This window comes from Vigna angularis, chromosome 4, assembly GCF_016808095.1.
Source record: "Vigna angularis cultivar LongXiaoDou No.4 chromosome 4, ASM1680809v1, whole genome shotgun sequence".
Classification (NCBI taxonomy): domain Eukaryota; kingdom Viridiplantae; phylum Streptophyta; class Magnoliopsida; order Fabales; family Fabaceae; genus Vigna; species Vigna angularis.
Window position 1 is genome coordinate 4448805 of NC_068973.1, and position 144179 is coordinate 4592983.

Genomic DNA, 144179 nt, shown 5'->3' on the forward strand with positions numbered 1-144179 from the left:
AAAATAACTACATACTTTCCAAAAATACAGTCAACATCAGATATCGGACTCATCTAACACCAATATATACTAGTAATCACAAACATGTTTGATATTGACATCTTAAGAGCTATAATACATTTGAGCTTCTCTTGATTTATAGAGTATGACGAGGTAAATTTAGTATCTCTTATGAGTTTGACTACTTTCAATACTCTAGTTACGAACCTCCATCGACTCTCACAATTAATCATTGTTGTCTATGTGACTTCAATCACTAGAAGAATCAATGATCCTATTGTCTGAAAACAATTGTCAAAATTTCAGCTACAACATCCTAGAACTCATTAATTTAAGTGCGCCTGATATCCAAAAGTGGCGTCGAGTGTCCCTTTGTAATTTGGCACTCTTGAGTTAATCCCCATGTACTAAATCCTTAAGTACCATAAACTTTCAGGTTCCTAAATCAAGAAGTGTCATATTACTTAACTTAAGACTCGCACAGAGGTATCATCAAACAAAGTCATATCAGAATTTTCATGTATATCACAACTGAATGTAAAATTCACAAATATTCAACACAATATTGACCAAAGCAAATTCAATACCAAATCATTTAAGCATTTTAAAACCTATTGAGTCTAATTTACCAAATTTAACAAATTCTATCATATACCAAAATCCAAGACACACTTAGCATGCATTCAAAATTTCTTCAAGACACAACTAACCAAGATGTTCACCTCACACTTCAAACCATTCAACAACATATCGATATGATATTAAAACACCAACATTTTCAAAGGGATTCATTTCATAATTTTATAACAAAGATTAAATTCCAACACAAAAAACAACCTAGTTGACACTTGCATAAACACCTAATTTTACGTACAATTCCAACCAACTCATTTTAATTAAGAAATATGTAATTCTAGGCTCAAGACCAAAATTCTCATACACCGACAACTATAAAATGAAAATCAATAATTAATTAAAATTAATTTTCCTCACCTTAGCCAAGGATGTTTCCCTTAAACAAGGATTTTCCTAAATCATAAAAACAAACGATCTCCTAGATAAACAATGAAAACAATTATTAAAGTTTTAAGACTATCATTAGGATTAGATAACAACAAAGAGTCATTAAGAGCAACCTTGAGTCACATGCACTCACATGCGACTCAAGACTTAAAAATACCCAAAAAGGGACAAAATAGAATTTACTTTATTTAACTTTTTGATCGCTTGATTTTGTAGAGCTTCTCTCCAGGAGCAATCCTATGGCCTTTATTCTTCAATCAGATCAAAACTAGAGTCAGAAATTAAGAGAGAAAGTAGAAATAACTCAAAGAAGTGGTTTATAAAGAGAATGTGATTTTTATAAAAATGAACTTTCCATATTAAAAAACCTTTATATAACTTAAATTTTTAATAATAAAATCTTATAGTGTTAGTTTTCTATAAAAACCCACCACTGTTCTAAAACCATTTTTTAGATTTTCAAATTCTTTCCGGTAACAAAAATTTTTGTCCTCTAAAATTCACTCATCAAGTGGGAGATAAGAGTAATGTTATTCTCACTTTTTCTTATAACAACCATCTCGGTTCATTCAACCTACTATACTCCAACATACTCATTAGACTTAAACCCTGCCTCTGTGTTATTAGATTTGATGCTCAACAATATAAACTAGCCAAGCCACCTCTCCCAAGCACTATTCCTAAACTTCCACTTCTAAAATTTGAATAGCCCTCTTCGTATGACCATCAATTTTGTTGATAAGCCGAACTCATCTTTAACGAATAGGTTTTGCCAAAATTTAAAGATAATCTTAGATCTCTATCTAAAGCATTTTAATTAGTACTTCACACCACCTTACACTCTCTTGATGTAACTTAACCAACTTGGTCACATACAGCTTCTACCACATTAACAAGGATGAGAAATCAAAAGATAGTAATGTAAAATCCCAGAAAATGATATTTTAGAATCCCAGAAAATGATATTTTAGAAGTGATGATAGTTTAAAAATAGTGAGACTTAGTTATTTTAATATTAAATAATTTTGTTATAAATAATTTTGTTATAAATAAATTTCATTATTTCAAAACGTATCATTTTTCAAAAATTACCAAAAGCAACTTTGAGTCATATATATACTCTTATAAAACTTACATGTAATTCAAAATATCTGAAAAAGGAACAAAACAATAATTTACTTTATTTAATTTTATGATCATTGTATTTTTTAGAATTTCTTTTAAAAAAACAAATGATCTCTAATATTCAATCATATAAATGAAGAGAAAAACTAATAGAAAAAATAGAAAGAATTAAGAAGAATGATTTCTAGAGAAAAAAATGATTTTTATAAAAATGAACTTTTCGAAATAAAAACTTTTATATAATTATTTTATTATTAAAATATTACCGCTGCTTTAAAGTATTTTTTTCACAATTATAATATTATTTTTCTTAATATAACAAAGTTTAGCAAATAATTACGAGTTGCAAATATTACATGTAGTTTAATAAAATGCTTAATAACTTATTGTTTTTTTAGTTTAGTACTCACTTTTAAAAGTATATAATTGGGTCTTAAAATTGTCCAAATTGATAGAAATAGAGTTAATTTCCAGCTGACGTGGCGAAGGAATCTTCACATTTTCTTCTCTCTCCTATATTTTTTCTCTTTTTTTTTTATATTTTTATTAAATATTTTTTTCTCTCTCTCCTTCCTCCACAATCTCTACCTTCAGAATTATTAGAAAGGTAGAGAAGAGAAATTAAATGAACGGTGTTAGTTACCAAACAATGTGAGTGACCGAATGGTGTCACTAGGGATAACAACAAAATTCGCGTCTGCGGATAAAATCCGTGTTGGATAGTTGGTACCCGCAGATATTTGCTACCTGCAAAAAATAAAAATTTAATTTATATTTAATTAAGTTAAATTTAATTAAAATTAACATTAATTTATATTTTATAAGGTTAAATATAATTAAAATTAAATTTTAATTTATATTATATTTTATATATTTTTTGTAATTTTATTTAAGTTTTGTTATAATATTTTATAAAAATATTTTTCTTAAAATATTTGCGGGTATCCACGGATATCCTCGAGTTTTAAAATATCCGCGGGTATTTTTTAAGTTGATATCCGTGTAGATAACGGATCGGGTAGCGGGTGAATTTTTTTTTGTTGGGTCGGGTTGAGGGTAGGCACTATTCGTGCCTAATCCGACCCGTTGTCATCCCTAGGTGTTAGTGACCGAACGGTGTGAGTAACCGAATGGTGTGAGTGACCGAATGGTGTGAGTGACCGAACGGTGTGAGTGACCGGATGGTGAGTGACTGAATGATGTAAGCTAATGACTGAACGATGTGAGTGAATATTTGATAGTTCTAATATTTTATTAGTGTTGTTGAGAATGGTGTAAGCCAATGACCGAACGGTGTGAGTGAGTATTTAAGGGTTCCAATGACCGAACGGTGTGAGTGTTGTTGATCGCTCATTCAATTTCTCTTCTCTACCTTTTTAATAATTCTTGAGATAGAGGTTGTGGAGGAAGGAAAGAGAGAAAAAAAAAAGTATTTAATAAAGATATAGAAAATAAAGAAAAAATTGGGATATTAGAGGAAAACATGGGAGAGGAAAGAAAATGTGTAGATTTCCTCGCCACGTTAGTTGGGAGTTAACCCCTGTCAATTTAACATATGAAACTTTATTTATACAATTTTAACAATTTTAAGATCTAATGTATGAATTTTTAAAATTGGATACTAAACTAAAAAAAATAAAGGAATATTAAACCTTAATAAAACATACATGGCTAAATAAATTCCTTTAAATCATCTCTTTTTTTACTGATCCAACTCTGGAGAAGATGTTAATAATAAAACTGTAATTGAACTATCAATTTTTACTCAAATATGTAGTGACAATTCATTTAAAACCATTCATAAAAAAAAGCAGTAGATTGTTTATTTTGATTAATTCAAAAAATATTTTATCTTACCTATTATTCATTATTAGTTATATATTGGTTAACTAATACCAACTAAATAATTTACCATACAACTACTACTAATATTATCATTAAACCTAAAATTTAAACATCTAAAAATCACGCTTCTTTACACTATATAATAAATTAAAATATCAATGCACCTTCTTTTATATATATATATACCATTTGAACTTTACTTATCATTTAAAATTTTTACTGGAAAAAATAACAATATATATTGTAATTATTTTATACAATTTTATAAAAATAACTATGAAATGAAAAAAAAAATAAGAATCATCTTCAACTAAACTAATCTGTGCTTGATTTTCCTCGCCAAGTTCTTCTTTTTACCCTCTTCCTAATCGTCGATTCCCTAAAAAACCCTAAGCACAAAACGCCCCCAATTGAAAATCCAATCTTTCATTTCAACGTTACTCGATATCACATTTCAAATTTCACGAGCAATAGTTTCGATTGCTTCGCCAGCATGACGGCGTCCAACAAGAGAAACTACAAGGATAAACCAATTCGCCGCAAGTAAGTGATACCCAAATTCGCATTCATGTTTTTCTTTTGATACAAACACTTGTTAATTGGACAAGGGGTTACGTAATGTTTGTGTGTAATGTCGTATTTATGCAGAGAAGAAAAACCGGAAGAACCGGAAGTGCCAAAATACAGAGATCGAGCTAAGGAGCGAAGAGAAGATCAAAATCCTGATTATGAACAAACTGAACTTGGGTTTCATGCAGTTGCTCCACCTGGTACTGTGGATCTTCGGTAAAGTTTCGTTTCGCCTTTTTTCCCAATTAAAGCACTCGAAAGGAAGATAAACAAGCTGTTTTTTGTTTTTTGTTTTTTGGGATTGCTCATTAACTATGTTACGGTATTGTGTAGGTCATCTGATGCGCACAAGTTATCTATTGAGAAGAGCAAGTACCTTGGAGGTTTGTATTGTTCTATTATTTGTTTTCTTCGTCGCTCTGGTGAACTTTCAAGGTTTGAAGCCCCTTTCTGTTGTTGTGTAAAGATTGCTGCTTTCTGTAGTAGATTTTCTTTCTTGAAGGGTTTGGTATAAGCGAATTATTTTTACTTTTGCTTACTTTGAAACGTAAGCATAAGATGTATTGAAATTCAGGATTCAGTAACTTTCAATTGTGGAATTTATCCTGAACATAGATGGAAGCGATTATAAATTTCAGTATCTTAGACCTGATGTCTAGTGAACAGGTTTATAGGTCCTTCGAATTTAGAATTCCCTGTGCCACGTGCCTCCATGTTCTTTTCCTTTTTTGATGTATGTTATTTTATTCTTGTATATGTTATGATTTTCTTGTATTATAAAGGAGTGTTTGTTTGCAGGCCTGATTGTGGAGTCATTGTATTTGTGAATGATCTTTGCTTTAGCTAAAAAAATGTGCTTATATTGGAATGTTTGTGCTAATAAATCTTGTTGCCTTTACTAATATTGGTTAGGCGATGTGGAGCACACACATTTGGTCAAAGGTTTGGATTATGCTTTGCTGAACAAAGTAAGAAGTGAGATAGAGAAGAAACCAGATGCTGGGGATGATACTGATGGGAAATCAAGGTAAGCTAGAATCAGAATTTTCAGTAATCATTCTGGGTTTATTTATATTTAACTTAAGACTATAAGATATCGTCAATGTAGAGCATATATTCTTTGACAATCCTCACCTGAGCTAGCGTTTGGGGTTGTGGTAGACCTAGCCCAATTTAAGTGGATTGTACTTCTATGGATTAAAGCATTTTTATAATTTCTTAATTTTTTTCTAATAAATTATGTTTTTAATATGCGAGGTGTTTTTCTGCAGGTCAACAAAGGAAGATCAACAAGTGTCAATTCGTACAGCAACTGCTAAGGTTCTTATGCAGACCTGTATAGAATAGGAACTGGATAATACTTCTTTAGCAATTTAAGTTCTGATATTCTAGCTGCTAGTTTATGAATTTTTGGACCCATTGGTATTAATGCCTTATATTTGTTTCAGTCAGTTTATCAGTGGATCGTCAAGCCTCAAACAATCAGTAAGACAAATGAAATGTTCCTCCCTGGTCGAATGACATTTATTTATAACATGGTGAGAATTTCCATTTTGCTAACAAAATTTCTGGTTTTGAGAAGTCATTTAAGTTGTGCTATTGTTTGCTTGTACTCTTATATTATCCTAGAATTGGTGTGGGTGTCTAATAGCATGCCAGTGTGCTTTACTTGCGTCCCAAAAAATGAACATTCGGCAGTCCACTAATCTAATGTCTTGGAATGCCTTTTTCCCGTATGTGTGTGTATATCTTATATGTTATGTGAGATATGAGAGAAGTGAATATTGGGTGTTGGATTTGTAAGAACAGTCAATACTGGAAATTAAACTGTGAAGATATTTTATTAAAATAGCATAATGTTATGGTTGTACTTGAGATAAAAATATGTTCTTGAGGGCTTGAAAGACACCTCTCATGTTCTGTTATTTATAAAGATAAAGAGTTGATACAATAGAGAGATAGAAGGTCAAGTCACTGTCCTAGACTGCTAGGTACAATGATTAGAGATAACCCAACACACTACCCCCTATTTTAGTCCTACTGACTACACTAACAAGTAGACTTAATAATTATTCTAACAGTTGTATTACAAATTTGATATGTTTTTCCAGTATTGTAGACTAGCCAATTTAAAATCCTCATGACAATAAGTCATGCGATGTTAACCTGTGGCTAGTACTACATGTTGGATTTGTCTTTACTTTGATTTGGATATGTTTAATAATGCGATTCCTGAACATTATAATACCTGTAGTAAAAACTAAGGAAGGGAACTGAGAGTTCTTCAGTCCACCTTAGGGATTAGCTATACTAAAATTTGGGTGATTATTTTGTTTGTAAGTTCTGGGTTAAAACTAATGTCTTTGTTCTGGTTGATCCAATCCTTGTAGATTATTCTTTTAATTCTCTGAAAACAATTTTCTGAAAAATTCTTATTTTTTAATATGGTAGGAGGGTGGATACCATCATGATATTCCAACAACCTTGCATCGTAGTAAAGCTGACTGTCCAGTGCCAGAGGTTTATGATCTTGCCGATTCCCTTTTGACATGTGCTCTTTTGCATCAGTCTACTAGTCTATATATATGAACTTTGCTAGTTTAACTTTGCTCTTATGTTGCACAGGAAATGGTTACAGTTAATGTTGATGGATCCGTTCTAGATCGAATTGCTAAAATAATGTCATATCTTCGTCTTGGTTCTTCTGGGAAGATCCTAAAGAAGAAAAAGAAGGAAAAAGATGCAAAAGGTAATACTGCATTGACAGATAATTTGGGAGTCTAGGTTATTATCTTATAGATGCAAGTTCATATTGGTTTATGCAATTTTCTTTACAACAATGGTTTTGTAAGTTGGGGTGCGTTTCTAATTTTTGTTATTTAATGCAAACTATTCGTTGATTTTGTTCACAACCTTGTTTATATATGTGCATAAATATGATTTAGGTTAAAATTAAACTGTAAATTTTTCTGAGGTTTGAGTAGCATAGGTCAATGGATGGGGGCATTCCTCGTTTGTTCTCCATGCTAAAAAAAAAGACTACGCACAAAACCTTTGCTTTGCATGGAGACATCAATAGATAATTTCAAAATATCCATCAAGGCAATAACTGCACAGGAATAATGAAAATGACACTGAGAGAAAGAAAAGAAAAAAAAATCAGAACACCTGAAAATGCCTGACAAATTTTATATGATATAGATGACCAGGAAGATGATGGATGGCAACATTCATTGTATCCTTTCTTGCATGATCTTTTAAAAGTAAAAGTTAACATGTTCCTGGAACTCTCCTTTTTTTCTGTGCAGGGAAGATTTTGGCCGTTGGTAATGGATATGACAAAGAGGATAAGCCATCAAAGGTTGAAAGTGGAGCAAAACATCAAGCTGAAAAAGAAATAATCCCACCTCCTCCGCCTCCCATAAAGAAAAATCCTCTTCATTCAAGAGAGAAACAAGGCCCAGCTGTTGCTAGGGATGATGACATTTTTCTAGGTGATGGTATTGACTATGATGTACCTGGTAAGGACTTGAGCCAAACTCCTGTCTCCGAGGACATGGAAGAGTCTCCTAGGAACAAAGAAAAACCTTCATATTTCGAAGAACCGACTTATGGTCCTGTCCCACCTTCGATGCTTCCCCAAGGGTGGCAAGAAACTGTAAGTTAGTGCTGTGTATGAGTAGGTTTGAATTGTGGGTATGCTTGGTGAAAATGATTGGAAACAAATTTCTCTGTTTCATCATTACTTAGAATTTTGTATAGACTTTGAACTATTAAGAAAATTTATTTATTGGTGCTTCCTCATTTAGCTTTGTTCCGCTTGAATTATGTTTGATGGTGTATTGAGTTTCTCTTTGATTTCACTTTGTCGTCACAGAATGGATACGATGTAATGCAAACACAAGCCTTGGCTGGCGGTTACCAAGGAGAGTGGCAAGAGTACCAGTATGCTGAACAATTGGCTTACCCAGATCAATATCTTCAACCAAATATGCAGACCTATGATGTGCAAGGAGGTGTAAATCTTCCACAAGATCCACGCTTTATGACACAAGAAGAGAAGGACCGAGGTTTGGGATCAGTGTTTAAGCGAGATGACCAGAGACTTCAACAGCTGAGGGAGAAAGATGCCCGTGAAAAAGATCCCAACTTCATTTCAGAGAGTTACTCTGAATGTTACCCAGGATATCAAGAATATAACCGTGAGATAGTGGACAGTGATGATGAAGACGACTTGTCCAAAATGGATATGGGTGGTAGGGTAAGTAACATCTGGTTCAATTGCATTTCTTTTTACATAGTTTCAAATGGTGTACAACATGCCACAACGACCATTATATACTATTTTTTGTGTAAAAATAAGTTCTTGGGAAAAAATGATAAATTTGCTTGTTTTGGGTTATTGTTGTCCAGTTAGAAATGGGCCAAGTGAAAATTTACAATATTGAAATGTGTGTTCTCAACAGGCAAAGGGTCGCCTTCATAGATGGGACTTTGAAACTGAAGAGGAATGGGCAACTTACAATGAGCAGAAGGAAGCAATGCCAAAAGCTGCATTCCAGTTCGGTGTGAAGATGCAAGATGGCCGGAAGACCCGAAAGCAAAACAAGGACCAGAAGCTCAATAATGATCTGCACAAGATCAATAAGATACTTGCCAGAAAGAAGATGGAAAAGGACACAAATGGAGAGGGGGGCCACCATTATGATGATGAACCGACACCTGGAAAGAAGCTTCGAATATGAGTTCTAGTCACCATATTGTAATGTTAATAGAATGAGATGAGAATTGCGTTTATATCTCAAGATGATGGATTAGTATGATCAATTTTTCTCCTTTAATGGAAATCTTATTCATGTTTTCTATGAAAATAAATAGTAATAAGATCAACCCAATGTGTTAAATGATGTTGAGTCTAATATAAGCAAGTGTTTATTTATGGAAAATGATAGAACCTTGAAATCTTTTTCGGAGGCTTGGAAAATTTACCTCAGTATGGTGAAGTTTGACCACCCTATGATAGAGAGAAAGAGATCAGCGAGGAACATTGGGTAATCTTTGATCATTATCTACCATGTGCGAGCGTGGATCCAGCACTCCATGGTGTCGTAGATGAGTATAGAAAGCATTATTACAGGTAAACAAACCGAGTTCGTTTGCCTTTATCTTGTTCATAAGAGTGTCTCACCTTATTTTGACTCTTTTGAAAACATGTACTTTTGAGTGTTACTCTTCCTAAATGATTCACATTAGAGTGTTCTAAGCTTTTGAGTATATCATATCTATATAGCACGATTCAAAGGCAATCATATTGTATTTCTATTAGTTAAATATTTTACCTTTAAAGAAAAGCGGTATATTGGCTGTGTCCTACATTTTCATTGTAGTGTTTGGAATTACTAATTTTGCTCGCAAAGAAGTAATTTTAGAAGGTTAGTTTTGTTACTAAATAAAATAACAAGTTAGTTCTAGAAGTTGGGAAAAAGAGTTATTGAATAGATATTTTAAAAGTGCTTTGAAATATTTTTGCAGTTATTCAATTGAAATTGTATACCGTGTTTCCATAATAATGGATGGCCAACCTGGAAAGCAATGTGGGATGACGGTAGTCTTAAGTAACATTAAGTATAATATTTAATTAAGATTATTGGTAAGCTTTACTTATTACATGAGGGTAGTCTTAAGTAACATTAAGTATAACATTTAATTAAGATTATTGGTAAGCTTTACTTATTAAATGATGGATCGTGATTATGATTTTGCTAATCATAAGTCCATTTCAATTTTTATAAATAAAAGTCAAAGGTAAAAATTGCTAATCATAAGTCCATTTCAATTATTATAAATAAAAGTCAAAGGTAAAAAGGTAGGTGATTACATTTATTATATGAATTTAGCATTTATTATAAATTTAGTATTTTACTGTGATTCTTATCAGTTAAATTACTAACTTGAGTGTCAGACTGTCTTTGACAGATACCCTCCTGTACGATTTAGAGTTCAGACATTGAGAAAGTGAAATGAAGTTAACCAAAAATGTTTCAAGATAACCTAGGATGACATGAAGAAAGTGTGAAGGAGTGTTTTGTAATGATTATCGACCCTACACCCAAAATATTTTGGAGTCCACCGTGGGATCGAGAGATCTAGAGGGAGATCCAATGGTGGCCACGAGAAACATAAACTTGGAGGACCTGATCGAAATGATCAGAGCGCTACAACAACAGATGTTGAAAATGCAGCAATGTTACGAAGATTATCAATCCTTTGTCTAAAGGCATGTCATTAAAGAATTTTAACGATCATTTAGCGCAAATGAGACTTGGTTCCATGTTGTGACAATAATTAATTTTACTTTGATAAAACTCTTATTCAGTTTATCTCATTTTGTTGTGCAATTATTTATTTATTTTGAGAAATTTCGTTTGACCTAGAATCAACATATGATTTATTCATTATAGTTAAGAGTTTTTTTATGAGAGACTTAATATATTGTGATACATGGAAGAATAATACTCATTTTTTTGGAAGACTTGTAATCATGATTCTTGTATTTAGTTAGTTATATTAATTAATAATGAGTAAATGGACCAAGTGGATTGGCAATTTCCAAAATATGCAAAATAATGAGATACTCACGTTAAATCAATTATTTCTGTAAATATAGTCAATTTAGTCAATCAATTTTTAAAATTGTTGCATAAACTTTGATATTTAATCCCACAAAATTTATAACAATTTTCTATAACAATTACTTTGTGACAGACAAAACTCTTATAAACTTTACAATTACTTTATGCTTTGAGTCATCAAATATACTTCATTTTAAAAATATATTATATCATCAAAACTTGTAAGAATAAGTGTTTGAAAAAAAAACACTAAAGAATTTTCATTAGTGTGACAATAGCTAGAGATTAATCATTATTTCTTTTTTCCTCTTTATGTTTATAAAGCTTACAAATTATATATTTACTTACCTCTTTATTTTCATATTATCAAATTACCTTTTAAAACATTTAATTATTTCATGAATAAGTTTCATATTTATGAATATTCACTTAATCCTTTACGTCTCTAATATCTACAATATTAGATACAAACATAAGTTAATATAATATTTTAAATAAAATTATATGTAAGAAATATAATGATAAATTAATTTAAAAATATAATGTATTACATTTACATTTAAAGAATGAATAAGACAAAGAAAACGTGTCTTACTATTAGTTCAATGATAAGTTCATATTAAGTTAAAAACCTTGTAAAAGGGTGAATGTTCAACCATTAAATCCTACATTTGATATGTCAACCGAAGTCATATATTTTTCTAAGAACATCATAACATAAATAAGGATACAATCATTAACAAGCAAAGTTTTTTTTTCTCCCAAGTGCATTATTTATATTATCCTATTAATAGAAGAATATTAATCCCTAATAATAACCATCAACTAAAGTCTTTCTTCCTAACTTTTAATTTTCTTTATTATGACTATAGATAAAACATTTTTTGTGATCCTGGGTTGAAATAACTATTTTTTCAGTATTTTTTGTTACACATATTTGCAAAACAAGACTCAAGTGCATTACACAAAATGTTCAATGTATTAAAGAAAATTATTATTCTTCAAAACGTACCTGGTTTCTCACATACAACTCTATTATTATTTTCAGTCTGAACACACATTAATTATCGACTCAACTTCTATAATTTATCTGTGTTCAGCAATAAAGTCTTTATCCTTTATTTCACCTTTCCATTTATTGACTTAGAAACATTCATTCACTGTTATTGATTATTACGAAATTGACAAAACATATTATTTAAAAATCATTCTTCTCATCACTAACATTGATCAACATGAGTTCTTTCTTTTGGTTTCTCGTGGATCATATTAATTCTGGAAGAAAGTGTTATGGAGAACTTTAAAGGCAGTAGAGTACTTTTTTTGTTTATATTTGTTTGTTTACGAATAGAAAGAACGAGAAATTTATGGGAAAGTGGTATTTCGATTCATCTTTGAAAATATGGAAAAAAAATGATTAAAGTCAACTAAAACAAAAAAAAAGTGCATTATTTATCCTTACTTTTTTGTATCGTAGTGCAACATCATTAAATAGATGCATATAAAATTTCCTTTATTTAAATTTATTTCAAGAAAATAGTTTTTTGTCTTCCTTTACCCTTTTTTTATAAGTGGATATTGGTTTACATAATGTTTTAAAATTTACGAATCCACTAAATCAGAATAAAAAAGAAAAATCTACATTTAAGATAAAGATAAATATTTATTTTCATAATATATAATGCTAAATTGGGGATTGAAAATTTATGAGTAAGAAAGAAAATTGTTTCCTACCCAATAATTATTAATTAGCCAAATATCTTTTGGATTTATCTATCTTTCTTTACCCACTTGTTTTTTTTTTCCTTTTGTGTTGAATATGATTTGTGCTTAGTCAAGTTCCTCTAAATTAAAATATTATATAGCAACTCCGACCTAACTTTGTCATGGGAAAAAGCAAGACAAAAGTTGCTCCTTTTTTTCTAAGTCTTTTCTACTTTTTTTACATTAATTGTTGTATGCATCAATAAGCCATGATAATGAACAATTTAACATGTTCACACTTCCTTCAATTATTAGAGTCCTCATCGTTATTTTTTCCCCTGTATTATATAAGTATTTCTTAATTTAAAAAATAAGAGAAAAATACAAATGTATTTTTTGCCCGTATAAAATGTTCAAAGTTCATATTTATTTCTATAAATATTTTTTTTATCTATTGTAGCTTCTGTAAATTGGAAGTGTGTCAACTTTGATATTCTTTTTTTTTAACAATTTTTAAAATAATTAAACTAAACATTAGAGAGACGACAGTGTAGTTACCAAAAGAAAAATATGAACACTGTGAAACAACAATAAAGACACGTGTTTAAAGTATCATAAAAGCTTTTATGTTCAATTAATAACAAAATATTTTGTTATATAAAATGTATATTGGAATTCTATACCATCTGTATCTTATTTATCTGAAATTTTAATTATATACTAAGTTAAAATAAAAAATAGTTATCTGCACACACAACACATGTCTTTTCCTTTCAATACTATTTATTTAAATACAAAATGACACTAAATCTAGACTAGATGGTTAAGAAACTTAATCTGTAAACCATACTCATGAACTAGTACATCAATGAATTAATTAACTTCTATTTTAACTATATATTAATATGTATTAAATAATAAAAATTTATTAAAAATACAAAAGATAAAATAAAGAGCTAAAAGTTTATAGGCTGATAAATTATAAAAAAAGAAAAGAAAAAAAGAAGACAAACCATACAAATTAAGTAAACATAATAAATCAACTTACATTACAATATATCATTTATTAAAAGTTTCTTTTAAAAGAATTTATTTTATATTTAAAATTATATCTATAACAATATACAATAAGATTCTGATTTTGATAATTATATTTTAAAATTTCAATATTTAAAACTTCACTATTATTTATGTTACCTTTAAAAATAAAATAAATGGTAAAAGTAGTTTAATTTTCTATTTAAAATAATTTTATACATCACTCTTTCATAATACGATTACCGTTTTTTTTTTTCTATTCCATATAAATCTATATTACCTCTTAAAATCTTATATTCATTTAAATCATACATTACATTACATATATTTTTACTCAAATAAATATATAATATCAAAACTAACGTAAATATTAAATTAATTAAAATAAAATAATAATGTTTAGTGTAACATCTCATTTTAATAGTATAAAAATATTAAAATAAAACATTTCATTGAAGATATCTATAAATTAACTTATCCAAGATATAACACATTAGTACGGTTATCAAACACATAAGACGAGTAAAAATATAAAACATGTACACCTCAAACTTATAAAAAGTATGGTTCTATACCAAAAATATACTAATATGATCTATTATCGTTTCACAACTCAGTCAATTGTCTCATCATTTCTTAAGAAAAACACTAAATTTGTACTTTTATATGTTTACATCAATAAGGTGATTATTGCAAAACGAAGAACACAAACACAAAATAGACCAACAAAAAAGATAGGGTAAGTTAATATACAAAAGGAATATCATATATTAATAAAACTTGTTATATTTGTTGGCAAGTTCTCAAATATGTAGGATAAATATAAAATATTCACCTTAAATCAATTATTCCATAAATATGGTTCATTTAGTCAATTAACTTTTAGAATTGTTACATGAATTTTGATCCGTAATCACAAAATTTGAAACAATTTATTAAAGCAATTACTCTATGATGAGCAGAGCTCTATAAATTTCAAATGTGTTTTGTGCTTTGGATCATCAAATTTGTTGTCTACTACAATATACCATACCATCAAAGTTTATAAAGTGAAGGTTTGAAATTGAAAAACACACCAAATGATTCTTGTGATAGTGACATTGGTCGAAGGTTAATCCTGATTCCTTTTTTCACATTAGTTTTACAATATCACAACGCAATGCACTCCAACTAATCATACAAATATAAACTATATAATCATATATTCTTTTAAACTCAATTATCGAGATACATATATTGATATCAAATCTAGAGAGGTTTTAACACTTGTGATGGATCCTCCCACAAGGTTAATCTTATATTGTCATAAGAACTACACTATTCTTTAGACCAAAACCTTCTACCACTCTGAACCCCTCAATCATTCTTCTCTATATGAGTTGAATGGTTAGTAGAGTATCAAGATAACCTTCAACCTTAGACTCCCACATAAATAGATGGGACTTTTCCATGGAATTCCTTTCACCAAAATAAGTCACACTTTACTTCATCATTATTAACCATCATCTCATACAAAATTCATTCATCTACACAAACTGCAACTTAACAAATTTCAAACATTCATAGCATCAATATATAAACATATATATACATATATACATAAACAAACCATTATGAGAACAATTTTAAAGTCACTCATTCATCGCCCAACATCACTTATTATCGCCCAATGCCACTCAAACAGAGGAGTCCCTAGAAGAGTAGCACTCAACGCCAACTAAGTGGCGGCCAACACCAGCTTAAGCACCTAGCGAGTCTAGTGGTTACCTAGCGAGAAGACCCCTAGAGTTTCCAGGATTTAATTTAATTTATGGGGCCTAATGGCACCATGTCAGTGAGCTCTCTGATTTTGGTGTCTCCTAGCAAGAAGAACCCTCGTCCAATGACAACCAACTCAAAGAAGTCATTGTTTTGGTAGCGCCCAATGTCATCTCAGTTCGTAGAAAATCTTTATTTTAGTTTGATTTGTGTAATTTGACAATGCTTGAGTTAGTTGAAATTATCAAACATTTCAAAAGTCATAAAATTTGTAGTTCTTAACTCAACCAATACCACATTACCCAAATCAAATCAAATCTGGTAAAGGTAATTTCTAAGACCAATTAATAACTCTCTTTCATAGTTCAATATATAGAAATAACAATTTCACTATTCAATTATATCGTTACATGATTTATCACTATCTCACAAATGCAATATAAACCCCAACCAAACAGAAATTTTAACTCAAGATTTCACAACTCTCAACTTAAATCAACAAAATAATCACGAGACAAGCATATCATCAAACTAAGATTATTAAAAGATAATATTACTTTTAAAAACATACTCTAAAAATACCAAAACTGAATTGAAATATTACTTCTTGTTTTAAGTTTATTATCATACTAATTTTTCTTGTTTTAAGTTTATTATCATACTAATTTTTTGAAGGATCCGTAGTCTTGTATCAGCCTTTTAAAGAAAAAAGGGATAAAATAGTAAAATAACCACATTGTCCCTATTTTCAAATTATTAACCTTTGGATGATTGAAAATAACACCTTAGGTAATTTAATAAAAGTGTTGAAGAGCTAAGCACTATAATGAACACATTTTCTTTCATAAACAAAAATTAAAAGTAATTACGACTTGCTTGTATGCTGATTGCTGTTGTTATTCTCCCACGGGTGTTTCATTTCCAATTTTACCTGAATTGTATTTATCTAACCGTGCAACAACAAAATACAATGAAAATATAACCTTTGAAATTTTATGAAATCATTTATATAGTTTATATTTTTAATTTGACAGGCAGCTTATAAATAATCGTATGCCCTGAAGTATTGCAATCCTCAAAGTATTATGTGAAGACTTTGTTGCTTTCTTTTCCTTTATTTTAAATTGTATTGCTCTGAATTATCTAAATTCTTACACTAATATTATATTTATATGCATTATAAATTCACTTTAGAAACTATTTTCATATATAAACAGTAGAAATAATATTGATTATTTTATTTATTATATATTTTAGATTGTACTCTGTGATTGAATTTTATATCAGTATGCACATGAATGATAATATATAGGTATTGAAAAAAAAAATGATACTTTTTATATTTTTTTGTTGACAAAATATATATAAAAAATCTTACTTTATAATAATTGTTGTTAGAATATATATAAAAAATCTAACTTTTATAACAAGAGCTCCAACCAATATAAAAATAAGACTTTTTTTATATATATTCTGACGTTAGTCTTTACAAAAAGTCAAATACTAATTTTATACTGGTTCAAAAATTAAAATTAGTATAAAAAGTTATTTTTATCAGTATAAAAAGTTTTTTTTCTTAACATAGTAAGAAAAAAATCTCATTTAAATTTGAAATAAGGTTGTTTTTATGACTGAATATTCCTAAATGCATGCAGTCTAACACATTCTTGGGTATGTAACAAGAGGGAGGGAATGGATTCTGGGTGTAGTGAAAGCCAGGGAATGCATTTTGGATGTGTAAAGAAGGGGTTGGATTCGATTCCGACGTTGGTGGAATCGATTATTTCTGTGTTGAAAGAGAGGGGAAGAAAATGCATTTTGCTGGAATCGGTTGTGTTGTCTGCTGAATCGATTCGTTATTGATGCTGAATTGATTATGTTGTTGATATGCTGAGAAAAAAGCAATAATTTTGATACACATAATACATAAGTCAATCTGAGATATGGAATAGAGAAACATATGTCTTTTGCCATAGACATATGACTTTCACTAAATGTATTAGTTTTCATAATTATAACCATCATAATAATAAAAAAATTAATAAAAATAATATTGTCATTGTGATGTTTTATTATGATTTAATTTCCTATAATATGTGACTTTTTCATTTTATATACAATAACATTATTTTATAATAACTTTATTATTAAAACTTAATTATTGTTAATTATTATAGTGTTAGCAATAGTTCTATTATTAATATAAAAATATTATTTAAAAATATAATTAAAATTTATTTCTGCAATTTCTTTTAATTTTAATTTTTTTAATTATAAATAATAATTTTAATTTATTTTCAATATCATTTATATTTAAATTTATATTATGTTTATTTTCCATAATAAAACAATAATAATCTAATTTTATTTATTAAAATTTTTTTAATCTATTATATCTCTCGCATCATATAAATATTTTGACAAATTTTAATTTTAAATTAATTTACACTCTATCAAATTCTTTTTTTATATGAACATACCTTAAAAGAATTAAAAAAATAAAATAGTAAGAAAATGTGGATCAAAAAGAAAGAAAAAAAGCCGAATATATCAGAGATTAATTTCACAAACACTTAAAAAAAAGGTTAAGTCACATATTTGAAACATGTTTTGATATGATTAAGAACCTAATAAGAGAGAGCCATGGATTTATAGAGAGACGTACATCCTAAGCAAGAGAAGGCAGGGAGACTCACAACTACTAACTGCAGTGGAACTTCACACTCCTCTCGGCTCACTCAAATCTCCCCAAAATGTTCAATCCTCAAACCTCGCCACCGCCGCTTCCGGTCATGACTCCGCCGGCAACCCCTCTCAACCATGAAACGACGTCGCACAAGAAAAATCGCAGAACCACCGGAGTTCCCGTTCCCCTTCCTCACTCAGTGGAAGTGATTGACGTTGACGATTCCCCTGCCTCCGCCTTTTTCACGCCCATCTCCTTCCTAGGCACGATCAGGTCAAACGCTGTCTCCGTTGAGCAACGTGACGGTTTTTCCAAATCTGTCCACATCATCGACCTTTCCGACACCGAGGACGACGATGATTTACGTATCCTCAATTTCACTCCCGCAAACACTTCCTTTGGCAAAAGGAAAAAGCTCAGGGGAGAATCCTCCAACGCAGCCCCCTTCGACTGCGAAATCTGTGCTGAAACTAAAACATCCAAGGAAGCCTTCTCCATCAACGGCTGCTGCCACGTGTACTGCAACCAGTGCATCGCGCTCTATGTCGAATCGAAGCTCCAGGACAACGTGGTCAACATAGGCTGCCCTGTGCCGCGGTGCAGGGGGTTATTGGAAGCCGAAGATTGCCGTTCGATTCTCGCGCCTGAGGTTTTGGATCGGTGGGGTAAAGCGCTGTGTGAGGCGGTGATTTCTGTGGAAGAGAAGTTCTATTGTCCTTTTCCAGATTGCTCTGTGCTGTTGATTCGCGAGGAGAAGGATGAGGGTATCAAAGAATCGAATTGTCCTAACTGTGGGAGGCTGTTTTGTGCGCTGTGTAGGGTACCCTGGCACGAGGACATGCCCTGTGAGGAGTTTCAGAAACTGAACGCCGAAGAGAGGGGAAGAGAGGATGTGATGCTGAGGAACCTTGCCAAGCAAATGATGTGGAAGAGGTGTCCCACTTGTGGGTTTTACGTCGCCAAAACCTCTGGCTGTATGTACATGAAATGCAGGTAACATAGCTTCATACAGTTTCACAAATTTATTGTATATATTGTAATGACAATAGATTTCCATTGGGAGTGTTTTTTTCAGTCATGTTTCTCTGTTTGTGCATTGCAAACTGTTATCTTTTTTTATCCTAAAACCATGCTAATCAAGACTTTTGGGTAAATTACAATGAGAATTAGCAGGTATGGCTTGGCTTCAACCACCCTCTGTCTTCTCGTTTGTATTGGGTAAATTTTGAACATCTCACTGAAAAGGACGAAATATGGCATACTCTGTCCATAGTTATTATTGGTAATTGAGAACATCCTCAAAGTGCACATTTTTTCCAGCCTTCCTGATTCATTTGCCTGTTTAATCATGTCAAAATCAGGAAAATGACTCACAATCAGGTTTTTTAAAACATATTTCATAGTTTTAAATTTTTATGTTAATGTTCTGTTAGGTGTCACATTTGGCTTTCATGTGGTTCATATTAAGAACCATGCATGACTATTGATAAGTCTGTTTTGCATTCTTTTTTTAATCTTCAACTTTACCAATAAATTATTGCTTTCTGCAGCCTCTTCACTTTTTATGTCGATTTGGCTTGACATTCTTTACGCGAGCATATCAGCTTGTAAAGGGTTAAGATTCATCATTCACATAATCTTTCTAAAGCATGAGGTTCTTACATATTATTTTAGTCTAATAATCTCATCTACTTGCTACAGGAGAAGTGAGAGGTGGGAAATTCATTGACTGATGTCAATGTTTCAGAATACATTTATGAATTTTTGTTTAATTTTATGTTTCAGGTGTGGGAGTGCCTTCTGTTACAACTGTGGGATTCCTAACTCATCTAACCTCCATTATTGCTCCTCCTGTAGAAGATAATATTATTACGGCAGCAAGGAAGTTTCAAACGTACCATCTCATGGAAGCTAATCTAAATTCTTCTCTAATACCTCTCACCTACTGACTTCATTATATATACATTAATATTATTATGTACAGCTTATTATTATATAACTTTTTAAAAATGTTAGAACACAATGTCCATATGTTTTCAGTGTGACTTTATGAATGCATGAGACCTATGAATCTTTGACAGCTCTAAGGTTCATTTCCTTCTATTTATTTATTGTGTCTAATTAGTTTCAATAGGGCAGAGTTTGTTTAGGATGTACATGAAAAAAAAATAATGAAAACATTAGTTGTTAAAAGTACCTAACAAGCTGAATATGAAGTAGTTCTTCCTTTGAATTTAAAAAATACCCAACAGAGTGATAGCTTTTGAAATAGTCTGTGTTTGGGAGATGTAATTGGATCTTTCTTCTGAGTCACAAGTATTTTTATAAATTTAATAGAATTATTTTAAAACTTCGATTGGAATTGTAATGTGTTCAAACTTACTTTATATTACCGCAGATCTTTATTGGAAACATGTGAAAAGGGGAAGGAATTAATTTTGGATTTAGAACAAACAAATCCCTCCATTAATTTTGTGTAACCTACTAGTTGCATTGCTAAATAATATAACATTATGACTAAAACTAACAGTCTAGCTTTTGTTCGAAGCCAAATTTTAGTTTGATTAAAAAAATAATTTTCGACTTAGTTTGAGCAGTATTAAATGAATGTATTATTCTAATTGAATTTATTTAACTGAATGTTAGCTACTGAAGTTGGAATTTATTATTTCTGTTCATTTTTACAGTATAGGGGAGAAAGTATATATCATATACATGTTAAATAAAACATCAAATACATGATAAACTATAACAAGAAAATATTCAAAATAAAATTCTAAAACTATAGGCACATTGATGTATGAGTGAAAAAGTACTTTTCTTGGGGACTGTGAATTTTATTTCTCATCTTGAATCATAGAATTCAAGTAAATTTGTATTGTATATGGAGATGAGTGGGCTTTTACCTGTTACTCATCTAAAGATTGTAGAAAAGTAGAATCATTTGTACTTGTCCTGTCGGTTTTCAGAAAACAATTGGGACCACATTTTGAGAATTATTCGAAGAGGCACTATCTAGGGTGGAAGAACTCTGTGTGTACATTTGTTGTTTTTATGCTTTGGTTCTTTGAGAGGGTTAAGTGTAAGGTTCAATTGGCACTATCAGACAGTTCAAGGATTGTATTTTTGCTTCTTTCATGTTAAAAATATCTTGCAATTAAACGGGATTATTCTTAGTCTTAATAAATGTTGGATCTCATTAGAATTTGAAAATCACTTATAGTATCAATAATATTATATATGAAGAAATATAAATGGATATGAGATTTAAATAATGATATTATCAAGAGTTAACTTTAATACTTGAAAAATTGAAAAATATAAATTCTTACGTGTAGATCTGATAATAAATAAGAAAAGGTAGAAATATAAGTACCACAAATAAGGTTTGATAAATTTTAGGATTGTAAAAAAAAGTTTAATACCCAATTTTGTCCTCAGTTTGGTTGGCAAATCTCAATTTAGTCCCTCATTACAAAAGTGTTTGAAATGAGTTTTTACTTTCAAATTTTTGAGTCAAATTAGTCTCTTCCGTTAAATATAACCAAACAGAGTTAATGGGATGATGATGTGGTAGAATACAATGATAACGTGTTATTCTTATATTATATGCACATTGATGTATTAGAAGTTAAACTGGATATTAAAGATTAAGTATTTGAAATCGATTTAGGGCCTTTTTATTTCTGCTAATCACATATGTCTCCTCCACCTCCACAAATTCCAACACTCATTCATCACTCCACATACAAATACTTCATCACCTCCATTCACCCAAACCCCAAACTCATAGAGCACCTCCACAGCCACCAATCAAAGCTGCAGACTGCCCAATTCCATACACAAAACTATTCACCTCTCTTCTTGAACCATCCACGATCATCAATAGCACACACATTTCATGGAGAATCATTGGAGAGAGGAAGTAGAAGCATAGGAAGGGAGGAAGAGGAAATAGTGTGCACCTTAGGCATGGATTCCTCTCCATCGTTTTCTCTCTCCTCGCTCGCTTCGACCCCACGGCATCATCCACTCTCCAATTGAGAAAGGCATTGATTCTCATTCCCATCCCCACTCTGCCTCACATAAACCCAACCCTAACTTCTATCTTTTCCCTTCACACCTTGTGGCTCCTCCCACCTCGACGTCGTCCTCCACCTCCCGCTCTAAACGTCACTACTCTCTTTTTTGCCGCACCACCCCATTATGCATTGCCGACAAATGTGCCTCTAATCGAACCTCCATTCCCGAGAGTACCTTGATTCTCGAGAGCTACGTGGGGGGTTATATATCTAAATTCAGATCTAGTTGTTGTAGACGACATTGTGAAACACGAGTGTGATGGTGATAAATCTGGTGTGGTAATGGAAACTCGGTTACAGTAGAAGGATAGAGAGCTGGATGGAGATCCAAAAGAGCGACCGATCAAAGAATTGGGTTCTCTGCCGCCATTTCTGCTGGTGTTCACAGGACACGTATGGCCCATTGAGCACAGGTGGAATCAAGACCTGTCTAGGTTGAAAGTTGAAAGGGAAAGTTGGAAGGGAAAGTTGAAAGAGAAGGTTCAGAATTTTTCTAGGTTTGGATTTGAAGGGGAAGTTGAAAGAGAGGTTCCCAAATTGGGAAGTGAATCAAAGACAAAATTTGGCTGCCCCACCTTCCCGGGACAAATTTAGTGAACGTCATGTAAGCAGGGGCGAACGGAGGCAGAGGCGAAACGATAGTGGGTGGTGGCTGCAGTGTGATGAAAGCGGGGCGAACGATGTCGTATTTGGAAGGGTGAGTAACATAAAATATAATTTTTGACAATTTAAAAATGACAATATCCAGCTCAACCTTTGACAACTTAACATGTCATCGCATACAATATAAAAATAATATAAAAATGATACGTTATCAGTGCATTCTGCCAGATAATCAATCTCTTAATTCCGTTTGGTTATATTTAACGGAAGAGACTAATTTGACTCAAAAATTTAAAAGTAAGAACCCATTTCAAACACTTTTGTAATGATGGACTAAATTGAGATTTGTCAACCAAACTGGGGACAAAATTGGGTATTAAACCTAAAAAAAATACAAATTATTAAATAGATCAAAATAATTCAAAAAAAATCCTAACACAGAATTTCACTCATTTCATTTAAGCAAATAATACACGTAAGTAACACATCCACATGTTGGGCCTCATTATGTAAATACACCATTATTATATTAACCATCATCTTTTACAAAGTTTCATGAACCAAATTTGCTCTTGCTTTTGCCATGGATTCTCCTAAGTCTTGTATTGAGTCATGGACGTCTTTTTGATCTTGAGTATGGGCTAGAGATCACTCACATTAAAAGTATTACATCATACTTATTCTGTAAATCTAGTTTGTAAGGATTATCATTTATCTTGGTCAATACTTGAAATAGATCATTCCTTCTTGGCATAAGCTTAGACTTTCTTTGTGTTGTAAATCTCTCTTTTCTGAAATGCACTCATACTCAATCACTTGGTTCAAATATAATTTTTTTTCTTTCTTTGTTGGCATATTTTGCATACTCTTCTATTTTCTTCTTAATTTAGGCCTTGACTTTCTCATGTAACTTCTTGACATATTTTGCTTTATCCTACCCATACTAATCCTTATATTGAAAAATGTTAGGTAATGGTAACAAATCCAAAGGAGTTAAAGGATTAAAACTATAAACAATTTCAAATTGTGATAATTGAGTAGCATTATTTACAGTCTTATTGTAAGCAAATTCAACATGTAGTAAACACATTTCCAAAGTTCTAATATTTTTCTTAATTGTAGCTCTAAGAAAAGTAAAAATGACTCTATTCACCACCTGATTTTGTTCATGTGTCTGGGGATGACAAGTTGTTGAAAATGATAATTTAGTTTTAATCTTATCTGACAAAGTTCAAACCTAAAAAAAAGTTCATAAAAATATCAATCCAAAGATGTTTGAGATCAGGAATATACAAACCATATGACATGACTTTAGATTTTTCTTTCTTACAAACAATACACTTATCATAAAATGTATGAACATGTTTCATATAAAAGCTAATAAAAATGTTCGTGCAAGATGTCATATGTCGTTTGCACCCCAAAATGACACATTTATCTCCCGTTATGTCTCTTTAACAAGAATTCTCTTAATTGAACCCTTAGGAATGCAAAGTCTCTTGTCCTTAAAATACCTATCATGTTTATAATATCCCTCTGATGCAGTATGAGAATGTGTATGATAGATATGAGAAATCATTATCATGTTCATATAATTCCTTAATGCACTAAAAACCAATAAATTTAGTTTTAGTAGATAGTAAAACATACCTACATGATAAAGCATCAACAACGATATTGGACTTACTTCTCTTATTTTTTATGACATATAGAATTTGTTTGAGGAACTCCACCTACTTGGAAAGAAAACTTTTATTTATTAACCTAAATAAATAAACTTTTATAAATATGATGGAAAGAAAACAATTTTATTCAACAAATTTTAAAATAACAATTATTTTTAAAAAGACAGTGAACAATAATTATATTATAAAAGATAAAGTAGAAAAAAAAAACCAGATACAACAACTATATTATAAGAGATAAAATAGATAAAATAGGAATATGAAGTGTGTAAAAGAAATAATAATCTTCTTTGGTGCATTCTATGAATTATATAAAAAAATGTTCTCTATATACCATTATAGATTTATTGATATTAATTAATGAAATTTTATTTGTCTATTAAAGAAAACCGTTTAATTTTAAATGAAAAATATTATTTTATATAATAAGAGGTGTCATGCACAATTATCAAGTTTATACTTTGTAATTTTTTATAAATTTATTTATTAATCTTCAAAATTTGGAATGAGTCCCACTTTTTATTTCTCAAACTAGAAAGAAAATAGTCCCAAATTTAGAAGTTTGAAAAACTAACTAAATAGTTAATGTATGATATTACACATATATCCAAAATCACTTGTCAATGTTAATACTTATAGTATTTAAAAAATCTATATCTAACTTCAAAAACAACTTCTGTCAGAGACCAAATAAATTATGTGAACTGAACCTGTTAGTGTCACCATTTTAACATGTCAGGAATTCACCTCAATTAATATATTGTGTTAGGAAATGCTAAATCATAATTTCTTACAGCTCTTTAAAATGAATCATATTTCTTTTCTTCCTGCATTACAAAAATTTTAATTTAAAAAAATATACATTTTTTTTATAAAAACAAAAGTTTAATATATGACTATTTGATTAATATTTATCTCTGATGATAGGAAGTCATTTATATATATATATATATATATATATATATATATATATATATATATATAGAAGATATGCATTGTAAAGAAATAGAAAGAAATAAAGTAAAAATAAAGACTATTTGATTAAAAAAAAAAGAATACATAGTCATGTTTAAGATTATTTATTTTAAAAATAAAGTACAATTATTTTTATTGTTATTACTATTATTTTATAATTACTAAGAAGATGGAGTTATTTATTCTTCATCGACTTTTTTTTAGACTCAATTTTTTTAGTATTTACTCATGTTCCCATGTCTTAAATTTTACATCTTCTTTTTAATGAATCTATTTTATTCATTTTTCTTTTAATTTGAAGATGATTACAAAATAGTAAATCCTTAATCCAGTCTGGTTTAGAATATCATGGTGATACAATCAGAACTAATTTGTTTCCTTTTTTTCTTTTTTAGAATGAAAAATATAAAGTACTTCACTGACTTAGTTTTGATAAAATCAAGAAATTATTGATGAAATATAAAAACAAATAATGACTTCATATGGAGAAAGGAATTTATCTTTTATGGAAAATTTTTGTTCCATCAGTATATTGTCTCATCATAGTAAAGAAATGTGCAAATTTAAAAAATAATAATAATAATCATTGCAATGAATTCCTAACTGTTCCCAATATGTATGAAGACACTCATTCTTTCTAAGCATGGGTACCTTTGAGGAAAAAAAAAAAAAAAAACTCTAAAGCTTTAACATAACTGAAACCATTTCAGTCCTTAGAACCTACTCTTACCAATTGAGAGACACAAGTCTGAGCATCATGTGCTCTGAGAAATCTATCTAAACACTTGTCATGTACACTTTGTTCTGGGAAAGAGACAACATTTGACCTGTTAATAACCATTTGCAGTTTTTTGAGATTTTTTACTGAACTTTAATGCACTGCAGCGTGGACAAACGTATTCCAGTCCATCGGTTTTTGCATAGTCCTGCCACATTCAATGTATACTGATCAGAAATAATGATAAACTTTGCACATCATATTCATTCAATTATAATCTGAGACTGTACACAAAATATGCAGACAATGAATCACATTGGATACCATCTGGTAAATGGAATTTTTTTTTACTTGAACATATTTTTTTATGGATTAAAATTTATTTGAAACTTCAATCATAAGACTTAGTTTCTTCCAAATCAAACAAACTCAGTCAAAAGCAGTCGTGCAAACATTTGTTGCAACTTGACCTTGTATGGTCGGTGTACATGGTAAAATTTCAACCAAAGATTGAGTAGTGTAGTCTATAAAGAGCAGGTCTCCAAGCTTTAAACAATACAACCTGCTCCATTGCAATTTTTCATCCCACCCAAAAGGAGCAATAAAAACAAATATAAAACAGAAAAGACTCACCTACATCAATATGCTGTTTTAAATTGTTAAGGATCCAAAAAACTAAATGAAAAAAGTATCTTTGAAGGGCTTTTACTAGCCATGCATGTACTTGAACTTTACACACCACAGTAAAAAATTAGTAATACCTTAAATGCTCCTAGTCCCTGCCGCCGATCACAGCCAAAATGAGCCCACTCACCACATACGCCACAGTTCACCCAATCACCTGCTGCACTACTGTTGCTCCAACAAGAAAGGTAAACATAATAGTCAATAAGACAGAACTTGGTCACCTCCACATCCAAGATAGGTACAAAGAGAGAGCAGAGAGGCAAACCTGTGACACATCAAGCAGCACTCTCCATCTACATCGTCATGAGCTAATTCATATTCTAAGAGATAAGTTTCGTAATGTCTTTTGAGTGTATTGCCAACCCCCTGATAGCAAAGGAAATAATTAATGTCTCCAATAATGCATGGAATGTGGATCTAAAATATCATTCCTATGTTTCAAACCAAATAAATCAGTCTAATGCATAAAGTAAGTGTTTGTAGTACAAGGAAACTGTTATATATCCCTTTTATTCATATAGTTCTATAAACTTGACATCAAATTGTCCACAAAGCAATTTTCTTATTTTCTTATACACATTGTAAAACTGAAACAAATGCAATTCAAATTTCACTGTGCTGCAAATGGCAGGAGTCACATACTACGGTTTTTGGAAGTATGGGATTCTGTTGTGGGGTCTATAAGGTTCTGCAGTCTACAATACCTAGTTTTGTGGCATGGTTCTCCTGAGTTTCTTATCAATGGCACTCACTAGTGCATGAATACAACAATTGCTGCCCATAAGTTATGGGAGAACATAAATGCAAAAGAAAAAATGAGAATAGAAATTTGAACTCCTAAAACTAGAGAAAGAGAAATCAAGTGAAAAAGGGGGTCTTTGTCATATACAGTAATGACCTAAATATTTTTTTTCTTTTAAAAGGTAGCCGATGCCGCAGTTCTCAACTAAGATAAACTGAATGAAATATATATCATATTAGAAACATTCATCTCAACAAAAACTGCAAGATTCATGATAAGGAAGGGAATGCTAAAGTTCACACCTAGGGAATTTATAATACATTTCATCTAAGATAAACAACTGAATGCTTTATATTAACAAAATATACCATATCAGGAACATTCATCTAAAAAATAACTGCAAGATGCCTGATAAGGAAAGGATTTTTTAAAGGTTCATTCCTATAGAAAATTCAAAAATATACTATCACCTAGCAAGAGGGGAATGATCTGCACTTTAGTAAAACTGTAGGCCAAATTTATGAAACTGTTCTTAGCCAATGCAGCATGCAATGCAAGGAAATGTCATGTTAAAGGAAAGACAAAAGTAAATCAGGATCCTTACAGTCATTCTATTTGTCAAAGTGTGATTCCGCATCTTTGAGAAAACTTGCCCTTTCCAGTTGATACCATTTCCAACATGAAAACCTCCTCTTGAAACCACCTGAAATGCCCAAGTGTCTCAGTTACAGTTTTTACTTTCTACACTATAATCCTGTACTATACATTTAGCTTTACGTATTCAAATCTCCTACCTCCCTGTACAAGTTGAACAGGTCAAGGCGTTTTGCATTCAAAATGGCATCAGGGAACTCGGCAAGTCCACCTGGTGGAATTAGACGATTATGCCCCCGAAGGATCAAAAACTGCATTACATCCCTCAGGAAGTCCTCCTATCAGAAAATGCATCAAGGAGAAACAAGACAGAGAAACTTGGGATTTAGATTTGACATAAAATGCATTGATAATTTGATAATACAACATTTGATGTAAAAGCCATGAAACCAATGAAAGTAGCAAAGGTCAACAAGAAAAAATGTCACCTCTGAGCAAACTCGTATTGGAGCTCTGTCACAACCATGCTTTTTCATAGGTAGTGGGTTCAAAGAAATAATCTGGTTAGCTTGAAATGAGTTCGACACAGATTTCCTGTTTGTAACTGAAGTAGGGCCTGAAACATTATGCTTAATAGGAGCAAGCGGCTGATTTGACTTTCCATGGTCTCCGTCATATCTTGCACCCCCAGACAATCCAGAAAAAGGGAGAATCTTGTGTCTATGAGATTGAGGGATTGGCCTCATAGCAGCAAGATTTAATTTCTGTCTATGACTACCAAGATCTTCGATTCCCCGGCCACTAGGATTGATAGACTTTGAACTAGAGCATGGTTCAGATCTTTTTCGACTGGGCGGTGGAGGCTTCAGCCAACTTGGAATCGCAGAGAAAACTTGCTCGTTACGATAGTTTTCTTTCTCCTGCTTAGTACAAAAAAAAAGGAGACGCTCAGCATCATCTTTATTAAAAGATGCAACTGGCAATCCCTGAATGCTAGCAATTCCCAACATAACAAGGCTGCGGTATGACACATTGGATGCAAGCTGTCTCAGAACCTGTGCACGAATATACAAAACCATCAATCAAAACATAAGGTTTCATTATTCTAAAAGAAAAAAGAAACTATGTCCAAATTTCAGAGTAGCCAAGTCATCATCTAAACAAACTGAAACAAAAACCTCCATCTAAACCCCTTGATTGTTTATATATAATTTTTAAGGGCCATAAATTATACTTTAGAAAGCTTTAACTGACAGAAGGAATCTTAAGAAACAAAGTTTAACCTGTGAAGCCCATGCAGGAACTCGCATACAAACTTCAAACACACTAGATCCACAGGCTACTGAGGCTGATCTTCGAGGCTCTAAGGAAGGTGATTTACTTTGTTCATGATTAGGAAATGCCTGAACAAGTTGACTCTTCTCAATGAGCTCTTTCTTAATATGATTCTCCAAAAGCTGAGCATACAAAAAAAGAGGAGAGAAAAAAGTGATGGATAAGTAAAAAGGTTTTAAAGAGCATATATGAAAAAAAGTCAAACAGTGACAGCAAATTCACTCGTGCCTGATCATTAAAACAAGTGTCTGCACTACCAGAAACCAAAAGTGATATATGAGCAGTACTACATGTGGATATATCACAACGCATAGTCACTACACCACGTGAGAAAGTTCCTGCCTGCAGAGGTGGTGGTGGAGCACTATAAAATATACAACAGTGAAAGAAATTAATAAACTGAATAAGATGCTAATAAAAGACAAAAATTAAAAGCAAAACATTACTTCTAAGCTTAAGATTAGTACTCCTAAAATTAATTGAGTGCGGATGTGTTTGACACTCAAAAAAATTCCCAGACATCCAAAAAAAATCATATTTTCCACCAAACGCTAGAAGATGACGTAGAAAAACATGTATCAACTCTTAGAAGTCAGAACCTTCAAAATACCTAGTCCTGTTGTGAAGTTTGCATCCACGTATCTGAGAAACAAAAAAAATATACATGAGTAATAAAACAATTCAATGAAACACTAATAGTAACTAAAAAATAGTAAATCTCCCATTCTAGTCCCTGAGATGGTAAATCTGTCATTTTAGTCCTTAACATCACATAGTCCTCATTTAAGTTTTTTACTCTGTATAAATTCATTCGTTTTAGTCTTTTTCCATTGTCAATGGCAATTAGACTTGGTAACTTAGTTTTTGATGAGGATTACTTCGGGTTTGTTAATGATGAACCTGACCCGTGTAAGAACTAAATGGTGGTTGCTTTGATCTGAAGTTATCTATGCATATCCCTTAAGTATTGTGTGGATTACATTGTCTAAACAAGGTGAAAAATGCCATAAGATTTATCTACTTTCACTGATATGCAGTATGCATTACATGTCATATAAAACTATATTCAAAACCACATTCATTACAACATTTGTAAAGGGAAACAAGCGGAATTTCACCACAACTAAGCCTATATTAATTACTTAAATTGATTGAAGGGCCAACATGCCATGTCATATCGAATAGTAAGAAAAAATATGATCTAGCACCCAGAAAGCAATAGTAGCTAAACCAAGAAATCCAAGTAAACACACGCAACAAACTTACTTCTGTAAATAGAAGAGCATTGAGTCCATCCTCTAATGATCCCAACAAGCAAGCATCCTTTTTGGAGAGGAGGGAGTAAAAGAAATGGAATCAGTTTATAGCAGCCAAATCACATAAATAGAACTACTTGCAATAACAAACTTAATGAATATGAAATAAATAAGCTATACAGGCCTACCAATGTGCAGGGAACTCCACAAACAAGAAATCTCATGTTCACATCATCATCATATATCTTTACAGCAGATATAGTCTCAGGTGAACTTTCCTCTTCCTCTTCCTTCATGTCTGCTACACTTTGACTGGTATCAATGTTGGGAGGAACCCCAAAAATTTGTGGCCCAAACTTACCGGCACCCTTATGGCTGTTAGAAGGTAAGACATTGTTTTGTATACAGTATAGTCTAAACGATGCCAGAGCAAGCTGGAAAGCATCCCATGTATGGCTGGATGTACTACAAAACATAATATCAACCATCAGAAACACAATGTCAAGGGATACATGCATGTTATAGTGATTAGTCAAGTAATTTCTAACCAATACCAAAGTAAATAATAAAAGTAAAATAAAAAAACTGCATCCAATTGTTGGAACTTGCTACATTCTCAATACATACCAAAAAACAAAAAATCAAAACATTTTCTTGTTACCGTGTCTAATGTCTGCTTCATTGGGAGAAGCCAAAATTAGTCAATGAGAAGAGTGATTACAGTCATTAAACCCATTTCTATCCAAGAAAAGACAAAAGCACAACCAGGAATTGTTATATATGTTAAGCATGACACCCAAGATGATAGACGGCCATACCTCTGTGCTACAGAGAAAAAAGAATGACGAAAATGTGAAGCTGCATACTTTGAAAAATCATTTTTCCAATAGATAGTATATGGAACTCCCTGCCAAACAAAAAACCTTTATTCAACATAAAAATCAATATATTGGATTGTCACATCTTTAACGTCCTCATTAACAATAAAGCCAGCTAGTCTAATCCAAAATTACTAGTTTCGCAATTACCAATACAAGGTATTGGATACATTAACAATAAAAGAACTTCAAATAATTAAAAATAATATGATTAATAAGCAAATTTGGGAGTACTGGTTCCATAATATACCCAATCGGTCATTTTCAGTTTTGTAGGGATAACTAGTGAATTATGAAAGTATATATTGCTTTAATCACCACTTCATTAATTACTTTAAACCGGAAAACTTCAGTTTTCATATCTAACCTGATTTAAAATAAATAATACCTTATTACGGAGTGCCTCCGCCAATTTCTCTCCCTTAGGAGTTTCCAAATAAACCTGCAAAATATCTTGGAATATTGAACATCAAACAATACACTATCTGTGTCAAACAATCAGAGAACAAAATCATCCACAGAACACTCACGGTATTAGGTAATTTGGAACCAAATAATCCACACAATGCTTCTGGGGAAGACAGGTCAAAATCCTCCCATACAAGGGTCCCAATTTCTCCCCTATCTTCTAGCAGCTGACCTTGCAGGTAAACAAAATCCGGTTGCAGTTGTTCAAGAGCCCGACCGAGTTCATCGGTATTAGGTTTGATCAACAACTTGACCTAAATTCACACACAAGATTAAAATTCAACTTCAGAATATTTTGTTCTCTTCCAACCAACAGAAAACAAAATAAAATAAAAATTTGCATAAATAGAAACTAAGTGGTCACCTCAAGACTGCCAGAAGAAGCAAGCTCTGGAAAGGGATAAGGAGGATGATCCTCAGAAGCAGCACTCTGCTTCTGCTTCTGTTTAATGTCACGTGATTTACCACTAAGAACAGCAAGGAGACTACAATGTCTTGACACACCCTGAGAATGGAACATCATGTGTAACCGAACGCCTCCAAATACATATATAGAAAAAAGACACCACCACCACCACCACCACTTGTCACAACTAACAAAACACTACTACAACAGCTTCTACTCAAGCCACCCCAATGCCTCCTAACGGTTCTACAAGATAGCAAATCCAACCCAGAAAGAAGATAGGAATGAAGGTTTTAGCTTTGTCCCGTAGGAATTGGGAACAGCAACACAACTCTGAGATTGAAGAAAAGGGAACGACCCAGATCATAAAGAGGCGAGAATTAGCAACCCAATTGGTCAAATTCCGAACTTGGCGAAGAATTCAGGACAAAAATCCACACCCAAAATCGAATCAATGTCAATAAAGTCAAGAAAGAAAGTAAATTGGGAACCCTACAAATAAACCTCCCCAATCGCTCTATCATCCACCAAACCGAAAGCCCATTTATAAATTCAAATATTACTAAAAGTATTTAATTGGGAAAAAATATTAAATCAAAATCAAAGACCTTTTTGTGTCTCGGCACAGTCCCAAACTCTCCACACCACAACACCAATTGGGTCAGTCAAAGTAAACCATTAACTGAACAAATATTACCATTCCAATAACTATACAAACATTAAATTCGCCCCCTTTATGTACGATCCTAATTAGATTAACCTTTTGACGATTCAAATACAATAAATCCAAGGAAAATAGAATAAGGGGTCGCCAAAATGATAAAGTTTGTTATTATCATTATAAAATAAAAGGAACAGGAAATGTCTTTCACACATGATTCGATAACTTTTGAAAACGTAGGACGATAGAGATGACGATGCCAATGGCATAGGATATTATAATTACTCAAACCAACAGGATGCACAACTTGGTTTGTTTTATCTTCTGGTTCAAAGAACTGAATTATGTTATGTGCTTACACACGCGCACACGCTCTTCAAAACAACAACATCCAACCTCTGCTGCTTTCTTAATTCCTTTTCTCTTTCTCTTCCTGCTTCTTTCTCCCTCTCTCACTCTCTCTCCTGATTCTCTCTCAGCTTAATCTTTATTCTCGTACTGTTGGTTGGTACTTTGACGCGGACACGACATACCAAAAAGTACAAGGAAATAATCTCGGAGGACAAAATAGACAAAAACGAAAAGTTGTTCAGTTGTTGTAAGCATTACTAATCTAAAAGCTTTTTACTCAATACGATACAAATTGAAAATTGTTGAACAATTTGTTGCAGTTAAAATAGTTGGTTCAACTAACTTGTAAACTGGGTACACCGTATGTGGAAAATTCTTCTTCTTACACTTCTATTTGTTGTTTTTTTCACTTTTTTAAATCAATTACTTCTGAGAAAGCTTAAAAATTGCTAAGATTTTTTTTGGTTATTCTTCAGCATCCAACAAATTTCAGTAAACTTCCATGTTTGTTATTAACAAAACAGATAAAAAGGATTTAAGAATAGACAAGGCAGAAGCTCTACCCAAATGTGTGTTTGAATACACAATATTTGGATGTGTTACAGGATGCATTTGAAGGAGTGAAAATGAATAGATTTAAAGAGAAAGTAAAATTATTTTAATTGAGAGAAAGATGACGAGAAATAAAAAAAAATTATTAAATTTTATGAATGATTTGATACATATGATAAATAAAATCTTTTTTATAAAATTAATTATTTAGATATATATTTTAAATTAATTATTAAATATTACATTATATGTATTATTGTAATATTATTTATTATATTATAAATCTGAAATAAATGTTTTATCCAAATCTTAAAATAAAAAAAAAATATTAAAAGCATCAAAATTTTTATTAATATAATTTAAGTATTTACTATATTAAAATAAAGAAGAAATATTTTATTATATTTTATTCAATTTTAATTAGTTTTATTTATTTGTTTAATTAATTATGATAGTTTTTAAATATAAATTATTATAAAAATTAAGAAAGCAACTTTCCTGCTTTTCTTCGCATATAACAGCGGAAAGATTAATGTTTGATTTTTTTTTTCCTCTTTTGCAATTTAATGTATCGTTTTTCGAAAAATCATCGCATTTATTTGTTTCTTCACCTTTCCTCTCTGATCCAAAAACTTTCTTAATAGTCAATTGGCCTGAACTTAAATTTTTAAGTTTATCCTCTTTGTGTGATGATATATTCTCAAATTATAACCTTTTGAAATTACTTGTTAAAATGTTAGTAATTGATTTGAATGTAATTATTATTATTATTAGTTTTTTTTGTAAGGATCATTGAGACGAATCAATATTAATAAAACACGAGTCTTACTTAACACACACAATTAACGTTATCTTTAATTCAAAATTTTAAGATAAATTTATGGTTTTTCATTTTTATATTATGTTTAACTTTTTCACTTTTATTCATTAATAAGACTTAGAATTACTTGGATTTTCAATAATTTCTTTTTTTTATGTTAGTCTCTTCTTCACATTGGTATTTTTCTCTTTAAGTTAATCAAGAATACTTTTTCTTGTATTGTGTTCGTTTTAATGAATTATGTTTACCTGACTTCTCATTAAAAAGACTTTTAATGTAATGATTTGTTTGAGTTGGTGAACAAAACTAACTATCAATTTTGATATCACTAATAATCTTTTAAAAGGATCATCGATAAGAGTCAACACGTATAAGACACGAGCACAATCCCTAAAAAAATATTAACACCATTTTCAACCAAAAAATCTTGAGCAAATAGATTTATAAGTCCAGAATTGCCTCAAGAATAAAACAAATAGAATATTCACTTTAGGCTTCTAAGAGGAAAGGCCTAAAAAAATTAATACCAATATTTCTTTATTAAATTAATTATAGAATCCTGTTTAAGAAAAAATTTTAGTATTAATATACCTCTATTAAATTAATTATAAAATTATTTTTAAGAAAAAAAAAGTCAAATGTTTTTAATACTAATATATCTCTGTTAAATTAACTGTAAGTTTATGTTTGAGAATAAAATGTAATTAAATTATTATTCTGTAATTATTTTTTAAGGTTTTGGCAAATTACATTCTTTTAATATCATGTATCAATATTTTTATTCTCATTTCTTTAAATTTCAGTACTTTTTTTATTTATGAGTTTTTTAGAATTGTTCTATATATATTTTAATGAGAAACCAAAAATTTTCTGCATATAAGAATTTGAATTTTTCTACAAAACTATTAATTAAATTAAGGTATGGTTTTTCGTGGATAATAAATTAATTAGAGCATAAGAATTAAAAAACCTGACAGGTTTCTTTTAAGAAAGATATTTCCAGTTTAGGAAGAAAAAAAAAGACTTACCTTTTTTTGTAACAAAAAATCATGGAGAATAACTCTCCCACTACTCGATCCATTTGAACTTTTTTTTTCATGGTTTTGATTGTTTAGATTGGTTATTTTATACTTGTTACTTTAAATTTTATAATATTTTATGGATTCTAGTCTTATATAAACAATGTTTTAAGAAAGATTAAATGGATGACTTTTATTATTTGTTGAAAAAAATATCAAATGAAGTTAATTATGATAATTTAATAAATAATTTTGTATAAAACAAACTCAAAAAAGCAAAATTTAAATAAAAAGTCTTTTTTTTAAGTTTGTTTTAGGTATCTAAACCCTTGAGTCATAATGCTCAATTTTTTCAATTAAAACATACAAAAATTTGATATAATTGGATAAAGATGCAATAGAGAAAACTTATAGTGACGAAAATTGTTCATATATGATAATAAAAGTCTTGCCTGCGGAAAAATAGAACGTAAGACTGAGAAAAGTTATGAGTGTTTTTGGTGAGAAAATAAAAAATAGCCACCAAAGAGGAAAAAAAAAAGAGAACAACCAGTTTATTTTGTGCAAGCATGTATAAATATATTGAGGTTCTCTCTTGCTTGGTAATGTTTTTATTGGAGTTTCCTTAATGAAAATAATATTTTTTTGTTGATCCTTTGGGCCTGTTCTTTTGAGTGGATTTGAATGAGTAGATTTGAGGGGATTTGAGAGGATTTGAAGATAATTTTTTTTTTTGTTTTTTTGAGCGAGGTAAATGAGAGTGAATTTGAAAATAAAATTTGTGAGAATTAATATAGAATTGTATTGACGTGACAAATTAAAAAAAATTATTTTCAAATTCATTTTCATTTACCTCCAAATTCACTCAAAAAAACGATAAAAAAAATTATCTTCAAATTCTCTCAAATCTCCTCAAATCCATTCTCTCAAATTCTCTCAAATCTCCTCAAATTCATTCTCTCAAATTCACTCAAAAGAACAAGGCCTAAGTTTCAAGAAAACTTATGGTGTACTTATTAATGAGACATTTTAGTAGATTAGATTTCACGGTTTTTTTTTTATATTAAGGATTTTTTACTTTAAAATGTTTTAATGTTTATTTTATCATCTTAATTTAATGCATCTCATTATTCCGTGTATTATTTAAATATGAAAGAATTAATATGAATTTTGCTTTGAGTTATTTACTATTTTTATTATCTTTTCAACAATTATTATTATCATTAATAAAGTTCGAAGAGAATTAATTAACTTTTTAAGAGATTTTGAAATAATTAAAAATAAATTTGAAAGTAAAATTTCTGAGTATAGAATATGACAGATAAAAAATAATTTAATCAGTATAAATTAAAGATTACTAAAACACATTTAATAGTAAAAGTAACATGATAATTATTAATAATATATATAATTGTAAAAGTTATTATGAGAAAAAAAATAAATGAAAAAAAATTGTATTTAAATAAACACAAAAAACAGAACTGGAATTGCCATTAGAATTGGAGTTGCCGTTATAATAGAATAAAGAAGCTTGGAATTGATTAAGCCTACCATTGAAATCGAATAAAGAAGCTTGGAATCGATTACACCTATATTGCAACCAAATACGACATACTTGTAGCCAAATAGGACTTCTTCATGGTTTTTCATATAAGGTGGAATTAATTCTTTCTCTCTTGAAATTGAATATGAATTGGGTCTTCGTCTTCAAGTGTCTTCAACCTCCACAACCTCCATTGCTTCAATGCATGCGCATGGTTGCACCATGTGTCCTCATACACCAAACAACCTCGGTGTCATTTCCACCATGTTGCATGTCCTTTTTTACCTCATTTGATAGTTGAGGGGTAATATTAGTTTTTCACAAATCTCTTTTCCTCAGCGAACGAAGATTAAACAACCATTACATGTCGCAAATGTTTCCCTTTCCCTTTTCGTAAATTTGTTGAAACGAACAACAATATCCACTCTAATTCGTCTTCACATGTTCTCTTCAACATTGACATCTTTTTTTAAAGCAGCATAAATGTTATACAATACGAATCAACTAAATCAACCTGCATTTTCTTTTTACAACGGACCAACCGACTCACTTTTGATGAATGAAATGTAAAACATACCAAAACACATAGTGTTTCATATTATCATCTCTAATAAGCATCATTTATTCATTACACTTGTACGGATGACTTACTAAAAAACAATTATCTATTAAACTTATTTTAGAGAGAGAAAAAAAGCTAGCTTTTAATACCCCATATTCTTTAGACTCTAAGATATGTAAGGCTAAAAAGATAATGAAACAAAAAATACTGAAAGAACTTGTTGACCACTAAAAAATAAAAACCTAACCATTAATCATCACGGTTCAAGTTCAAAATTTAAAATCTCCTTATTTCCCAGCTAAACCCCATTGTTAATGTATTAGTTCAAAGAGAATAGGAACTTAAAAAAAAAAAAAAAAGCTTTAAGATTGAGGGCTCGAAATTTCTTTTACTCAATTTTTGGAAGAACTTTTCAAAGACAGAAGGAATGAAAGTTAGACTTATGAAATTTGAAGAGAGAAGAATGAAGAAATGGAAAAAGAAAGACAGAGTGTCCTTTTCTTTTCTTTTTTTGTTGAAGGAATAATTAAAGATTTCTAGTAGCACCCCCTCAATTGTTTCTAAACTCACACCTTCACTCTCATTGTTTTTATTATTCTATTTTTCAGCCCATCCACTCGATGCCCATAAATTTGTTTACTATCTATTATCAATTAATAAATTAAAACTTAAAGATAAATTAATTTTAATTATGAAATATAAATTGATATGGCACACTTATACCATATATTAAAACATAGAAGCAAATCCTGATATGAGGAGGTTTAATTACTTTGATAGAAAAAAGAATGTTGTGATCAATATAATTTGTGGTACAGGTATTTAATAATTTTGAAATATTACGAAATATAAATACACTTCCTTATTTTAGGAAATATGTATTTTGGTGTTTAAAATAAACTATAAACGCTAATGACGAAAATAAAATGGTTTTCAAAATTAGTTATTACTTATTAGTCACCTTGACCTTAGAAATTGAAATGGAATGAAAAATGTTCTCGAGTGGTTTGTTCATAGTTGCTCACCTATTCCTTTACACTAAAATAAACTAAAGTTTAAAATATATTGATTCCATGAGATGAAAATGCAATTTTCTTGAAATGAGAAAAAAGAGTTATCGTTTGGTAGCATATAGTACACACATTAAAGAATAAAAAGAAAATCACTTTTGTGATAGTTAGATTCCTTATAATTAAAAAAAATTTAATCATTTTCGAGCTCTTTTTAATTAGGTCTTTATTGTGTAAAATTGATTTAATTGCCGTCGTCAATTTCAGTGCGTTAAGATTGTAAATCTTAATTATGTGGCAGAGTTAGGTTGCATTATGTGGAATTAAGTTATTTTAAGTTTTAAAAAACTAAAATTTAATTAAAATAAAACATGTTATGCTAAATTAAAGATTATTTAGGAATTTGTTTGCACAGAATCAAGTAATGAAAGTAGGGTTTACGAAAGTAGTGTTTGAGTGAATTATTTCTTTTCGTTCCAAATTGGGGTTCATTCAATCAAATTAGTTGTTCATCAATAATATTAGGATTTCGTTGGAGGAAGCAGATTTGCGGCGTGATTAAAGGAAACGCGATTTGCTCTGATTGAGTCTTGTACATGCTTACACCGCCACCCAAATCGCGAAGCCGTCTCAAGTCGTCGCAAAGCACCGCTACGATTCGTCCAACCTTCATCAAATCGCGAGAATCGCGCAAGCAACCAGACTTACAACCACAAATCGTCATCGTTGCGTCTTCACCTACAAATCCAGAAAAATCCCTAACCAGAAACATCAAACCCAAACCGTCGTTGTTGTGAACCCTAATCGCGTCTCACGAACCAGATTCGTTTTCTCCATAAGAAAAACCATCATCAGAACACGAACACCATTGTGTTGCCATGTGCCGCCACAGATGAAAGGGGTGAAACCTATATGCGTTAGCAATCGTGAAGAGAGAAAAGGCACAAGAACAAATTTTTCCCAATTCGAAAACCCTAATTTTTGGGTGAGAGAGGGATTTTCGCAACCCAAACACCCATTTTGCAGAAGAACAATTTCGAACACTTCAAGCACCCTTTTTAATTAGTGATTTTCGCAAGTTAGGGATTTAATGAAATCCCAGTTTTTTTTTTTTTCATTTCAAAATTACAAAACCCACTCAATAACACTTTCAATGTGTCACATGATTCAGATTTGCAAAGTCACCATCAATGTGTCACATGGTTCAGATTTGTAAAGTCAGACTACATGACTGCAATCTTAAAGTCTTTTTACTGAAATCGAAGAATAGAGTGTAATTAAATCAGTTTTACAAAAATAAGAATCTAAGATAACAAATAATAGAAAAACATATTTAAAATGTTTCTGCATGAACATAGAACTCCAAAATAATTAAACCTTAAGAGAAAAAAGGACAAAACTTTTACAATCTATTATCGTCACAATTGGTTTGTTTTTCAAATAAATTCAAAATTTATTGGTATAATTCATATTTTATTAGATATATGAAGTCTAAATTGTAAATGTGATGGTAAGAGTATTAAGTTTTTTCTATTTAAAAATTAACTGCAACCTAATTGTGATAATTTATAAAAGGTTATCCGAAGGAAAACATTGAAGCTAATATAATATGATACAGTAAGTTTTTCCCAATTTAAAATTGATGTGATAACTGATAAAATAGGTTTTACAAAGAAAAACGTTGAAGCTAATATAACGCTATATAAGTTTTAAAAGTAAATGTTCATAATTTGCCTTGATAGATAAAATAATTTATTCATTAATTTTTAAAGTAACCGATTTCAAAGTTATTTAACATGACGTGTGAACGTTATATTAAAATGTTGGTATATTAATTTATTTTATTATATTAGAAATTAAAAATAATATTTATTTAGTATAAAATAAAATAAAAAGGTTTAATTGCTTCCTTTGTCCCCAGTTTGGTTGAATTGTGTCAAATTCATCCTCATTTTTTAAAAAGTTTCATTGTCGTCCTCACGTGGTGTAAAAGTGTCAATTGAATCCAAACATAGAAAAAATTTGTGTCAATATAGTCATCTCCGTTAAATACACACTAACGGTGTTAAGTGGCTGACATCCACGTCACCATCAGCGTCCCCAACAACCAGCTCCTCGCAATCGGTTCCTCCAACGCTACTGCCTCCTCCTGGATCCGCAAAAACGTCGCCGCATTCCGCCCCGCCACCCTCCGCCGTCTCAGTCGGCGATGAGGTCCTCACCACACTCCCCTCCGCCGCGCCGCTCCTCCTCCCCACACTCCTCTCCCTCCACGCCAATCTCCGCCGTCTCCCTGGTCCACACGCCCAATCCAACGCAGCCTGCAAAACTTTCAAATCAACACCATCCCCAGCAACACAGTATGTCTGATTAGCATTATCATCCACAACCTTTGATCAAGAATAACAGATTTTTTATCTTTCTTTCAAATTCATAGATGGAAAGTATTGATACTCCTCAACCCAAAATCTTAAAACCCATTGTTTGTGATATTATTTTCATACTCAAGTTTCTATTTTCTAATCATTATACAACTCAAATCGGATTCCTAAACATTTTATTTTTGTTTACTTTGAGAATATTTGACCTCTTCTTCACGTGCCTTTGTCGGTCTCTTCACGCAATATCATCCAAATCAGCCGAAAGTCGTCAACTTGATGGGATGATATTATTGACAATTAACTCCATTGACAATTTTTAGATCCATGTTCCAGAAACCATGTTTAATGGCCACTTGGTGGTCCCAATCAATTAATGTTCATGTATTTCATGAGAGAAGGAAAGTTGCAACCTGCAATGAACATCTAAGTAATCGCAATAACACTCAGTTTGAGTTCTTGATTCATTTCATTTCGATGTTATGGCGCGTTATGACGTTTTTCTGTGCTTTAGAGGGAAGGACACGCGCCACACCCTCACAGGTAACCTCTATGCTGCTTTGCAGCAGGCTAGATTCAGAACTTTCATGGATGATGACGAGTTGAAGGGTGCCGACCAAATTGCATATACGATCGTTTTGGAAGCATCCAGGATTTCGATCGTTGTTCTCTCCGAACACTTTGCGTTTTCCAGTTGGTGCCTTGATGAACTTGCTAACATCCTAGACTGCATGAACACAAAGAACCAAGCCGTTTTTCCAATCTTTTACGAAGTCGATCCGTTCTATGTAAGGCACCTGAAAGGTAGTTTTGGCGAGGCCATGGTTGCCCATGAAGCTAGATTCGGAAAGGACTCTGAGAAAGTAGAAAAATGGAGGTCAGCTTTGGCTCAAGTGGCCAACTTGTCGGGATGGTGTTTTGGAAGAGGAAGATGGTGTTTTGGAGAGGAGTGCGGGGAGGAGGAGCGGCGCGGCGGAGGGGAGTGTGGTGAGGACCTCGTCGCCGACTGAGACGGCGGAGGGTGGCGGGGCGGAATGCGGCGACGTTTTTGCGGATCCAGGAGGAGGCGGTGGCGTTGGAGGAACCGATTGCGAGGAGCTGGTTGTTGGGGACGCTGATGGTGACGTGGATGTCAGCCACTTAACACCGTTAATGTGTATTTAACGGAGATGACTACATTGACACAAATTTTTTCTATGTTTGGATTCAATTGACACTTTTACACCACGTGAGGACGACAATGAAACTTTTTTAAAAATGAGGATGAATTTGACACAATTCAACTAAAGTGGGGACAAAGGAAGCAATTAAACCAAATAAAAAATAAACACAAAAACAAAAATCAAAATTTAAGCCCATCAAATTTTAAAAGCAGAGAATTTGCTAGGATTAGTTTTCTGCAACATAAAGCAGTATGCATAGTATCTCTCACTCAGCGACGCCTCCGGTTTTGCGGTGTAAAGTAAAAACAATAGAAACAACGAAGAAGAAAGGAAAAGAATAATTGCAATTTCAGTGATTTTATACCTTCATGTGCTCCGGGAAATGCTATTCATGCAACGAAGATGAATGCATATATCCTGCAACAGTGAATCAAATTAAACTTTTATAAAATTCTGAATCTGCACTGATTATTCCGTTAATTTACATCTCAAACCGCCGAGAGCCATCGAAACATTTCACCAATTTCATCCCCCAAACGGTTGGCTTCAGCATCGTAATCTCCACCCTCAACGACGTCGCTTCGGCGACTACTCCCAGTGAAGAACCTTCCAGAACTTCGAAACGACATCGTATTCGAAAGACGATCAACGTAATCCTTCAACCAGCCACTACTATTGTTACTTCCTCCACGCCCTACCTCAGCAGCCAAGCTCGGCAGAGAATCTGCCGCAGCCTCCACCGTAGCGCCGTCATGTTTCTCGCCAGAAACGCTTCTCTGGATAGCATAACCGAACGCAACCTCAATCTCAACCTCAGCCGCAGCCTCCTCGTCAATTAAATACTCGAACGCACCAACGGAATAGGACCTCCCGCGCGTTTCCTCGTCGGCCGCCGCTCCACGGCGGTCGCTGCTGCTGATGTTCCCTATCTCAAGCCGAAAGCTCTCGCCGCCGGCGACGGACGACGAGCGGAAGACCTTGGCGAGGTCAGACTCCGACGCGCTGACGGCGGATCGGCAGAGCGGACACGTGAGGTTCGATTGGAGCCACGTGTCGATGCATTCAGCGTGGAAAGCGTGGCAGCATAGAGGTAACAAACGGAGAAGGTCGTGTTGCTCGAACTTCGATAAGCACACAGCGCAGTCCTCGCCGCCACCGGATGCGGCGGAGCGTCTCGTCACGGAGGAGAAGGAGAACGCCGGTAGAGAGCCGACGATGGAAGGCGAAGCGGTGTCCGACGATATCGGATTCCCGGACGAGAATAATGAAGCGGATGAGGGAGAGATACGACGGAGGAAACGGTTACGGTAACGGAGAAGGAAATAAACAGCCAGCGAAACGGTAACGGCGAGGATGACGAGCGTTAGCGCGAGGAGAGTGATGTGTGATGGCGATGATAGGTGGTTGTTTGGTGGAGAAGTAGTGTGTGTGTATCCGACGACGTTAAGAGAAGAAACGGAATTGGAAGAAGCCATTGAGTGTTGCAGTTTGTGAGGAGGGACAATATTGGTGGCATGTGATGTGTTTCTGTTACGTGTTTGGTTTTGTTTGTGTTGTGGAGAGTAACGCAGAGAGAGAGAGAGAGAGAGAGAGAGAGAGAGAGAGAGAGAGAGAGAGAGAGAGAGAGAGAGAGAGAGAGAGAGAGAGAGAGAGAGAGAGAGAGAGAGAGAGAGAGAGAGAGAGAGAGAAAGAGGAGGTGTTGGTTGTGGTTGTAGTGGTAAAGTTGGTGAAGGGTGATGGCATTGGTGTGTGTGTTGTGGTTTGTGAGCAGGTTGTTTAAGAGGTTTGTGTTGTATTGGAGGCTTGGAGTCTTTGTCCTTTTCCCCAAAGTGGCCACATCCTATATTTGCTCATTTCCTTCTACCATATCATTGTTCCTATTTTCTTACTTTTTCTTCACTTTTTCCCCGCAGTTTGTTGTAACATTTAAAGCTTTTTATATCATTCATTAAAACATTAAATTGTGCTTAGTTAAAAAGCTATACAGTGAAGTGCCTCTAAATGTTTATGTTTTTTTTTCGTGGTTGAAATTAATCTGTTGCAAAGAAACAGTAATTGTGCGTGATATTGCAATATATTATATATATAATAATATATATGTAGAATAAAACCTAAACTTCCTTGGTACTTCTTCTAATCAAGTTATTATATTCGAGGTTAAATATAAGGTACAATTAAGATTAAGACTAATATATGTATTACTATAACAAATAAATATACAATAATATTTCCTGAGTTTTTTTTCAGATTATAATTTTTCACTTTTCTTTTTTAGTGTTATAATGATTTCTTTTTTATGAGATAAGTATAAAGTTTGTGAAATTTAAGAAAACATATATAACATCCTGTTTAATAATATAAAATTATTAAATAAAATATTATAAAATTTATCATACAAAGCAAATAGTCAAAATATATATAATATTTTACAGTTATCTTGAAACAATAATTATAATAAGAGAATGTATATATATTAAGAAACCAAGCATAACTAAAATCTTTCAAAAGATTATATATAAAGAAGTTAACGTTGTTTAAAGCTTTTTAAAAACTCTTATACACAAAAATCACGAAAACTATACAACACTTTCACCACCTTTTTTTTAGAAGCGCATCATCATTTGCTTTTTCATTTGTTCATAATAACATGTAGTTACTGTAAAAGAGACAAACAAACACACAAAATGATAAGTTAATGTAAAAAAAAGTTATCTAACATTAAATAAGTCATTATAAATACAATTTAAGTATAAATAGACACAATGTAAGCATATGCATAAAAGTAAGATTATTCTAACCTCAATTATTCACATATATACATTGACATCGGATTCACTAGAGACGTACAATTTTGGTGGCTCTGCCATTGCCAATATGTTTCACCACACAAAGTTAATTTTGGACTTTAAGCCAAACAAAGCCCATAGACCAAGCTTCCTGCTACTTTTCACCACATAACACATTTTACTCTTTTTGAATGTGAATAATTATTAGAATGTAAGATAATACATTCTTACTTGAAATCATACATCAATGTATACATTAAATGAATGCACTAGTGCAAAAATGACCTTTAACGTCACCCCTTAAACGTCGGATTACATAATATCCAACGTAAAAAATTGACCGGTGGCATTTTCGTAAATAAGTTGGCCATGTAGATGTCAGTTAGTAGGAGGCCCGACGTCTAGAATATTATAGACGTCAGTCCCCCACCTACCCGACGTCTATATTCCTGACAGGTAGGTGAAAAGTCATTTTTTTTCGCCATATAGACGTCTGATCCCGCCATCCCCGACGTCTATAATATTATAGACGTCTATATGACTGACAGGGTAGGTGAAAAGTTAACCTAAACGTCGGGCACCCTCCTACCCGACGTCTATACTATTATAGACGTCGGACCCCTCAAGCACCTGACGTCTAGAGCCTGATATACTACAAAACGCGAACCCGCGAGGAGTTACGCTTACTGTTTATCGTCTTCCTCGCGTTTTCTCTCTGCGGCATTGCATTTCCAGGTGTGTTTTCTCTCTATTGGACCGTTTAAATTTACTTTTACTCCGATTAAATTACTCTTTGATGAAATATCTTTCATTTGAACCGATGAAAATTCGTTTTCGTTGCGTTTTGGTGTAGTTTCTGGCGTGTTCTTGGGCGACATTTTTGACTCTTTTTGGCCTACGTTTTAGGTCGTGCACTCCTCCATTTCCCTCCATTGCTTTTTTAATCTGCTAAAAAGGTTAGCTTATTTGTTGAAAACTTTTTTTGTATGCATGTTATTGGCTTTTGTGTATGCATGTTATTGGCTTTTGCGTATGCATGTTATTGGTTTTTGCGTATGCATGTTTTTGGCTTTTGGGTATGCATGTGTTATTGACTTTTGAATATGCATGTGATAAAGTTTAGTTGTGTTATTATAATTGGCATGTTAGATTATAAGTATCAAATCATTGAGTTAAACTTAGTTCCCATTTGAAATTTAACACAAACGATTAATCTTTTAATCGTTTGTATTAAATTTTGAATTGTTCGATTGGACAGTTTGGGAAAATTATTTTTCATAATTTGTTATAACATGTACGTTGGAGTTTATGGATAAGATTGATAAATTTTCGGTTCAGTATTTGTGTTGTTCTCCGGATACATATTTGATTGTGGTCATCCTTGACTACTCTCATTTTGTGTATTTCGAAGACCAATGCGAAATGCTGCCGAAATCTTATCAAATTTATTATGTAGACTTCTTTGCATGTGTCTTAGCAATTTATGAAAAATAGTTTTTCTGAATGGGTAGGGCCTAACCTTGTGAGAGTTAAAAAATTGAAACTGATGAAGTATGTTACGAACATAGTATGGATCGAAGCTGGATAAATGAACGTCGCATCAGTGAAGAATATGAGAAGGGTGTTTCAGTGTTCTTGCAATATGTTCAACAAAATGCAAAGTCTGTGAACGGGACATATTTTTGTCCTTGTGTTCGTTGTCTTAATCAAATACGGCAAGACTTAGGCAATGTGTGTGACCATCTATTCATGTTTGGCATAATGAGAACTTATACTGTTTGGACTTGGCATGGAGAAGTACTGGACCAGCCTACCACGTCACGAGGAACGAATTATGTGGAAGAATGGATGAGTGATCATTTAGAGGACTGATAACTTTTTGGTAAGTATACCAAATCGTTCAAGTAATACAGTGAATTAAGTTAAGAGTATCGTTCTTCCAAGAGAATTTGAGTCACGTTATTCAACTAAAATTATTTATCAAGATCAATTATTGATGATAACATTTGTGATTTCAATTTGGAAATTAGCATGACATTAACAACGTAAAAAAAATTAAGATTGAAAAATACGATAAAAGATCATTGAAATTGGTCTTTGACTAACATTACAGTAAAATCCTAGACAACATACATTCTCTGTTCAAGCATTCACATAAGAGTATCTTGGTTTAATTCCTTAAAACAAGTTCTAAAATTATCTATTGAATTATTAATTCCTTAATTAATTCAGCAGATAATTTTGCATTAGATTCAGATGTTGAGAATGACCAAAAGCATAGAAGCTATTCCTAGCGTAGTTACTTTTAGTTTCTTTTCTTACGTTTCTGGTTCTAAAAATACTTCCTAGTACAAAAGAACTTTTAAAGAGAATTATACTTCCGTATAATCAAAAGCAAGTCAAGAAAAGAACAAGAACAGAAACATATATTGCACAGGAAATTTACATTAATGTGTCGTCATACAACCAATTTCAATGAACATAAAATTTAGCCTATCCTAGACATCTCAAACGTACTCTTTACAACAATTCCTTGCAGAAAGTGAAGTCTTGATGTCTTGAAAGGTCTCCTGATCGTCTTCTGAGTTCTCTAGTATTTTTCTCGCTTTGTTCGTGTGTCAGAAGATCGTTTTTGCCTTTCTGTCACGTCCTTTTAAGCCACTTAACTTAATTAATTCGCTCAGCGCACATGTGTGTGTGCGCTGTGCGAATTTCCTTTAACTGCTGCACTTCAACTGATGTTATTCGCTCAGCGCACAGGTACTAGTGCGCTATGCGAATTTCCTTTTTCTGACTGTGCGAATTTTGGCTTGCGTTATGCGAGAATTGGCTGACAGAGTCCAAATAACACACCTTTTCCTGTACAATATTTTACATAACAATCTACTACCTACTACAACTTTTCAATGAGGAACAACATGAATAATTACAATATTGAGCTCATTTATAAGTGTAAAAACAACTCTTTTTCACACTTATCAAGGACATGATACGTGATGTTGGTGAAGATAATTTTGGAAGAGCTAATTTGTATGATTCTCTTATAAATGATTCAGAGCAACCGCTATTCCCAGGATGCTCAAACTTTACACGTTTGTCTGCAACATTGAAGTTGTTTAGTTTAAAAGCAAGGAATGGATGGACCGAAAAAAGTTTCATAGAGTTGTTGGAGTTGTTGAAGGAGATGCTTCCATAAAATAATACTCTACCTATTCGTAAATAGTTCAAGTTTTGTATCCAAAGGTAGTAAGTCTCGAGGTCAACTAGTTCAAGTTTTGTATCCAAAGGTAGTAAGTCATTTATAGTTCTAATTCATTTTCTATGTTATTGAATTATCTAAATTCTTGACTATTTAGTTTGTCATTTTAGTGTAACAAGCAGCTAGATTCATGGGAATGTGGCTTCTATGTCATGTCTTGGATTAAGACCATCATTCGAGCTGCCATTATAGATGACTGGAATGAGGTAGTGATGCATACCTTCAATACATTACAAATCAAATTCATCTTTGAACATATATGAAACCGTAATGAATCTTTCTTCATTTAGCAGCGCTTCAAGAGTACATCTCCTATACCAGAGGACACAATTAGGCAGATAAGGCAGGAGTGAACAACTTATCTTCTGCAAAGATGGAGCTAGGAACACTTATATTTGTTGTTGAACATTATTAGGTTTAGTTTAAGTTTATATTTTGATAGTTTTGGTATTGGATTGTTTTTTATATTAAGTAGAACTTTCTTTAGTTGAAACGCATATATATATTATAGTATATACTATTCTGGGACAATTTTTTGTTTTTCAGGTGTGGTTTTATTGTAAAAATAAATTAATTTAAAAAAAAATACCTAGTAGACGTCTGTTAATGCCATGTCCGACGTCAATAGACGTTTGTCAGTGCACACAGACGTCCAATGAGTTACATGGGACAAAACATTCCAGGGCAATAGACGTCGGATATCTATACATCCGACGTTTATATAGACATCGGGTATACCCACATCCGACGTCTATATAGACGTCGGGTATACCCAGTCCGACGTTTGATTAACTTCACCCACAAAGACGTCGGATCTGGATCTGACGTTAAAAGGCCAAAATAACAGACGTCTAAAGCCCTTTCTGCACTAGTGATGTCATCATAAAATTTTTCCATGAGATTCTTGAAATTATGCTAAACACATATAAATGTCACCATTGAATCTCCTTGCGAGATTCTTGGAATTATACCAAACACATACATTCTCAGATCCAATAACAAGCCCATAACAATACTTTCTCATAAAATATATTAACATTAAAGCCATGAACATGAATATTATCATAACCACCAAAGTAGCTAAAGAGAAAAATAGAAAAAATAGTGAAACTGCCTTTGTAGTGGCGTCCAATGCCAAAACATTCACAAAAATTAGTGTTTAGTGGCACCATGTTAGCGCTCAATGTCAGAGCATTCACAAAACTAGCACTTAGCATTCACAAAATTGTGTTGAAATCTTTTTTAAGAACATGCAATTACATAATCTTCATGAGAAAATATTAAATTCCTTTTGCTTTCAACTTTTCTCCCCCTTTTTTTTTTATCAAAATCAAAATACTACCCACCTCACAAAGAAGAACTCCCCTACATAAGAGACCATAAAAAAATTTTAAACAAAGAAAGATAAAAGTAAGATTTTATTTAATGAAAAGTATAAAATATGCAAAATAAAAATCACCACTCGTTATCATAGTCAAAGTGTTACTCAAATTGTCATTACACCTTTAAAAATACTAGGTTAAGAGATAAACTCTCCCTATATAAAATATTTCCCTTTTTGATAAAAACAAATATTTTTAAAATAAATGCTTTCCCCAAATCTAAGATGCTCCCAAAATCTAAGAGACTCCCTATATTTAAGAGTGATTTTAAATATTAAAGAAGATAAGAGTTTGTCTTACATATAATTTTCTTAATTGATAATTTAGTTTGTCTTATGCTATCTCTTTCAATTTCTGCAGTAAAAATATCATGTTTTGTAATGAAAATTATCAAAATAAGTTTGTGAAATAAAATATAAATAAATTATCTGTAAACAATATGATTATTTACATTAAAAAAATAAATAGCTTAAATTTTTAGTTTTTATTCAATTATTAATGATAAGAACCATCTTTTATATATAGGTGATTTCATTTATAACTATAATAAATTATATGCTCACTTTTGTTGTATAAGTGACAATAATGAAATATATAAATTTTTAGTGTATTATATATGTAGTTTTTGGTGTTTGGGTTTCTCATGGTGTGATGTTGTTCGTGACATTGTAAATTAGGACTTTTATAGCAAGAGAAAGAAAGTGTAATAGAAGAAAATGAAAAGAAGAGGTTTGGTCTTTGGTGTTTGGATCTGATCTGGTGTAATGCACTGTCAAATTGTAAATTAAGACTTTTATTGTAAATTAAGATCATGCAAAAAAAAAAAAAATTTTCATGCTTAAGTTAGTAATTTGGTTAGAGTTTCTTAAATCAAATTTTAATTAATGTAAAAAGTGAAAATAAATTATTATTAATGTCATATTTATGGTGTTTTGACTCAGTTAACCAAGTATTCAAATATATGGACCAAACCTTTCTGGATCCATCATCAAATATATGAATTAGATTTAAACTTGTGATATATTGCAAAATATAAAATTCAGAGGAAACTTCAATATTAGTGTTTCTATCACTTCCATTTTATAAACTTAAAAGTTAGATGCAAATACAAAATAATAAACATAATAATATTAATAGTAAATAATATATTATTATTATTATTATTATTATTATTATTATATACTAACTTTATAATGACGAAAGAACTAAATAAATTCCAAATCTTTAACAAATAACTTTTCTTTTATATTTTAAGTATTTAATAATATTTTTATATTATTTATCTAATAAATTAAATACTTTATTCAAGTTATTTGAGTCAAACATGTCGGTAAGTTAAAACCTAATATAATGTTAAAAATTATAGATATTAAGTGTAAAAAAACACACATATATATAAACATTTTTCTAGAAATTTAGAACAAAATTTTACCATTTGTTAAGTAATTTGAAGAAAAAAAAATATATTAAACAGTGAAAATAAGATTCAATCTTTAAAGGAAAGTGTAAATAAAATTTTGCAATATATCATAAGTTTAAATCTAAGCCATGTGAATGCTCCGTTAATGTGGAGAGAGAAAGAAAAAGATTGTTGAATATAATGGAGAGATGTAAAATATTTTTGAAATAAAAGAAAATAATGGGGAGGTGTCGAATATTTTTAGAATAAAAAAAAATAATGAGGAGGTGCATGAACACTTGGGATGGTGGAGGAAGCAATGCCCACTAGCCAACCAATTATCTAATGTAGGCCTAATTATCTATTTCGAACCCAACAATTAGCTTCAATCTATCTATTACGAGTTAAAAAACGTTCGTATCAAGTATTTAGATTGGGATACCTAATTTTCGATATTCAATATCTCATTATACCTTAGAATTGTAACCCTTGTCCAGATGGGTCTAAATGTTCTTAAACCTACTCAATATAATATTTATATGTTTAAAGACACTTTTGTTTTACCATATGTTATTTATTTTGTTCTATAATATTATTAGTAGAAGTTGCTTAAAAAAATTATTAAATTAGTTAGTTTTAGGTGATTGTTAAGAATATTTCTTGACAAGTTTACAATTTATTAAGACCTAATGTCAGACCCCGTAATTAAACATCCAAAAACCCTTATGTCAGATCTCAGAAAACCCACCCAAACCCTACCTGTCGGATCTCATTAAAACGCACTTAGAAACTCCTTTGAGCGGACGCCAGGTGTCAATAAACGAGGATCCGAAAATCAGTTAGTGGGATGCAGGTGTCAGTAGGAGAACGGACGTTCGTTTTTAAACAAAACTGAATTTTCTGAAATCCGCGTCACTCTTCTGCATGCACCTTCTCCATTCCAAACTCTGACTTTCCATTTCTCCTTCTTCTCTCTAGAAAACCCTCCCTTCTCTCTACCAAAACTTACCATTTTTCTCCTCCGATCACATTTCAGAAACCGTAGAAGTGTTCCCGACGGTATAAGCTTCAGTTTGAACCGATCCTTTCCGCGTTCTGAAACTGGTAAGTTTCTCGTTTCTAGTTGTTCGTTCATATGAGCATGCAAGCCAAGCTTTGGTTGCACACGGTCACCTTATCTGAACCAATCTTGGTTTTCTGTAATTTGTTTAGTTTGAAGAGTTTGTTTGAGCGTTGTGGGTAGAAGAAATCATATTTCTGCGATCTGAGTTTTAGTCTGAAGCACGTTCGTTCACTTTAAGAGGTAAGGGAAACTTATTTAATTTAATTTGAATTGTATGTTGTATAACTGTTTGACGTTCGTTGATTGGATGATGTTGATGCATGATGATTATTATGGTTTGATTAATTGAATGTTCGTTTACTTGATGAGTTGAAAAGAAATATGGCTGAGTTAGGTTATGATGTATGAAATATATGAAACCTGTATGATATGTGAAGTATGAGATATGAAGGTTGATCTTGATAGAAATTTTATAAAGTCTGAAGTTATGAAGGTATAAGTTGAGAAAACTGATTTGAAATAAATGATTCTTTATATGAAATTATACTATGATAAAATACGTTCGTTACTGGACGGTCATCGACCGTTCGGTTTTCCTGTCGAACCTAGTTGATATGGGATTCTTTCATTTGGAAAGAATTCCAGATGAGGACGAGCGCCTCCTTATCGTAATGCTGTGCTTGAACGATCGGTCAAGCGTAGTTGCATATGAGTATTCAGAAGTAAATCTAAATTCGTACCTATATATATATATATATATATATATATATATATATATATATATATATATGTAATTGTATAGGTAGTTGTTTCTAAATACCATTCCTATGATATCTTATTTATAAATCTTTTATTCTAACTTTTAAGTAGTGCTCGGTCTTACACCTAGCGCTCGTACTAAGTAGTGTTCGGTCTTACACCTAGCACTCATATTGAGTAGTGTTCGGTCTTACACCAAGCTCTCGTACTCGTTTCCTTATATAAGCTATATTGATGAAAAGTAGCGTTCGTCCAAATTCAGAAGAACCTTCTTTTCCTTGTTCGGTCATTTACTGACATGAGATTTCTGTATATGAATTATTCTAAGTTTGGTCCTTTGACGTCCTAATAGGTCCACCTTATTGTCTCGGACCAAGAGTCCCTAGTTCTATTTATATTCTTTGAGTTTTGATTGGAGTTCACGAGAGTCAGTTCATTTAACTGATTCAGGTTGTAGAAGACGGTCGTCACATATTGCATATGTGTACTTGATTCCTTTCTAAAAGATTTCAGTAACCCTTTCGGTAGTATTCTGTTCTAGGACGAAGGAGTTCCTTTGCCTCGTTCCTGTCGTTCGTCCTCATTATGAAGAGGGCTGAACGTTCATTATTTTTATGTTCCCAGAAATGATTATGAGAATGACACTAAAGTGAAAGATTATAAAAGATGAAAAGTTTATGAGATGAATTTGAGAATAGTTACAATGAAAGATGGAATTGAGAATGTTATGAATGAAATAATAAGAGAATGGGATATGAATGAAATGAGGTGAAGTTGAACGAGTGTTCCAGGGAGGAACGACTCTTGGATGATATTGTTATAGTAAAGTATGAATGTGGACAAAGCTTGGCTGACGATTCATCCTGATGTTCCGTGAGTACTCGTCCTCGCGTAGAGGGGGTACGTCATGTGTGGGAACGGTAGGAGGTCCTAGTCCTTAGGAGTACTTTGGACGGAACGGACTAACCTCGGGTGGCAGCTGATGAGAATTCCAGTTACTACATCACCCAAGTGCACGAACGTCGTAGCTACACGGAATTCATACAGTCCGGACAGTCGGTCTAGTATCAGGGTGTTGATTAAATTGTTTATTGGAATGTATTTGACTGTGCTTGCATATGAAAATGTATGTTATTACTTGAATTAAATTACATAAGCTTACCCTGTGTTTTTCCTTGTGTTGTCTCGTTTGTACGTCCGTCCTTGTCTTTGCAATGATCATCCGTGTGGATGTGAGCAAAAGGAGACGCACTGCTGGAAGAGGCGTTGGAAGAGCAATATTTGGAGGAAGAGAACTTAGTCGAAGTCGAGGTGAAGACTGAGCAATAGGACGTTCAGCTTGTAGTTGATTATTTTGGTTAAGTGGTCGTTCGTCCACCTTTTGTCTTTAAATTTTGGATGATCGTTCGGTGTTGGTTTTGTAAACCGTTCGGTCTTGAATTTTTCTCTTGTATGGTTCAATTTTAGTTGGGAAGTCATGTAAGGCCGTTCGGTCATAACTGTGTTCTCTTTTTAAATGTTAAAACTGACCTGGATTATTATTAATCGTAATTATTCTATTATATGGTTTTATTACTGTATTTTTGGGATGTTACACCTAATAAAATTTTAAAAAATTGAATGTAATTTTTTTACAGACAAATGACAATAAAAGTATTCTATTTTTTTTAATTCTCATTAAAATACCATGAAAGAGTAAAAGAAAAGTTAATAAAAATAAAAGGTTATATAAAAGTTTTAATATAAAAACGAACTGAACAAGTCAGACTTAAGTGTATTTCCGAGCCCAATTAAATACATCACAAATCTAACTCCTAACCTCCTTTTACGTTTCAGTGAAAGTGCCCGTTAAGAAAGAATTCGACGAATTTCAAAAGACGGTGTAGGGAAAAAATATATATCCAACCATAAAGTTTAAATTATTTTAGTTGATTCATATCTGTTAAGAGTAAAATCTTGATTAACCTAACCTATCTTCACTTTTAATATAATATACGCATTCAAATTTTTCTACGAAAGTGTATACGGTAAATTACACAGTCAATTAATGATATAATCAATATTATAAACTAATAATTTAACATAACCACAATGTTTAATGTGACATCCCAAATATTGGGTCTTCACATTTAATAATGATTATATACTATCATTAGGTAAAGTTTGAATATATTAATTACTTTCCAGAGTAAGGTCATCACAATCAATATAAGTATACTAAGAATATTAATTAAGTTCAATTAAAAAAAAAACTGAAAACCAAATTAAAGTGAACAATAACATTTATTTCATATTTTATGTTTTTTAATTTTATCCATTTTCAACTCTTTAAGACATTTTTAATGGTTTAATTTACACAAATTGAATACGGCGTTTATAATATTTCTATGTTAATTATTTTAAAAAATTTATTTCTAATTATAAATTATTATTTTTCTGTTTGATAAATAATAAATTAATATATTATTATTTAATATATTTTTTTAAACTTTCATTTCAGTTATTATTTTGAACAATAGCTATCATTTTAATATTAGTGGAGTAACATCCAAAAATTATAGTATTAAATTTTAAGAAAATATCAGATAATCAATATTATAAATTAGTTAACATGTTGAAGTATATAGTTTGATTTCAGTGATCTATCACAATTATAAAACAAACTTTATATATAAATATTTAGAACAAGAACTATATACATACTAGCTCAAAGCAGACTACACATTCGCCAATCCTCCCTCTAAAGTCTACTCAACGGAAATTTCATTACCTTCTACTTCCACCCACCGGATGATCATTGTAATTCATGAAGAAAGCATACAATACAATCACAAAGAAAAAAAGCAAGATAAGCTAATGTAAATAAAAATATTCTAGAAATATAATTATATCATCACAAATCATGAATTCCAATTTAATACATCACACTTGCTAATCATTTAATAAACCTAAATTTGACTCATTCAGATATAGTATAAATGTAGAACCATGGTAGTTTATGCACTTGTATTGGTAATATTGTTGGCTCAATCCAAACTACCATACAAGGTTAGTCCTTACAAATGTCTTTGGCCAAGGTAAAATCTCTAGATAAGGACCTCCTACTACTCTTACCACATGCCTCACCCTTCTCTACTTGAGAACAGATGACCATTAAAGTGTCAGGATAAACTCTAATACTTAATTCCATACATTCACACACTCAACACTTGATAACCACACTAAAAAATTCCTCCTTGGAATTCTTTTCCAAACTTTCCATTCATAGATACATAAATCATCATACAACATCTCAAAACTCACATAAAATCATTTCACATTCATCAAGAAAGCTAAAACGGTGCATCAACTATCATTGAACAACCCAAAAATGAAAATCCCAAAAACTGGCAAAGGAACTCTTAGCCCCCAAAAAGGGGCGCTCAGGCGCCATACCCCGGACACCTAAGGGCGCTCAGGCGAGTTCCTCTTGCAAAAAGGGCGTCTAGAGGCGCTTAGGCGTGAAGCTCTCGACAAATGGGGCACTCAGGCAAAGCTTGGGGGATGCTCAACACTACACCAAGTTTTAAAGCACTCTTATTTTAACTTTGGTGACCCTCTACACAAGTTTGAATGGTTCCTACACCCTCTTAGACACTGAGAAACATCTAAAAGCATACCTCTAACTCAAATTGACCACTCCAAACCTCAATTAGCCATTCTAGACTACCTAAACTCACATCTACTACTTCCTACACCAATTTAGCAAACTAAAGGCCTAGACAAGTCTTAAATGACTCAACTACAAACCCTAAACTCTCCAATTTAGCACAAACCCTCTAATTCACAATCTTACAACTCCAAACCTCCAATTTTGCACTTTCGAAAACATCACAAATGAACTACCCCTTAGTTCTAAAGCAAATTTCCACCTAAACCATACTCTTAACAAATTTCAAATACTTTGATAACATATGTAAAAATATCAAATTATCCATTCCACTCATTTTCTTACAATTTTTTGCCTATTAAGACATTTATTTCACTACTAAACTCTTTTTCTTTGATACTCCTTACCCATTTCACATTTTAGCCAAATTCCAATTATTCATACAACATAACAACATGATATTCACAACATTCACAACATAAGATTCACATCACATTAGATATTTAAACATTTACTCACCAAATCAACAATATCCAAGTTCAAGTAAAATTAGTAACAAATCACATTTGCAATTTAATTATCTTATCATTCAACCAAATACAAATGATACTTATAAATTAACAGTAAGACTTAAAGTATTAATTTCCCTTATCTTAGGAAAACTACTACGATTCTAAGAACACCTAACTGTTGCTTCCACCGCAAGGAACTCTATAAAAATATACAATTCATTGAATGATGATTGGAGTAAAACCTTAGGACCTTAAATTAACCAGGAACCAAGGAAGAACCACATTTGATGTTGGAAGTCCCACATTGACTAGAGATAAAGCCAATTGATAATATATAAGTGGGTGTAAACCTCACCTTACAAGTCGGTTTTGTGGGGTTGAGTTAGACTTAAAGTTCACTTATTGACATGATATCATAGCTATGGTTAGAGCCTATCCCAACGACATTTGTTGTTTGTTGGGCATGTTGTTCCACCTGCTATCGGGCCGTTATCGGACCACCCATTAATGTCTAGTCTCACGCTCGAGATGATGTCTATACCTCAGCGTGAGGGTTTGTGTTGGAAGTCCCACATCGAGTATGGATAATGCCAATTTATAATACATAAGTTTGTGCAAAAGCGCACCTTACAAGCCGATTTTGTGGGGTTGAGTTAGGCTTAAAGTCCACATATTAACATTTGATACATGCGAAACAAATTTCTATGCATGATCACAAATAAAGAATAACAGGAAAAAAGGTAGAAACTTATTTGCTCAAAAATAAATTTTGATCGGTAGATACTGGAGATAACTCAACTGTGATATTCTAAGAACTTCCTGATCGTCAAACAATGATCAAATAATGAGAAAACTTAGAGAGAAGAGAGAGAACTAAGAAAAAGAGTTTTAGAGAAATGAATTGTGTTTTAAGTAATGAGACAAGTTTAAGAAATTTTATTTATAGGTTTAATGGCTTTCTTTGTCCCTAATTTCGTTGCATGTGTCAAGTTGGTCTAACATTTTAAAAAAGTGTGAATTTCATCCATACCTGATAAAATTTGCCTCAATCAAGTCCCTTACATTAAATATGCGGAAACGACGTTAACTTTTCTTTCTCTCACTTCTGCTCCTCTACAACACATCAGCTTTTTGTCAGTGCTATCTTCATCTCACTATCCTTCCTGTGATCCTTTATATAAAACGTATGAATTAATGCTCATAGTTTCTCCAAATCATAGTGAGTTAATGATTGAACAAATTAAAATATTTTGGATCTCAATCCTAATTTTTTGTATTTGTCTAACTCTCTCCTTCTCTAATGTATAAATTATTAAAAATTTAAAATATACATAAGAATAAGATTAATAAAAATAATAAATATGATTTGAATTGTGAAAATAATCTTCAAAAATTTAAGCTTGTGTATAGTATATAATTAAAGGTTAACTAGATTTTTTATTCCTATTTTTTTTTAAATTGTATTTTAATTTTTAAAAATTGTATTTTGTTTTTAAACTATATTTATATGTTATACCTGTATTCAAGAAAAGTTATGTAAAAGTAATTTTTAACAAAATATATGTTTAAGTTATATTACACTACAATGTAAAGTTCTATTATTTTGCCTTATTTTCATAAAGTTAAAAAACAATAAATTTATTTTAAGGATGAAACACATTCTTAAAAATAGTTTAGTAAAAAAACATATTTAATCTTATAATTAATGACTAAATAATATAGATATACACCTAATATAACAGTAATATTTACTCAATAAAAAAAAAAACTCTATCTTGAAAACATAAGTTTTGTCATTAAACCAAATTAAACCAATAGAGTGTGTATGAGCCTTGTAAGAATCCTTATATTAGAGTAAAAGTTGCTAGCCAATAATCTTAAAAGTGATATAAATAGTAAAATCCACACTAATAAACTTTAATGTATTTTTAGTGGATTTTATTGTGCTAGTCAATTTTAATATATTTTTTACTACTTTTTTGTGTAATGTAGGAGTTTATTACACTATTATTTTTTTAATTAATATTTTATTTTGTTGTTGAAAAAATATATACTCTCGTTAGGAAGGAATTGTCTTTATTCTTATAATTCAACCTTTTTACAACTTTTAAATTCTTTTATCACTTTTATTACAGTGAAATAGTCTTATAAAACTTATTTTTTTAATTAATGTTTTATGGATTAAATATATTTTTTATTTTCAAATTATTATAAAAGATTATGTTCGTTTATAAATTATTATATTTTTACAATTTATGAAAATAATATAAAATATTTTTTCAACTCATCAATCTTTAGAATAAAAATTTATTGATAAAAAATAACATTAATTAAACATCAATTCAATAAATATATATATATATATATATATATATATATATATATATATTATTATGTGTGTTTTTTTTTCTCTTTAAATTCTCAAATAGGTTTCAACCTTTAAAAAGAAAACATAATAACTCTGTAATATTAAATTGATAAAATTCTGATATAACAAAAGTGTATATAATTATCTTACAAAATGATCTTATGCATATTGAACGTAAACCATACTACTGATAAAGAGTTGACAAGAGCTGCTATGTTGTAGAGGAGCATAAGAGAGAGAAAGAAAAACTAACGCTGTTTTAGTATATTTAATAGAAGAGACTTGATTGAGGCACATTTTATTAAGTATGAACCAAATTGACATTTTTTTAAAAGGTTGGACACATTACAGCGAAACTAAGAACAAATAAAACTATTAAACCTTATTTATATTATCAAATTATTTTAAAATAAAATATTCAGTTTCATTACTTTAAACACCTATTTATTTTAATACTCTATTTTTGCAAGTTATTAGAAATGGTGTTTTTTTAAAATATAATTTAAATTAAATTTACACAAATAGAATTTAATTGTGTTTATATTAAAACATATACTCATTAAGTGTAGAATTAGATACTAATTGACAATAAATGATACAATAAATTTAATAAATAATAAATTTTGTTAAGGAAAATTTTAAATAATTATCGTATTATTTAAAAAGTAAATTTAAATCTAATTAAATTTTAGAAAATTGATTTAAGTAGCGAAACTTGCTTTCATTTATATATTTTATTATAACCGATTCATAGTCAATGTAAACTTTTCAAAATAAGTTACATATAGAACATAAAAGTGAGAAGTAACTTATAAGAAAACAATTTTTTATTTATTTATATTGCTCATTTTTTTTTTTCTTAATGTAAGAGCTCTAGTAAACATATTTTTATGATTTTAAAGTGAAAAATAATGTATAAAAGAAAACCATATTATTTCATAAACAATGTTTTTATTTATATTCTTCATTTTTTTGTAAGAGCTCGTGTAAACAAATTTTTATGATTTTGAGATTAAAAGAAAATTACTTGTGAGAAAGTTATTTCTAGATTATCTTATTTCTCTCATTTAATATTTTTAATTATAGATTCCACTATAATTTTTGTCTTAATTTTTAATAACAAATTTTATAACATTATTGACTTAATTTTTAATTTAATATTTAATTAAAAAACAAAGTATATATTTTTATAAAATAATTAGAACTTTAAATATTTATTATTATGTGTGCTTTGATTAAATTTTCTTTTAAAAGAAAAAAATAATTATATTTTTTTCGAAGAGTAATTTTACATATTTTACGACAGGCCTAAGCATACAATTATATTTATTTAAAAATAAGTGTACACCTTGGAACATTATCGAGTAAATGAAATTGCAAAGACAGAAAAATAAGATTTTATTTTTTAATTTATTTTTTACACACTAAAATCAAGAATTCATTAATTTCATATGGACTAAAATAATACTTAAGGCGTAAAATTATGTAATTGTCCTCTGTGTTTGTGTGTTGGCTGGGATCTCATCTCCTTCACTCCTGTGTTCTCAGGTCCCATCTCCTCCAATTTCCCTCCCCCCATCGAAGTTGACCTTTCATTCCACCATTTCGAATCCCAAGACTCAGGTCTCCCTCTTCTCTTTCTGCATGTCTGTGCGTTTTCGATCTCTATCATTTCGTATGGATTGCTTTCCTTGTTGTTTCGATTCGATCTCTTAATTTCCTCAATTAAACCTCTCCATATCATAATTTGTCGGTAATTAGGTTTATGAAGATTTTGAAACTGCGCATTTTCACTTTCTGCTATCTGTGACTGCCTGAAACTTATACTTTATTAGTCTTCAACTGAAATTGAAGCTGCTTTGCGTTTTGTGTGTGTGTGAGGAAAGGGGAATTAGTTTTTACTTTTCTGTTTCTATTCAAATTTGATGATTAGTGCTTTTTCTTTAGCACATCTAATTCTTTTAGAGTTCTTTATGTAGAATCCGGATTGGGTTTCTCACGAGTGGCATTCATTGATAATCGCGATTTTTTAGAATTCCGTCTGGTTTCCTGTCCACAGTAAACGATGTTGAAACCATTTTGTGTGGGTTCTGATTCTTGTGTTTATGTGCTTGTTATTTCTTTTCCTGATGAAAGACTGTGTCTGAAGATTGGGTTGTGAGTAATGACGAGAAATTTCTTTTCAGGTCTGGTAACTATCGAGGTTATTGGGTGTAGAAGGGAACTATGGCAGCTTCAGAGGAGAATAGTGCACTGTTCCCAATATTCATTTTGACAATAATGGCCATTCCTATAGTGCCATACACAATAACAAAGTTGTGCCGAGCTGCCTCTAAGAAATCAAAGAGCATACACTGTCAGTGCTCTGAATGCTCGCGGTCGGGCAAGTACCATAAATCAATATTCAAGAGGGTCAGATCATGTTTATTTCATTGTCTTAGATGATTGCTTAGTTATTTGTGGTATTTAATCTAACTCTGGTATTATGTCTTGTTTCTCCTTCTTAGTGGTGCTCTTTTCCCTTTGATTTTGCAGATTTCGAATGTGTCAACCTGTAGTAATATGACATTATTACTGCTTTGGGTGATTATGATTATTCTGGTTTATTACATAAAGACCATGAGCCGTGAGGTAAACAATAAATAGGTTAAAATGAATTTAGCTATTCCACTACATGTGATTTTAGATTATCGAGGGATCTTGTATTTGTGGTGTAACATTTTACTCATTGGTTAAGTGTTCCAATGGTCCACATTTTGAAATTTTCACGGTAAATTTTGTGCAGATCGAAGTTTTCGACCCATTTAGTATTCTAGGGTTAGAGCCTGGAGCGGCAGAGTCTGAAATAAAGAAAAAGTATAGGAGACTTTCAATTCAATACCATCCAGATAAAAATCCGGATCCAGGTTGAAGGTGTTTCAATTGTTTATTTTTGTGTTGTTGCATTCCAAACTCTGATGTTTGCTGGGATGCAGGCTTTCTTCAATTACCCATGTAACTGATATATTTTGATCCCTTTCATTTAGAGGCACACAAGTACTTTGTTGAGTACATTGCCAAGGCTTATCAAGCTCTTACAGATCCAATAGCTCGTGAAAATTATGAAAAATATGGCCATCCTGATGGCCGACAGGTAAAAACACAAGGTTATGGAAAAATGCTAAGACGCTTTTATCTTTTTGTTTTACACTGTTGAAATATACATGATATTTTATTGCAGGGATTTCAAATGGGTATAGCTCTTCCACAATTCCTGCTAAATATTGATGGGGCATCTGGGGGAATACTTCTGCTTTGGATTGTTGGTGTGTGCATTCTCTTGCCACTGGTTATTGCTGTTGTTTATCTCTCCAGATCGTCGAAGTATACTGGCAACTATGTGATGCATCAAACACTTTCCACTTACTATTACCTCATGAAGCCTTCCTTGGCCCCCAGGTCTGTACATTTTTTTTCTGTTAAACTCTGTCGGTCTTCATTTTGATGTATGTTTATCTATTTCTTTATATACTTAAATTAAATTGAAGTTCAATTAGAAATATCACCAGTGTTAGTTTGCAAAAGGATGTTTATGTAAAATAAATAAGATTTTAAAACCCCTTTCCATTTCATACTGAACTTACAAGATTAAATTGTGCTGCAATGTTGATGGAACATTGGGATTTAAAATATTACTTATCTGAGATTTAAAATAAAACAGTTGGCTTATTTTATTTAACCCATTCTAAACTTTAAAGTTTATTATGTGTGACGTTGTACAGCAAAGTCATGGATGTTTTCATCAAAGCTGCCGAATATATGGAAATTCCAGTTCGTAGGACTGATGATGAACCTCTTCAGAAGCTTTTGTTGTTGGTAAGAAGTGAGTTGAATCTTGACCTCAAGAACATCAAGCAGGAACAGGCTAAGTTTTGGAAGCAGCATCCTGCTCTAGTTAAGGTATCTTCTTGTATGGCTAAGCTTATTGAAGCTTTCCATTTTTTTCTCTCCTTCTGGGAGCGCAAGTGTCCTATTCTGGTCTTTCATTATGAGCCAACATCTTTTACATTTTCTTTCAGACAGAGCTGTTAGTTCAAGCTCAGTTGACCCGTGAATTTGCATCCTTGTCTCCATCTTTACAAAGTGATTTTCGAAGAATTTTAGAAACAGCACCTCGCCTTCTTGAAGAATTAATGAAGGTCTGGCATATTATTTCACCTTACTTATCGAAGTATACTTTACACTGTTAACTTTTAGTAGGGGAATATTCTCTTTCCCTTTTGGTAGAAGCAAAATAAGTTGTATCTAAACATCTTAATCAAACATGTGGAAAATTTTCAGCTTACCTCCCTTATAAGTGAACTGGAAAAAGGTTATATTGTAAAAGGGAACTGATTAGAGCTAATAAATAATTTCATGAGCTGTGTGGTTTTTGTTATTGATGAATAATGTAAAGAATAATGCTACATATGACATCATATTAGCAAAATCAGTCATGAATGTCTTGGCATCACTTTCTTGGAAAATATCTGAAAACCTAATTAAATGAAAAGATACAGACCATATGTTATTTCTCTTAAGCTATTATTTTGTGTTTTTAAAAATAGTTTTGTTAGCTTTTTTTGTTTTCCTTATGCTACTGCAAAGAAGGTATAGAAGGAGAGTAACGGGTTACTGAGATTTACAGTACCAAATCTAGATCATACCTATCATGAAAATATGCTTATTATATATACTGGTTGGTCGTTGTAATATTTAGTTTTTGCTTGTGATGAATCTCTTGTATGATGTATATGATATCCCTCTTTCTGGATTTTAGTCATGAGTCTGTGATATTTGTATTTCTGTACACTCTTAATGCTCTACTATTTTTTAAAAGATGGCAGTTATACCCCGAAATGCTCAGGGCCATGGTTGGCTGAGGCCTGCAATTGGTGTTGTTGAACTTTCTCAATCTATCATCCAGGTGATGAATCTAATTCGAATTTTCCATATGCAGTTATTTTCTCCAATTGCATCTCCTGATATGTTCAGTTTTGAAAAATCATGTTTAACATTTACAGAATACTCTCACAATACTGAATACTTTGGGATAGTATTCATTTTATTCTTTATCGTCATTTGTTTGTAAGTTGAGTTGTAATTGTTTGTCATGTTTCTATCCCATGCTTGTTTATAAATGACCTTGAAATGATATAACTTCGGCCACCCCTACACTTCTATCATATAAGGAGAAAAGGAAATACTATTTAACTTAGTTAAAGTGACAGAAAACCACTTTCTAGTATTTGTATATAATGTATTTCACATTTTCTTTTTTGCCTCTTTTAGAATATGGGAGAAATATCTCAATATCTTGCACACACGTTAAGAGGACATGTACATATTTTCTATTTGTCACACCTGGCTAATAAGATTTTTTTTTGGTAAATGCATTTAAGATGTGCCTGAGCTTGTTGAGTAAACCAAAAGTCTTTTTCATTTCTTTCCTCCAGCATCTTTTGGTTCTTATGTAGATGTTTCTTGGTGTAACGTCATCTCTTCAAGAACAACACAATTCGGTTATGCTACACAAATTTGCACATATAGATATGGTCTCAGTGTAGTTTGAAAGGATGTCTTATTGGTATAATTTTATTTTATATGGAAATTTGCGGCTCATTGTTTTTCATGTTTGTTTTTCTTGTCTTGTAATAGCCAAGCATTTTAACTGAATATATCATCAATTAATATTTTTTTTCGTTGCTTTTATGTAAAACAATATTTATAGGATGTGCTTTTTCATGATTTATGATCTCCTATGCAGGCTGTTCCTCTCAGCGCTAGAAAATCTACTGGTGGATCACCTGAAGGCATTGCACCGTTTCTGCAGTTGCCACACGTTAGTGAGACTATTATTAAGAAGGTGGCCCGCAAGGTATGTCAAGATTATTCCTAATCTTGCCAACCAATTGTAAATGATCGTTTACTCATACTTTCATGGTTTAAAGATATTGAACATTGGCCTGAGTTAAGATATCAACAAACCTTTTTATACACATTTGTCCTGGGGATCTAACTGTAGCTAATTAGCTCCTTGCTTGATCCAATTTAATACAAGTTTTTTCGTGTCAATGCCAAGTGCTCTCTAGATTGACAAATGGATAGTATTCAAATGAATTAAGTTTACAAAAAAAGAACACGTTAGTGAAATGGTGATTAGTCTTTATTGAGAACTTGAGTAAAGAGTAAATCTTGATATTTTATTTTTAGAGGTTTTATAAAATTGAAAATGAAACGATTTACTTTAATTTAGTGTAACTACTTCAGCTAGATGACAGGAAACCTTTACATCCAATTTTGAAATGGGGCAATATTATTGGATTGGATCCTTCTTTAGTGGCTGAATTACTAATTTGGATTAATGAGTTATCTTTTTTTTTTTTTTTAAATGCATAGATATCTCTGGTGTGCACAATTAGCCCGAAGTTGTGTATACTGTATAGTGACTTGAGAATTTTCTTGAATGCAGAAGGTGAGAACATTTCAGGAACTTCATGACATGGACTCTCAGGAGCGAGCTGACCTGCTTATTCAAACAGGTGGCTTATCTTCTGCTGAAGTGCAAGACATTGAGACTGTACTGGACATGATGCCTTCCTTGACACTTGAGGTAACTTGTGAGACCGAAGGTGAAGAGGGTATACAAGAGGGTGACATTGTGACAATCCATGCTTGGATAAATGTTAAAAGGGGAAATGGCCTGATTGGTGCTCTTCCACACGCCCCATACTACCCATTTCAGAAAGAAGAAAATTACTGGTTTTTGCTTGCAGATTCTATTTCAAATAATGTATGGTTTTCTCAGAAGGTTAGTTTCATGGATGAAGCTGCTGCTCTAACTGCTGCATCTAAGGCAATTGAAGAATCTATGGAGGGGTCAGGAGCAAATGTGAAGGAGACAAGTAGGGCAGTTGCAGAAGCAGTTGAGAAGGTGAAAGGGGGCTCTAGATTGGTATTGGGCAAGTTTCAGGCCCCTTCAGAGGGTAACTACAGTTTGACTTGCTATTGTTTGTGTGATTCTTGGTTGGGCTGTGACAGAAGGACAAATTTGAAGCTCAAAATTTTGAAACGGACTCGGGCTGGCACCAGGGGTGCTGTTTTGGCCGATGAAGGACCTATCACGGAGGATGGAGTTGAGGAGGATGAGGACAATGAGGATGGAGAGTATGATGATGACTATGAGAGTGAGTACAGCGAAGATGAAGAAGATGATCAAAACACAAAAAATAAGCATCAAGCTGCCAATGGCACCGTTAATAAACAGGGTCAAGGTGCAGAAAGTTCAGGCTCTGATGAAGAATGACAAGTCTTTTCCTAACTTGATAGAACCATAATTTTCTTCTTTTTTCCCTCTTGGATGGTAGAACTATATCAACTGTAGAAGTTATAGTCTGCATTGTTCATTTTGTTTATCGGTTGGACTGCGTTGATGCTTGGACTTCTGTCGTATTTTAGTTCAGCTGATATCATCGTGATTAAATTGTCATATCATCTGAAAATTTCGAGTATGGTAAACGAGAGTAAGGATATAATTTTGTTTTTACAAGTGTAATACTTCTATTAAATGTTTTATCGAGAAATTTTGGTTGACAGTGTCTTAATTACTATTTGGCTGGCAATATGGTTGTTTTGTTATTGCTTTTAGATTGGTAAAACACGATAAGGGGTATTATTAACCAAAAACCAATGATTCTTTTTAAAAAGCTTCTTGGAGGCAGGAGTGTTTGTTTTTAAACTCTCATTTTTTTTTGGTCTTGATAACAAAGTGAAACTTATTCTCAAAGAGCTTACAAAATTGGAAAAAAAAGAGATTTTGTTTAAAGCCAGTCTCTTTATTATGCTTATAATAAAAAGAAGTAAAAGGTGAAGGAAAAAACCTATTGACATTACAAAGTAATGCAGAATGTGGGATTATACATTTGATTCACTTCTAGTAATTTCTTGAGTAAAAATTTGTTATTCTAAAAGATTCTGGTAAGAATGATTTCGATGTTATAAAAGATAATTTTAATTTAAATAAAACTGCATCTAGAATAAGATTGATGGTGTTTTAAATATAATTGTGTCCTGTAAAGGATATACGTGGAGAAAGATGTGAAGGTAGAAGTTAGAGGGTAAGAAATGTTGTGTTTGGTTTGTGGAAGAGCTGTAATTAGTATCAACAATGATAATTGATTCTCTCAACTATAATATAAGTAGGATGGTCGCTAGGTTGGCCTAACCTGGATTGGTGAAGGAACAAAGCAGCAAGACTCTCCTACCACTCTCATTAATAAAGTTTCATGGAATTAGTTGAAATCAACAATTTCAACTATGTCTAAAAGTTATACGAACAAAATTAAATTAACACAACCTAACAAAATAAAAATTAAATCACTTACATTCAGGCTGCTGATTTCTTACTTTAATATTTTAATATTAATTAGCCTATTAAGGTCAACTTTTTTGTGATTTGCAATAAAAATCTACCTTTTAATAAATATGAATATTAATAAAAAGTATAATACAATATACATATATATATATACACACACACATATATATATATATATATATATATATATATATATATATATATATATAAGTTTTTAAAGTTATATAATAAACTTTAAATACTCTTAATCATTTAAATGAAAATGATGATATTAGAACGAAAATGAAATGAATATATATATATATATATATATATATATATATATTTTTGTTTTGTATTTAATTTAAAAAATTAAATATTATTTATATTTATATTTATATTTCTATTTCTATTTAGTCAATATAATTTATTTTTATCAAAGTAAAGATAAATTCAAACAATACCTAAAAAAGATAAATTTATTTGTGATAAAAAATCTCAATCCAACGACAAGGAGAGGTATTATTAACTAAGGATGGAATTAAATTCAGCTACTCTGGCCACTTTGAGTATCTGGATATTTTTGTATCTTAACAGCTAACAACATGTGCGATGACAACAGTGTTTTAGTTTATACAAATACATTTAATAACACATTTAAGTGATGTCGATAACTACTTGGAATTAGGCACTCAATAAAACCATATTAAATACACAACTTCAATTTCTTTCTTAATTATGTTACTGACGTCGTCAGTTTAATATTTAAAAGAATATACTTTAGCTATAAACAATTATTATTAACTTTTGTAAATTTATATTACTATTCAATTTTAACATCACCAATTAATTTGATAGTAAATCAGATACTATTTTATCATTAAATTGTCTATTATGGATTCATATTTTTCAAATTTTTAAAAACTAAACTGGCAACTTATGTTTTATCTTAAATACATATCCAGACACTTTTTCCAAAGACAAGTAAACACGTATTAAATTCATACTAGTAAACAAGATAGACGATTTAAACACTTTTCTTAACCGATGCTAAATTTATTGAACATTTTATTTTACTTTGTCTTATTACTTATTTAATTAGCCTTATTCATGATTTTAATTTTTTTAACTAATACTAAAGTTTAATGAATTTGAATGATCAAAGTTATCAATAAATTAAAAATTATTGATAAACTTATTATACGTTTAAACTTGTTGGATGATCGTAATCGTATTTTGTTAATGCAAATTTTATTTTTCATGGTGAAAATTTAAATGGATATGTATTGTGGAGGAAAAATTAATTATACTTTTCTATATAACTTTTAAGTTAGTTATTATTAGACTAAACAAATTTATAATACTTAAATTTTTTTTATACCTATAAAGACTTTTAGAAGAGATAAATATGAAAATAAAATTATTTATATGCTAAAATTTTCTTATACATAAGCTAATTTATAAAAACTATCTTACATAATATTTTAAAAATTTCATATTTAACCTGTGTATGAATTGGCTTTATTTTATTTTTATTGAGAACACACACTTAGTCTATTTATGCATTTTATGTCGCATATTATCTCGTTTTCTCTGTCGATGTAAAAACGTTGATATTTATTTAAATATAAATATGTTAAAATGGACTAATATTTATATTTATTAAGGTCAATTCTAAAATTTTCATTCTAAATATAATTTTATAAATAATTTTACTTACAATAAAAAATTAAACTGTTGTTCTTACATTTTGAATAATTTATCGAAACAAAATATTGAAAAATAGTAAAAGCTAAATTTTAAATATTTCAAATTCTTAAAAATTTTAAAACTTGGAAATCCATGTAAATTTTGAACATAAAACCAAGCAGGAATTTGCAACATGGGTAGCTGTGGGAGCCATACACGTGTAACAGATTGCGCCACCCTATAAATTTCATTTACTCTCTCATCCCTGCTCTCCCCTCTTTGATATTAACTCTCATCCATGCTCTCTACTCTTTGAAATTAATTCCCCCCATACTCATTCCCACGCTGCTTCACTTTCAATGTCGCCGTCTTCCGCCGACCACGGCGGAGACCACCCCTGCTCCCGGCAAGAAATCAACGGCTTCTCCAATGACCACACCGAAGTGGCCACTCCTTGCACGGCGTCGTCGACGCTCGGCTACATCGTCGACGCGGTCCCTGCAAACGAGCGGGAGAAGCTCCGGAGAATCGTAGTCGCTTCCGCAAAGGGTTTCTCGATCGGCGCCGGCATCAAGGGTGGCCTCGCTATCTTCGCGATCTTGGCTCGGTTGACGCGGAAAAAGCCGCCAAGGTGAGAAAAACAAAAAAAGAGAAAGTAATAAATAACAGCTTTCTCTCAAGCGCTTTATCGGTAACTGTGCTATTCGTTCTTTCAGGAAGGGGATTGTGGTGACGAACAGCGATGCAATTGTCGAGGCTCTGAAGGAAACATTGAGATACGGTCTTTTCCTTGGAACCTTCGCCGGAACGTTCGTGTCCACCGACGAGGTTATCGGTGCTCTCGCTGGTCACCGTAGGCATGCTCTCTTTCTTTCTCACTTAAATGCGTGTAGCATTCTTTCGATGTAGGTCTGTGTAGAACTGATTCAAAACTCGGTGATACAAATGTTGCATGTTACTGGTTGGCGATTGTGATTTGAGTCACGTAATTGAATTAAGCTCCGTTTGGATAAAGTTTCAAATAAGCACTGACGTATGGTAGTTAGAATCAATTTATCCTACTTTTGTACTTTGGTAAGTTATATCAGAGAACTGTTATGAACGTTGAAGTGCATGAGTTGATTTTAATTTATGGAAAAAAAGTTCTATTCGTTTATTTCCCCTCTATTTTAAGCTCTTTAAAGCAGGGTCTTTTGTTTGATTTTCTGGAGTGGAAGTGGTGGTGATTGGGTTTTTGTTGTGGTTCAGGACTGCGAAGTGGAGGGCTCTGGTAGCAGGGGCGGTGGCCGGGTCTTCGATGCTTCTTACAGGGTTAGAAGATCAGCACACGAGTTTGGCGATTTACATTCTCATGCGTGCTGCTGTCTTGGCGTCTCGTTGTGGGATTAAGAGCAAACGGTTTGGAAAAATTTGTAAGCCTCTCACGTGGAAGCACGGTGACATTTTCCTCATGTGTCTCTCCTCCTCACAGATATTGTATGTGATCATGTTAATTACCCTTTCTCTATCTTTTTTGGTTAGTTAATTTTTACCGAGGAAATTGTTCTGATATTACTTTTATGAAATGACTATCCCTGTTTATTCTTTTTTTAGCTTAGTGTCACTTTTGAGTACGCTATTTAGTCTTTCAAATTTTATGGCCTAGTTTTGTGATTTCTGTAACATAGTCTGTGTTTGACTTGATGACTTAAACACAGTTTAAGGTCGCTGGATTGTGTGGATGGATCCAAGGTGTTTTGTTCATTTCATGGGTAAAGCATGTATGAACTTAAGTCCAAGTGTGATGCATTACTCTTATTATATAAAAATGGTTATATGCACACTCCGCCAAATCCTGATCCTGTCCGAGTAACTAATTTGTATAATGTGAGGGGCTGAATAGTTGACCCAGTGGGCCCTCGCTATATATGGACTTTGATTTTAATGCTAAAAAAGTTTGTGACTAGTAATCAGTTTTGTGACTAGATATCCATGCTTTGTGCTGAGAGAGACTGAAGGTCCGGGGTTACCTTGTATAGTTGTCTTACAATTGGATATATATGTGCACAATGTTTGTTACAAACCATATAATACACGTGCTCCTATAATAGTCTGGTAAATATAATGTTATTCGACAAATAGGAAGGAAATAATGAAAGGAACTGAATAATTCATACTGATGAACCTGTTACCCACCCACCTTAAAATTCCCCTCGATAACCCTTGAGATTTATGTCATGTAGATGATGCATTAATTTTGATATTGTAAGAAAACTTTGGATGCCACTTAAATTGATGTGAATGAAGATGTCTCATTTTATAGCTACAATCCTTGATAGTTTCTTTTCTGAGCTATGCTTCTGGAAATTAGACTCTTTGTATCCCTCTTGCCCTCTCCTTTTGTGTTCTAATAATGAATAATAATGTGAAATTTTGGTTTCAGGTCTGCTTATATATTAAAGCAAGACAGTTTACCAGCTTCATATAAATCCTTTCTCAATAAGCATGGTGGAAAGGATCCAGTTATCTTACAAGGTGTAAAAGATATAGCGAGTGGCAAGCCTTTCACTAATTTGGGTGCAATTGAGAAATACTACAAGAACATGGGTGTCGATGTGAAATTAAAACCAGATATGAAAGTCCCATGCTCGGTATGAAATACTGAATACTGTGATTTTTCCTTTTTTTTTTTCTCTATCAATAGTTTTAATTAGCCTGCAGCAAATAAATAAAGAAAACTTAGTTTTTGAGCATTATGTTCATGATGAAATTTGTAGTTGAATTTGATTGCACCTTAACCGTAATTTCAATTTTTTCATTGAAATTGAATAGTAGGAATTCTGGTTCTTATGACAAATGCTAACTCATTTAATTTGTGAATACAAAGTGAACTGGATTTAATAAATGTCTTCCCCTTGCCGAAAATATATAATTTTTATTTTCTCTTCTCTTCTAGGCCCTATAAAAAATGCACATTGAGTTTAATGTGACTAAATATATTGATTTTTTTCTTCTGGGTTGTGTTCAACTTTACCTTTCTGTCACCTGATGCGTTATATTGAGTCATGCATTCCGTAATCTCACTTTGAACCATGTCATCTAGATCTGTTCAAAATTTAATTGTTAGCCAGGATAGAAATTGTGATTTCTTGTCTCTTCTTCTGGCATTTAAAATCAACGATATTTTGCAGATTGTACATGGGAATCAAACATGCACTGGACATATCTTCACTTTTCTCCTTCAAGCTTACCAAAGAGCACTACCTGTTTATCTTCCAGTTTATTTGATACCTGCACTTATTGTTCATAGAAAAGGACTTTTAAAAAGGTGATGATCTAAAAGGAATACATTGCAACCGATTTACTCTTCACCTGATTCTATGCGTTACTTTTACAAAACATGTTATATCAGGATTAAATTTCTGAGAGCTATAAGTTTTATTGTAGATAGTAGCTTTTTGAAGTGAGTATATTATCAGTAGCATATATGCTATTTTTTTTTTCATGAAAACGGAGTGCTAGCAACACCCTTCATAATTGGTTGAAATATATTGAAAACTTCAAAATCAGGATAGAGAGGCATTAAATGAGAAGAAATGTGTGACTTCCAATAAATTTTAGTCAATAATGGTAGTTCAAAAGAGGGTGTTGTCTATATTGCCACAATATAAAGAATATTGTGACTTCCAATAAATTTTATTAAAGATCATACTATGTCACGTAGTTATACAGATTTGCTCTTATTCCCATTATTAAAATGTGCAGGCCTAGCACAATATTAACCAAGGGTCTTCTGGGCACAGCGAGATCAAGCTTGTTTCTGTCTGTGTATTGCGCTTCTGCTTGGTAAGCAACAGAAAGTTTGTTCTAGCACTACTCTATTGTTACTGGTTGTCTTACTACTAAATTTGCTAGTTGAGTTTGACATTTCCAATCATGTTGAAAATGACATAACATGCTTTCCGTGTGGGATATAAGTAGAACTTTCAGATTGGGTTTGGCCTCGATGGACAGACCTGAAAAGCCCAGAAAATGGGTTAGTCCAGTTTGTGGCCTAAATTAAATCGGGCCATAGTTTTGCCAGTCCATAGGCTTATGGTCCAGCCTGTTTTCTAAAATAATAATTATACTTTAAAAAAATGAATTTATTATAGTAAGAATATTAAAAAATTCTATTAAAACATGTACTTTAGTTACAATTTATATTTATATATCAAATTATTATATCTAAATTAAAATTAATTTCATTAATATTACCTAGATTTTAAAAATACATATTTTATTTTTAATTTGTTTATGTTCAACTATTTTTTTAACTTTTTAAATGGGCCATAATGGTCCGTTGGCCTGACATAACTCCAGTTTGAACCTAAATATCGCAGTCCATTTAGAATATGGGCCGGGCAGGGCAAAGTGTTTTTCCACCTCTAGATATGAGGGTCAACATGCTCGCATAAAAGTTTTAGTTGAATTGCTCAAGTTTATTTTAAACACAATTACTGATAAATAAAAGGATCTGTATGTAGTTCTGATAAAACAAACAGATTCGGCTGGATAATTGTGAAACAGATACCCGTATCTAATTAAAATGAAAGTTTTTCCATTGATTTTATTGAGAAGATTTTCTATCATTGTTTTATACACCAGCCCCAACACTCACATGGGCTTGCTGTGCACTAGTCCCAGGCAAACACTTCAATGCTGGTGTCACCACCCGTGCTGCTCGGTTGCAGTTGAGAGACGTGGTGGAAGGCTTTGATACTAGATGATAAGAATCTTGAGGAAACCACACTACAAAAGCAAGCTGCGGTTGTAGTAGAAGAGCCCAAAGCTTTATGAACCACATTAGAATCCCATATGTCCAATGTGAGACTCAAATTCCGTACCTTGCAATTGGATCTTAACTCTTTCTGTTTCTTTCTCAACTGGTTCATGATTGATACCATGTTATGAACCATCTAATCACCTATCAATTTGCTGATAGCCCAGCATTAAGTGTATATTTCTAATATGGTTAAAATACTTCTTATAGTAAGATTTCAACAAGCTTCCTTCCTTAAAAAAGCTTTTAGGGTTCGTTTCTAATATGTTATGAAATCCTCTATAATCAAGTGGTCTAAAATGTTCATCCTTGTTGCTATATCTCTAATAAAAAGTTGAATTTCAGCGAAGGTAAATGGGTCTCTGTATCATCCACGAGTCAAACAATCAGGTCTTTGTATTATTCATGATTCTGTAGTACATAGCTCAAGCTTTTGCATTAGATGGCGCATGAGATATGCATTTACTAGCCTTATCTTTTTCTTATTCTTCTTTGTTTGGGCTCATTATTTACTTAAACAACATGGATTTCATAAACGTAAAACTGACATGTACAAATGACTCTGTTCTTCAGGATGTGGACATGCTTTCTTTTCAGGATTTTCAAAAGATGTAACATTCCAATGGTGGCCATGGGAACGGTATGTTACTAACTGCATCCATTTTTTTATTATTATTGATTGAAGTTATTTCTAATTGTATTATTTCTTGGAAACGGTATTTAATTTCAATTGCATTAGCAATTTATTTGTCAAAGTTGAAATTTGCATACTCGTGCAGTTTCCAACTGGCCTTGCATTGGCCATTGAGAAGGAAAGCAGGCGAATGGAAATATCATTATACTGCCTTGCCCGGGCGATTGAGAGTTTCTTTACATGTGTAGCTGATGCAGGATATCTGCCACAATCAAGAAGGATCAAGAGGGCTGATGTGGTGGTTTTCAGCTTGTCAACAGCCATCATAATGCATTGTTATGCAGAGGAGAGGGAAGTGTTTAAATCCAAATACTTGAATGTCCTTGATTGGGTATTTGGGGTACCTCCTCCTCCATGTGAAACCCCGCGATGCAAAGGTAGGTAGGTGAAAGTTCTAGTCCAACAGGGTTTTTTATCTTGAAAAATCTCCGACTTGATTTTGCCTTCAAAATTTCACTGGTGGCCTACAACCTTAATTGTGATCCAGTAAACCCACATTCTAACGCATTATTTACAACACACTGTTTATTATTGGGTATAATTCATGTGTTCCTGAATAATAAATGAAACTCTTTAAATTAGGGAAGATCCATATCATTTATCGGAACTCATGTGATTTTTACTCAATAATAATGTATTGAAAAGAGTGTGTTAGAAAGTATTTTCTTCATACCAAAGTAAGTGACGTTAATTCAGTAATTTTTTCTACCAGTCACGATTTAGGATTTTAATAAACATTTAATATTTTATTCTATTTTCCCCTTATAAATTATTAATATGGAAATAGTCTTTATCACAGAATAAATTATAAATTGTAAGGATAAATTAGGAAATTTGCTCAACTTATTTATTTATTAGTTTTCTTAATATTTTTAGAACACCTTATACGTCACTTATTTTGAGAAGAAGGGAGTATATTGATTATTTGTGTTTAGTTGGTGGGTTCAATTGGATCCTTGTCATTCAGAAGGTACTTGTTGTAGGGAATGCTTTATTTTGGTTATTGACATGCTATTGGCTGGTTAAAGTTTCTCACATTTTGTATTGAGTTGAGAAGTATAAAGGATTATTTATTTGAAGCAGTGGAGGGTGGCAACATTGGTGTATGCTCAGGTCCTTTCCTTTCTCATGTATATGTGGATTATCTATATCTTTTTCAAGTATAATGTTATAATTTAGATTCAAATATACTTTTGCTTCTCTTATGATTTGTATTTTTTGGTATTTTGTCAAGTACTTTTATTTTAAAACAGTAAATTCTTTTATGAATTTACAAGTCAGTACCCACACATTGCAACCAACATGGTAGTATATAACTTTTTCCTGTAAACGACGTAAGGTGAATTTGGGATTGATAGGATTCCAAATTTTCTGCGTTCTCTCTGTATACCACATCATGGCCCCATAATACTTACACTTTCACTTTGAAGATGGATCTTCAATATCCAGGAGTCTAAAACAACAATTGAAATACTTGGTAGGGTAACAATTGCATGCACCCAACTGTTTAATTATGAATATGAATACTTCTATGTTGTCACACTTCCTTAACAAATATTGTAAGTATCCAACTCAATTTCTCCCATCATGATGAGATAATCATCATGTAACAAATTATACATGATTTTCTTTTTATAAGAACTAAGCTTTTAAATAACTATGTAATTCATTCACTTCTGAGATACAGTCGTTACCAGTTCTTGAAATCGTAAATAATAGATAGATCCAAGATTGACAAATAAATAAATTTTATTCTTTATCAAACTTGTACTATTTCATTCATCGGGTGGTTGGCGACAACTAGATAAAGGTTTGGTATCTTGAGAGACATTGTTATGAATCTGTCCATATATTCGTATTCTTAAAGATGGTCGTTTCCCCCCTAATTTACACTGTCTAGGGACATAATTCTACAATGACTAACAACATTATTTGAAAAAAAGGTTGATTTTAGGTGTTCGTTCGGGTTGGCCTATCCCTCATATATTTTAATGCTTAGGCACTTCCACTTAGAAGGAAGAATGACAACCATAATCTCGCGAGTTAAAGAATGGTCTTTGACGGTAACTTTGCGTGGGAGGGTAGTTTGCCAAACTTCCATAATGTGTTGTTGCAGGACAAACTCAGTTGGTTATTACTGTAAGGTTATCAGAGAAGGGAAAGAATTGTAGATACATGTAGAGAAGAGAAAGCAAAAGTAATTGATTAATTGGAATTAGGATTCAATGACACGTTTCAAGTATTGAGGACTGCGTTTCGTCGATCGTTTCCAATATTTCCAATATGTCTAGTTGGTTACGTAGCTTCTGGAGGTCGTTTTGTTGTTGTTATGTGAGTTCAGTGTTGTTATTGGACAAGAACTTGGTCTCTAGCCAGTTGTTGAATGATCTCTTCACTCAACTACTGCATGACTACAATTTCATTCTGTACTATTTCATCCTTCTTTTAAATTAGATTCTTCGTATATATTTTGAAATTGTTCACTGTCTTTGAAAGCTCTATCTCATCATTTGATAAACAAGAGATTTATTCTAACTTAAGAATCATAAATATGAGTGGTTGTGACAAATTCAGCCAAGGTCCATGGTGAGTAAATGTTGTTACGAAAACCAAGAATGAGTTGCTCTTCAAAATTAGTAATCCTACTCCAATTTTAACAATTGATTAAATTGTTATATAACAATGGTTATTATAAAGGTACTTTTTTTTTTATATATATTTTCACAACAAAGATACCTAGAGTATTTGTCCGTGAAGTGAGAACCTTAAGCAATATATTTTTCTTCACACGTAAATCTCTGATACCAAACACAAGCATCCAAGACAACGTGCATAAATCTACACATAATCTAAAAAAGGTTTTTAAATCCATCGTTTTCCGAGATAATTAGGGAAATCTAATTCTAAAACCACCTTTTCAAAACCACCATTTCTCCTGTAAATTAGCACCATAAACAATTTTGGCTGAAGGGACCGTAACAAAATTAGATAACTTTATTGTCTCAAAATTTGCAAATCTATATCATCAATCAATTTAGCTCTTCTCATCTTCCCTCAAGATCAGCCACGATATCCATGGCTGCTACCAAACCCAATACCACCATCCACAATCTCTTCGACGATTCCCTCACCGAAATCTTCTGCAAACTCCCATGCAAATCCCTTTTCTCATGCAAGAGCGTTTCAAAGCATTGGCTCACACTCATTTCCAATCCCAATTTCCATTCCGTATACCTCACTCACCAACACACCCTCTTCCATAAAATCCAATCCCAAGGAGAAGACCCTGATCAACCCAGTTTCATTCTAAAGCCATACAATGCCCTTGTCATAGCACCAAATTTACCCTCTCTTCAACTTGGCTCTCTCGAAAACCACCTCTCTCTAACCTCCCTAGGCTCAGATTTCGAACCGGCTAACATTGTACCACAACTACGGTCTGTGTTAAAGTTTGTTTTTGCATGTTCCAACGGTTTACTCGTATATGGAAACCCTCGTCCACGTCACAAATGCGTATACCACGTACGTAACCCACTTACAAAGGATTCATTGAAACTCCCTTGTGCTCCAACTGTCTGTGACCACGCTGGGGTTCTCGTTGGTTTCATGTGTGACCCTTATTACTGTCTTGCAAAAGAGAACTCCGGCGTATCTATCGTTCCCACTTCTGAACGCAGGTTCAGGGTGGTTCGCATCCCTGCGTTCAGCGACACGAGGGTTGCGTTTGATGTTGAGGTTTTCTCTTCCGAGACAGGGAAATGGAAGCGGTTTGTGGTGTCGTGTCCACAGGGGTTTGCGTGCGGATTTTTTCTGACTTCATCGAGCGTTGAGCACGAAGGGAAGTTGTACTTCATGGGTGGAGGGAGGGTCCTCGTGTATGACCCTTATGATTATGAGTGTGTGGCTTCTGTGATTGAACTTCCCCGTGGCTTTGGCGAAGCGTACAGAGGGTGCCTTGGGGTTTCTTGTGGAAAGTTGCAGTTATCTGAGTTCCCTATCTCTCCCTCCAGTGCCTTTGAAGCTTACAGTGGGAGGGTTTGGGAGTTGGAATATTGTGGGATGGAAGAAGAAAGAAGATGGAAACTGGTGCATGAGTTTTGTCTCCCTGAGATTATTGGGCCAATGTTTCAAGAGTTGAAAGCCTTGGAGGTTGAATATGCGAGAGGTTGCAGTAGGATTCTGGCTTTTCATCCCTATGTTAAGGACAGTGTGTTTCTGAAGTTTGGTGATAACATCATTTGCTGCAATTTGTTAACTCGTAGGTTTAGAGTTTGCAAATACGGTGGTCTCTCCTTGCTGTTTTATCCGGTGATCCCAGTTTTGCTCCCTTGGTGGCCAACTCCGATTCCTTCATCCCCCTCTTTGGTTGATCCTTCTGTCTAGCTTTTTCTTTGGAGATGACACTGTGTTTGGAACTTGTATATTATGATGTTCTTGTTCATTCAGACGAAAAGTGTAACTTTATTAGATTCACCAAAATCTTGTGTTTTTATGTAAATAAAGAACTAGAGTTATTACCATGTTTTGCTTTCTTCAAATGTCATTGTTAACTTGTTAAGGATTATGATATGTTTTAATTTTAAGTAGTCTTTTCTATTTCCGTAATGTAATAATCATTAAGAATTATGATAGGTTAACAATTAAAAGTCAACAATTTTTTTACAATGAACGTGTCAAAAATATATTAATCCATTTTAAATATTTTTTAAAAAACTATTTCAAATACACCAATTAAAAGCTGTCACCTGACAATTGTCAAAATATTGTCATGGCAAAGTTGGTGAAGAAACGTTTTCTAATTATTTAATGTATCCAAACGAGCTTTTTTTTTAGTTGTGAAATCCTTAAACTGTGTATGAGTTCTCAAGATGTTAAAATAGGGATTGCCACGACAACTTGGTAGAATGCTTAGTTTTGAGAACATACAAGAACCTAAAAATGGTGAAGTGGTCAAATTCATGTTACCAAGATCCTATAACTCTTAATAGAAGGAAGAAACAAAGATCACAAGTTGGGAACATATAAGGTACAACCACCAATGTCTGCAGTTACATTCGAAAAAAAAATGCAATTGCACAGTTCCCATTCATGATCAAATCAGAATAGAAAACAAGAAATAATTTGGCACTCCAACCTTATGTTAAAAAAATCTTAATTTGGTTTGGTGAGTGTTCTTTTTCAACTCTTCTTTTTCATAATTATTATTTTGAATTGGGCCTCTATTCCTACAATTAGTGTTTGGGCTGCTTTCGATTTTGTTCTTGGGCCATCTGCGATCCAATCTCTGGAAATTCTTATGTGATCAATTAGTGTGCACCAATTGATGTGATATTCTTAAATGTGAAGCGGCAAAAAGAAACATTATAGAAGAGATGAAGTAATCACCATACGTGACTTATTCAAATTTATAGTAGGTCAGTTGGTTAAATTTGTAATCGTTAATAAAATATATGTTTAGAGTATTTAAAGAAAAAAATTATGCTTCATGACAGTGGGTTCTGACTTGAGAAAAAAAAATATCACAATAATATTTAATTTAAAAATTTCAATTACAAAGTGGTCTTGAGTGTGAATATGTAACTGATAATACATATGATATTCTCTTTAACTTATTTTAGTATAAGAAAAGCTACTGAAAGTGTATACAGTAAAATGATGACCAGAATTATTCTAAGTTTGATTATGAAAAGTCATTATAACAAAAAGAGCAAGAGTTTATAACACTTTGGTCATGTCGTTTTCATTAACATATGCACTTTTTGTATAACTTTATATAAGATTTAACGAAATTGAAAAAGTCAATTAATTATACCCCACCAGAAGGGAAAAATGTTAGCTATAATCGAGTGACAGTCAATTGTAGTAATTGAAAGACAATGAGTTGTAGCTAACAAAAGGGTTCATGTCGATCTTGCATTAAAATCTATGTTTTTTCTTTTCATAAAATTAATAACTAAATTTACCCACAGGAATATGCTGAGAAAACATAATCATATTTAACAAAAGTATATGAATAAACACAAACACATGTTTTCCTTCTTTGTACATAAGTGGGATCAATATTAATCACACTAAAGATGATTACACATAATTCAATATCTCTTTCTTTCTAGTTCTGTGTCCATCATATATTTGAATTTATTGTAAATCATCAATATTGACAGTTTTAACAATTTTCTTACTGCCACTTTTCATCATCACCATCATCATCATCTTCTTCTTAATGATGCTACTGCTACTATTCATCAACATCATCATCATCTTCTTCTAAATGCTGTTCTGCTGAGTTAATTAAGCCCTGAAATGAAATTAACTCCACTGGAGGGAATCCACGAGTTTCCAGCAATAAAATTAGCAACACTGAATTTGGCAGCATCCTCAGCCTTAAGAACATGAAAACCCTGCCACTGCACCCTCCCTGCGGTTCCAGCACCACCTCCTTCATTGCCATACTCCGCGAAATACAAACTCTTCAACACGGAGCTTCCATACCCAGGCCACGCCACCCACCCTTTCGCCGCAATCACATCGTCGATTGTACTCTGCATCACCACCGATCTCGAATACTCCTTCCAGGGCCTCCCCAGAAACGAACTGCGCGACTGCGTAAAGTCCGAGGTCGGCAATATGCTGCACTTGTGAACGGAGAACCCGGTGTTCTGGCCGGGGTCAGTTCGGCCGTTGGCCAGAATGGCGTTGTAGCTGGAGCCGCGAGGGCGGCGGAGGAGGAGGTTGCAGCGCTGGAAGACGGCGGCGGCGTTGCCGAAGATGAAGTCGATCGTGCCGTAAATGTCGCATTCTGCGTAGAACTGGCGGAGGGCGAGGGCGTAGAGGGTGTCTTGGTACCCTGATATGCTGCACCGGTAGAGGACGGCATGGTCGGAGGCTATGTTCAGAGCCACCGCTTGTTCGCCTCCTGGGCCAGCGTTGTTCTGGAATCCGATGTCGCGTGCCATAAAGCCATCGCCGGTGATTGCTGCGATTCATAATCATTCATTATTTGAGTCTTCTTTTTAATCTGTGTACTTATACTTAGGTTTGTAATCTTTGGGATAATCTTAAGCATAAATGAAGACAGGGTTAAAGGAATTGTTATTGTTACATCGTATTAATCCAAACATCATTGAAAATCCAAGCAGTAAATTCTAATGCACTTTTTCTCTATTATTAAATGTTCATGACTTAACTGTAGAGCATAAAGTTTACTATTGATGAAGGTTTTGGCATCTTAGTAATGAATGCAGAACAATGAAACGGATGCTTCGTCTATTTCCTAGGCCCCTATGTTCTAACTAATCATTCTATAATCACTCTTACACTTTTTTATGCAGAATTTGAACACTTTATGTAAAGCCAACGTCAACCAGCACTTTAAGATTCTTGTAAAGAATTTGAACAAATAAATTTAATACTTATAATTTTAAGGTGGTTGAACTTTACATGTATAATATATTTGTAGATTTTTATTTTTACCTTGAGTTTATGAAAGTATTGTGTGTAAATAAGTTCTTTATGATGTTTTAATTATTTATAGTAAATAAGAGCAAACTTAAACTAAAGCTTTGTATCAAAATTACTTGCCTACGTTACACATTACACAGAGAAACACACTACGAGGTTATCAGTTGTCTAGAGCAATAAGCACTACTAAATCAATCATATATTTGTATCAAATTGTATATTGTTATATCAAATTAGCTGTTAATTAAAGCTAACAACATCTCAGAAGAAGGCAAAATTATTAAAATGATGATATAGATATACTACAATATATATTAGTCATTTATTTGTACCAAAGATTTTTTTTTCTATTGCTAAGTTTCACATGACCTTACAAATTACAAAACTTATTAAAGCAATAATGCAAAAACACTCCTCCATTATTAACACACACTCATTATTTTTCGTAGTCTATAATATTATAGTTTTTCTCTTATATTTCTTTATTATTGTTTAGGTGTCCCCACCAGTTTCTAAATTATTATATGCCCAACACAGCCTAAATTCAATTTTTAAGGAAAGTTTAATGTTATAAATCTAGTAGGAAGTAATTGGTAATGTATCTTAGTATGAAAAAAATGAGAGTTAGAGAGAGGGGATGGATAAAGAGAACTCACTAAACGTGGCTGAGTCGGTTAAGGAAGAACCCTCGGCAACACTGTCATCTCCAACAATAAGAGTAGAGGATTTTCCATCTCCAATTAAGGTGATTCCATCCTTGCTGGTGCGAATCTTCTCTTTGTAAACCCCTTCCTTGACATAAATCACAAACCTGTTCCCTGAAGCTGCCCTAATGGCTTCAGAAACTGTCTTGTAATCTCCTGAACCATCTTGTGCAACTATGGCATTTGCTTTTATGGTGCCTCCTTGAAGCAGCTTACGTCCTTTGGCTGATACCCACTTGGGAAATTCATGTTCCTCTTTGTTAGTTTCATCTTTCTGGCTACCTTTTTTGCTCACATGGTTAACAAGTGCTAATGAGTTGCTTCCCAGTTGAGAAAGATAGTGCATTTTGTCTGACATTCTTTGCATAAGGCCTCCTGGAGAGATTGTGGTGTGTGCATCTGCATAGTCTTTACAAGTTTGTTGGAAAGTTATGGAAGCACTTAGCCATGTTTGAATGTCATTGTTTTTTCTTGTAGGGGATTTCAGTGCTCTCAGGGATTGATCTAACCTTTTCAATGACATGCCAATAAGCTCTTCACAGTAATCTGTGTGTATGATCACAACGAAGAATTAAAAGGCATAACACAATCAATTTCCATTTATCAGTATTCGCATGAATGTGTTTGTTTTGTTCCATTTGGGTTGAGTGTATTGTCAAATAGAATAATTCGTGAATAATGCATGCAATGGAGAATTTTCAGAATCATTTGTGTTCATGAACATTGTCTTAAATGCTCACAATTGTGGTCACAGGTTTTCATATCACCACAACCACATATATATGTGACGGTATATCGATCAGACATTTTCATACTATAAAAAATTACGAAAAACGATAACCACAATTCTGATTTATGTCCATGATTACCATATCAAACGTGAATGACGACAAAATTAATGAGTTTAATCAAATACAATTTTCTCGTTACCGTAGATTTCAAAGATGCACGTACGACATTAAATTGATCTGAAATTCGTAAAAACTGTTTTCTCAGATGAAAATATATAAAAAGATATCAGTTACCTGCGACGACAGAATGGGCTCCATCTTCATCATCAGTCTTGTATTCAGCAAAATATGAACTTGGCAAGTTAGTTTCTAAAATGGTTTTGTTGACAAGAGCCAAAATGTTATGATCAACACTTTGATTAGATGAACCAAATTGCATCAAGGTTTGAGCACATAGATCGGGATATCTAGTATGACTGCACTGATTCTGAGCATCAGAAGTGGTGATCCACGACAGTGCACTGCCTAATACTGAAAGGGTTACCACAAATTGCTGTGTTCTCACTCTCAGATGAAGAAAAGGACAACAATGGCTAATTTTATCCATAACACTGATTAAGGAATGCCCCTTATTTGATATATTTGAGAGGAAGAAGTTATCTATTTATAGTGAGAGGATGGAAGTGTAGAACTGTAGTAGCTTCTCATAATTTTACATTAAATAAATAAATAAAATTTGACTTTGAATTCTGTAAAAGATAACAAATAACTTATACTATAATGATTTAATTCTTTTTATACTTAATATAGTATAATAATTTAATTGAAATATATTGTAAATGTTTTGTAGACATGCAACAATCATATAATTAAGGATTGTTAAATTTTATGATAATTATATATAGAATGAATTTTAATTAATATAAATGTTTACGTTGATATTGCATTAAAATTAATCTTGTTATACATTTTCATGGTTTTTTTCAATAGGATTTATAATGTTAAAAAGGGGATGGCATGGTTTTGGTTTGGATGTCTATTAGGGTTGTCAATTATGGTGGACTAATGGACCTAAACAATTAAGGTTGGTCTAATGCAGCCTGTAATTAATTATTTAAGAAGTATTACAAATAATTTATTTAAAGATGTGAAAATGATGGTTCTTTTTGGAACACGGTTTTAAAAATGTTGATAAAAATCAATAAATAATTATTTCTTTAAAAATATTATTTATCCAATCATTCAAACTAAATTATTAAAAGTGTTACTTTAATTTATATTTCATTCATTTTGTAATTACAGCTTGAAAAGTATTAAATATTTATTGACTAAAATTAAAAAAATAATTTAAATTAATTTATATAAAAATCAAGCAACCTAATTCAGTCAACAAAATAAAGTGAGTTATCTTAAACTATTTTAAAATAGGTTTAATTGCTTCCTTTGTCCCCAGTTTGGTTGAATTGTGTCAAATTCATCCTCATTTTTAAAAAAGTTTCATTTTCGTCCTCACGTGGTGTAAAAGTGTCAATTGAATCCAAACATAGAAAAAATTTGTGTCAATGTAGTCATCTCCGTTAAATACACACTAACGGTGTTAAGTGGCTGATTATTTGGCACTAGAGAATTAAAAAGTGGCAAATGAGTCAGTAATGACGTGTCAATGAAATTAAAATTACGCTTGGAAATAGGTTATTGAATTGGGGAAATTCATATCAGAATTCATATCTCAGATCAACAAAAAATGAATTGGGGAAATCCAAACCCTAGTCTGCATACCCTCCGCAAACGGAGTCGTTGAACTGGGGTCTACCGAATTAATTTACCAGAACCCGGATCTGATGAACAAGGTGAAGGTCCTCTTCAATTTTAGCAACAACAACTTCGACATGGGTTCTTCTTGGCCTGCAACCAGCGCCGATCAAGGACAAAACGACCCCTCCACGCTCTGGCTCAACGATCCTGAAGTTAGGGATTCCATTAACACTGTCGCAGCTACTCCTTCTGTATCCGTTTCTGTTCCCCTCATAACAGTACTCACGGGATTTCAAAGACGATGCAGTTGGAGAGTTCTATTCAAACCCCCGGTTCCAGTACCTTAACCCCAACCCCAAGCTCTATTAACGGAGGCAAAGGCACCAATGCAGGACGCACCTTGGACCACCAGTGAGAGAAACGTTTTGTCGCGACAGAGAATGTTGCGCCAGGGAAGAAGAGCTGCAGAGGTTGCGCTTTCGAAACTTGCGAGGAAGAGGAACCCTTTCGAAAACTGCGAGGAAGAAGAATTCATTTTTTTTTATCTGAGATACCCTAAATGAATTCTGATATGAATTTCCCCAATTCAATAACCTATTTCCAAGCGTAATTTTAATTTCATTGACACGTCATTACTGACTCATTTGTCACGTTTTAATTCTCTAGTGCCAAATAATCAGCCACTTAACACCGTTAGTGTGTATTTAACGGAGATGACTACATTGACACAAATTTTTTCTATGTTTGGATTCAATTGACACTTTTACACCACGTGAGGACGAAAATGAAACTTTTTTAAAAATGAGGATGAATTTGACACAATTCAACCAAACTGGGGACAAAGGAAGCAATTAAACCTTTAAAATATTATCAATTTTTATATATAAAAAACATCAAAAACTCACATTAGTACTTAAACTAGGTAAATATAAAACGAGCTTTACTAAAATTTATAATAAAAACATAAACATCCATATATGCAAAATTAATTTTTTACAAATATATTTTTTTTTAAATTTCTCGATCAATTAATTACATAGATGTTTATTAACAAATTCTACAATAAAGTTTTGTACATATATGGCTACTTCGTTATGAAAATATAAAGCAATAACATCGTATTCACGTCTTATATATTTATATTTGGAGAATTAGGTATCACTGACAATCAATGAAAGATAAATTTTTAATATTAAAAAGTGTATGATAATAAATAATAAATAGAGAGAAAGTATAACAATAATTTTCTCAACAAAAAATTTACAATAGTAAAGTAATTGTGTGTGTTATACATTTTTCTAATAAATTTTGAAATGTACAAATAAACAAATTGCTATTGAAATAATTGAAATTAAAAGAAAAGTATATATAACTTATAATTGAATATATAATATAAAATTTATATTTGAAATTCTGATTATTAATGAAAGAAAAAGCTCACTATCTCAGTTGATAAACATCCCATACTCATAATACAATGCGAATTGCTTTTTATCTATAAAATAAGCCATTTAAAAGCTTTATAGGCAAGAAAATGACACATCTTTATGTTGTCCATTCCATTGCTTTCTTTCTGCTACTTTTAATAGCTAAGGGACCCTCATTATCCACTTTTCACCAATCTAAATAGATAACTGTATAGCTGTCGGTGTATGTTTCACACTTTCCTCACGCTGCTATACGTACCGCCAGTACTGTATGGAACAAACAAGGGAAACGATAATACTACAATTTCACTTTTAGGATAATGTTTTTTTATGCATACGTATAATAGAATAACATAGCAATTTAATCGCAGAGAAAAAGAAGAGGGAAATGCGATCAGGTTTGTGGGGTTTCTATGCTTCAAAATTCATTATATATAGTAACAAATACAAATATTCAATGTTATTATTTCATAAAAAGAAACACCACATTCCAACATAAAATAGTTCTAAAGTAATACATAGATAGATAGAGGAACCGAGTACCATGCAAGACTACCATACCTAGTTTTATGGTGGAAGTAAGTCACTGCAATGTTTGGATATTGGCTGTCATTAAACAGTTTCATGTGTGCTTAGTTTAATAATTTTATATTCTTATAATCCTAAACTTTAATCTCTTTGGATTTGTAGATAGTATTCAATTTTACCCATGCAATTTTCTACGTTCACTTCCCTATCCCTGAATAACTCCTTTTTGATTTTTTTTTAACTTACATCACATCTTGGTTTGAAATTTTCAAAAAAAGAAATAAAAAAGGAGGGCAGAGAGTATGGATATAATCTCTTGTTGATTTAATAAATAAATAAATAATGTCAGAATTAAATAAGAGTATGAAGATGATAGGGCCTACGATTATTTAAAGGATGAAAAAGACTTGTTTGTACTTAAAAATTTTACACCAATTAAAACTTGTGAATGCATAATCAATTCTTGTATTTTGTTTAAAATGACTAAAATATCCGGCATATGTTTGGGTAAGAGTTGTTTCTACTGCTATGTATATTTTGAATAACTGTCCAACAAAAAGTGTTTATGATAAAACATCAGAATAAGCTTGGAGTGGAAGGAGACCCTCAATTCGATACCTCACACTTTTTGGATGTATAACATCATATCTTCATCTATCAACTAAGACAAAAGCTTGATGACAATCCATGAGAAAGAAAGTATTTGCAAAGACATGACATTTAGTGAAGAAAGAATGTGGAATTTGTCTTCCGAAACTCAAAAGGAGCTTATCATAATTCGAGAAAGTTATTAATAGGAGAACGATCGTATAGATTCAACACTTAGAAACATTAAGCAAACCACAAAGGCATGGAAGACTACCAACCGTATTGGAGGATCATGTTATGAAAAATGACAAAAAATTATCAATTTTGCTTTATTTGTAGATTATGAACTTCAAAAATTTAAAGAAGCTTCAAATAATCAATATTTGAGGAAAACATTAAATGAAGAAATTCATGTCATTAAAAAGAATTAAACATGAAGTAAGGTTTGTAGCAAAAGGATAAAAGCAAAAAAAAAAACAACTATTGATTATTTTGAGGTATTTTACAATATGTATGATTCATTTTCATTTTCATTTAGGTGAATTATATACGTGGATAAAAACCATGAAAAGATGAAAGAGACGATAATGACATATGTAACCCAACATTCATTAGCGAACTAATAAACAATAATTCTTGCGTTGACTATTCTACCTCTCTCTCTCTCTCTCTCTCTCTCTCTCTCTCTCTCTCTCTCTCTCTATATATATATATATATATATATATATATATATATATATATATATATATATATATATATATATATATATTAAATTCTCACTTGTTTATGATACTGACCACGGTTTATACGATAGAGAGTTAATAATTGATAATTATTTTTATCTTAAATTTATCTTTTTAATTTTTTCATATAATAGATTAAAACTTTAATTAAATTTTAATTTTTTCATAAATTAATGTATTTTTAATTGAGTTTATTTGGTTTTTTCTTTCCATTATTTAAAAGAGAGACTTTAAGTCAAGTTTAATTTTTAAAAATCAACTTGTAATTGAGATTTACATACTATACATTCATCTAATCGACTAATCTTAAAATTTTAAATTTTATACTTTTTAATTAAGTATTATTATTCAATTTTATATTAAAAATTTATTTTACATTAATTATAATATTATTTTGTTAGTTATAAAACTTTATATATTTTTAATAGGTAAAATAAAGAAGTAAAATGTCACGATAAAATAACAATGACATCATTTAATTTAAAGAAAATTAAATAATACAAATTCAATTAAAGGGTATAAAATTTTTAAATATCTAATAAATAAAATTTAATAAAATCTCAATTAAAAATAAATAAATTTATAAATGACTTGAAATAATAATTCATAATAATCTAATTATTTCCGACCATTAACTAGGTTTGCGGTTCGTTAATGCAATTCATGTTTTCTTTTTATTGTATGTGGGTCTGTTTTGTCTTGTAGGTTATGAAGTACCTATTATGCAATATTAAAATTGGAGTACCTATTATGCAATATTCTTTTTAATGATAACTGTTTCGTTAACTGCAATTACTTATAATTGTTGAATACTAAAGTGATAAAGGCATCACATCACATCAGTTTTGCTGTACACTTGAAAATTTTGTCAATTTGATTAATTAAAGAAATGTTTTTGCTTACAAACGTGAGAACGAGGCTAACTTTTCTTACGTGGCCAAATAATGTAGATTTTCAAAGACAAAAAACAATCTCATTAAATTTAAGATAATGAAGTTGTGAATTTTTTATACTAAAGGATAATATATTCATATTACATCTAAAATTCAGACAATTTTTATAGTATATTCTTATATTATATATACTAATTTTTATGATTTCAATAAAAAATATATATTAGCAAAAAGTTAAGAAAAAAAATCCATAATTTGACGTGGGTTTTTTATATTAATAGACATTAATTAACATGGTATAAATGTAACATTAATTGATGTATGTTAAAAAACAACAAATATTACCCAAAAGATGTTAAAAGCCTTTTTATGTTAGCGTTTTCCAAAAACCAAACTAACATTTTGATATTAATTATAACATATGGTATAACTCAATTATTACTATTAGTAATCAAAAACCAAAGTTTCATTACTAATCCATGGTCTATCAAATCTCAATGTCAACCAAAAATCAATATAATCCAAGTAAGAGATTAAATTTGGTTTAACTCTTGAAAGTTGTTTGTTTTTCAAGTAACAATAATCCAAAATAGAGAAAAGGATTGAAAAAAAATTCCTGAAAACTCTAAACCATCCACCACCAATTAAACCAATGGAGTATTTATCAAGAATGAGATGAAACAATAAAAAGAATCTCAAGCATTTTAACATATGAAACCGTATCATCTTCATAGATCAACCCAAAGAGAAAAAAAAAATAGAATAAAGTAGAAAGTTACAATAAAACAAATAATGATTGAATTTAATTGATTTATTCAAGACCGTCTAATAGTAGAATATATGTTAATTGTCAGCTTACTGAGATATGTATGCATAGTAAAGTTTAGTATGGATTTACAAGAGAATACAAAAAGTTTTAGAAAATTAGAAAAAAAATGTTTGTGTGCATGTAGTAATTAAGAAGTGTATACAAAGTTATACAGACATACTGCTAGAAAACCATAGTAATGATAAGTAGTGATCACAATAATGTTGATTAATTTGGTTAATTAATAGATTGAAAAAGAGGATTTGAAAGCGAGACGTATATTCCCACTTAAGAACAAAATCATTGAGTCTCACTATGGTTTAGGTCATGCTCTTGATGTTGGCTAATGCAGAAAGTGATCGAAAAAAAGTGCAAGTGATCATTAAAAGAGGGTTTTAGTGGAATATCCTCCATTACCATACCTCACACTAGGTGTGCTCGTAGGGCCAAAAGGCGTCTCCTCCACAACATTTTATGGATTTAATAAAATAAATACAATATGTAATGCTTCAAAAATTTCTTCTTCTTTTATATATATATATATATATATATATATATATATATATATATATATATATATATATATATATATATATATGTGTGTGTGTGTGTGTGTGTTTTGTTTTTAAAATAGCAGCAATTAATATGAAGAGATGATTTTAAATTATTGGAAGTTTAATGTATATAGTGTTGGGAATTCAAGTGAGTCCAAGTCTCATAGAAATGAGAAAGTAAAACACTATATAAAGGTGAAAGACCCATTAACCCATTGTCTTAAAGGTTTTGGATAAAAAATGATGTCAATCTCTTATATGGTTGACTCAGATATCATTGATGTTTGTGTTTCTCCGGTGATATAATTAGTTCAAATGTCATTGATATTTGTGTCTCATCGGTGAACCTCCTATTCAATAGACCTAATATATGAGTAGTTAAGTATAGATGTAGGGATGATGTGTTTTGACATAGCTAAACATAAGTGATGTATCTTACTAAGAATTAAGTGGAGGAGGTAGAAAGTTATTGTATGGTTGTAAGTGTTTTACATATAACTTGTATGACAGGATAAGAAGGAAAGGATATAGTGCATTCAAAGTAAGGAACTAGAATATGGATGCAGTGCCAGTGACAGTTGAAAGACAACATAGTGGTGGGAGACAACGATAGAAAGATTCATTTACAACTACTTTAACTTGAGCTGAGAAATAAGAGGCTCTTGTTATCTTTCAATAATTAAGAGATATATGTTTTGAGGAATTCCCTTCATCTATTACCATTTTATAGATCAAGGATTCTAAAACCATGGTCTAAAAATAGGAATAAGTCATGATTTTTTTTATTGTTGATAATATACTAAATTTTATTTGCCTTTAACCTAATTTGTATAGTAATTATTTTTTTTAAGCAACACACTAAAAAATTAGATAGTTATAAATAATGATTATTTAAATGTGAATAGTTTAGATCATATGTTTTAAAATTATGGATAGTTTAAGTCACATATTTAAAAAAGTGTAGATAGCTTAGATCATGTATTTAAAATTATAAGTAATTTAACTTCAAATATTTCAAATTACCATGTACAATACTAATTAAATGGTTGGGACTATCAATTGTCCCGTGATAGAGGTCATGTGGGTCATCTCACAGTCGTAACGTTTGAGGTTTTACAATTTTAAGCGAAAAGAATTACAACCTCACTATTAACTATAAGTTTTAGTCTAGTAGTAAACCTTTGATCCTAGAACCAATGTCACAAGTTCAATTCTTCTTTCAAGTTCAATTCTTAGTAAAGCAATTGTTCAAGGAGGAGTGGAGAAAAAAAACTGACACCTATTCAAATTGAAAAAGGTTTGTCTTTGGTTTTAACCGAAACCTATACGTTCTCAATCATTTCAAAAAATTTATTCAATTTTTATAGACGTCATTTGTCTGAAACCCTAGACATGTTAGATAACGTTGGAAGTTTCACATCGATTAGAGATAAGGCCAATTCATAATTTATAAGTAGGTGTAAACCTCATCTTACAAGTTGATTTTGTGAGATTGAGTTAGACTTGAATCCACTTTCTAATATGGTATTAGAGTCATGGTCAGAGTCTATCATAACTAAGTACAAACCAGTTTTGTAGTTTTGAGTTAGGCTTAAACCCACTTTCTAATAGACAAAATAAAAAAAAGTGTATTTTTTTACATTAGTGGTCAAATCACCGTTGAAAAACTATGGCCAAACTGATGCTAAACTTAAGAGCACAATTCTTTTATTCTAGACAACATTTTTAAGTTGTTGTCTAAACATGGTGTATTTTTTAGTTAGAAATTTTTAGATTCTTTATTAATAAGATTTTGTAGGGGGAGATGTAATGACAATTTTCTCTTATTTTAGTTTGTTCTTAACATTTTTTGCATAGGTCAGGACAACACAATTTTTCATTTAATTAAATTTGTTTTGCTAATAAAAAAAATATGTGGTGAAATGCTTCTATAGCCTCTGATATTTGTTTAATGTTTTACGTTAAATTTATAATATTTTATAAAGTTTGTATTGCTTTTATCTTAAAAACTTGTTTTTTCCTATTCACATTTGATATCAAGGTTTAATGAGATAAAACATACGTATTGTTTGATATGGAGTCACTTTTAAGTATTTTATATTTGTTATTCTTGCCTTACAATAGATTTGTTTGTAAAAAGCTCTTAGAAAGAATATACTTTATCAATATTTTTTTTCTAAATAAAATAATGCTTAATAAAGGTTTTACATGAAAATGTTAACCTATTTCTATTGTTAAATATACCATAAATGATTTATTGATCTTTTACTGTCTGTGTCCGACTCGACTCGTTATCATCTTTAATATTAACATATAATATTTTATATTTTTAATATACTTATAATCTTTTATAGGTTTATCTTGCTTTTATCTAATCTTCATACTTAAAATGAACGTAATTGAATCAATCAAAACTTAAAATCATAAATTACATTGAATGTGTGTGTGAGAGTGCGTAATGAAATTATGAACCTTATGAAAGTTGAAAAGTTCAACTATATATATGATTCTATTTAAGGTGTCACAATAAATAATTATAAATATAGTGTCTTTATTTGTAATAATACTTCCTTTTTATTCTAGTTTATTTCTTAGTTCTTAGATACTTGTTCAATTATTTAGAATTCAAAATCTCTGTTTGATGTTTACTTCTGATTTGCTACATGGATAAATCTGTTTATGGTCCCATTTTCTGCTGCAGCATTTACATTTGAAGTAATAATACGAACACACTTCATTGATACTCTTAAATCCTTTATTTGTTCGTACAAATTATCAAACAACAACTAAATTTTATTATACTTGTCACGAAAAGGCTTTGATGACTCTTATCTTTTTGTCTGCTTCAGGTTGAAATAGTCACTATCAAATTAATATTTATTACTTTTGATTTCGAAGTCTTACGTTAGAAAAAAAGATATTTATGTATATAATTCATAAATATATTATCTCTTTAGAAAAAAATTTTATTTTCAGCTTTCCATCATTCACAGATATGTCGCTGTTTCTTGAATTAAAAACATAGAAATTATTAAAAATATTTATTTTGGATGGAAATAAAAATGTAAAAATCAGAGCTAGTAGTAATAGTCTAGGGACTGGTGTGAAAAATTTTTAAAATCAAAATTTAGAAAAAGAAAAATAAAACTTCGAAAATATTAGGTTGCCCTTAGCAAGAGTTTTAACCCTTATTTTAGTTCACTGCCTTATATATTTATGGTTCGTGATCGCCTATAAAGTTTTAACATTCTATTGATAATCAATTTTATCATTGTAAATTAAGAATTAGGAATAACGACGGAACCGAATAAGGCACTTATCTCGTATCCATCTCCAAAGAAAAATTTTCATTTTATATTCATGTTCAAATTTAAAGGATATAAATTTTTTTATCGGTAATGGATATATTTCTGTACCCATATCTGTGCCCACACCCATACTCACTTTCTTCTTATTTTAATATTAATTAATTAATTTTTATAAAATTATAAAAAATAAAAAACATAATATTATTAAATATTTCATATTAAAAAAGTATTATTATTTCTTCCATATCAAATATTTAGGAAAAAATTATAATGGTATACATTTCAAATTTGAATACCAAATAAAATTTCATTTAAAGCATTTAATAAATTTGTAAACATTAATAAATCAAATTTGGTAAAATTTAAAATAATTTTAAAAAATTAAAAAAAGAGAGCATATATTCAAATTTAAAAATATTTTAAATGTTTTTTATTTTCATTCTTTCAATTTTAATGAAATCTCTGTTTTCATATACTAAAAAAAATTATAATAAACTACTTCAATAAAATCAGAACAACAATTGAAGTAATAATAATTTAATTTCAACTTAGATATTTCATCTTTTCAACTTCAATTGATGATAATAAAAGAAATTAATAGACAATGACATTAAATTATCATATTATAATAGACAATTTCTTTTTATAGAATTAGAATTTTGATAATGAGTTAGAAAATAAAAAAAATTATATAAAAAATATCAAAACATTATTTTACATGATAAAAATAAGCAACAAATAAAATTATTAAAAAGAAGTAAAAATAATTAAATTATCTTGTAAATGAATGGTTTATGCTATTGAAAACTAAAATTGAAAGTTAAACATTTAAGATAAAATATCTTGAAATAAGGATAAAATATTGTTGAATAAATATTTAGGATAAAACATGCAAAATATTAAAAAAGAGTAAAAATATTCAAATATTAGACCTAAAAATATGTAATTTACATACCTAATTTGACCATTCATAAAGGTTCTAATAAGATAGAAAATATATTGAAAATATAAATTTTGATTTCTTGATACACCCAACAATTAAAGAAAATATAAAAAAAAGTGTGTAGCTAAAAACAAAGTTATAAAACTAAAGACTAAGAAAATAATATATATATATATATATATTTCCATCCTCATATCTAATCGAAAACATCATGCATTGTCCATACTACTTCTACCTAGTAAATGCAGGGATTCTCCGTCAAAAGTGAGATAAGTTCTAACAACACTAACAAAGATGAAATTATTTCCTTAATAAGAATCTTCAATCTCAACCCTTCCATCAACTTTTATTTTATTGACAACCCATATCTTTGACAATTTTAATATGAGAGGGTTGACAAAACTTCATGAATTGGTCAAACAAGAATCTATTTTCGTTATTCACAATACCATTATGATATTGTTTATCATGCAAAATAAGAAAACATTAGAAGGGACATTAAACATTTTATTTTAATTATAAATAAAATTTAAAACATAAATAATAAAAATAATATAAACAATTTAAACCTAAATTGGTAAAATAAAACACAATTTACTAAACCAAATGTCAACAAGAACGCAAAAAACTTACAACATTAATAAATATATCAAATCTTATAAGTAATAAAATGTATAAGTTCAAATATATTTTTTTCATAGAAACTCGAATTGTTTAGTAAAATTATGATTATTTACTAATTTAGATTAAAAATTTTAAAATAATAAAAGGAATAAACTTTTAATCAGACAAATTCTAAATTAGAAAGCAGTTAAATGGTGAAATTAACAAATGCAATAGAGATTTTACTGGGATTGGATTTCATGTTCTAATTCAATGTGAAAACAGCAAACAATATACTTTATTCTAGCATTCACACCATTATTTAACAAGTACTAATATTTTAAAGACAAGTCTAAATTTATTAATAAAAATCCTAATGTCTTAGATTTTTTATTAATAGTCCGGGTTTAAATGTTAAATAGAATGAATAATGATGAACTCTATGTCTATATCCACAATGAATTAGTTGTTATATCTTAGTCTAGGTTCTAGTATTGTGTCTAATTATTAGATACCCACAAATATACAATCAATCAACTCATGAAGTTAAAATTAAGAATAGAACACAATAGTAATAAAAAATAAATATGTTAAATAGTAAAAATCACAAAAAGTTAAGATACGTTACATCAAACTGAACTCTAAAAAATGATAACAATAAATGTCTCTAACATCTAGAATCAGTCTTTTCCTTCTCTTCCTTTTAGATCAAGTTCTCTCACCGGAAAGTTTTATTCCCCAAAGAGAGATATTTTTTTTTAATTTTGTGAGCCTTCTCTTTAAAGACTTAAGATTTGTAATTGAAATAACAAATTCTATGAATAATTTTTGTTGATAATTAAATTATTTAATTCTGTTGATAAATCTTATTGAATCTCTGACATTTCTAATTTTGTGCAAAATATAATTCAAATACTTATTTTTTGTGAATTTATTAAATAAAATTTAATTATCTAAAAAAATAATAATAATAAAATATCAGTAAAAGATAAAAAAATATAATAATGCTAATTATCAACTACACGTTTTGTTTTTTATTTTGAAGGACATGTTGCGTTTGGATTTGGCTTGTCTTTTATTGGTCATAATCATTTCAAAGCACTGAGTACATGCTAGACTATGTATATAGAAATACCACTTGGATGGTTTTCATGAGAACATCTGTTCCTAATGTAGATGGAAGAATAAAGTAATACATAGTATATAAATGAGTTAGAGCATCCAAAATGTTTTTACTAAGAATAAATTCATTCTTTGTTTATATAAAATAAAAACATTATACATAAATATTTGACGCTCATATAAAATTTATCCAAGACAAATTATTGAAGAACAAACTTTTAGTGATTATTCTTAATTTGCACTAAGGTTGGGAAACATGAGTATCTACAAAATATTTTTTTCGGTATATCACACGTGTTGTCGAAGATTTTTTGGAACGTTATGATGCAGCATTGTCATCGTACAAGCTTCGAGAATAAGTGGCCCAAAAGGGTACGTGTAAGTATTAGCTAGTATGAAGGTAGAAACCTACAAACATTGTTGGCTAAATTGCAGATCTTTGTTACTTTCAGCATTATCATAAAGGGACTTGTCTCTCTAGTGTTTCATGTCCATTATTGCCTTTGTGTTTTCCTTCATTTCGTTGCCTTTTACATCAATCCAGAAATCTCTTTACAATACCAGTGTAAGGATTTAACATCACATAGATATTGGGCCATTCTACTTTGGACTATTTTACAATATATGTTAGGGTTATAGTTAAATATTACTAATTGATTTTACAAATGACACCTATGTCAAGACTCCTTTAGAACACCTCAATATGATTAAAATTTTCATGAATATAAAAATCTCCAATAAAATGCTCGTAACTCTAATTCACACTTTTTTTTATCTTTTGATATGAAAAAAATTAGGTTTAATTGCTTGCTTTGTCCCCAGTTTGGCTGCAACATGTCAAGTTAGTCCACCATTTTAAAAAAGTTTCAATTACGTCCAAACTTGGTTTAAAAGTGTATTTCGTTCAAACGTAGTAAAATTTGCATCAATCAAGTCCCTTCCGTTAATTCTACAGAAACGGACGTTAATTTTTTTCTCTCTCCTCTGCTCTGTTTCTCTGGGCAACAGCAGACCCTCTCTTTCTTTTGAATATTTGCATACACTAAAATTTATTTTAATATTTTGAATTTAAATGAATAGTTTAGATTAAGAGATACATATAATGTAATTGTTATATATAAAGAGGTTAATTAAAATAGGAAGATAATCAAATGGTTCACATTTCTGGAATGGAAGAGTCTCCATTTACTGTCAAAAGAGAAAGATCCACTCCATAAAAGAAAAGTTTTATTAACAAACTATTTAATTACTAGTTAAAACTGAACTTGATTATTATAAAACAATAATTTTTTAGTTAAACTGTATTTATAAATTATAATAGAAACATGTTTTAAATAGTTTGGAGAGTTATGTATAGACCAATTAAATTAAAAATTATAATTGCAGAAATATCATTTACCTTCTTTAAAATGATGTTAAAGAAGATTTTAATATTATGTGTGACATTTATATGTTCTCTAGATTTAGAATTCACATTCGTCTCAACTATAATTTTAATAAAAATAAAATTAATCTACCTGATATATTTAGTAAACAACACATTTCTCTTATTTTATTTAAAGATATAATATTGAATAAAAATATAAAAAGGTAAAAAATAAAGTTTTAAAAATATAAGCGTATGTTTTATATAAATAAAATACGAAAAAATATTTATTAAAACATAAAGAAAGTAATTTTATTAAAATAAAAGATATTGAAAATTATTTAAAAGTTTTTCGTTCTTTCAAACTTTTCATTGAAATGATTATTTGTTTACACCTTTTTATTTTCTTAAAATATTGATTGACCAAATTAGACACTACCATATAGAATATGATAGACAACTTTTAGTGCAAATGCATTATTTTCATCCCTATAACAAAAATTATAACCGTTGCTTCACTTTGTCATTGTGATCACTATAACTATTCATTTAGTGTATGCAAATATTCAAAAGAAAGAGAGGGTCTACTGTTGTGCAGAGGAGCAGAGGAGAGGAGCAGAGCAACAGAGGAGAGAGAAAAAGAATTAACGTCTGTTTATGTGGATTTAACGGAAGGGACTTGATTGAAGCAAATTTTATTACGTTTGGACGAAATTGACACTTTTAAACCAAGTTTGGACGTAATTGAAACTTTCTTAAAATTGTGGACTAACTTGACACGTTACAGCCAAACGGGAGACAAAACAAGCAATTAAACCAAAAAATTACTTCTCAAAGAGAAGGAATGACATCTTTTTTATAGAAAACTGTTTTCCGGTGTAATTAATTTATTAACTTAATTGATTAACTAAAGAAACAAATTATTTTTTAAGATTAATCAAAATTTATTATGGTATTTATGTAATGGATTAATAAGATAGTTTTTGTAACTTTTTTTTTAAATTTGATTCATTTAACACTCAAACTAAGTCTAATTGATTAAAACGAGAGATTAAATTAATTTTATAAATATTCTAACTTAGCTTTATAGTCAATCTAAACACATACACATATCCTATTAAGATATACCTATTTTAAACCATTCTTTTCATATCAACATCATAAAAAATAACAATTGGATTTTTTGATATAGTAATAATAATGTTTTTCAAAATAGTTTTGAATCATTGTTTATTTTTAAAATGAAATACACTTAAACATATCAGCTATATAATTTAAAGTAACATATAAGATAAACGTCTAATTATTATAATTGATGATAAAATTATTTTTACCATTTTTAAATTTGTCACCGTTGGAATCTAGGAAACTGCGTATTAATAAACCCAATCATTTCAGCTGGTACCTCATGTTGGTTTTGTAAAACGTAATGTTGATGCATCTTTTGGAGGCAACAATATTAATGCAGAAAATGGGTATGCCTTTTTTTTTTCTATCAGCAAATATATATATATATATATATATATATATATATATATATATATATATATATATATATATATATATATATATATATATAGATAAAACAAACGATACCAAATATAGTTTTATAGTCCATCAGTCATAATTGAAAATAATTAGATCTATTTCTCGTGTATAGTTACAGTATATTGGTTGCATAAAGTGGGAGAAATATAAGGCAAATCCATGTTCTTGCTACTATAACTATCTAATGCTAGTCTTACTTTTGTATAATATAACTTCATGTATTCAATTCTTTTATTAATTAATTGGCCTCAGTTTGTAAAGGAAAGTTTTTGGTAAGTATATAAAAGTTAAAGTAATTTATGAGTATATTAATTTTTTTTAGTTCATATATTTGATGGGAAAATGATAAAAGAATAATAACAAGTTCGGAACTTAGGTATTTACGTTCTATATATAGGATTAAGTTGGGAATCTCAACACTTTTTTATACCTTTGGATAGTATTTACGTTCTACTTATAGGATTAAAAAAATATAGCATATAAGTGACATTTTCATTCCAACAAGTAGTGAGTTTGTTTATACTTTGTTTTTTTAAGTTATATTTCAATAAAATAACCAAGTTTCTGATTAATTTTATATATTTGACTTATTTTTAAAATAATCAGTTTCCTGTTTTTGATTAAGTGAATTTTAAAAAAAAAAGTTATTTATTTTAGACGCAGTTAATTACTTTTAAGTTTAATGAAAGTTATCCTATATGAAAAATTAGATGCTAAATATAGATTAGGTGAAGAGTTTGCAATAGAAGGTAAAAATATTGATGATTGAAGAGAAAAAACGGTTTAAGAGTACAAGCCCAGTTGAGCAGGGACTCCTGTGCCATTGATCCATGCCCCTTGCAAGAAAGCCTCAACCGTGTACCTGGTAGCCTCATCCCTATCAATGACTTTGCGGTTAGGCCAGTTCACCCTAGCGCTGGTGCTGGCACCTACTCCATTGTTGTTGAACTCACCATAGTACAGCGTTTTGAGTGCAAAGTCCCCTTCCCATGGAAGCCACCCATCTGGGTGAATCAAGTCTTCTATTTGAGTCTCCATGATGATGGTTCTTGAGTACTCCTTCCAGGGCCTTCCGAGGTAGTTCCTCACCGTCCCCTTCAACGGGACCAAGTCATCAGCAGCTTTGATCACACACTTCTGCAGAACGAACCCAGTGTTTTCTTGCCTGTCTAGTCTCCCTTGTGCAGTCACTATGTTCTGCTGGTTTTCAAGGGGCTTTTTCACCATTATCGTGCAGTTTTGAAACACTGCTGATGCGTCCCCGAAGATGAAGTCGATGGTGCCGGTGATGGTGCAGTCGCGGTAGAACTGTCTGTGGGTTTGGGCGTAGAGAGTGTCTTGGTAACCATCAAAGACACAGTTAAAAAACATTGCTTGATCGGCTTGCACTCTTGCAGCCACTGCTTGATGCTTCTCTGCTCCTGCAGTGTTTCTGAATTGCATCTCTTTTCCCAAGAATCCATCTCCCAGTACCACTGCAATGTGCATGTCAAATTGTTGTTTAGCAACATAGCCTTCAAGAAATTCAAGGATTTTTGAGTTTTCTCTTACCGAATGATGCAGTTTGGAAAGTTCTGACTCCATCAACGAAATTTTTGTTCCCAGTAATGATACTCTTGTCACCTCCGTCACCATACATGGTTAGGTTTACCATTTTCCTTGTCACTGTCACGGTCTCATCGTAAATTCCAGCTTTAACATAAACCACGTACCTGCCATGCATTAAAAGTAAATGCTTTGCACGAGCATCCACAGATAACAGATATTTCCTTAAAATAATCGAAAGAGAAAAGATTGGTACCTTCCCTCGTATGGTGTCTGGATGGCAGCCAAGGCTTCAGAGATGGTTTTGAAGTCTCCGCTTCCATCTTGTGCGACGGTGACATTGGGTGTGGGTTTCTCATCTGATCCTTTGAACTCAGAAGGGCCAGCCCAAGCAGGGATAGGCAATGTTGGAAGTGGATCATCCAAGGAAGGCATTGGGACCGGAGCAGCACGAGGAGCGAAACCAGGAGCAGGAGCAGAACCTGCAGGGGCAACACCAGGAGCAGAAGCAGAAGAAGCAGAAGAACCGGAAGCAGAAGCAGGGGCAGGTGCATCTTTATCGTTGGTTTCCCATGGAAGGTGAATGTTCCCAGCTCCTTGGAAGATCGAAAAGAACGAAGCAAACTGCGACATAACGGCAAGGGCATTGCTCACAAGCTCCCTTGACTCGGCGAATAGCTTCGTGAAGTCTTCCCTCATCTTTCCTTCGGGAATCCCATCGATGCAGGTTTGCTCGTAGTTCATAACAGCGCTGAGCCAGTTGTTGATTTCTGAAGCTTTCGTGGAGAGTACTTTGGCATCGTTTTCTCCGACCTCGTCGATCGAACGTCTCAGCTCATCCTTGGCGTCATCGAACATCTCCTTGCAATCACTGTACGCGCCTTTCTCCTGTGCCGACGCGAACTCCATTTTCGTGGTTTCGTTGAAGGCTTTGTTCATCTCGTTCTCGGCAAGGATAAAGGAGACCTTGAGCAGGTCCTTGGGCTCCGTCAGCTTCGGGTCCTTCTCCAGAGCCTCACCGAGGGTTTTCTTGCATTTCTCTTTGTACTCCGCGGAGCTGCAGATCATTTCTACCAGCCTGGAGCTTTGGTCCACGTGTGGCCTCGCGGAGGCTTCTTGTATTGGGGTTGCGGTTTTTGTGGAGGAACCACCGGTTCTCTGGACAACCACGAATGTGGCGGCGCCAACCACGCATGCAAGAAGAACGGCGGAAACCACGCTGATTAAGATCTTCTTCCTGAGCTTGAGTCTGTTCTCGTTTCTTCGGCGCTCAGTGATTTGCTCGAAATCCTGGAAGGCCATTGTGGTTGGGTGGGTAGTTAGTGTCTAAGGCAGAGGGGACTCTGCCCTAGACTCAAGGGACAGTGGATATGGCGAAGGAGAAAAGAGAACCGTTTAGGGGGCGTTGCTTTATTGTTCGTTTCTTCCCCCTTTGCTTTCTTGCATCAGCTTCCCCGAATTTATACTCTTCCTGCATGCATGTACGTCGAGACCAGAGATTTTTTCGTTTTTCTCTTCTATTTTTGGAAGTTCTTCATATGGTTCATAGATTAATGCGGTGATGAGTCCGGCGAATTACTCTCTTCTGTTGCCACTTTCACCAGCTTTGCATGAAAATAGAACAACATGGTTACAACACAAAGAAAAGGTTATTTATAAACACCAAATAACACATATATTGTAAACCAAAATAAATTTATAGACATCTGCTTATATTTTACAATTTTCTCTAATTTGCTTTTCAATTTTATTTTTATTTTTATTCTGTATAGCGGTTCATAATTTTGGTTTTTTAATTTCTTTTTATATAATTTTGATCCTTTTAATCATTCATAGTTTGCTTAATTTTCAATTTTTTTTAAGAAAATTGAGTTAGTATCGAATTACATTTTGTAGACACAAATAGTTCAACATTCAAGAATTAAAATTGTGTAAAATTTTGACAACCAAATTACAAAAAATTAAGGTAAAATGAAAATCAGTAACCACAATTTTAAATTTTATGAGATATAAGAATCAAAATTAAAATTGAGTTGGTATTACATATATGAGAATAAAAAATTATAAATATTTATTACGTGTTAAATAAAGGTGCTATTTGTAATGAATAATTGTATAATAACTTTGTTAGTTTGGGCTTTATAATTCATTCTTCTTCCCAAGTCATTTTAAAGTATAAGGTTTGAAATAATGCTTATTAAAATTTGCATGTCTCAAAAGACATTAATATTTATCCTCTGAAACAAAAATTTATTTTTTAAATATTTTAAGTAAAATCGTGCTCAACACGAATATAGTGGTTTGTTGGTTTTATTTTTTATTGTATGTATGATTCCAATAACATTCTCTCCTAAGTTTGAAACAACGTCCGACGAAAATAATTAAAAAAAATAAAAAGTTTACACCCATAAATTTAAGCACGATTTTCAAAATAAATTTTAAAAATTTATAAATTAAAAGTGAGCTTATTAGTATGCCTATAATATATATTAAAATTGAAAAAAAAAATTGTAAACTTGTGCACACGACTTCAATCAAATAAGTCAACAAAATAAAAACAATTAATGAAAGGGTACTTTAATGGACGACTTCAAACCGGATTATTGGTTGAAGACAAAGTCTTGTTAAAATGATATCCATTTTTGTAAAATTGATAATGATTTTTTTTATTAAGTTGCTTACTGGTGAAGACGGATAAAGGATGTAACGGTGAAAAGCGTGGGAGGAGATGGAGGCGATTCAGAAACACAACCTTTCAGCATGCAGAATTGCTATGCCACTTTCACCAAAATTTGTGCTTGATCATCATGAGAACCCAAAGATTCATGTAGGTTTTGTGATCCAACAATGATATTTTCACCCATATGGGATAAGAAAAAATATGGATCAAAACATCATTGTAGATGGATGCATAACAAGTGTTTGATTTTGCTTAAACATGATTTTAGCTAATAATAATATACAAAACACCAAAATTAGAAGAAAAACTTAAACACTGTTTACCATTGTATCACGTCACACTATCACTTCTACCATTGTGCAAAGAAGAGAAGGAGAATGCTGAATAAGAAGAGAGAAAATGGAGAGAGAGAAAAAAAAACACATTCCAAAAGTTTTCCAAAATATGTTCTATGTCTTCCATTTTTTTTTATTTTGAAAGACATTTCCTAATATGGATATTTTGGAAAATCATTTTGAAAGAAATTTTATGAGTTTCTAAAAGTTCTTTTCAAAATTTCCATTATGACAAGTTTATTTTGAAATACATTCAGGAAATTTTATTCTGAAAATCATGTTCTAGAAATTTTGTTCCAGAAATTCCAGAAAACTTGTTTTTGAAAACTTTTGAAATATGTAATTGTAAAGTCACTTTTCCAAAAGGTAAAATGGTTATTTTGAAAGTATGAGATGGTGTGTACGAAGAAATTGAGGAGGTGCAACAATTGTAACTGTAGATATAATGTTTGTCCTGCAAACAAAAGGATACTAATTAATAATAAAGTGTCAGTATAAAGACAAATAGGCTTTGAAATGAAGATTTTATGGAATTTGTTGTAGATGAAAAAGAAAAAATCAGGAATAAAAAATAGAAAAACTTTCTTTTAACAACTTTCCATGACAATATTTTAACAATTGTCTAAGTGGCAGCTTTTCACTGCATTTAAAATATTTTTTAAACAAATATTTAAAATAAACTAATAAATTTTTTACATGTAATTAATATTAAAATGTTGTTAACTTTTAGTTTTTTAAATAGTTATTGACTGACTTTTTGACATGCGGTGGTGCTTGATTCGCAATTTTAAGTGCGGTTAAAGCTCCACTATCTCTAATAACTTTAGGAAAATCTATCCTTGAAGTTAACTATATGAAAAGAAGAAGATCTACAACTGTTGCACTAGAAGAACTTAAAAACAAAGAACTTAAAAACAAATGAAGTTGGTGACGAGGGAGAGGAGAGGAGTGCGGGAGGAAAAAAAATGTGAGCTTGAAATGAAATGCGACGAGGAGAGACAAGGAGAGGCAAGGAGGAGGAAGGGAGGAAGGAGTGTAAGGTTTACAAAATAATCTGAAATGCGTAAGGCTGATCTCAGTTGAAAAGGGATGGAGGGCTTCTTCAATTTAATCATTAAATGGGTCAGTTTTTTTAAATTAAAATATTGTTTCTGAAAAAGGTAGAATTATAAATAAAAAAAGAAATAAGGTGGTGAGGTGTAGAGAGAACCTCTCTTAAAAATATCAAATCTCCGATAACTTGAAAGTAATGTTAAGAATACACTAACTTTATACTAAAACTAGACATAAAATAAGTGATAAAAGTTGAGATGAAATAATAAAAACATAAAATAAGTGATAAGACCTGATGATCTTTGAGCAACAATATTTCTCCAAATGTAAGATGATTTTTCAATAACTCTTTCTTCAAAACATAGCTTATAAAACTTTCACAAGTATTGATAAAGAGAGTTCTAAAACAATTGTATAATGCCTGCCTTTTAAAACAAGTTTGAAAAAGTATTCTTGTTGTAGACTAAGATAATAAATTATATTTAATTACAATAAATTATTATGTAAGCTCTATGTAGCACATATACTACTAATACAGACACGAAGACACTAAAAACAATATGAACATGGACATTGTGACATATGTATATAGTTTCTAGGACACAATATTAATGACAATAATGCTGAAATGAATCCAAACTATCTAAAGTCCAAAAAAGTGAAAAGGATCTACTTCAATTATAATATTTCATTCACTTTTTTTATTATCATAATTGGAAAAGATTATTTGAGATTCATCTAAGACAAATTATAAACTTAAAAAGCTTATATGCTGGGAAAATATGATGGCAAAATAAATAAAATTATTGTAATAATACATATGCAATCTAAATATCTTGATTGCATAAAATATGCTCCTTATTTTCATAAATATAATATAAACTTGCACACTAAGTTTGAGTTCCTAAAGCATCATGGCATATCCTTACTAATATTGTGTTGAAGGTAGACATTTTAAAATGATCCAAAACAACGTTTTTTTTTTTAAATTGCACACTTCACCGGTGAATGTAATACGTGTGTCACACTATATGATACGTATCAAACATAGAAACACAACATTGATGAAGCGTGTCCAAGCATCATAGTATAACTCATACACTATTTTAAAATAAGATAATCAACTATGTTCATGTCTAATAATTATATGTGAGACTTAACGTTTCAAAATTACCACAACACAGTCGATTAATAGACTATTTAGAAACCAAGATAAAATCAAGATTTGACTCAACAAATATAATCAATTATAAACTTATATTAATGATTACTATACTAAAAGAAAAATAGAAAACCATTTTTCTAAATTAACTCAATATTACATTAAGAATTGATAATTTGTTTTACAATTAACATTTTATATCAAATTGAAAACACAATGATTATCAAATACAATTAGTAACAAGCTATACGGACACACAAACACAATACGAACATAGACAATGCGACATATATAATTTACAACAACAAAATTGTATGCCGTGTCATTTTATTGACCTTACCATTATCTTAAAATGTTGGATAAAATTGTTTTTTTTTCTCATAAATGAAAAAAAAAAGTAGTATACACTGGTCCTTTTCTTCCCATATTTTTAAAAGTTTTTTTCATTTTTTTCTAAATGTGTTTATTGATTTCCATTTTGTAAAATAAAACTATTATTTCCAAAATTGATTAGTGCTTAATGAATATATGTTGTCAATTCCCCCCAATAATCTCATTCTTTTATCATTTCTTCTGCATAAGCCTTTTGGCACTCAACATAATGGTATCTGTTTAAAATAGTCTTTATCTAATTGAAGATATTTGAATATAATGAGGAGAGAAGGTAATGTATACAAAAGATTTCAATGAGTTTAACAACTTCATACTTCAATTTCTAAATAATAAGCGAACCCAGTAAATAACAGTTTCACACAGGCCATGAGGCAGAGGAAAGTAACAATCATAAGAAACTTAACCATTAACAAAATAACACTATTAAAATTTGCTCAGAGCCCGTTATCATAAGGTATAAAAGTAGTATCAAGCCAATCATCTCCACTGATGAACTGCGAAACTGTGAAATTATATGCATCATCATAATCCATCAAATGGTAGCCTAACCATTGAACACGACTATCTGTGGTGGAACCGAGTCCATAGTTGTCGTATTCTCCATAGTACAATGTGTCCGATCTTTTGTTATCATTATTCCATTCTATCCAACCCTTTGGGTCAATGAAGTCATCAATGAAGGACTCAAGGTAAACGGTGCGAGAATAGTTCCCCCATGGCCTCCCAAGGTAGCTCTTGAAACTGCTAGAGTTGGAATACAGATCAGAGGTAGCTATGATTGAGCAGTTCTGGATTGAGATGCCGGTGTCCTCATCAGGGCTTTCTCTGGATTGTGCAGTGATAACAGTGAACTGCCAAGGCAAGGGCTTTCTGGATATGATGTTACAATCTTGTAGAATCACAATTGCATTTCCAAATATGAAATCTATGGTCCCAGAAATGTCACACTCTCTGTAAAATTGTCTAAAGGAGTGAACATATAAAGTGTCTTGGTAGCCATTAATTGCACACCTGTAAAATGCCGTGAAGTCTGCATTTACCCTCAAGGCCACTGCTTGGTCCTTCTCTGGCCCTGCACTGTTCTCAATTGCAATATCACGAGCAATAAAACCATCACCAGAAACCGCTGGAAAATACACCACAACATTGTCATGTGATTCCCATTTTAGTCACATTAAATAGGGAAAAACTATGGTATAGTTTAATTTAAAATGGTTTCTACCAATCTCAATTAAACACTCAACTTTTGTTTTATCTAATCTAGTGATACTTTATCCTAAATTAACTTTCAAAAATTATGACTCATTAATATGTTTATTGTGTCACTTCTCTACTTCGTGCCAAGAGGTAACCAGTGCATGAGAAGTCATTAATTGCAGAAAAATCACAAACGGGTAGAAAGGGTTCACCTAGAGTTGCAGAGCTGAAAGTGGTCCAGTCATCACCAACGCTTCTGTTACCAGTTATGACAGTGACATCACTTCCATCGCCTCTCAGCACAATGTTGGTCTTATTGCTTGGGATTTCCACGTTTTCCTCATAAATCCCTTCTTTGACATAGATCACTGTCCTATCCATGCTGTTATTTGGAGCAAAGTTGATGGCTTCAGTGATGGTGCTAAAGTCCCCACTTCCATCTGCAGACACAACTAGCACTTCATTTGGGTTATACTCTTCCATATCTTTAAAAGTTCCTTGCTTTCGGCTCGATAACCACTTTGGAGCATTCATCAAAGGGTGGTCATTCTTCTGGTCACCGGGAGTCCCCGTCTCAGGCTTCGGTAGCATAGAAAGAGAGTTACTGACATGCTTGTAAGTGTTGATCACAGATTTCACCAGAGCTGGCTTCATGGTGCCAGAAGCAGAATCTAGGCCTTCCAAGCATGTGTTCTTGTTGGTGACAGCTGCACTGAGGTAGGCTCTTGCATCAACTATGCTCATGGAATTGGAGGAACGGATCCCTGATAGTGATCTTTTCAAAGAAACCAATGTGGATTGGTGGAGTTCTCGGCAGTCCTGAATTGCTCCTCTTTGCTTCTCTATGATGTTTGAGTGTCCAACATTGTGGAAGATATTGGTGAGCTTTGTGGTTTCAGATATTGCTACTTGCAGGGACTGAAGGAGGTAGCTGTTAATGTTCGGACTTATGTTTATTGAGATGCATGGCTTCAATGAATTGAAACAAACTTCTGGATATGGGGTGGTTATGCAGAAAGATCTTAAGGAAGAGAGATTGGACTGATGTGTTGTGGAAGCATAGGAGTTGACAGCCAAAGTGTGTGAGTAGAAGCTTGCAAGGAGAAGAAAGAAGAGTTTATGAGATGAATGAGCCATGAAAAATAAGGAGAAAGTGATGGAAAGATGAAGATGATGAATAAGGAAAAAGTAAAAGAGAGATGAAAGTGTTTGATATATTTGATCACTTAAATAAGGAAAAAAGTGATGGGGACACTGATTAGAATCTAAATAACACAAGTTTTGAACTAATGCATTATTGGAAATTTTGTGAATTGTGACTAGATAACAATAAATAAAATCAGTAATAAATTGATAAATTTTGTGATAATATTAAAATATATTTAAGGATAAAATGGAAGTGATTATATTTAAAATTTATTTGACATATACAATTTATTTTGAATTTCTTTAATTTTAGAAATTAACGTGAACGTGCTTGTGGGTGACCGTGAGTGATGGAATGATATATGGCAATCCGGGAAGCTGCTTCGAAGACTGGATCACCCCACTAGCTGGGTTTGCACTGAACTTTTTAAAAATAGAACAAAATTAAAACATTCAAAAGTAACAAATCAAAATTGAAAAAAATATTATAATAGCGTAATTAAAAATATGTTTTATGTATATGTGCAGATCAATTTTTAATTGAAATCTATCATATTGGTTTTCGAAAGTTAATGAATTTTTAATCGAATTTTCAAAAGTCAATTAAAAATTTGATGGATTTTAAAATTCGTAAAATCTTTAACTAATTTTCAAATACCCCATATTGTTCGGGTAACAATTCTCAAAACTTAATTCTTTATTTTGTATAGTACTCTTGTAAGGTTTCATTTTTCTTTCAATTATTTAAATAATTTTATTATTTAAAAATAATCAAATTATTAATAACTGTACCAGTCAAGAAATAACTTCTCACGGTCTCTTTAAGATCAAACAATTCCATAGAACTAGTAGTCTAGGAAGTTTTCTTCTTTTCTTTATTAGCATTTGATGACAGTTGTCTTCTAAAACACCATTAATGTGGTAACCACCGTATAATTTCCGTTGTTACTTTGTGTGTTATCATTGTAATTTTTGCCAAAATTTGCATTGCTTGTAAATCAGGTTTATCTCATGTTGTTTGGGTTGGACCATGAGTTTAGAAAGTGTGAAGAGAGGAAAAAGAAGGGGTAGGTGTAGTCAATGCGGACACTAGTGCAGAATTGACCTTTAATGTCACCCCGTAATGTTGGAACACAAAATAACCAACGTAAAATATTGACCGGTGGTATTTTTGTAAATAAGTGGGCATATAGACGTCGGTTAGAAGGGTCCCCGACGTCTATAATATTTAGACGTCGAAGCCCCACCTAACCGACATCTATATGCCTGACAGGAAGGTGAAAAGTCATTTTTTTCCACCTTAGAGACATCCAATCCCGCCACCCCGACGCCTATATTCGATTATACACGTCAGTGTCCCTTATAACGGACGTGTATATGTTTGACAGGTAGATGAAAAGTTATTTTGTTCTGCCATACAGACGTCGGATCCCGCCATCCGACGTCTAAGGGTAGGTAAAAAGTTGTTTTGGACGTCATATTAGTGAGGAACCCGACGTCGGTTCCCTGGGTGCCCGACGTCTTGTTTGCTGTTAAATTAGACATCGAACCCGTAGTTAGGAGCATTTCATCGTCTTTCTTCTCGCCTTTTCTCTCCGCGTATTGCATTTCCGAGTGGGTTTTTGTCTCTTTTGAACCGTTTAAACGTACTTTTATTCCGATTAAATTAGTCTTTGATTGATTATCTTCCATTTGAATCGATTAAAATGAGTTTTTTTTGTGTTTTGGTGCAATTTTTCTCGTGTCTTTGGGTAGCGTAGTACCACATTCTCCTTTTGCTAGTTTCCCCGTAAGAAAAACTTGCGTCTTTTGGATGTCTTATAGCGTTTCAACCCAAAACCGAACTTCGGTCCTTGCCTAGTCCTTAAGTCATTGTTCGTTTTCATTGTCGGTTGGAATGGAACTAGACAATGACCAAGATTCGGTTTTCGGTTGAAATGTCATAAGAGATCCAAAAGACGCAACCTTTTCAATGACGAAACTAGCAAAGGAAGAAGATGTTACTACGCTACCCAAAGAAACGAATAAACATCGGTTAATACAATATTCGATGTCTATGTAGTCTTTTTAGACGTCAGTTAATGCATAAACCGACATCTATAAAGATGTTGGATTTCATAAACTAACGTCACCTATAAATATGTCTGTTTTGAAGCAGAAAATACCTTTGTGACATTAATTAATAAATTGCACGTTTACGAGATAAAGAAACCGAACATAGCGTAAAATATAAATAATCATTTGCACGATTTGACCAATAAAAAAAGGGTTTGTCTTTTTGTGTATTATAAATTTAGATATAAGCTTGTGAATATAAGAATAAGTTAAAAGAATGAAGAATAAAGTTATAAGAATAAATATATCCATTGTATATATAAAATTTATACTGAAGGAGTATGATTTCATATAAAATTGTAAAATCATTTCTCAATAAGTAGAGCTAAGAGAGAAAGATGTATAAATTATTGTAAATCTTCTTAAACGTGTTGAATGTACTAATAAAGTAACTCCGTTCCCCCTTCCATGAATATCATATGAATCCTGATTTATGATTTAATTTAACATAAGGTAAAATCTTAAGACAAACAAAATATAAGTTGAGACATATAACTCCATCATTCTTGCCTTAATTCTCGATGGTTTGTTTCAGGTGTTATATTTGTTTAACATCCATAGCACAAAGGGCTTGTTTTCTCCATCGGCGTATTGATTATGCATATGTGCTCCTATTTTCCACAGAAAAAAACAAGTCGCTTTGAGGTGTAAAAGATTCGATATTATCTGTATAATTACAAACCACACCAGCCAATTTGCTTAACTTTACGATGACAAGGACTGATTCCACTCTGCTATCTGATTAATGATATATATAAAAAGAATAAATATAAACTTCATTAATAAGATACAGAGAACATGAAATATATATTGACTTGATGTAATTTTTACATGTTAAAAAAATAAAAGTAAAGTCTTCTTATAAATTTAGAATGACCGTTTCATTTTAAAATTAAAAAAGAAAAATATGATCAAGAGTAATAGTTTATAAATTTTTCTTCTGATTTTCTCTTTGATAAAATTTATAAAAAAGTTTTTTTCATGTTTTCATTGGTTATTATACAAGGGTGTTACTTCAGTCTCCCTTGAAAAATAAGAATTTGGGTGTCCATCTAGGTGTATCCAACAAAACATGTCAAATATGTGAGAAATATGTTATATTCAACCGTCACGCATGGATATAGTGAAATTCATTACTATTTTTTTTAAGGAAAATCAACAAGAGTTATTTCCACTTTGATTAGGGCATGACTTATATTAGGATGATAAAATGTCCTCGTCTATTGACTTATTTCACAGAGCAGGAAAGAAGATGTTTTTATAATGTATTTATGGAGATTTACCATTACTCCTCTCAATTGCTGGATTGCATTTGGTTTCAAAGCAAGCTTCGATCTTTTTAATTAATAGAAGGATTGGCGTATGATTCATGAATGAAAAATAGGCTATACACATTAGGTAATGAAAAAAATAAGAATCAAAGCTTAGTGGTGTATTTGATTGTTAGTTCGGGAAAACCATTGTTTACTGTGGTAAGGTCATGTCACGAAGGCTGGGTTTAGGAATTTGAATTTTCGATGGGTTTTGGTTCCTCAAATAACCAAACCTTACAAGCGAAGATTCCTTTTTACAATCGAAACATTTTTTTTTTATATAACTTTTTATTGTTTTGAATTTCGAGTTTGGAAACAATCGAAGTCTAATATCAAAATTTATGGGTCTAATATCAAAATTTATGCTTCGGACAGAAGAAAAAAAGAAACTTAGTAAGATATTTTATCTTAAATATTATATTTATTACATAAAATATCTAAGATATTTATAAAGTCATTAACCACATTTTTAGGTAAGGTGGTTATTTCTTATTTTGCTTATAAATACAGTAACAGGGCCAATGTCCAGGTACGTTCTCTTTATGCTCTAGAGACCCTAAATATTATTTCAGAGCAGTATCCAATTACTCTCTTGAGAGCTGAAGCTCCATAACTCACATCTGACTTGAGCGTCGGAGTATCTTTGCAGGTACCTCCCCTCCTTTGGCGAGTATGAACAACAATAATTGGATAAGAGCAAGCGTCCCAGACAGCCAGGAGCAACAAAGACACACCCCGGACAACATGTATACCGAAACATTTTGGCGCCCACCGTGGGGCCGAGTGTCATCTCACAAAAACCGCAAGAGGAGCACTCGACCTCGATGAATCACTTTTTCGGAAAGAGCTACTTCCTCAAATCGCTGCATTGCCGCGAACACCTCTGCGAAGTCGCGCCGGTAAGTACCTTAATTCAGAGGTATCATCAAAAAGGGGAATGTAAAAGATCTACTGGGAGCGAAAAACACTTGTACCTTTTTGTCCCATCGAAGTGCAACGGTGAATCCATTTCCATGAAATCGTGAACGCACATCGAATCTCTCTTGTCGTTATGTTTGACGACATCGTTCCTTGCTTATCCACTCAATAACACTCTTCCATTTCTTGTATCGTCCCTACTGGACGAAAGATTTTCCATGAGTGCGTCCAATAAATGGAAAGCAATGCCACCGCACCACCACCAGCAGCCTCTCTGCACTCGCACGCGCCAGATCAAAACCACAAACCCTAAACTCCCAAATCAAGGACAAGCCCTTTCGGCGCCTCCAGGTCTGCCGCATTGTCAGACCCATTCTCCACGTCTTCCGCAAGACTCGCTCCATCCACGCCTCATTCGGTTCTGCCTCCACATGATCGGCCATTTCACCTAACGGACGTGCGGCTTCAAGCGTCCAGCAATCAGCCTCGCCAAACGTTCTGCCTTTCGGCTACGAGGACGCTCGAACAATCGACCTCACGTACCACACGAACGTTCAAGGAGTCGAACGCTCGACAATCCCTGTGGACGAGCGTTCAAGTAATCGACCGCGCGTCCTCGACCTTTGGACTCGAACGCTCGACAACGCCTATGGACGAGCGTTCAAGCAATCAGCCGTTCGTCCTCGCCCTTTGGACTCGAACGCTCGACAATGCCTGTGGACGAGCGTTCAAGCAATCAGCCGTTCGTCCTCGCCCTTTGGACTCGAACGCTCGACAATGCCTGTGGAAGAGCGTTCAAGCAATCAACCGTTCGTCCTCGCCCTTTGGACTCGAACGCTCGACAATGACTGTGGACGAGCGTTCAAGCAATCAGCCGTTCGTCCTCGCCCTTTGGACTCGAACGCTCGACACTTAATGTGGACGAGCGTTCAAGCAATCAGCCGTTCGTCCTCGACCCTCGGATTCGAATGCTCGACAATGCTTGTGGACGAGCGTTCAAGAAATCAGTCGTTCGTCCTCGATTCGAACGCCCGACAACGCCTGTGGACGAGCGTTCAAGCAATCAGCAGTTCGTCCTCGCCTTCGGATTCGACCGCTCGACACTTAGTGTGGACGAGCGTTCAAACAAGTTCAAACAAAAGACCGTTCGTCCTCGCCTTCTGGTTACGACCGCTACACGTTCCAACGTCCGTCCCTTCGACACCATTAATGTTGGCCACCCCTCTCAACGACATTCGGACGCTTGGGCTCAACCGCTCGACCATCCGTCTCATCGACGTTCGGCAGATTGGCATGAACCGTTAGGCCTTTCTTATTGACGTTCGGCCTTTACTATTCAGCCCTTAGCGTTCGGTCATGCATGATCTCAACACTCAATCGTTGGGCCATTCGGTCTCACCGCCCTTCGACAATTTGCAGCATCAATCGTCCAGCCTGCGTCCTTAATAACGTTCGTTCTCAAAATCAGCATGAAGCTTTTCAGCATTCATTCTAACGGTCGTTCGGCCTAAAGCGTTCGGCACTTCACTCACATTGACGTTCGGTCTCTAGCGCTCGACCTAGAACGTTCGGCATCTTGGCTTCAACCGTTCGGGCAAGAGCTTCATTAACGTTCGACAATTCCCGCAGGAAGCGTTCGGTCATTCGGACTCACTGGCGTCCAGCATTCGGCCTAATGGACGTTCGGCCACCAGGTTTGCAACTTGACCAAACGGTCTCACCTATATGCTTAATATTATTTCTTACAGTGCAGATAAGCATATCTTGTACGTAAAAGCAGACACCTGAGAGTCGTTCATCCTGAAGCACTCCTAGACCCGGTTGATGTTCGCCCTAGAACACCCAGGTGCATTGAATAAAGGGATACCCTCCCGCTGGTAGATGTTCGCCCTAGAACACCCATGTGCATTGAACAAAGGGACATACTCCCACTGGTAGATGTTCGCCCTAGAACACCCAGACCATCAAACCTAGGGGACCATCCTCTAGCCTAGCTTATGTTCGCCCAAGAACATAAAATTTTCAAAGATTCTGTCGTTCGACATCGAAAGCGTTGGTCGTTCGGCCTCAGCGCTCAACCATCAATGTCAACGAGCGTCCACACATCGCTCAACAATTCATTTCAACGAGCGTTCAAGAACCATTCGTCAATCCATGTCAACGACCGTCCAAACGTCGCTCGACGATCCATTTCAACGAGCGTTACAAAGCCGTTCGACAATCCATGCGGACGAGCGTTTAACATTCGGCCGTTCGGCCTCAAAGATGTTCGACCTTTGCTTTCAACCGCTCGACAATCTCTGTACGAGCGTTCAAGCAGTCGGCCGTTCGGCCTCAAAGATATTTGACCTTTACTTTCAACCGCTCGACAATCTCTGTACGAGCGTTCAAACAGTCGGTCGTTTCGGCCTCGCCTTTTGGTTTCAACCCCTCGACAATCACTGTGTCGAGCGTTAAAACAGTCGACCGTTCGGCCTCCTTTTGATTTCAACCGCTCGACAATTCCTGTGTACGAGCGTTCAAGTATTGTGTACAAGCATTCAAGTATTCGGCCGTTCGACGCCATTAATGTTGTCCATTCGGCCTCATATACGTTCGTCCGCTTGGCTTCAATCATTCGGCCTCACATGCCACTCGACCTCTACCGTCCGTGGCCTCAAGCATTCAGCTTCTATGACCCTAGGTTATACAGCCTCTACCGCTCGGTCCTCCTTGGTTCACGCTCTCTAATACAGCGAATGCAACCTCCATCAAACTCATAAGTCCTATAGTTACCACGTCCGTAAAACGGAACAGTTAACTCGGACTTGGGGGGCATGTTATGTAGTAAGATATTTTATCTTAAATATTATATTTATTACATAAAATATCTAAGATATTTATAAAGCCACTAACCACATTTTTAGGTAAGGTGGTTATTTCTTATTTTGCTTATAAATACAGTAACAGGGCCAAGGTCCAGGTACGTTCTCTTTATGTCTAGAGACCCTAAATATTATTTCAGAGCAGTATCCAATTACTCTCTTGAGAGCTGAAGCTCCATAACTCACATCTGACTTGAGCGTCGGAGTATCTTTGCAGGTACCTCCCCCTCCTTTGGCGAGTATGAACAACAACAATCGGATAAGAGCAAGCGTCCCAGACAGCTAGGAGCAACAAAGACACACCGGACAACATGTATACCGAAACACTTCTTTTTATCTCTTCTTAATATATTTTTTGTTTGAATATTAAAATACAATATCAAGAATAATTGGTTTCAAAATGGTTTGCAGCAGACCTTTTAAAATGAAAACTTGATAATTTTATTATTATTCATAAAAGTAAAAAATAAAATGAATTTGAACAATTATATCTTATATATGTAAATAGATATATAATTCAACTGTAACTTTGATGAAAATAAATAATACTAAATTTTTATTGTTTACCAAGTTAGTATGACACAAACTATTTAGTATCATACTTGAATGATTTACATAAAAAAATTATATCTTCAAATATTATATGAAACATTGAAAGATGCACAAAAACTTAACATTAGTATATTTAACGCTCGGAACATTAGAAGTGAAGACAAAACGAGACTCAAGAAGTACTAGATGCAAACCCTCAAGACTAAACATGTCTTAAAAAATGTTTGATGTTAATGTCAAGACCAAGACAACCATATTATAATAAACGATATTCAAACATGATATTTTAAACTTATGGAATATAGTTTTATCCAAAAAAAAAAATAGTAAATTCTCATGATTTTTAAAGAAGACTCTAACATTTTCACAACCTATTAGTGAGTTTACATTCTCTATTTTAGTGAAATCAGTACAATAATTGTAATTGTAGGTATAATGTTTGTCGTCCCAAACAAAAAGATACTAATTAATGATAAAGTGTCAGTATAAAGACACTAGAAACAATATAAACAAAGACATTGTGACATAAAAATATATTTTTATATATATTTTTGACACAACTATATCACACCTTTAATATCAATATGAATTATTTAACTTGACAATCAAAATTTATATAAAATTATATGTGAGACTAAACATTTCAAAATTGCCGCAACATAATCATTATTACTTGAAATAATAAATTGTTTACAAATCAAGACAAAATCAAGATTTGTTTCAACAAATAAAATCAATTATAAACTTAACATAATAGAGAACTATACTAAGAAAAAAAAGTAACAAACAATTTTTCTAATTTACTCAATATTATAATAAAAATTGATAATTGTTTTAAATTTAACATTTTATATCAAATTGAAAACACAGTGATTATCAAAATACAAGGCCACACAGACTAAACACCATAAAAACATAGACATTTCGACATATATAATTTACAACAACAAAAATGTGTGCCGTGTCATTATATTGACCTTATAACATATCTAAGTTGGATAGAATTTGTTTTTCTCAAAAAAAAAAAAAGCATGTTACGGTCCTTTTCTTTCCAAAAGTTATTTCCATTTCGTAAAATAAACCTCTATTATTTCCAAAATTGGTTAGTGCTTAATGAATAAATGATGTCAATTCCCCCCAATAATCTCATTGTTTTGTCATTTCTTCTGCATAAGCCTTTTCACACTCAATAATAATGGTATCTGTTTAAAATAGTCTTTACCTAATTGAAGATGTTTGAATATAATGAGTTTCACAACTTCATACTTCAATTTCTATCTGATAAATTTTTGTTAACTGTTGGTTATACTAATTTTAAATAAGCGAATCCAGTAAATAACAGTTTCACACAGGCCATGAGGCAGAGGAAAGTAACAATCATAAGAAACTTAACCATTAACAAAATAACACTATTAAAATTTGCTCAGAGCCCGTTATCATAAGGTATAAAAGTAGTATCAAGCCAATCATCTCCACTGATGAACTGCGAAACTGTGAAATTATATGCATCATCATAATCCATCAAATGGTAGCCTAACCATTGAACACGACTATCTGTGGTGGAACCGAGTCCATAGTTGTCGTATTCTCCATAGTACAATGTGTCCGATCTTTTGTTATCATTATTCCATTCTATCCAACCCTTTGGGTCAATGAAGTCATCAATGAAGGACTCAAGGTAAACGGTGCGAGAATAGTTCTTCCATGGCCTCCCAAGGTAGCTCTTGAAGCTGCTAGAGTTGGAATACAGATCAGGGGTAGCTATGACTGCGCAGTTCTGGATTGAGATGCCCGTGTCCTCATCAGGGCTATCTCTGGATTGTGCGGTGATAGCAGTGAATTGACCAGGCATGGGCTTTCTGGATATGATGTTACAATCTTGTAGAATCACTGCTGCATTTCCAAATATGAAATCTACGGTCCCAGAAATGTCACACTCTCTGTAAAATTGTCTAAAGGAGTGAACATATAAAGTGTCTTGGTAGCCATTAATTTCACACCTGTAAAATGCAGTTAAGTCTGCATTTACCCTCAAGGCCACTGCTTGGTGCTTCTCTGGCCCTGCACTGTTCTCAATTGCAATATCACGAGCAAGAAAACCATCACCAGAAACCGCTGGAAAACACACACAACATTTTCATGTGATTCCCATTTTGGTCACATTAAATAGGGAAAAACTATGGTATAGTTTAATTAAAATGGTTTCTACCAATCTCAATTAAACACTCAACTTTTGTTTTATCTAATCTAGTGATACTTTATCCTAAATTAACTTTCAAAAATTATGACTCATTAATATGTTTGTTGTGTCACTTCTCTACTTCGTGCCAAGAGGTAAACAGTGCATGAGAAGTCACTAATTGCAGAAAAATCAGAAAGGGGTAGAAAGGGTTCACCTAGAGTTGCAGATCTGAAAGTGGTCCAGCCATCACCAACGCTTCTGTTACCAGTTATGACAGTGACATCACTTCCATCGCCTTGCATCACAATGTTGGTCTTATAGCTTGGGATTTCCACGTTTTCCTCATAAATCCCTTCTTTGACATAGATCACTGTCCTATCCATGCTGTTATTTGGAGCAAAGTTGATGGCTTCAGTGATGGTGCTAAAGTCCCCACTTCCATCTGCAGACACAACTAGCACTTCATTTGGGTTATACTCTTCCATATCTTTAAAAGTTCCTTGCTTTCGGCTCGATAACCGCTTTGGAGCATTCATCAAAGGGTGGTCATTCTTCTGGTCACCGGGAGTCCCCGTCTCAGGCTTCGGTAGCATAGAAAGAGAGTTACTGACATGCTTGTAAGTGTTGATCACAGATTTCACCAGCGCTGGCTTCATGGTGCCACAAGCAGAATCTAGGCCTTCCAAGCATGTGTTCTTGTTGGTGAGAGCAGCACTGAGGTAGGCTCTTGCATCAACTATGCTCATGGAGTTGGAGGAACGGATCCCTGATACTGATCTTTTCAAAGAAGCCAATGTGGATTGGTGGAGTTCTCGGCAGTCCTGAACTGTTCCTCTTTGCTTCTCTATGATGTTTGAGTGTCCAACATTGTGGAAGATATTGGAGAGCTTTGTGGTTTCAGATATTGCTACTTCGAGGGACTGAAGAAGGTAGCTGATAATGTTTGGACTTATGTTTATTGAGATGGATAGCTTCAATGAATTGAAACAAACTTCTGGATATGGGGTGGTTGTGCAAAAAGATCTTAAGGAAGAGAGATTGGATTGAAGTGTTGTGGAATCATTGTAGGAGTTAACAGCAGAAGTGTGTGAGTAGAAGATTGCAAGGAGAAGAAAAAAGAGTTTATGAGGTGAATGAGCCATGAAAAATTAGGAGAAAGTGATGAAAAGATGAAGATGAGGAATAATGAAAAAGTAAAGGAGAGATGCAAGTGTTTGATATATTTGATCACTTAAATACGGAAAAAAGTGATGGGGACACTGATTAGAATCTAAATAGCACAAGTTTTGAACTAATGCATTATTGGAAGTATGCCTGCCACTATATTCATTGATAAGGGCACTGAAATACCTTTCTTGTTTTTATTTGGAAGACTTTTTTTTATTAGAATTTACTCAAATGAATATTATTTATGATAACAATAAAAAAGTTACAAGCTTTACTCTTGGCTGAGTAGATTATGGCAAGTTGCTCTTGGAAGATAATGTAAAAGAAAATGTTTATTTCTTCTATGGAAGAGGGTATTCAGTCTCAGACAAAAAGACATTGACTGCATATTGGAGTTAATTGCATAGGGTTTTTTATGGCTCACCAACCAACCATGCTCTTAAAATTACGGTGTCTTTGTACGTATATTGTCAAATTTGAACAAAAAATTTGAGGCATAGGAAAAAAATTTCGAAATTACGAATCTAGGCAAGCAGTGAAAGTCTAGACGACTTCAAATGAAGTGATGTCTCTCTATACGACTTTATCCTGACACATAAGTCAGAGGTGATGTACTCATAAAACGATTTCAGGTCCTCATAATCGATTATATGATTTTGTAATTGATTATAGAAGACTGAACTCGTGTGTAATAAGCAAAATATCTCTCGTAATCGATTACATACCTAAGGTAATCGATTACAGGATTTTAGTGTTAAAACAAAGAGTGTTGTTTGTTTAGTGGGTTATGTTTGTTAATTATTAATAATTATTAGAGTTTACATTTAAATTGTTACCATTTAAATTAACATTTCTATTATTACATTATTACCATTTAAATTAATATTATTAATTAGAGTTTTCATTTAAATTGTTAATTATATACAAATTAACATTTCTATTATTATATTTAAATGAAAACTGTAATAATTATTAATTATATATAAATTAACATTTATATTATTATATTTAAATGGAAATTGTAAAAGTTACTAATTATATACAAATTAACATTTTTATTTTACATTTAAATTAAAATTATAATAATTATTAATTATATACAAATTAAAATTTTTATTATTACATTTAAATTAAAATTGGAATAATTAATAATTTAAATGGTAAATATTTAAATGGTAACAATCTTATTAGAAACTCTGATAATTACTAATATTTAATAATATATAATTACATATTTTTTTAGTTTTACTAAAATAATTACTTTTTAAAATTAAAATAATTATTTTACGAGTTTTATTTTTTAAGTCACAAAATTTTTAAATTTAATCGTTTTAATATTTTTTTTAAAGTAAAATAATTATTTATAATAAAACTATTACTTAAAAAATAAATAAAAATTATCTTAAAAAATTATAAAAATTACTTATATTTATTTTTATAACAAAGAGTTTTTTTTTATGTTAGCTATGTTTTTAAATTATTAGTAATTATTAGAGTTTTTATTTAAATAGTTACCATTTAAATTAGTAATTATTATAGTTTTTATTTAAATGAAATAATAAAAATGTTAACTTGTATATAACTAGTAATTATTACAATTTCAATTTAAATGTAATAATATAAATGTTAATTTGTATGTAATTAATAATTATTACAATTTCCATTTAAGTGTAATAATAAAAATGTTAATTTATATATAATTAGTAATTATTACAGTTTTTATTTAAATGTAATAATAAAAATGTTAATATATATAATTAACAATTTAAATGGTAACAATTTAAATAGTAAACAATTTAAATGAAAACTCTAATTAATCATGTTAATTTAAATGGTAACAATTTAATAATAGAGTTGTTAATTTAAATGGTAAGAATCTAAATGGAAACAGTAATAATTAACAAACATAGCCCACAAAACCAAAAAATAATTTTTGTTTTAATCCTGAAACCCTCCGATAATCTATTATCATAGGTTTGTAATCGATTACTAGAGAGATTTTATTTATTACACACGAGTTTAGCCTTCTATTATCGATAACAAAGTCTGGTAATCGATTATCAAGGCCTAAAATCATTTTAGGAATGTACGACTTCACTTCTAACTCATGTATCAGGGTGAAGTCATGCAGAAGACACGGCTTCTTCCTTTGAAGTCGTTTGGACCCTACACAACTTGCTTAAATCCATAATTTCGAAATTTTTTTATTACATCCGTAATATTTTGTTAAAATTTGCTTATATACATACAAAAACCTAGAATTACAAAAATTATTTAGCTAAAAGGTTTAGATTTTTTGTTTTTTTCTTTTACCAGAGTAATTTACCTTTAAAATTAAGAAAATAGTGAAACTTTTTAAAAAAATTTGAAGCTGGATGACTTTATAAAAAAGATATCATGTTAATTTTGAAAGATTTTGTTAAATTTGACTGAAGTAGTGTCAATTTAATGTTTCTATGAAAATAAAAATCGTGACACGTCGACTTTAATTAAATATAGTAAAATCATTTTAAACTGACACCATTTTTTTAACATGATATAATTTATTCAATATCAATTTTTTTTAAAAATTACACCACTTTTATTATTTTTAAAACAAATTATTCCGCATAGGTAAAAAAATCCATATATTTCTATGGTAAGGTTGAGTGAATGTGTTCTTGGTTTTTGCCTTTTCATTTATAGTTTCGAATTTAAATATTGATAGATATAAGTCTTTGATTTTTTTTCTATTGAAATATTATCAATATTGATGATGAAAAATAATGTTTTTAAATCATTGATTTTTTGTCATACGATAAAAGAAAGTCTAACAAGTTAATAGTTTTTTTGTAAGCTGTATGTTTATTTTTTATTTTTTGGTATATAAATTGGAAAAAAAAATAGAACATTATTATCTCGTCACACTGATGATGGTATGACGAGGTATTATTGGATTGAATGCCTTGGAGATACCCAAAGAGACACATTATAACTAGATAACAATAACTAAAATCAGTAATAAATTGATAAATTTTATGATAATATTAAAATATATTTAAGAATAAAATGGATGTGATTATATTGAAATTTTATTTGACATATACAATTGATTATACCAATTTTATCATATACAAACTTTGGTATATATGTTTATATCCATTTGGATGACTTGTATCAGAATAAAAGATGACATGGTAGTTTGAATACTTTAATTATAATCCTTAGTTAATGTTTTGTTATTCGTTAATCTTTAATTAATGGTTTGTATACTTTCTCAGACAACTTGACTTTGTCTCGTGAAATCATAAGTCAGAATGCTCGACTGGGCAACCGTCATTCACGTTTGTCCACAGATATGCCAAATCTCACGTGTGGAGATTCTTCTTGATATAAACAAATATTTACTTTTTCATTCTTATTATTTATTTATTTTAATATTATTCTAACATTAATAATAAGGTAAACAAAGTTATTTAATAAAATAAAAAGTAATAGGAAAAAATATAATTTAGCCTAATTATATTATAACAAATGAAGAAAAAAGAAGATATGAATGTCTCTGGCCCTAAGCACATTACTGTGTTTTTTCTGTTAGCACTCACGTGAAAAAATAGTGAAAAAATAGTGAAAAAGTGATGAACCCCACCCAAAAGAAAGTATGAGTTTTATTATTATCAGAATAAATGATACCTGGTTATTTAGATAAAAGATGCAAATATCATCATTAAATTGATATAAATAATGTTGAGAATATCATGTTGTTATAAAAATTAATAAATAATAAAAATTTGTTTAATATTAATTTTATATGAAGTACAAAATTTTACACTTTTAACTGGTCAAAATAAATAAATAAGATGACACGAAAAAATAACTATAACATAACTCGGTGAATAGAAAATTTGAATTGTAAATATTCAATAAACTAAGAAAATTGATAAAAACAAAATTTTGAATGAACTTAATACTCAATTTTTTTTTATCAATTTATGTGGAAATTGAACCACTTATTTTATCCTATCATTTGTGTAGAAATTGAACCACTTTAATATGCAATATGACGGCTACTTTTTATGAAAAGTATTTAGTGTATTTTTTTTCTACATAATATTTTTCAAATTTATATGAAATATAAATTGGCGATAAAATATTTTTTTTTTACATTTTATTTTATTGTGGATGTTATGCCAACAAATTATTCGTTCATTCTCTCTAATTGGATGTATATTTATATAATATCACTAGTTAGTGGAGCAGCTTTTTTGCATGAAGGAGAATTAGTAATCTAAAAAAGCCATTAATCTAAAAAGTCAAAGTGTACGCAATTCTTCATTTGTTAATATTTTTGTCATCAATAATTTTAATTTGGTTAATATTCTAAAAATAATACTCAAATAAAAGTCATAAATTATAATTCAACATAAATAATTTATGAAAATACTAGTATAAAATACTGTAACATCATTTTTAATTCAAAAACTCTAAGAGATTATTATTTTTTTCATTCTAAAATTCAAATTTATATTTAGATTGTTAATATTAAAAGTATCTTTAACACCAAAGTGCATGTTTCTAAGTTTGATTAAGAAGAAATAATGCGTTATATTAATGGCATCGTATGGTTATGGCGAAGATCTTTACTTATTGGGACAATATTCCAACGCCCATGCCTAGTCCTTCTCTAAAACGTGTTGCGTGTAATGTTGCCCGTGACACTGACACCCACTCTATTATAACTTTTACCATTATTTATGTCTCTCTCTACCTACGTCATTTGTCAAAAGCCATCTTCCTTTGAGAAGGTGCATACTTTTGCAGGCGATAATAGAATTTAAATATAATTTTATTTTATAAAATTAGTTTTGATTAGATGACAACGGGTCAGGTCGGGCACGGATAATGTCTATCCACAATCCGACTCGCTAGATAAAATTGTACCTGTTATCCGACCCGTTATCTGTCGAGTACCCATTTAAAAAATATCCGCGGATATTTTAAAATCCGCGAGTACCTGTAGATACCCGCAAAAAATAAAAAAGAAATATTTAATACATATTTAAAATAAAATTTAAATAAAATTACAAAAAAAAATATATATAATATAATATAAATTAAATTAAATATAAATTAAAATTTAATTTTAATTAAATTTAACCTAATAAAATATTATTTTATTTTATTTTTAATTAATTTAATTAAAAAATATATAAATTATTTTTTTTAATTTTTCGCAGATAGCGGGTACCCGCGGAGCGGATAATATACTACCCGTACCCGACCCGTTTAAAAGCGGATATTAAAATACCCGCTACCCGTTACCCGTGGGTAATAAATATCCAAGATAATTACTATTCGTCGCGGATTTTACCTGTGGATACCTGTGCCCGCAGGTAAAATTGTCATCCCTAGTTTTGATGTTAATATAATAGACTTAATAAATAATAATTTTGTGTTAAAATGAGTTTCAAATGGTACATATATTATTTTAGAAATAGACTTTAAAAATTTAATTTAACTTTACACGTTTAATTTGTAAAATAAAATTTACACTCACTTACATATTATAAATTTGTCATAAATAATATATATAAAATCTTTTACATTCATTGAAAAATATTATTTTTATCATTTATCTTTTTAGTTTCGATGTCTAAATAATATACTATAAATTCATCTTATTTTTAATTTATATTAGATTTTCAACCATAATCTTTCAAGTAAAAAAGTGTTACAAAAGTTTTTTTTCTTTTGTAATTTACATTTTTGGCTTTAATGTCTAAAGAATATGACAAAGGTTTTAGTTATTTTGTTGTAGGTATATTACAAACAAAGTGGTAAAATTATTATTGGAACTACAAAAATATATAACATTTATGATAGAATTTTATCAATAGAAAAAAATTCATTAGTAAATATGAGTTACTGATAGATTTTACTAATAGATTTTTAAAATTTAATTATCGATAAATTTTATCAAAAAAATGTGTTTTATTTACTAACAAAAAAATATATCGATAATGTATGTTTCATTTATCGACGAAAAATTTCATCGGTAAGTCTGTCGTTAATGTACATTTTATTTATCGACAACAAATTGTCAGTAAATTCGTCAGTAATGCATGTTTCATTTACCAACGAAAAATTTCATCGGTAAGTTAGTCGTTAATGTACATTTCATTTATCGACAAAAAATTGTCAGTAAATTCGTCAGTAATGCATGTTTTATTTACCGATGAAAAAATCTATCGATAAAAAGAGCGATAAATTTCTCACCCAAATCTTGCGTCCAACGTCTCTTTGTCTCCATTTCTTTTGAAAAACGCAAAGGTCCCTCTTTTTCATCATTTTCTTACAATCACAACATAAAGAGTCTTCATTTTCATCTCAAAAAATAGATCATCAAATCTCCTTTCACAGCCACAACCTACAACACTTCAAACATAAACAAAGGTGCACATCGAAATTTTACTCGATGTCGGCAGCTTTCAAATTAACACTCAGTGGAGATTGCGAGTAGATAACACACCACACACTCGCCAGAGAGCTTTCATCGCACCACTAACACAAATGCTCGCACACAAATCCACGCACTTCACTACCGTTTGAGTAGCATCTCCACCATTGGAACCTGTTCGCACATAGTAGACTCAACAGCTTCATCGTTCGCTTGCGTGCCTGAAACAGATTCACGTTATCAAACTAAAAGTTTAAAAATCGAGCAATGAACTATGACACGGGTAGACACATTTGATTTGGTTAGCCTGAAAATGCATAAACAAAGAAGTTGAAACCCTAAAGCAAATGAGAAGAAAGAGAGATAAGGAAAAAGAAGCATATCACAATATTTAATGACGAATTTATCGATAGATTTTTCTTTCAATAATTACAGATGAATTTTTTTGATAATTATCAGTGGGTTTTGCCATCAGTAATTACTGGCACATTTCAAGGAAAAACTTTGTCGATAATCTGACAAATCAAAAAAATTTATCAACAACGTTTTTATTAACAATATTTTTACCATCGATAAGTAAAATATATGTTATCCATCAATTTATTATTATTATATATATATATATAATTGTTTTTTGCATTTTTTATATCGAGTTAGTAAGGATAATATGTTTGATAAAATGAAATATTTTGAAGCTTTGAAGGCTCTTTGAAATTCAGATACTGGGTTACTCAAATACGTCAAGTAGATATTAGGGGACTAATAGTTTTCTTTCACGTGGTATTTTACGAAGACAAAGAAACATGTCATCGGAATAGTGGGAGAAAGAACGGACTGCAACAAAATGACTCATTTATAACCTTCTCTACCATGATTATATGAGAATTGTAGTTAAAGAATTTATAGTAACTTATTTGTAATTAAATAAAATTTAATGTCTCCATTTATGTTCTCTTCATTTTTTGTTTGAAGTTAGTCCTCCGTTTTGCCTTCCATAGTATCTCTGCCATCATCAGATGTCACTATGCACAAGTCATGAGAAAAAAAAAGCATATTTTCTTCACTTCTCCAAATTATGTTTGTAATTTTTTTATTTTCAATTATATTTATTTTTTTATTTTCAATTATATTTATTTTTTTATTTACTCTGTGATCTGCTTAATGTTTTTGACTTATCAAGCTTTGAATCTACATAATTGTGCTTTTCTTTATAAATTTCTGGAATTACTCGAGACTCTTTCTGAGTTTTGAAAGACTAATCACACATTTCTTTTTCATTAAATAGAAAAAATATTTTTTAATTATATTTTTTTTATATAATAATGCATATTTAACTATCAAACAAAGGGAAGATAAAAACTTTAATATTGAATAATGCAAATTAAATTACTTGTTTTTTCTAAGGTGTGTTCATTTTAAAGATTGATTTGAGGGAAAATGAGTAGATGGATTTGAGGATAAATTGATTGTTCTTTTCTTAAGTGGATTTGAAGATGAGTGAGAGTGGATTTGAAGGTAAAGCTTGTGAAAATTAGTGTAGAATTTGACCAGATAAAAAAAAGTTGTTTAATGGATAAAAATTGAAAATTACTAAAATGTCCCCAGTTATAAAAGTAATATAAAATTATAATTGTTAGTGATAAAATTAATATAAAAATTACCAAAATGCTAAAATAATATTGAAGAATAATATATTTTTTGACAAATTATTTGAAATAGTTGTATTAAAAAAATTAATAAATAATTAATACAATATATTTTAAAAAATATCTAAGTTTAATACAATATATTTAATAAATAATTAATACAATATATTTAAATAAAAATTTCAATTTTTTTTTAATTTTAATTTCATTTTCAAATTTTCATAAAAAAAATAAATCTTTTGAATAAAATTAAGTTTAATATTTTTGTAAAAAATTATTGAATTTAAATACATGATTAAAAAAAATTAAATTGTACTAATAATATGAATAAAAAATTTTTATGAAAAATAATTTTATCATGGCAAAAGAAAATAAAGAAGAAATAGAGCTACGTAACTTTATTATTATTATTTAATAAAGGAATATTTCAATTTAGTTGGAACTGATTCATTTATATTGAAATTCAATCTATCATAATGTTGTATGCATTTTTCAAAATAAATTAAAAGAAGGTATAGTTTTATAGAGACAAAATTGATTTTTTAAAACAAATATTATCAAATCCTCTCATATCTCTGCTAGGTAACTAGGTAGTTAGGTAGTATAGATGAAATAAATCATCAATCTTCTTGTTCTTTTCTTTTCTCTTAACTACTTTAAAGTAAACATAAATAAAATCAACAATCCATCTATACAAACAATATCTACACAGTGAATAGTAAAATTTTGAAAGTAAACACAGTCTAAAAATTAAATATTCTTTCACACACTTAAATATGTTATATTCATTTGACACTATCCTTACTTTTTACTCTTTTCTTTCTTAAAACAATACAAAAGTTTATATTTTTTAACCATTTTATCCTTATAGTATGTATCAAATGAATGTAAAAGTGTGTCATGATATCATTATTTCAATCTAATGCTCAAATTGATAACCGAGAAAGAAGGAATATATAGCTTAAAGATTGTGTGGGACTTCAACGGATTGCATTAGTGCATTAGTTGGGTAATAGGACCAAAACTTACCTCATTTGTGTTACCACCAAGTGACAAAGCAAACATGGATGCAACTTCAATTGTTTATCAATTATAACTGACCAAGACCCTTCACCCACCAATGTCACTTTAAATTTGATTTTCACCATTGGAGCCTGCTTACAAGAAGTCCTTGTCCATGGTAACTAAAAAGCAGCAAAACTCATCAATTCTCATAACTTCAATGGTTCTTTAGATTGAAGCTTGTGATCATCCTTTGATTTTGACCTTTAGCTTTGTTTTCTTTCTCTTAAATTGCTTCACCTCTCAACAATACACCAAACTTATTTTTCACAAGTTAAAGTCCATAATGTATATATATGCCATACGTGTTGTTTTTTTATCAATTACTTTCACTCTTTCTTACTCCTACCATTTGTCACTATTACCAATTAAAGTGACTATTAATTAATATCCTTCCGTTTTACCTGTGCCTCTTACTTTCTCTTTTAAGTTGTATGTTAGCGTAATATTGAAAGATGATGACTAATCTGACAAAAAGTAAAGTATATGGAAGTACACCTCAATGAGATGAGACCAAAAAAAAGCACACATACAATTCTCAAGTTAAATGATAAACTCTTAGATTGTTTACGACTCTAAATAGAAAAAAAAATGAGTTCATTTGCTATTTGATAAATTTAGTAAATTTGTATAAACTCTTATGTGAATAAGTGAGTTTAAAATTAAAAGGCAATGACACATATTCCTTGTTTTCTCAGTGGTAGATTGAGTATAATGATATAATGACACATATTTACAAAAATAAAATGATTATAGAAATATAATTTTTTTATTTTTAAAAAATAAAAATAAATAGTAAATAAAAATAGTATCAAATAATTATAAATGTTTGTGTATCAAAATATTATTGCTTCTATAGATTTATTATATTGTTGATGAGAAGCATCTACAAGGAAATTATTTACAATTGTTTTGAATCACTAATTAAAATGTTAAGACATAATTTGTAATGAAACTGTGGTTTTCTTCTTTAAATGTTATTTGATTTTTTTTTTAATATTTTTACGTAAGGTGATGACTTAAATTATACCCTTCTAAAAAAAAGTACTCTTCATCAAGCCTTCCTGAATTTTCTTCTAAAGAAATCATTCATACACATATTCAAGAATGAAGCACCAATAGATAAAGTAACACAAAGCTACAAGCTCTACACTTATTTTAGGATAATCAATGTTGATTTCTTTAATGAACATCGTGACCCAGAAAAAGTGTTGGAGTAGTGTTTCAGTTACCAAATCCAGGAGTGTATGTTACACCAGTTGAAGGTAACCAAAGATCCCCCAGAAGGAGATTGGCCACAGTGAAGTTATAAGCCTGGCTAGAATCCTTTATGACATGGTACCCTGGCCATTTCACTCTGTTATCAACCCTAGCTCCTGGTCCATAATTCTTGTACTCTCCAAAGTACAAAGTGTCCAAATACAATGATCCTTCCCACTCTAGCCACCCTTCTGGGCTTAACACCTCACTTATGTAAGACTGCATGAAAACAGCTCTAGAATAATTCTTCCACGGTCTGCCAAGGTACGTTGAGGTGGTGTTAACTGAGGGCAGAAGGTCATGGTCTGCTGAAATGTTGCAGAATTGGATGGAGAAGCCAGATGATCCATAAGGCAACGTTTCTCCTTGAGCTGTGATTGTGTTCTTCTGTTTATCTATCCCTTTCTTCACCAGTATTGTGCAGTTCTGGAACACTGCACTGGCATGTCCAAATATGAAATCCACAGTACCACTAATTTTGCATTCTCTGTAAAATTGGCGCAAGGAGTGGGCATAGAGGCTGTCTTGGTAGCCAAAAATCCCACATCGGAGAAACACAGAAAGGTCAGAGTCTGATCTCAGTGCAACAGACTGGTTTCTTTCGGGTCCTGCAGTGTTCCTGAAGGAAATGTCTGTTGCTATGAATCCTCTCCCATTCACAGCTTCACATTAAAAGAAGGTAAAAGAATAATAATCAAACCAGACAAACTAAATTAGTGTAAAATTCGAAACCAAACATATTTTTTAGTTCTTAGTATTACTACTGAAGTTTCCTTACCAAAGGTAGCAGTTCTGTATGTAGTTAAATTTTTAGTACGGCTGAGGTTACCGGAGATAACAGTATCATCCAGGCCTTCTCCAATCATCATAATGTTCCATTTTTTCTTCTTAATCTCAACATTCTCGGTGTACAAGCCCTTCTTTATGTGTATCACAAAGCGTCTCATGCTATATTCAGGAGCTGCATTCACAGCGTCCATCACCGTAGTAAAGTTACCACTCCCATCAGCAGCAACAACGGCATCCACAGGCATCGTTTTGCTCTGCAGCAGCGGTTCAACCAATGCAGGAACTTCGTCCATTATGAAAGAATTCGAACCAACCTGGTTCACCAGCTTTTTGAGCAACAACGTCGCTTCCTTAATTCCATCGTATATCACATCCTTCACATTCCCCCCTGTATCTTCAAAACCATCCATGCACGTGTCTGTGTTCGCAAGTACACCACTTAGCCATGTCCTCAAATCAGAGCTCAGATTCCCAGTACTGTTATGCTTCCCTGCCATGCCACAAATATTATACCTTTTCTACTAACTAACATAAATGAGATTATATATGAAAGACTCATGGAGAATTTGTGTGGTTTTATAGAACCTTGAGATAAAGATGATACCTTGGGGACTTTCTACTGTGGAAATGGACCAGCTCAGTTCATCAACTGACAAGTCCAACAACTCAAGACATGCGACAACGGCATCAGAACGAGGAAACTCACTCTTGACATTGCTGAACTCAGATTTGAGAGTGGAGGTAACATTTTGCAAAACATCACCTACTTTTCTCACGGAGCTTACGAATTCGGAAGGAGAAACTTTGAGCGTGTGGAGTATCGCCAAATCACAGGGAGCAAAGAAAATGATGAAGATGAATGTGGCAGCCAGTTGTTTTGTCCAGAAAACAGCCATTGAAATGAACTGCACAAGACGTTGGAGAAAACTTTTAGTAACTCATACAGCTAAATATTGTGTTTTGGACGCAGAATTTATAGACAATGAAACGCTGTAATATCTATAATCTCCAAAACTTATGAAAATATATATTTGTTACCTCACTATTTAAGTTAATAATTAGAATTTATATGTTAAAAATCATTTATAAGAGTGTTATTCAAATATAATATTTTCAATATATATTATTACCTAAAATAAAAGTGGATTTAACTAATGTAAAAATGAAAGAAATTAATATCTAATTTATTTAAAATGTTTTATCTTTTTTTATCATCATCAACTTCATGTTTATCTAAAGATAAACTAAAAACTTCAAGAATTTCAGAATAAATTTAACTAAAATCATCTCCAGCTGCATCTCATCTTTCTTATTTTTATCACTTCTAAAAAACACATTAACGCCATGTCAAAATTGCAAGAAAGGTTTCTTAAATTGAACACTTAGTGATGTCGAACACAATGACACTCCATTGAGAAACTTTGTGCTTCATACTATAGATAATAATTTTTGTGATAGAGAAAAGAAGTACTAAGATGGATTTCTGTGAATGTTGCAAGTTTTGCAAAGAATGAAGAATAATTGAACCATAAAAAGTGTCATATATTTGCAAAAAAGGATATGAAATTTGAAGATGTTTGGTTGATGTATATGAAAAGCTATGTTTCTGGAAAACAGGTTGAGTAAGTATAGAAGAGGGCATTTTTAGAATGAAGTGATTTTGCAAAAATTGCAGAAAATCCAAATTGGATTGGTACTAGCCAGCAAAGCACTGGCAGATAGCAGATTTGACCTGGGTTTGTGAATAAAGTGGTGAGCACCAGCATAGCATGTATATAGAGGGTAATTTGGATTATAATAATAAAAGTAATTATTCGAGATGAATATGGTCTAATAAGCTTTTATTACTAATAACAACAAAATCACAATAATAAAGGAATGTAATTTGATGTAATTACTAATAAAGATATTTTTACTAATATTGCATAAGTATATGTGAAGTTTAACTGTAAAAGAAAGAAGAAAAATAATATTGAAATTGTCTTATTGAAAAGCTCGTAATAGTGGGAGAGTGAGTGCCAACCATCTTTCTCTTATGTATTATAATTTATAAATTTAATAGTACTTTTAAGATATAAATATGTTTTTGTCACTTAAATATATATATATGTTCGAAGCTGTATTTTGGTCTCGATTTATTTTTTTTACTTTTGATCTGTAAAAATTTCGTTTTTGAATTTGGGTTTTGTTATTTTGTTTTAGATTTTGTAAAACATATTTCATCTCTGTCCTTGCAAAATGTAATTTAATTTTAATTTTTGTAGAATATATTGAAGTGGTTAATGAACTTATAAAACCATTAAAATTTAGGCTAAAACAAAACAATAATGGTTATTATTATTTTTCAAAGATTAAAAGTTAACCAAAACCTTACGAGTATTTTAATCAGCTAACCAAAAGAATTGCATTTTACGTATAAAAATACACTTATTAAACATTTCTCAAATAATAATTTTATATTCATAACTTATAATACTAACAAATGACCAAATAAATTTGCAAAATGAATGTGATATCATGTTAAAAGATAAATTTTAGACCTAATTCAATTCTTACAAAATCAATCTTTTAAAAATGAGGTTTAAATTTATTTATATATTATAAATTGTTCTTATATTTAGAGAAAAAAGTATCCTATAATAGTTAATCAAACTTTATACGCCATTTTATGCGATTGAAAGAGGAAGGGATTTACTCCAAAATGAAGATGATCTGAATGTGTTTGAAATGCCTTAAATAGTAATCAAATATACCACACTTATTATATTATATTTTACATATTATTTCAGTTATGCACTTAATGTATACTCAAGATTCTATCTTATAGTTTGGATTTGTTATAATAATAATAAGATGTAAAGTGAGATAATCAATTGAAACATAATTCTTATTATATAGGAGGTTATCTTTCAGAATATAATTTGACTGATAAAAGTGTATGTATTTGATCTCTTCTATTGCACGGAAAAGCCAAATTCTTTTATACTTTTTAATACTGTTTGTTTATATTTGAATATGGTTCGAATGTTATTTATAGGTGAATTTTTTTAGTTGTGTTTAAATCTTCATCTTTTTCCTCCACAATTAAATTAAAGATTATTTACTTAATAAAAAATATAATACAAGGTTATATTTTTTCATAAAAAACATTAGACATTTATTGTGTGTTTCCGTTATTGTTACTTTTAATATAAGAATTATAGTTCATGTTTTACAATTAAATAAAATATTATTTAATTAATTAAAAATAATAATACATTAGAGGTGATATTCTTTATAAAAATATTAAAAATTTATTGTTCGTTTAGGTAGATGTTAAAGATAGAATTCATTTTAGAGTTAAATATGTTTTCAGTCTTTGTAATTAAATTTTGATCAATTTTCATCTCTCTCTCCCTTTAAAAAAATTTTACATGTAGTCCTTCACAACCAACAATGTTAATATTTTTCTAAAGTGGCTAATGGTATGCCGCATAACCTACAACATATAATAACATATGGTTGTCACATGTATAATTTTATTTTTTGAATTAAAATTAACTTTTGATACTTGTCCAACGAGGACGGTTAAGAAGTGAACTTTAAACCTAACTCAACTCCACAAAATCGGCTTTTAAGTTGAGATTTGAACCCACTTATATATTATAAATTGGCTTTATCTCTAGTCGAGGTGGGACTTCCAACATACCCCCTCACGTCGAGGTATAAACATCATTTCGAGCGTGAGACTAGGCATTAATGGGTGGTCCGATAATGGCTCGATATCTGGTGAAACAACATGCGCAACAAACAACAAATATCACTAATTAAGATAGACTCTAACCATAGCTCTGATACCATGTTAAGAAGTGGACTTTAAGCCTAACTCTACCCCACAAAATCGTCTTTTAAGGTGAGGTTTGCACCCACTTATATATTATAAATTGGTCTTATCTCTTGTGGATGTGAGACTTCCAACAAGGACTACCATGTTGCAATTTCCCTCATTCACCTAGAATTAGGTTTTCTGTGATTGGACATGAGAGTGGTTAGGGGTGGTCCGAAGTCGACGACGATGTTTGATGGCGTTTTGTGATTCTGTTTTAGATCTGAAGAAACGTGATTTGGAGTTTTTGTCTTCCCGTGGATTCTGATTTAATTTGCAGGTTTGCTTTGATTACACGATTTGCGATTGGGAGGCGCGACTTAGTTTACAATTTATGCGATGTTGAAGATGATGGAGGTGTGAAATAATTGTTCACGATTAGGGTTTCAATTTGGGGGTTGTCTAAGATAACATTGTGGTGGACAAACATTCTGGATTTTGTATTGGGGTTTTGCAGGTGGGTGCGATCCTAGGAAAGGCGTTTTCTTCAAAGCATATAGAAATGGACCTGAGTCATGCTATACTGAAACTACGGTTCTATAATTACTAAAATTATATTTCAACAAGTTCGAAAATTATAGGTATTGAACATCATTATGATTACGAAAAAGCTTGCTACTTGTGGAACTTACGAAAATTAAGGATATCTGTAATATACTTGTTTGCATATTCAAGATTGTAATCTTTCTCCAAAATCTCTGCAATGGCCAACACAAGTCCATGTGGTGGTCTCTAATGATAATTTTTTTTTCATAGCCAAAACTCTTTTCATTACAATAAAAGCCTCGTCTGTTTTCTTCCAACTCATATATCCTTTTATAAGAATTTTCATTGTCTTATAGTTTGAACAAGCACCCTTTTACAATGTGTGGAGATGTAATGATTCAACTTCTTCCATTAATTTATCCCTCACATATGCACCCAAAAGAACATTAAAGACTCTGATATCATACTTCTAACAATTAGATTATCATTATGAGAAGATTCTCTTGACTTGCAGAATGTCTGCAAGCTTAATAACTTAGACTAATTTAAATATACCAATATTCTCAAATTTGGGTGTCAAAAGCGATGAACAAAATTGGAAGCAATAAACGGCACAAGAAAATTGAACCTCAAGCGCGTGGTGGTAGCGCTTTGATTTGTGCAAAGATCTATAGGTTGTGGTTGCGATTCGTCATGGTTGAGGATTCGCGGTGATTCGCGAAGTAGTCGCTTGTATTAATGGGTGGTGACTAACGGTGGTTCATGATGTTACGGTTTCTGGTGGAGAATATGATATTGTGGTGGCCTATCATTAGTCATCACTACACATGTCTTGAGGATTGGCATATTGTTAGCCACGTCATAAAAAACCTAACATCGTTGATTATGAAAAACTACATCTCAGTCTTTTTAAAAAGAGAGATGAAAATATATCAATATTTTGAAAAAAAATGAAAACTAAAATCACAATTTAAAAGCAAAAACATATTTAACCCGTAATATTTCATAGTTTATTTTATTAAAAAGTTAAGTGGTAGTCATGTTAATTAGTTCACTTATGATAAAAAGTTTTATCTTTTAGATAGGTTTTTAAAAAGTTTAAGATACTATTTTAAATTAGGATTTGATTATGGAAAAGTAATAATAATTATAATTTTATTATTACTAATGCAACATCCCAAAAATATAGCTGTAAACTATATTTAAGAGTTCTTACATTTACAATAAAATAGAACAGTTACAGGAAATAAAATTAACTTACAACTGTCATAAAATAACCATAAATTTAAAACTTACTAAAATCCTACTCTTAATACAAATCATAAAAACCTACCGATCGATCATACAAGAGATGTATCAATCGAGCGGTCTTATCCTAAGGGGTTGAAGACTCCTCGCTCAGCACCTGCTCTAGAGAACCTTCTTTACACTCTGCTCACACCCACAAGGTGATCATTGCAAGGACGTAGACGACCGAACGGACAAAATCACAAGACAGGAAAATAAGGGTAAGCTAATGTAATTTAATTATGCAAACATACATACATTTCTTACAAGTACAACCAATGCATAATCGAGCACTACAACACACCAAAACAAATACATATAAGCATATACAAACTGAACATTATACTTCATGCACAAACCAAACACCGGACTTGGCTATCCGGATTGTATGAATATGTAGCTTGAGGTCGTTCATCCACTCGGGTGGTGTAGTAACTGAAAAACCATCAGCTGCTACCCGAGGTTAGTTCGTTATAACTCACCTAAGAACCTATGGGCTAGGACCTCCTACCATTCTCACACAATACCTTACCCATCTCTACTTGAGAATTGGTAATCATCAGAATATCAGGATGAATTCCGTGAATTTCACTATCCATATTCATACTATAACACCACTTTGATACACTTTTCACTGAGACATTTACCACTTCAATACACTTTTCATTGAGACATTCCTCCTTGGAATTCTCTTCCACATTACTTGAAACATATGCCTTATTGAAATGTCGATACAATTTCCCATACGCAGTAGATCAATACAACTATCTCAATCCATCAAATTCAAACAACGATAATAGCATTTAAAGATCAAATATTCATTCATAGAAGAAAACCGAACGTCAACAACACAAACTTCGAGTACGACCGAACGAAAAAGATAAACATAACTTATGAACAAGACTAGACAGGAGAACACTCCCCATATGTGAACATGACCAAGCGGTCATGTAAAGAGTAAAACTCAAGCATAAGCAGAACGTCTTTGAAGTTGAACACTAGAACAACCGAATTCTAAAGTTAAAACCGAACACTTGAATCTTAGACCGAACCCTAATGATTTAGAACGAATACTATTGTCTTAGACCGATCACTATTGGCTTAGGCCGAACACTATTGACTTAGGCCGAACACTATAGCTTAAACCGAACACCAATACAAACCGAGTACTACCAAGACCGAGCGCTAACTAAGAGATTCCACAACCACTAAGACTGATCGCTAGATTTAATAGAATACTAGTACAAGACCGAGCGCTAACACTAGCATAACTGCTAGTACAAGACCGAGCGCTAACTAAGAGATCCCACAACCCACTAAGACCGATCGCTAGATTCAATAGAATACTAGTACAAGAATGAGCGTTAACACTAGCATAACTGCTAGTACAAGACCAATTGGTCCTCAACTGAAACCCCACAAAAACAGAACTCAGTTAAGACGAACACAATACAAACTTAGCACTACTAAGAACGAATACTAATACAAAACTGAGTACAGCTAGGAGACCGACCACCCACCTAATACCGAGCACAAATTCCCCAATTCACAATCACCCTTCCTCACAATTCACTCGGCCATTGAACCAAAATTCTACAGAATCCCAAACCTCATGAACATAGCATATAACAGACCACACCAAGATCATCGAACATCAAATAATTCAATTTCACACACATGCAGAATCATCAACAACCTTTTCATACATTATCAACCAAACAATTAAATTAACTAGCTTCCCTTACTCTAACTGAACCGGACAGCTTCCACAACCTTCAGGGATTTGCTCTCAACAGAAAATCCTAAGAATACCTATAGTTCACCGATTGGTGATAAAAGACCACCCAAAGGACCAAAATGAAGTTAGAAAAGGGAAGAGAATACAGTTAAACACATGCAAATTTAAACAACAAAACTTTCTTGCATGTACCAGAAATCCTTAAAATTCACGAGAATTTAAGGAACGACACTTACCCGCTCTAAACACGAAATTGATCGGGGAAATATGAAGCTTGTGATGCTAGGATCACTCAGGTGCCCCCTGATTGCTGAATAGATGAACTATGGGTAAAGAAATCTAGAGAGAAGGGAGAGGAAAATTAGGAAATAGTAATTCTAGAGAGATAAACAATTTTAAGATAATGAACTGAGTGTTTAGAAATTTCTATTTATACTGTTGGTGTATTTCAACATTAAGAGTTTAGTTCAGTTATTTTAATACCTCTATCTATCCTATTACTTTATTTTTTAGGTCTTTACAATTAAGTGAGTGCTAACATGAGAATAAAATCTTTTCAGTGTAGTCTATAATATCAATCATAATAAAATATTATTATCTGAAATTTGATATATTTTGATACTGGATATAATTCTTTTAATAATATTGTTTTAAACGTTTCAAACATTTTTATTTATTTCTAACGTTTAAGAATTAAAATATATTTTGAAAGAAAAATAAATTTTAATTTTTAAGTATAAGTTTAAAGAAAAAACATATTTAATCATAAAATATTTGAAACATTCAATGAGCACCATTAGATGGCCCCAAATTCATCTTTGATAAAAGTGAGAAGTTCTTAGATTTATGCTCAGCAAGTAAGGTATCGAAGCAAATCCGTCAAAAAAATATCCAATAGTCAATGACCGGTTGGATAGCTTCTTTGTCCATATTCCTCACCAAGAAAAATTAGCTTTTCTCATCGGATCATCATACAAACATTTCTTAGTATTGTTTTTCTCTGAGACACATCATAAAAACAGAAAATTATTAAATAGCCAAAGCAAAAATCAATGAAATTGAGCACCTACCCACCCGCATTTTCTACATTTCATTTGGTTCTTTTATCTAGAAAACACGTTGAATAAGCAAAGTACAATTATTGGCAGCGTTTGAATTTCATTCTTCCAATCCAGCTGTGAAAGCTACCCCAGTTGAAGGTAACCAAAGATTCCCCTCAATAAATTGTGACACTGTGAAATTACTAGCCTGGCTAGAATCATTCATGACATGGTACCCTGGCCATTTCACTCGATTACGAACACCAGAACCAGCTCCATAATTCAAGTACTCTGCATAGTACAACGTGTCCAAGGCAAAGTCCCCATCCCACTCCAACCATCCTTCTGGGCTCAACACATCACTCATGTAAGATTGCATGAAAACTGTTCTCGAATATTGTTTCCAGGGTCTGCCAAGGTATGTGTGGGTGGAGTTCACAGAGTTCACAAGCTCAGAATCAGCAGAAATGTTGCAAAACTGGATCGAGAAACCAGTTGGTTCGTCAGGGGTTTTCCTTCCTTGAGCTGTGATGGTGTTCTTTTGATTTGGTAACCCTTTTTTTACCTCTATGAGGCAGTTTTGGAAAATTGCAGTGGCATCACCAAATATGAAATCCACGGTTCCACTGATTCTGCATTCTCTGTAGAATTGGCGCATGGTGTGAGTATAGAGGCTGTCTTGGTAACCGGAAATCCCACATCGGAAGAATACAGAGAGGTCAGAGTCTGATCTCAGTGCCACAGCTTGGTGCTTCACTGCTCCTGCTGTGTTCTGGAAGGTAATGTCTCGTGCTATGAATCCTCTGCCACTCACAGCTACGCATGCAAACAAATAAATGAGATTAAGGTCAGAGATTTCGGCTGTTGAAGACAAGTGTTTTTGCTCTTATGAACGTAATTAATGCAGCACATGCACATTTATTTTTCATTATTAGCATTTGCATTCGTGGATTAATTACGTTACTATACGTGCTTAATTAACGTTTAAATAGTAGGACCCGCTTTGCCAACTTTGCATTCGATAACTCATACATAACCACGTACATCTTTTTCACATGCATCGATCATGTTCAAGTTAACATATAACTTAGTAGCTTTCTATCTTAAATTTTTTTTAAATTTAATTAAATAAATTTAAATATTTTTAATTAAGTTATTATTAATTTCTTTTAATTTATTTACTATTTTAAATTTTTATTTTTATTTTTTTTGTTAATTGAAGGATGTGATTATCATTTTATCTTATTATCTCATTTATTTGTGTTTTTACATATTAAGTATAATTAGTATAAAAATAATATTGTAATATATAGAAAAAATAATTAGTAAATTATGAAAAAAAAATTGAATAAAGCTGATATTATGCTAGCTGATGACTTACATTGTTATCTAATAATTTTTCAACAAAAACAATAAAAGTCAATTGTTAGTTTATATTAATTAAAATGTCATTTTATATTAATTACATAACCTTAAATTGTTTAACACTTAAAAAAACAAATAAACAAAATACAAAACAAAGAATATATTAAATAAAAAATGTTTTAATTAAAAATATTAAAATTTAATTAAAGTTTTTTTAATATCTACCTTATCAATATACGAGTAGTTTTATCAACTTTGTCAAAAAAGTACAATAACTAATATCAGTTGAAATTATCTTTAATAACATGTTCCTTTTTAATTATATCTTTTTACTCACGAGGCTTTATTTAAAAGACAAAATTCTATGTATTTAAATATTTTTTTGTTCATAACACTTCAAATTTTTTATTAAAGCACACACTAGCTAGGATTACTTTTTCTAAGTTTTATTTTACTTTCTCTTTTTTCTTTGACCTCTTATGTGGGGATACATCTATGTGTTCTATTAGGTATGGTAAAACATGTCATGTGTGTTCATGCAGACACTTGTATTATGTAGAAAACACCTAACCTTGGGAATAGGGTATAGCCAGTCAACTTTCCTTCACTATTACAAACATATCCAAAAATAAGTCATAGTAAATTTGTTCTTGCCAAGATTAGTCATTATCTTATAAGTTAAATATTTCACTACAAATTATTCACTTAAATAAATCAAAGCATTTGTAGGATTTACTTTTATACAGACAAAATTAGTAATTTCGTTTGTTATATTTTTTGTCAAATGTTTATACATCAAATTAGTCTTTCAATCTTATTTCAATATTGAATCATTTCAACTGTTATTACATCAAATTAAGAAATTGATTTATTTCAATATTATTATACGAATATTTTAAAAATTTTGAAAAACAAAAAATTCAAATTTTTAAAATATATATTTTTATGAACATCATATTCATTAGCCATTAAGAATGTATCACTTATTATTCTTAGGTGTAACAGTACGATTCTCTCCAATATGACAAATGAAAAAAACCAGGACAGATAAAGTTCTCCCAAATCATTTTCTGATAGAAAATAAGAAAAAAAATATAATGAAATTTCTAGATATTAAAATTAATTTATAAAAATTAAAAAGATAAAATTTAAGTATACATAAATTATTTTAACCAATGAAACTTTTAATTGCACATCCTTATATATGTATGTAAAGTATACGGAGGAGTGTTCTTACCAAAAGTTGCTGACCGGAACGTTGTCCAACCGTCGACGAAGCTCCTGTTCCCGGTGATAACAGTAACATTCATGCCTTCTCCGATCATCATGAGGTTCCACTTCTTCTTCTTGATCTCAACGTTCTCATGGTAAACCCCTCTCTTCACGAATATCACGTAGCGTTTCATGCTGTAATTAGGCGCAGCCAAGACTGCATCGGTGATTTTGGTGAAGTCCCCGGTGCCATCGGTGGAAACCACCGCATCCACGACCACCCCATTTGCCTGGAGCAGCTTCCTGTCCCCTGGTTTAACCCACGACGGAAACTGCCCCACTGTGGGAGAGAAAGGGAATTGGTTCGACATGGGGTTCACCTGTGTAAGAAGTTGTTGCAGCAATGACATCACTTGGCCAAGCCCTGTGGACACTAAACCCTTCACAACGCCGTTGGTGCCGTCGAATCCGTCCATGCATGTGTCTTGGTTCGCAAGTGCAGCACTCAGCCATGTCCTCAAATCTGAACTTTGGTTTCCTGTGCTGTTATGCTTCCCTGCAACATGCAATACCAGTAAGGTCTCTCAAACATTTCTTGAATACAAGTTTCAGAAAATGAAAAGTTACATCTTTAATTCTGTAATATATTGTTTCTAAGATGACTGGAATTAGTAATGTGTTACT

The 144179-nt window shown here is 31.6% G+C and overlaps 14 protein-coding genes across 18 annotated transcripts in view; 6 read left to right on the forward strand and 8 right to left on the reverse strand.

Moving 5' to 3' along the window:
• The first annotated feature begins 4308 nt into the window (after window positions 1-4308).
• Window positions 4309-9468, forward strand: LOC108332028 (suppressor of mec-8 and unc-52 protein homolog 2). The gene is made up of 11 exons (XM_017567119.2): window positions 4309-4536; window positions 4642-4779; window positions 4897-4946; window positions 5476-5590; window positions 5835-5883; window positions 6012-6101; window positions 7015-7083; window positions 7189-7312; window positions 7872-8221; window positions 8441-8824; window positions 9030-9468. The coding sequence occupies exons 1-11, from the start codon at window positions 4487-4489 to the stop codon at window positions 9306-9308; spliced, it is 1698 nt and encodes a 565-aa protein (XP_017422608.1). The 5' UTR covers window positions 4309-4486; the 3' UTR covers window positions 9309-9468.
• Window positions 9469-18324: 8856 nt separating this feature from the next.
• On the forward strand, window positions 18325-20484 carry LOC108330898 (E3 ubiquitin-protein ligase RSL1). Of its 4 annotated transcripts, XR_008248205.1 has the most exons (4): window positions 18325-19374; window positions 19555-19663; window positions 19932-20035; window positions 20167-20484. XR_008248205.1 is itself a non-coding variant. In XM_017565491.2 (2 exons), exons 1-2 carry the CDS (start codon window positions 18449-18451, stop codon window positions 20243-20245), a joined length of 1005 nt encoding a protein of 334 aa, XP_017420980.1. In that variant the 5' UTR covers window positions 18328-18448; the 3' UTR covers window positions 20246-20484. The 4 variants fall into 4 exon arrangements, 1 of the variants encoding a protein (XP_017420980.1); XR_008248206.1 differs by lacking the exon at window positions 19932-20035; XR_008248207.1 differs by lacking the exon at window positions 19555-19663.
• A 5804-nt stretch (window positions 20485-26288) lies between these two features.
• On the reverse strand, window positions 26289-33990 carry LOC108331831 (AT-rich interactive domain-containing protein 4). Its single transcript, XM_017566796.2, has 15 exons — window positions 32769-33990; window positions 32467-32658; window positions 32325-32378; window positions 31877-31965; window positions 31247-31523; window positions 31069-31125; window positions 30413-30444; window positions 30031-30166; window positions 29751-29924; window positions 28956-29522; window positions 28668-28805; window positions 28478-28576; window positions 27397-27497; window positions 27206-27296; window positions 26289-26652 (listed from the first exon to the last, which is right to left on the reverse strand). The coding sequence occupies exons 1-15, from the start codon at window positions 32925-32927 to the stop codon at window positions 26557-26559; spliced, it is 2262 nt and encodes a 753-aa protein (XP_017422285.1). The 5' UTR covers window positions 32928-33990; the 3' UTR covers window positions 26289-26556.
• Window positions 33991-41616: 7626 nt separating this feature from the next.
• Window positions 41617-43079, forward strand: LOC128196091 (disease resistance protein RPV1-like). The gene has a single exon (XM_052875732.1). The coding sequence runs from the start codon at window positions 42189-42191 to the stop codon at window positions 42714-42716; it is 528 nt and encodes a 175-aa protein (XP_052731692.1). The 5' UTR covers window positions 41617-42188; the 3' UTR covers window positions 42717-43079.
• Window positions 43080-43192: 113 nt separating this feature from the next.
• On the reverse strand, window positions 43193-44831 carry LOC108330980 (E3 ubiquitin-protein ligase ATL4). The gene has a single exon (XM_017565584.2). The coding sequence runs from the start codon at window positions 44342-44344 to the stop codon at window positions 43358-43360; it is 987 nt and encodes a 328-aa protein (XP_017421073.2). The 5' UTR covers window positions 44345-44831; the 3' UTR covers window positions 43193-43357.
• Window positions 44832-61527: 16696 nt separating this feature from the next.
• Window positions 61528-67668, forward strand: LOC108331764 (dnaJ protein ERDJ2A). Its single transcript, XM_017566677.2, has 11 exons — window positions 61528-61669; window positions 62233-62458; window positions 62582-62677; window positions 62832-62952; window positions 63073-63179; window positions 63267-63484; window positions 63808-63985; window positions 64105-64224; window positions 64905-64991; window positions 65832-65942; window positions 66537-67668. Exons 2-11 carry the CDS (start codon window positions 62273-62275, stop codon window positions 67368-67370), a joined length of 2058 nt encoding a protein of 685 aa, XP_017422166.1. The 5' UTR covers window positions 61528-61669; window positions 62233-62272; the 3' UTR covers window positions 67371-67668.
• Window positions 67669-70371: 2703 nt separating this feature from the next.
• Window positions 70372-76809, forward strand: LOC108329964 (uncharacterized). Of its 2 annotated transcripts, XR_001832277.2 has the most exons (9): window positions 70372-70740; window positions 70826-70966; window positions 71358-71585; window positions 72532-72739; window positions 73280-73416; window positions 73854-73934; window positions 74736-74954; window positions 75484-75550; window positions 75690-75763. XR_001832277.2 is itself a non-coding variant. In XM_017564379.2 (8 exons), the coding sequence occupies exons 1-8, from the start codon at window positions 70469-70471 to the stop codon at window positions 75987-75989; spliced, it is 1434 nt and encodes a 477-aa protein (XP_017419868.1). In that variant the 5' UTR covers window positions 70374-70468; the 3' UTR covers window positions 75990-76809. The 2 variants fall into 2 exon arrangements, 1 of the variants encoding a protein (XP_017419868.1); XM_017564379.2 differs by lacking the exon at window positions 74736-74954 and having other exon boundaries at window positions 70374-70740; window positions 75690-76809.
• A 1870-nt stretch (window positions 76810-78679) lies between these two features.
• LOC108330158 (uncharacterized) lies at window positions 78680-79987 on the forward strand. The gene has a single exon (XM_017564668.1). It carries the CDS (start codon window positions 78680-78682, stop codon window positions 79985-79987), a length of 1308 nt encoding a protein of 435 aa, XP_017420157.1.
• Window positions 79988-81578: 1591 nt separating this feature from the next.
• Window positions 81579-85122, reverse strand: LOC108331174 (pectinesterase). Its single transcript, XM_017565816.2, has 3 exons — window positions 84795-85122; window positions 83722-84315; window positions 81579-82580 (listed from the first exon to the last, which is right to left on the reverse strand). Exons 1-3 carry the CDS (start codon window positions 85105-85107, stop codon window positions 81892-81894), a joined length of 1596 nt encoding a protein of 531 aa, XP_017421305.1. The 5' UTR covers window positions 85108-85122; the 3' UTR covers window positions 81579-81891.
• A 16304-nt stretch (window positions 85123-101426) lies between these two features.
• On the reverse strand, window positions 101427-103651 carry LOC108330159 (putative pectinesterase/pectinesterase inhibitor 45). Its single transcript, XM_017564669.2, has 3 exons — window positions 102489-103651; window positions 102239-102399; window positions 101427-102162 (listed from the first exon to the last, which is right to left on the reverse strand). Exons 1-3 carry the CDS (start codon window positions 103532-103534, stop codon window positions 101471-101473), a joined length of 1899 nt encoding a protein of 632 aa, XP_017420158.1. The 5' UTR covers window positions 103535-103651; the 3' UTR covers window positions 101427-101470.
• A 4571-nt stretch (window positions 103652-108222) lies between these two features.
• Window positions 108223-110222, reverse strand: LOC108331128 (probable pectinesterase/pectinesterase inhibitor 12). Its single transcript, XM_017565759.2, has 2 exons — window positions 109265-110222; window positions 108223-108981 (listed from the first exon to the last, which is right to left on the reverse strand). Exons 1-2 carry the CDS (start codon window positions 110187-110189, stop codon window positions 108290-108292), a joined length of 1617 nt encoding a protein of 538 aa, XP_017421248.2. The 5' UTR covers window positions 110190-110222; the 3' UTR covers window positions 108223-108289.
• Window positions 110223-119316: 9094 nt separating this feature from the next.
• On the reverse strand, window positions 119317-121371 carry LOC108330852 (probable pectinesterase/pectinesterase inhibitor 12). Its single transcript, XM_017565433.2, has 2 exons — window positions 120357-121371; window positions 119317-120075 (listed from the first exon to the last, which is right to left on the reverse strand). The coding sequence occupies exons 1-2, from the start codon at window positions 121282-121284 to the stop codon at window positions 119384-119386; spliced, it is 1620 nt and encodes a 539-aa protein (XP_017420922.2). The 5' UTR covers window positions 121285-121371; the 3' UTR covers window positions 119317-119383.
• Window positions 121372-131503: 10132 nt separating this feature from the next.
• On the reverse strand, window positions 131504-133509 carry LOC108330693 (pectinesterase/pectinesterase inhibitor PPE8B). Its single transcript, XM_017565201.2, has 3 exons — window positions 133107-133509; window positions 132492-132992; window positions 131504-132375 (listed from the first exon to the last, which is right to left on the reverse strand). The coding sequence occupies exons 1-3, from the start codon at window positions 133396-133398 to the stop codon at window positions 131678-131680; spliced, it is 1491 nt and encodes a 496-aa protein (XP_017420690.1). The 5' UTR covers window positions 133399-133509; the 3' UTR covers window positions 131504-131677.
• Window positions 133510-140907: 7398 nt separating this feature from the next.
• The window catches only part of LOC108330599 (pectinesterase/pectinesterase inhibitor PPE8B), a 3980-nt gene continuing 708 nt past the window's right edge, over window positions 140908-144179 (reverse strand). Inside the window, exons 2-3 of the mRNA XM_017565092.2 lie at window positions 143521-144051; window positions 140908-141734 (exon numbers count right to left, since the gene is read on the reverse strand). Coding sequence (XP_017420581.1) covers window positions 141037-141734; window positions 143521-144051 — 1229 coding nt within the window. The 3' untranslated portion in view covers window positions 140908-141036. The remainder of the gene's footprint in view (window positions 141735-143520; window positions 144052-144179) is intronic.

Coding starts and splice junctions, on each gene's coding strand:
- LOC108332028 (XM_017567119.2), top strand. CDS start 4,487: ATGACGGCGTCCAACAAGAGAAACTACAAGGATAAACCAATTCGCCGC. Junction 6,102..7,014: donor TGACATTTATTTATAACATG/GTGAGAATTTCC, acceptor TTAATATGGTAG/GAGGGTGGATACCATCATGA. Junction 8,222..8,440: donor CCCAAGGGTGGCAAGAAACT/GTAAGTTAGTGC, acceptor TTGTCGTCACAG/AATGGATACGATGTAATGCA.
- LOC108330898 (XM_017565491.2), top strand. CDS start 18,449: ATGTTCAATCCTCAAACCTCGCCACCGCCGCTTCCGGTCATGACTCCG. Junction 19,375..20,166: donor TGTATGTACATGAAATGCAG/GTAACATAGCTT, acceptor TTTATGTTTCAG/GTGTGGGAGTGCCTTCTGTT.
- LOC108331831 (XM_017566796.2), bottom strand. CDS start 32,927: ATGATGTTCCATTCTCAGGGTGTGTCAAGACATTGTAGTCTCCTTGCT. Junction 30,445..31,068: donor ATGCTCTTCTATTTACAGAA/GTAAGTTTGTTG, acceptor TTTGTTTCTCAG/ATACGTGGATGCAAACTTCA. Junction 30,167..30,412: donor AAACTTCACAACAGGACTAG/GTATTTTGAAGG, acceptor TATATTTTATAG/TGCTCCACCACCACCTCTGC.
- LOC128196091 (XM_052875732.1), top strand. CDS start 42,189: ATGGCGCGTTATGACGTTTTTCTGTGCTTTAGAGGGAAGGACACGCGC.
- LOC108330980 (XM_017565584.2), bottom strand. CDS start 44,344: ATGGCTTCTTCCAATTCCGTTTCTTCTCTTAACGTCGTCGGATACACA.
- LOC108331764 (XM_017566677.2), top strand. CDS start 62,273: ATGGCAGCTTCAGAGGAGAATAGTGCACTGTTCCCAATATTCATTTTG. Junction 64,225..64,904: donor TTCTTGAAGAATTAATGAAG/GTCTGGCATATT, acceptor ATTTTTTAAAAG/ATGGCAGTTATACCCCGAAA. Junction 64,992..65,831: donor TTTCTCAATCTATCATCCAG/GTGATGAATCTA, acceptor TCTCCTATGCAG/GCTGTTCCTCTCAGCGCTAG.
- LOC108329964 (XM_017564379.2), top strand. CDS start 70,469: ATGTCGCCGTCTTCCGCCGACCACGGCGGAGACCACCCCTGCTCCCGG. Junction 70,967..71,357: donor GCTCTCGCTGGTCACCGTAG/GCATGCTCTCTT, acceptor GTTGTGGTTCAG/GACTGCGAAGTGGAGGGCTC. Junction 72,740..73,279: donor ATATGAAAGTCCCATGCTCG/GTATGAAATACT, acceptor GATATTTTGCAG/ATTGTACATGGGAATCAAAC.
- LOC108330158 (XM_017564668.1), top strand. CDS start 78,680: ATGGCTGCTACCAAACCCAATACCACCATCCACAATCTCTTCGACGAT.
- LOC108331174 (XM_017565816.2), bottom strand. CDS start 85,107: ATGGATAAAATTAGCCATTGTTGTCCTTTTCTTCATCTGAGAGTGAGA. Junction 84,316..84,794: donor AGCCCATTCTGTCGTCGCAG/GTAACTGATATC, acceptor TCATACACACAG/ATTACTGTGAAGAGCTTATT. Junction 82,581..83,721: donor AACCGACTCAGCCACGTTTA/GTGAGTTCTCTT, acceptor TATGAATCGCAG/CAATCACCGGCGATGGCTTT.
- LOC108330159 (XM_017564669.2), bottom strand. CDS start 103,534: ATGGCCTTCCAGGATTTCGAGCAAATCACTGAGCGCCGAAGAAACGAG. Junction 102,400..102,488: donor CAGACACCATACGAGGGAAG/GTACCAATCTTT, acceptor AATGCATGGCAG/GTACGTGGTTTATGTTAAAG. Junction 102,163..102,238: donor TTTCCAAACTGCATCATTCG/GTAAGAGAAAAC, acceptor TGCACATTGCAG/TGGTACTGGGAGATGGATTC.
- LOC108331128 (XM_017565759.2), bottom strand. CDS start 110,189: ATGGCTCATTCATCTCATAAACTCTTCTTTCTTCTCCTTGCAAGCTTC. Junction 108,982..109,264: donor TTTCAGCTCTGCAACTCTAG/GTGAACCCTTTC, acceptor TGTATTTTCCAG/CGGTTTCTGGTGATGGTTTT.
- LOC108330852 (XM_017565433.2), bottom strand. CDS start 121,284: ATGGCTCATTCACCTCATAAACTCTTTTTTCTTCTCCTTGCAATCTTC. Junction 120,076..120,356: donor TTTCAGATCTGCAACTCTAG/GTGAACCCTTTC, acceptor TGTGTTTTCCAG/CGGTTTCTGGTGATGGTTTT.
- LOC108330693 (XM_017565201.2), bottom strand. CDS start 133,398: ATGGCTGTTTTCTGGACAAAACAACTGGCTGCCACATTCATCTTCATC. Junction 132,993..133,106: donor CACAGTAGAAAGTCCCCAAG/GTATCATCTTTA, acceptor GTGGCATGGCAG/GGAAGCATAACAGTACTGGG. Junction 132,376..132,491: donor ATACAGAACTGCTACCTTTG/GTAAGGAAACTT, acceptor TTTAATGTGAAG/CTGTGAATGGGAGAGGATTC.